Source organism: Oncorhynchus gorbuscha, linkage group LG06 (genome assembly GCF_021184085.1).
Source record: "Oncorhynchus gorbuscha isolate QuinsamMale2020 ecotype Even-year linkage group LG06, OgorEven_v1.0, whole genome shotgun sequence".
Taxonomy (NCBI): domain Eukaryota; kingdom Metazoa; phylum Chordata; class Actinopteri; order Salmoniformes; family Salmonidae; genus Oncorhynchus; species Oncorhynchus gorbuscha.
In genome coordinates this window covers 16,582,861-16,727,039 of record NC_060178.1, presented here as the reverse complement: position 1 = coordinate 16,727,039, position 144,179 = coordinate 16,582,861, and the positions used below count along the sequence as shown (strand labels likewise).

The 144,179-nt window shown below is 42.5% G+C and overlaps 5 protein-coding genes across 9 annotated transcripts; 3 read left to right on the top strand and 2 right to left on the bottom strand.

The window, feature by feature from the left end:
* Positions 1-51,251: 51,251 nt before the first annotated feature.
* LOC124037028 (ferritin, middle subunit-like) lies at positions 51,252-69,358 on the top strand. 2 transcript variants are annotated; one of them, XM_046351651.1, is made up of 3 exons: positions 51,252-51,711; positions 52,511-52,639; positions 68,225-69,358. In XM_046351651.1, the coding sequence occupies exons 1-3, from the start codon at positions 51,544-51,546 to the stop codon at positions 68,525-68,527; spliced, it is 600 nt and encodes a 199-aa protein (XP_046207607.1). In that variant the 5' UTR covers positions 51,252-51,543; the 3' UTR covers positions 68,528-69,358. The 2 variants fall into 2 exon arrangements, with proteins under 2 accessions (XP_046207607.1, XP_046207606.1); XM_046351650.1 differs by having other exon boundaries at positions 52,493-52,639.
* Positions 69,359-70,488: 1,130 nt separating this feature from the next.
* LOC124037027 (myoblast determination protein 1 homolog 2) lies at positions 70,489-72,611 on the top strand. Its single transcript, XM_046351649.1, has 3 exons — positions 70,489-71,205; positions 71,564-71,642; positions 71,841-72,611. The coding sequence occupies exons 1-3, from the start codon at positions 70,693-70,695 to the stop codon at positions 72,077-72,079; spliced, it is 831 nt and encodes a 276-aa protein (XP_046207605.1). The 5' UTR covers positions 70,489-70,692; the 3' UTR covers positions 72,080-72,611.
* A 7,323-nt stretch (positions 72,612-79,934) lies between these two features.
* tnnt3a (troponin T type 3a (skeletal, fast)) lies at positions 79,935-91,414 on the bottom strand. Of its 3 annotated transcripts, none has more exons than XM_046352490.1 (13): positions 91,318-91,399; positions 89,048-89,087; positions 88,926-88,930; positions 88,087-88,101; positions 85,215-85,233; positions 84,237-84,276; positions 82,983-83,099; positions 82,669-82,746; positions 82,446-82,559; positions 82,186-82,298; positions 81,811-81,901; positions 81,225-81,265; positions 79,935-80,225 (listed from the first exon to the last, which is right to left on the bottom strand). In XM_046352490.1, the coding sequence occupies exons 2-13, from the start codon at positions 89,065-89,067 to the stop codon at positions 80,192-80,194; spliced, it is 687 nt and encodes a 228-aa protein (XP_046208446.1). In that variant the 5' UTR covers positions 89,068-89,087; positions 91,318-91,399; the 3' UTR covers positions 79,935-80,191. The 3 variants fall into 3 exon arrangements, with proteins under 3 accessions (XP_046208446.1, XP_046208447.1, XP_046208448.1); XM_046352491.1 differs by having other exon boundaries at positions 88,087-88,098; positions 91,318-91,381; XM_046352492.1 differs by lacking the exon at positions 88,087-88,101 and having other exon boundaries at positions 91,318-91,414.
* An 893-nt stretch (positions 91,415-92,307) lies between these two features.
* On the top strand, positions 92,308-99,343 carry LOC124037613 (proline-rich extensin-like protein EPR1). The gene is made up of 3 exons (XM_046352487.1): positions 92,308-92,486; positions 92,992-93,041; positions 95,835-99,343. Exon 3 carries the CDS (start codon positions 95,850-95,852, stop codon positions 98,412-98,414), a length of 2,565 nt encoding a protein of 854 aa, XP_046208443.1. The 5' UTR covers positions 92,308-92,486; positions 92,992-93,041; positions 95,835-95,849; the 3' UTR covers positions 98,415-99,343.
* On the bottom strand, positions 94,180-137,458 carry LOC124037614 (non-muscle caldesmon-like). 2 transcript variants are annotated; one of them, XM_046352488.1, is made up of 13 exons: positions 137,048-137,458; positions 127,936-128,088; positions 115,606-116,038; positions 115,305-115,450; positions 113,599-113,851; positions 112,271-112,408; positions 108,505-108,548; positions 106,621-106,702; positions 104,913-105,050; positions 101,736-101,834; positions 100,906-100,995; positions 100,637-100,751; positions 94,180-95,594 (listed from the first exon to the last, which is right to left on the bottom strand). In XM_046352488.1, exons 1-13 carry the CDS (start codon positions 137,104-137,106, stop codon positions 95,572-95,574), a joined length of 1,773 nt encoding a protein of 590 aa, XP_046208444.1. In that variant the 5' UTR covers positions 137,107-137,458; the 3' UTR covers positions 94,180-95,571. The 2 variants fall into 2 exon arrangements, with proteins under 2 accessions (XP_046208444.1, XP_046208445.1); XM_046352489.1 differs by lacking the exons at positions 127,936-128,088; positions 137,048-137,458 and adding an exon at positions 125,837-126,087.
* Between the last annotated feature and the right edge of the window lie 6,721 nt (positions 137,459-144,179).

The window sequence follows — 144,179 nt, the reverse complement described above, 5'->3', positions numbered from 1 at the left end:
ATGTGGTTCTGAATATAGACCGCAACACCTCCCCCATTGGCATTTCTGTATTTTTGGTAGATGTTGTCACCACGTATTGCTACCACTGTATTATCAAAGGTAATATCTAAGTGAGTTTCAGAGATAGTCTGAATATGAAAGACATCTGTTACAAGCAAGTTATTGACTTCATGAACCTTGTTTCTTATGCTGCATATGTTAATTAGGGCTATTTTGAGCATTTTTATGGGTTGCTTGATTGTTTTTAATGCTTTGCTGGGAAACTTATCAGAAGTAGACTAACTCATGTTATTTATATTGGAGCTAATAGTGAACTGCACACAGTGGACTTCCTACTAGGTTACACAGCCTCAGTACAAACAGTGAAACTCTAGTTCATAGGCACGTGTTTACTGCTCACAATAGCTGTAGGATCAACAGAGGTATTCAGGGCAGTTAGGGGGACATACATTAAGTTAATTACATCGTGTCTCCCAACTCCCATGTGATAATGTACATTTGATGCAGCATTGTGACAACTCAGCATTACAATTGTAGGGATTAACTGAGCTGGTCTTGGGCCATTGATAAGTAATTGTCCCAATGCAGCCTTGAAATGCGTGGACAGAGTCCAGGAGTCCAGATACATTATAAAAAATGGGCCTCACAATGGGCCTCAGGATCTCGCCATGGTGTTTCTGTGCATTCAAATTGCCATTGCTAATATGCAGTTATGTTCATTGTCCTTGGCTAATACCTGCCCACATCAACTAAAGTGTAGTTGTTTAATGTTTTTGCAGCATATTATTCTGTTTTAATGTTGCTCCTGAATCACTATGATGAATATAATCGTTTTTCTTGAGTGTTTTTCAAACAAAGCTGAAATTTACTTTGAAGTCCAAAGTGTAGATATAGAAGTGTAATCAGTGGTGGTGTAGCAGGATGATTGGAATCCAGTGAATCAAGCGGTTGTGAGTTCAAATCCCAGACAACGACATGTTGAATAAAAACTACTGTATAAGCACACAATGTAGTCAGGTGTGTCAGATATGTAAGTTGAGAACATTTTGTTAAATGCACTGTGTGTATATTATGGAGACACATTTTTTTTGCAGGGCATCACCTGTGAATTATCATGTGAATATCTGAATCCACATGTGAAAGGTTATGCAATCACGGGAAATATAATCACATGGGAAGTGTTCCAAAAATACTTAGTTTCACATTGTCACGTGCAAATCGTGGAAAAGTGATATGTGATTTTCCACAATAGAAATCATATGCTATTTCCATGATGCCAGACATAGTTTTTTCTCAGACAAATCTACTGATTGATAGTAGCCCTTGGCTAAGGATATTTACCTCAAAACATTAGAAAACAAATCCTTTTAGCGTATGAGTTTTACTAAAGTGGATAATGATGATAGTGTTATGCTCCAACGTGAATAAAATGTTGAGAAAGCATTTGTCAAAACACCTCTTTGGCAGATCTGAGATTTTGTTTTTCTGAAGCAGTGGAATTTTAACTAGCTGAGGGTTAGCTTTGCATTGGGAGATTCAGCAAAAACCAACCATTTGAGAAATTTGAGGAAGTCGACTACTGACAGATTAACCTACTATAACGGGTGTCGTCTTCTGAAGAGGAGGAATCGGACCAAAGTGCAGCGTGGTAAGTGTTCATGACTGTTTATTAAACAGAACACTGAAACAAAATTGACAAAGTGAATAAACTAACCCGAAACAGTCCTGTCAGGTGCAAAACACTAAACAGAAAACAACTACCCACAAAAAACCATGTGGGAAAAAGCTACCTAAGTATGGTTCCCAATCAGAGACAATGATAGACAGTTGTCCCTGATTGAGAACCATACCAGGCCAAAACAAAGAAATACAAAAACATAGAAAAAAAACACAGAATGCCACCAAAATCACATCCTGACTAAACCAAAATAGAGACGTAAAAAGCTCTCAGGTCAGGGCGTAACACCTACCCATTGTACAGTATTTTATACTCCTACGATGAAAAAACCCCAGCACCAATGTCACAGTGTTCAAAGTGGACAAAAATGTTCTCAAGCAGTAGAACATTTGAGGTGTCGTTTCTCCCTACTGGTGAGCACCTGCCCAACTTAAGAACTGATCATAAATGTCTTCATATTTTCTTCACCCACAGACAGCAGACTTTTTCTTTCCTTCACGGTACGATTACACACATCCCTCTGCCCCCAGAGGCCTCCCTGCTGTGTCTCCCATTTCCTGGTCAGAAAGTCATTTGTCAGTATTAACTTGGATCATGTAGAGAGCCACCAATAGGTACTAAGGTTAGGACACAGCAGTTGAGTAAATAATGGTCCCAATCCTCCTGGGGTATCGGTTTCATGCTTAAGTCACCGGGCGGGCTACTACACTTACCTCAGGGTAAACATTCAGTGTCCACATACAGACCAGACACACTCAGGTATCAGACCGGCCATTCTCATTTCCACTGGGCCCGCCCCTGGATCATACTTATGAAGTATATACCTATTACATGTATTGTGCTGTGAGAGTGACAAGCTGATGCATTGAACAGCAGGGAATCCTAATGCATTGATAGGTCAGGGATGCCCTGGTCCTCTTTCTCCCTTCACACTGGGTTAATGATGCTGTCCTATCCAATTCCTTCTCTCAGTGCAGGCATACCCTGACCGACCTTGGACTTGAGAGGTTTTTGATACGGAGCTATTTACCGACAGATTGTGGGGATAGTCGGCCTTCACCCCTGTCTGCAGCCTGATAGACAACCTGAACTCTCAGTGGATCCCTGATCTCACCTCCTTGATCTCACCTTTCACTGGCAAACGCTCCTCTGCTTACTGATATCTGTGTTATGTGAGGACTCTCAGGATGACTGTTAGGTGCCATTGTTATTTTAGCGCAACACTATTAATCAAACCTATGGACGGGAGGGTTGACCTGAGCCTGGCAGTGTGGCAGGACAGGTAACCTGAAGTCATGTTACCTCCACCATCTCTGACCAACTGAAAACACACACATGCATTGAGATGGTCATGAACTGGTCTCTAGGAGATACTGGTGAACAACTGATATGTTTTTTCTTCTAGGCTCCCTGCTCAGTTCCTCTAAATCTAAAGAGATCATTTTACTTAACCGTGGTGATGGCTGGTCAGAACTCAGATCTAAGTAACCTCTACAATATCTTAGTTGACTGAATGTAGGTTCGATCAAACATGTGCTATGGATGTATTTTTAGATTTGACCTAGCTATCTCAAAGTTAGTGACTTAAAGATTATAAGATGAAATGGGGAAGAAACCAAGACAATGATACTGACCATAGGCTACACTCTTACAACAAAAAAGCTTCTGTCTAGAACCTAAAACAGTTCTTCGGCTGTTCCCAAAGGAGAACCCTTTGAATAACTATTTTTGGTTGCAGGTTGAACCCTTTTTGTTCCAGGTAGAACCCTTTTGGCTTTCATGTAAAACCCTTTCCATAGAGGTTTCTACATGGAACCCAAAAGAGTTCTAACTGTAACCAAAAAGGAACCAATAGGGTTCTCCTTGGGTTCTCTTATGGGGACAGCTGAAAACCCCTTTTGGATCCCTTTTTCTAAGAGTGTAGTTAACACTTGGTAACTTAGCAATGCTTTCCCAAACAATTGTGACTTGCTGTGTGGCTGATAAAACATTCAATGATGATTGGGTTACAGCTACCCCTTCCACCCTCTAGAGAACCTGTATTCTGTGGACCACACTCTTACCTCCTGGGTTTACCCCCATAGGGGCCCGAACCGTCTTGGTAGTTCCAGTTTGGACTTAATCACTCCTGAGTGTGCCCTTGGGACCTATTTAGAACATGTCGTCTACACTCTGAAGGTAACTTTTCTTTGACACCTCTCCGCCCCAAGTGTTAAAAGAGTGCATCTTCAAAATGGGAGTTGCCATATGTACCGGGCTGGCAGTTTCAAATGGGCTTTCCATCAAGTGCCAGTGTATTTTACTCCTCTTACAGCCAGGGCACACTCAGAGCCAAGGACATGTCCTCTGTTGAAAGCTCTGCCATCTTTGGGGAAGTGTTTAAGTGGGTTTGGAGGTTGAGAGGACTTGGAGGAATGTCCTGGCTGGGGAAAGTCTGGTAAATTAGACTGAAGGCAGGGTAATATCACAGACCTAGGAGCACTTAAAGAAAGAGAGGGTGATCTGATGGGCCATGTGTTGAGGGTTAGGCAGATGCTGAAGGTAACAGGGTTCATGGATTCATCTGGTGTAGAGGTAATCTGGTATATACAAACTTGAAAATAAAAGTGGTTCTTCAAAGCTCACCAATAATGCTAATGATCTAATTTCAATATGTACTGGATGAGAATTAATCAGGCATTCAGTCATGTGGACTTTGATTCTGTTTCTGTATTAACTGGTCATATTATTACAGATTACTGTTGATTTTCTTTCTCTCTCTTTTGATCTTCACCAGCTAAAAGGCTGTACCTATTGTGAACCCAACCCCATGTTGTACTTATGATGCCAATGCCAGCCTACCCCCGGAACACACTCAAACCATAAACCATAGTTAGTGTCCAGACAGGAGAGGATGTTGGACAAAGGTGAAGATGTGTGCCCCAATTCTTGGGGAGGCAGGTAGCTGTGTGGTTAGAGCACTGGGCCAGTAATTGAAAGGTTGCTGGATCAAATCCTGTGCTGACAAGGTAAAAATCTGCCATTCTTCCCCTGAACAAGGCAGTTAACCCACTGTTCCCGGTAGGCTGTCATCGTAAATAAGAATTTGTTCTTAAATGACCTAGTTAAATAAATATAATGTTGTCTTGTGCTAGGCAGCAGTGTGTTTGGAAAAACAGCAGGAACAACCAGGTTTTCATACTAGGTAGCACATTTTTCTAAAATGTATTTCACAAATATGCAGACTTGATTTGATTTGCCCACTGCTTTGGTTTAGTTAGGTGTGGTGTAAACCTTTGGGATGTCAGCCACAGGTCTAGCAGAGCTGAGTCCAAAATAACCCCTTAACTAAAGACTTCAATGCCAGAGACACTGTTGGGGGTCACTGCCCATCATAAACAATACATAGTCCAAAATAGGGAGCCATGGTAAGAGAGATGCTGCTGAAAGGCCTAAGCTCCGGTTGGTATCTAATAGGGCCGGGACAATACCAGTATCACAGTATTTCATCCATAGCAAAAAGAGAAAACACAAAGCACAACTCTTGGGTCCCATAAAGACCTGCTGTATGTAAAATATTGTGTGCTGTAGCTTGGAGAATAAATACATGTGACTGGATGACAACATAATGATGTTTGTTTCCAACATTAGAGCAGTTTTTCCTAAAGAAAACAGTTCGTTTTGTGCTTTGTGTTTTGTTTCCTTGCCACGATACTAACGCAACCAAAAAATAATCATTTGATTTCATACTGGCATTGTCCCGGCCCTAGTATCTAGAGAGGAAAGCTCTAGTCTTGGGTGTGGTTTAATTCATAGGGGATCCATGATCACCTATCACTATATCATGTACAGGTTCATTAAGATCATAGAAATACAATTAAAGAAAATAGTATATTAGACTAGTATGTAGCAGTATTTCTTCATTAATTGTCTACAATCTATTTTTGTGATGACAATAGCATGACTGCTTCATGAGAGCACAGCCGAAGAGAATGACCCGTCTTTCCTGACAGGGTGAACACAGTCAGAGATTATGATGAACGGGGCTGTTACAACATTATGAACGGGGCTGTTACAACATTATGGAGGGGGATGTTACATCATTATGGAGGGGGCTGTTACAGCTGTTACATCTTTATGGAGGGAGCTGTTACAACATTATGGAGGGGCTGTTACAACATTATGGAGGGGATGTTACAACTGTTACATTGTTATGGAGGGGGCTGTTACAACTGTTACAACATTATGGAGGGCTGTTACAACATTATGGAGGGGGCTGTTACATCATTATGGAGGGGCCTGTTACAACATTATGGAGGGCGATGTTACAACATTATGGAGGGGGATGTTACATCATTATGGAGGGGGCTGTTACAGCTGTTACATCTTTATGGAGGGAGCTGTTACAACATTATGAACGGGGCTGTTACAACATTATGGAGGGGGATGTTACATCATTATGGAGGGGCTGTTACAGCTGTTACATCTTTATGGAGGGAGCTGTTACAACATTATGGAGGGGCTGTTACAACATTATGGAGGGGATGTTACAACTGTTACATTGTTATGGAGGGGCTGTTACAACTGTTACAACATTATGGAGGGGGCTGTTACAACATTATGGAGGGGCTGTTACATCATTATGGAGGGGCCTGTTACAACATTATGGAGGGCGATGTTACAAAATTATGGAGGGGATGTTACATCATAATGGAGGGGGCTGTTACAGCTGTTACATCTTTATGGAGGGAGCTGTTACAACATTATGGAGGGGCTGTTACAACATTATGGAGGGGATGTTACAACTGTTACATTGTTATGGAGGGGGCTGTTACAACTGTTACAACATTATGGAGGGGCTGTTACAACATTATGGAGGGGATGTTACAACTGTTACATTGTTATGGAGGGGGCTGTTACAACATTATGGAGGGGATGTTACAACTGTTACATTGTTATGGAGGGGCTGTTACAACTGTTACAACATTATGGAGGGGGCTGTTACAACATTATGGAGGGGGCTGTTACATCATTATGGAGGGGCCTGTTACAACATTATGGAGGGCGATGTTACAAAATTATGGAGGGGCTGTTACAGCTGTTACAACATTATGGAGGGGCTGTTACAACATTATGGAGGGCTGTTACAACATTATGGAGGGGATGTTACAACTGTTACATCGTTATGGAGGGGCTGTTACAGCTGTTACAACATTATGGAGGGGCTGTTACAACATTATGGAGGGGCTGTTACAACATTATGGAGGGGGCTGTTACAACATTATGGAGGGGCTGTTACAACTGTTAGATCATTATGGAAGGGGGCTGTTACAACATTATGGAGGGGCTGTTACAACATTATGGAGGGGCTGTTACATCATTATGGAGGGGCTGTTACAACATTATGGAGGGGCTGTTACAACATTATGGAGGGGCTGTTACAACATTATGGAGGGGCTGTTACAACTGTTACATCATTATGGGGGGGGCTGTTACAACATTATGGAGGGGCTGTTACAACATTATGGAGGGGACTGTTACAACATTATGGAGGGGCTGTTACAACATTATGGAGGGGCTGTTACAACTGTTGTATCATTATGGGGGGGGGCTGTTACAACAATGGAGGAGGCTGTTAGAGCTGTTACAACATTATGGAGGGGCTGTTACAACATTATGGGGGGGCTGTAACAACTGTTACATCATTATGGAGGGGGCTGTTACAACATTATGGGGGGGCTGTTACAACATTATGGAGGGGGCTGTTACAACATTATGGAGTGGGATGTTACAACATTATGGAGGGGGATGTTACATCATTATGGAGGGGCTGTTACAGCTGTTACATCTTTATGGAGGGAGCTGTTACAACATTATGGAGGGGCTGTTACAACATTATCGGGGGGATGTTACAACTGTTACATCGTTATGGAGGGGCTGTTACAGCTGTTACAACATTATGAATGGGGCTGTTACAACATTATGGAGGGGATGTTACATCATTATGGAGGGGCTGTTACAGCTGTTACATCTTTATGGAGGGAGCTGTTACAACATTATGGAGGGGGATATTACAACTGTTACACCGTTATGGAGGGGGCTGTTACAGCTGTTACAACATTATGGAGGGGGCTGTTACAAAATTATGGAGGGGGCTGTTACAACATTATGGAGGGGGCTGTTACATCATTACGGAGGGTACCGTTACATCATTATGGAGGGTACTGTTACATCATTATAGAGGGTACTGTTACATCATTATAGAGGGTACTGTTACATCATTATGGAGGGGGCTGTTACATCATTATGGAGGGTACTGTTACATCATTATGGAGGGTACTGTTACATCATTATGGAGGGTACTGTTACATCATTATGGAGGGTACTGTTACAACATTATGGAGGGGGCTGTTACATCATTATGGAGGGTACTGTTACATCATTATGGAGGGTACTGTTACATCATTATGGAGGGGGCTGTTACATCATTATGGAGGGTACTGTTACATCATTATGGAGGGTACTGTTACATCATTATGGAGGGTACTGTTACATCATTATGGAGGGGGCTGTTAAATCATTATGGAGGGTACTGTTACATCATTATGGAGGGTGCTGTTACATCATTATGGAGGGGGCTGTTACATCATTATGGAGGGTTTCTGTTACATCATTATGGATGGTACTGTTAAATCATTATGGAGGGTACTGTTACATCATTATGGAGGGTACTGTTACATCATTATAGAGGGTACTGTTACATCATTATGGAGGGTACTGTTACATCATTATGGAGGGTACTGTTACATCATTATGGAGGGTACTGTTACATCATTATGGAGGGGGCTGTTACATCATTATGGAGGGGGCTGTTACATCATTATGGAGGGTTTCTGTTACATCATTATGGATGGTACTGTTACAACATTATGGAGGGGGCTGTTACATCATTATGGAGGGTACTGTTACAACATTATGGAGGGGGCTGTTACATCATTATGGAGGGTTGCTGTTACATCATTATGGAGGGTACTGTTACAACATTATGGAGGGGCTGTAGCTACTGTAAGAGTGGTAGAGCTTCAGGTTCCCCTGGGTTGTATTCATTGGGGTGAAACGTTCCGAACATTACAGATAGAAATGTAGTGAATAGAGCTGACACAGTGCCCAATTCTACATGACAGAAAATCATACCTGTTCTAGAAAATGCATTTCTGTCTGATTGTTTCCCCCCTGAACAGAGCCCTGGTAACAGAACCTGTGGTGCAGTTGGACGGCGCAGCGTGATAATTGGGGAATTACAGCTGTTAGTCTCATGAAATACACTGCAGTTGTGGGTTCGGGGACCTAAGGGTCGGGTCACAGGAAGCAAATGTGTAATTTAGAGGTGGTGAGCGCCAATTTCACCCCCCCCCCCACCACTCACACACCATACATCTCGGTTAACACTCCTGTTAGTGAAGTGAGTACTCCTGAAAAAGAGCACAGACGAAACATAATCAATAAATTATTTATAATGATCGATTTGTCTGTCAAGGACAGAGTTCCGGGTTGGGTCTCTACCTTCCAATAGAGATGAATGTTCACAGAGTACCTCATGGTGCAGGTGGGGTTCGGCATAAGCTACGGACAGCAAACACAATTGCATTTTATCTATCGTAGTTTGAAAGCACAAAGATACTGTGACGAGATCCTGAGGCCCATTGTCGTGCTGTTCATCGGCAGCTATCACCTCATGTTTCAGCATGATAATGCACAGCCCCATGTCACAAGGATCTGTACACAACTCCTGAAAGCTGAACATTTCCCAGTTCTTCCATGGCCTGCATACTTAGCAGACATGACACCCATTGAGAATGTTTTGGATGCTCTGGATCGACATGTACGACAGTGTGTTCCAATTCCCACCAATCAATATCCAGCAACTTCACACAGCCATTGAAGATGAGTGGGACATCATTCCACAGGCCACAATCAACAGCCTGATCAACTCTATGCGAGGGAGATGTGTCGCACTGCATGATGCAAATGGTTGTCACACCAGATACGGACTGGTTTTCTGATCTATGCCCCTAACTTTTATTTTATCCTTGACCAACAGATGCATATCTGTATTCCCAGTCTTGTGAAATCCATAGATCAGGGCCAAATTAATTGATTTCAATTTACTGATTTCCTTATATGATCTGTTACTCAGTGAAATCTTTGAAATTGTTGCACGTTGTGTTCATATTTTTGTTCAGTGTAATTTTGTTATTTGAGAGTGAACTATCCCTTTAATAAAAGGTCTTCTGTGGGTTGGCATCCCTCCATTCCACTACGGTGTACCATCACTGCTCATGCAGTATGAGCTTCCCAGATGGGCCATCAGCAGGGCGGACACCTGTCTTGTCTCTCTCCCCTGGCCTTGGAAAGGCCTATCCAGGAAGGTCACTGTGCTACCGGGCTAACTAGGACAAAGAACACTGTCAGCAGGTCAAGGGTGAAACGATTAGCTGTAATGGACAGTGGGGCATTGTGAGAATCCATCCAAAGAAAAATCTAAACTAATTTGAAATATGAAATAATAATATAATAATATATGCCATTTAGCAGACGCTTTTATCCAAAGCGACTTACAGTCATGTGTGCATACATTCTACGTATGGGTGGTCCCGGGGATCGAACCCACTACCCTGGCGTTACAAGCGCCATGCTCTACCAACTGAGATACAGAAAAAAATCTGAAATAAACATTTATATTACAACAGTGTAAACACACGTTAAAAAGCTATGGCGAGAGAAAGAGAAAGAGAAAGAGAAAGAGAAAGAGAAAGAGAAAGAGAAAGAGAAAGAGAAAGAGAAAGAGAAAGAGAAAGAGAAAGAGAAAGAAGAGAAAGAGAAAGAGAAAGAGAAAGAGAAAGAGAGAGAAAGAGAAAGAGAAAGAGAGAGAGAAAGAGAAAGAGAAAGAGAAGAGAAAGAAAGAGAAAGAGAAAGAGAAAGAGAAAGAGAAAGAGAAAGAGAAAGAGAAAGAGAAAGAGAAAGAGAAAGAGAAAGAGAAAGAGAAAGAGAAAGAGAAAGAGAAAGAGAGAGAGAGAAAGAAGAAAGAAGAGAAAGAGAAGAGAAAGAGGTAACCCCAATCTCATCTGGAAACCATATCCACTACTATACCACCCCTTTTATCCAAAGCGACTTACAGTCATGTGTGCATACATTCTACGTATGGGTGGTCCCGGGGATCGAACCCACTACCCTGGCGTTACAAGCGCCATGCTCTACCAACTGAGCTACAGAAAAAAATCTGAAATAAACATTTATATTACAACAGTGTAAACACACGTTAAAAAGCTATGGCGAGAGAAAGAGAAAGAGAAAGAGAAAGAGAAAGAGAAAGAGAAAGAGAAAGAGAAAGAGAAAGAGAAAGAGAAAGAGAAAGAGAAAGAGAAAGAGAAAGAGAAAGAGAAAGAGAAAGAGAAAGAAGAGAAAGAGAAAGAAGAGAAAGAGAAAGAGAAAGAGAAAGAGAAAGAGAAAGAGAAAGAGAAAGAGAAAGAGAAAGAGAAAGAGAAAGAAGAGAAAGAGAAAGAAGAGAAAGAGAAAGAGAAAGAGAAAGAGAGAAAGAAGAGAAAGAGAAGAGAGAGAAAGAGAAAGAGAAAGAAAGAAAGAGAAAGAGAAGAGAAAGAGAAAGAGAAAGAGAAAGAGAAAGAGAAAGAGAAAGAGAGAGAGAAAGAGAGAGAGAAAGAGAAAGAGAAAGAGAAAGAGGTAACCCCAATCTCATCTGGAAACCATATCCACTACTATACCACCCCTAAACGCCCTCCCCTAACCCATTACCCCCACCACTAACCCCTAACCCCTAACCCACTACCCCCTCCCCTACCCCCTGCCCCCTCCCCTCCCCTAACCCACAGTCAGTACGATCGAGATCAGCATGTCAGTACATACCTGCTCCGCTCCTCTGTCCCTTCCCTACTGTTGTCATGGGGAAGAAGCTACAGATAGCTTAAACAAGCCTCCATGCTACCATCTGGAGGTGGCCAGGATGGGATGTTTCTATACAGTACCTTGCAAAAGTATTCACCCACTTGGCGTTTTTCCTATTTTGCTGAATTACAAGCTGTAATTGAAATGGATTTTTATTTTAATTTCATGTAATGGACATACACAAAATAGCCCAAATTGGTGAAGTGAAATGAAAAAAATTACTTGTTTCAAAAAATTCAAAACGGAAAAGTGATGCGTGCATATGTGTTCACCCCCCTTTGCTTTGAAGCACCTAAATAAGATCTGATACCAATTACCTTCAGAAGTCACATGATTAGTTAAATAAAGTCCACCTGTGTGCAATCTCAGTATATATACACCTGTTCTGAAAGGCCCCAGAGTCTGCAACACCAATAAGCAAGGGGCACCACCAAGCAAGTGGCACTATGTGTCAAGGTATGTGTGAAGGACTGTAGGAAGTCAGGCACAGGAGAGCAGATAGTTGGTAGTAACACGGAGTCTTTTATTTGGCGAACCAAAAACGGCTCAACGAACACGGAAATACAATACGGGTTGACAAAACCCAGCTTACATGAAACAGATAAACAATACCACACCAAGACATGAGGGAAACAGAGGGTTAAATACACAACACATAATGAGTGCAATGAGAACCAGGTGTGTGGAAAAACGAGACAAAACAAATGGGAAATGAAAAATATATTGGCGATGGCTAGAAGACCTGCGACATCGACCGCCGAACACCGCCAGAACAAGGAGAGGCATCGACTTCAGCAGAAGTCGTGACACTATGAAGACCAAGGAGCACTCCGAACAGGTCAGGGACAAAGTTGTGGAGAAGTACAGATCAGGGTTGGGTTATTAAAAAAGCACCATTAAATGCATTATTAAAAAATGGAAAGAATATGGCACTACAACAAACCTGCCAAGAGAGGGCCCCCCCACCAAAACGCATCATGCTGTGGGTATGTTTTTCATCAGCAGGGACTGGGAAACTGGTCAGAATTGAAGGAATGATGGATGGCACTAAATACAGCAAATTCTTGAGGGAAACCAGTTTCAATCTTCAAGAGACTTGAGACTGGAACGGAGGTTCACCTTCCAGCAGGACAATGACCGTAAGCATACTGCTAAAGCAACACTCGAGTGGTTTGAGGGGAAACATTTACATGTCTTGGAATGGCCTAGTCAAAGCGTGGGTGGGGGGTTGGGGGTGAAAGGGTGGGGGGGTTGGGGGTGAATAGTTATGTATGCTCAAGTTTTCCGTTTTTTTGTCTTATTTCTTGTTTGTTTCACAATAAAAAATATTTTGCATCTTCAAAGTGGTAGGCATGTTGTATAAATCAAATGATACAACCACCCCAAAAAATATATTTTAATTCCAGGTTGTAAGGCAACAAAATCCCCAAAATGCCTTGCCTAGTTAATAAGAAACCTGTTAAGTCTACCCCCTACTTTTTCGAACATTCTGTTAAAAATCGTGCAATATTTCAGCGTCCTGTTACTCATGCCAGGAATATAGTATATGCATATGATTAGTATGTGTGGATAGAAAACACTCTGACGTTTCTAAAACTGGTTAAATCACGGCTGTGACTATAACATAACGTGTGTTTCATCGAAAAACGCAAGAAAAACTGATCACCAAAATCTGGAAAATATATCAATGCGCCACTTGCATGTATTGTCTATTGGAAAGCAAATTACATGGGGCTGAGATTGCAAGTCCTACAGCTTCCACACGATGTCGCCAGTCTTGTCAATTGCCTGGGCTTTGTTTCTTGGTCAAACGAGTGAGAGAGAGCCCATTCCTTCCGGTCTACGACAGGATGTTTTGGATGAGAAATTTCCGAACATGATTTCAAGACGTGGAGCTATTGAATACACATCGCCCCGTGATCAATTTGATAGATTATTAACGTTTACTAATACCTAAAGTTGGATTACAAAAGTATTTTGAAGTGTTTTGTGAAAGTTTATCGTCAACTTTTTTAATTTTAAAAAATGACGTTGCGTTTTAAAACTGTGTTTTTTCCTGGATCACACACTCTTCATAGATCGATATTTAGGGTATATATGGACCGATTTAATAAAAAAAAGACCCAATAGTGATGTTTATGGGACATCTAGGAGTGCCAACAAAGAAGATTGTCAAAGGAAATGAATGTTTTATATTTTATTTCTGCGTTTTGTGTAGCGCCGGCTATGCTAATTATTTTGTTTTTGTCCCCTTCAGGTATTTTGGGGTGTTGCATGCTATCAGATAATAGCTTCTCATGCTTTCGCCGAAAAGCATTTTAAAAATCTGACTTGTTGGCTGGATTCACAACGAGTGTAGCTTTAATTCAGTACCCTGCATGTGTGTTTTAATGAACGTTTGAGTTTTAACGAGTGCTATTAGCATTTAGCGTAGCGCATTTGCATTTCCAGATGGCTAGATGGGACTCATGCGTGTCGGGTCGACTTAAGAAAAAAATAACAAAAATTCAGTCAAACCTTTCTGCTTGATTTCATGGGAAAATAAGATGAGAAAGGGGCTCTTAGAGTGTTGGTTCAGAAGGAGTTTTGACTGAGATGCAATGAAACATAAGAAAATAAACAACAGAGAGGCATGATAATCTTTTAGAAAAATCTGCAAAGTACTTAATACATTTGACTCGATTCACACATCAAAACACAAACAAAATCAAAATCAAATCAATTTGTATTTGTCACATGCGCCGAATACAACAGGTGCAGACCTTACAGTGAAATGCTTACTTACAAGCCATTAACCAAGTTTTAGGAAAATACCCCCCAAAAAGTAAGATATAAGAATAACAAATGATTAAAGAGCAGCAGTAAGTAACAATAGCAGGGCTATATACAGGGGGTGCCAGTCAATGTTCAGGGCCACCGGTGTCGGTAATTATTCAGTACAAAATAATATAATTCCTTCAAGAAAACCTTACAAATGTAATATACGTGTTGCTAAAAAAAACATATTGCAAGCAAAAAAAATTACTCAGATGTTTAACTTTTTTATGCTATTTAACTTGACCTAATCAAGATTATCCCAACAGTCGGAAATTACTGGTACCAACATTACACTACGTGGCCACAGAATTGTAAAGCTAAACCTCTTCAAGCAGCCATATTTACGACCCTGCCTAGCCTAGCCTGCCACCCAGACTAAACATGCCTGGGTGTGAGGCAATTATTCACAGTCACTCAGGTTCCCTCTGGCCTGGTCTGAAGGCTGGCTTACTAAGCCCCCTAGGTGCTATGAACGTGCACTTCTGCAGGTCGATATTAAACATGATACCCACTGGATGGACAAACAGTGTTTACCAAGCATGACAAGGCTATCCAGACCTGCAAAATCCATTGTGGGGTTTAAATACGAGTACCCATTGTTTTCCAACATCCACCTGTTTACATGGGTATCTTTGAAATGTGTGTGTTTGTAGTACAGTACTTTGCCATCTATCTTTCCATACCTCCAGCCAATCCACTGTTGACACTGTTGAACTTTAGCTGTACTTTTACCACCATCGTCTATATGGAAATGTGTGTGTGCGCAATGTATCAGAATAACACTGGACATTCACAAGTTAACACAATGCATACCACAACACAACCATTCATAGTGGAGAAGACGGAGACTAACAGAAGTGGAGAGTTTGCTGCTCTATGCAATGGGGATGATTAAGTGAGTCAGTGATACCATAACTTCTTCAGCAATACCCAGAAAGACCCCATCATAGTTGGGTGGTGCCTCCACAGTGGAGTGTGGTGATGATCACACATGTTAATGGAGCTTGTGAAAGCAGCGTAGCCGAAGGGATTTGGCATGGACACGTTGGACAGGGCCCTCTGAGGACTACTTCCACTGTCAACGCCTCACAGCTCCCATTGGTATCTCCCAGACACCAAGAGGAACAAGGAACAAGATCATCCACATGTATCGATCACATTTTTACTAGTACCGTAGAACTTTGTTCTAAAGCTGTTACCTTACCCATTGGATGCAGTGATCCCAATATAGTGGCTATATTCAGGAAGCCAAAGTTCCAACAGCTGGGCCTAAAATAGCATATAAAAGATCATACAACATATTTTGCTGTGACTCTTATGTGGATGATATTAAAAATATTTGTTGGTCTGATATGATTAATGAGGAGCATACAGACACTGCACTTGATGAATTTATGAAATTGCTTCTTCAATAATTGATAAACATGCAGCTGTTAAGAAACTGACTGTTAAAACTGTTAAGGCTCCATGGATTGATGAGGAATTGAAAAACTGTATGGTTGAAAGATATGGCTAATGGCTAATACGTCTGGCTGCACATCCGACTGGCTGAAATTATGTGATTAAACTCAAAAAAAGAAGAAGAAACCATATTATGAAGCTAAGATCAATTATATAAAGACTGATGGAAAAAACTTTAGAGTACTTTAACCTGTTGCGATGAGCAATCCCGTATCCGGGATCCTATTTATAGCCTCAAGCTCATTACCATAACGCAATGTTAACTATTCATGAAAATCGCAAATGAAATTAAATAAATATATTAGCTCTCAAGCTTAGCCTTTTGTTAACAACACTGTCATCTCAGATTTCCAAAATATGCTTTTGAACCATAGCTAAACAAGCATTTATGTAAGAGTATTGATAGCTAGCATAGCATTAAGCCAGGCATTCAGCATGCAACATTTTCAGAAAAACAAGAAAAGCATTAAAATAAAATCATTTACCTTTGAAGAACTTCAGATGTTTTCAATAAGGAGACTCTCCGTTAGATAGCAAATGTTCAGTTTTTCCAAAAAGATTATTTGTGTAGGAGAAATCGCTCCGTTTTGTTCATCACGTTAGGCTATGAAAAAAACCTGTATCCAGGAGTGTAATTATCGCCACAAGCTCATTAGCATAACGCAACGTTAACTATTCATGAAAATCACAAATGAAATGAAATAAATATATTAGCTCTCAAGCTTAGCCTTTTGTTAACAACACTGTCATCTCAGATTTTCTAAATATACTTTTGAACCATAGCTAAACAAGCATTTGTGTAAGAGTATTGATAGCTAGCATACCATTAAACGTTGTTTAGAATCAATCCTCAAGGTGTTTTTCACATATCTATCGATGATAAATCATTCGTGGCAGTTGACTTTCTCCTCTGAAGAAAATGGAACGCGCATGGAGCTGGAGATTACACAATAATTTCGACGGAGGACACCGGGCGGACACCTGGTAAATGTAGTCTCTTATGGTCAATCTTCCAATGATATGCCTACAAATATGTCACAATGCTGCAGACACCTTGGGGAAACAACAGAAAGTGCCGGCTCATTCCTGGCGCATTCACAGCCATATAAGGAGACATTGGAAGACAGGGCATTCAAAATCTGGAATATTTCCTGTATGAAATTTCATCTTGGTTTCGCCTGTAGCATTAGTTCTGGGGCACTCACAGATAATATCTTTGCAGCTTTGGAAACGTCAGAGTTTTTCTTTCCAAAGCTGTCAATTACATGCATAGTCGAGCATCTTTTCATGATAAAATATCTTGTTTCAAACGGGAACATTTTTTATCCAAAAATTAAAAGAGCGCCCCCTATCTCGAAGAAGCTAAATTAAAGGTGAGGGATTCATTTTATCTCTATTTCTGACTTGTGTAACTCTTCTACTTGGCTGGTTACTGTTTATAATGATTTGTCTGCTGGGCTATGTTCTCAAATAATCGTAAGGTATGCTTTCGCCGTAAAGCATTTTAAAAGTGGTTGGATTCACAAGAAGTAAATATTTAAACCTATGTAAAATATTATTTGTTTTCTGAATTTTTATAATGAGTATTTCTGTATTTGAATTTGGCGCTCTGCAATCTCACTGGATGTTGGCCAGGTGGGACACTTGCGTCCCACATACCCTAGAGAGGTTTTAAACCTCTCTCACAAGGTCGCAGGGCCAGACAAATTACCAGGACGTATACTCCGAGCATGCACTGACCAACTGGCAAGTGTCTTCACTGACATTTTCAACCTGTCCCTGTCTGAGTCTGTAATACCAACATGTTTCAAGCAGACCACCATAGTCCCTGTGCCCAAGAACCCTAAGGTAACCTGCCTAAATGACTACCGACCTGTTGCACTCACGTCTGTACCCATGAAGTGCTTTGAAAGGCTGATCATGGCTCACATCAACAGCATTATCCCAGAATCCCTAAACATACTTCAATTTGCGTACTGCCTCAACAGATCCACAGATGATGCAATCTCTATTGTATTCCACACTGCCCTTTCCTACCTGGACAAAAGGAACACCTACTGTATTAGGTATTACTACAGCTCAGCGTTCAACACCATAGTGCCGAAAAGCTCATGACTAAGCTAAGGACCCTGGGACTAAACACCTCCCTCTGCAACTGAATCCTGGACTTCCTTATGGCCGCCCCCAGGTGGTAAGGGTAGGCAACAACACATCCACCACGCTAATCTTCATCACGGGGGCCCCTCAGGGGTGCATGCTCAGTCCCCTACTGTACTCCCTGTTCATTCATGACTTCACAGCCAGGCAGGACTCCAACACCATCATTAAGTTTGCCAATGACACAACAGTGGTAGGCCTGATCACCACAGACAACACTGCTACTCCTACTGCTCTCTCTTCGTCCGCCCACGTGTTCTCGCACACCCCGAGAGCGTCTGGTCAGCGGGGTGGTGGCACCGGGATCCTCATCTCTCCCAAGTGGTCATTCTCTCTTTCTCCCCTTACCCATCTGTCTATCGCCTCCTTTGAATTCCATGCTGTCACAGTTACTAGCCCTTTCAAGCTTAACATCCTTATCATTTATCGCCCTCCAGGTTCCCTCGGAGAGTTCATCAATGAGCTTGATGCCTTGATAAGCTCCTTTCCTGAGGACGGCTCACCTCTCACAGTTCTGGGCGACTTCAACCTCCCCACGTCTACCTTTGACTCTTTCCTCTCTGCCTCCTTCTTTCCACTCCTCTCCTCTTTTGACCTCACCCTCTCACCTTCCCCCCTACTCACAAGGCAGGCAATACGCTCGACCTCATCTTTACTAGATGCTGTTCTTCCACTAACCTCATTGCAACTCCCCTCCAAGTCTCCGACCACTACCTTGTATCCTTTTCCCTCTCGCTCTCATCCAACACCTCCCACACTGCCCCTACTCGGATGGTATCGCGCCGTCCCAACCTTCGCTCTCTCTCCCCCGCTACTCTCTCCTCTTCCATCCTATCATCTCTTCCCTCCGCTCAAACCTTCTCCCACCTATCTCCTGATTCTGCCTCCTCAACCCTCCTCTCCTCCCTCTCTGCATCCCTTGACTCTCTATGTCCCCTATCCTCCAGGCCGGCTCGGTCCTCCCCCTCCCGCTCCGTGGCTCGATGACTCATTGCGAGCTCACAGAACAGGGCTCCGGGCAGCCGAGCGGAAATGGAGGAAAACTCGCCTCCCTGCGGACCTGGCATCCTTTCACTTCCTCCTTCTACATTTTCCTCCTCTGTCTCTGCTGCTAAAGCCACTTTCTACCACGCTAAATTCCAAGCATCTGCCTCTAACCCTAGGAAGCTCTTTGCCACCTTCTCCTCCCTCCTGAATCCTCCTCCCCCCCCCCCTCCTCCCTCTCTGCAGATGACTTCGTCAACCATTTTGAAAAGAAGGTCGACGACATCCGATCCTCATTTGCTAAGTCAAACGACACCGCTGGTTCTGCTCACACTGCCCTACCCTGTGCTCTGACCTCTTTCTCCCCTCTCTCTCCAGATGAAATCTCGCGTCTTGTGACGGCCGGCCGCCCAACAACCTGCCCGCTTGACCCTATCCCCTCCTCTCTTCTCCAGACCATTTCCGGAGACCTTCTCCCTTACCTCACCTCGCTCATCAACTCATCCCTGACCGCTGGCTACGTCCCTTCCGTCTTCAAGAGAGCGAGAGTTGCACCCCTTCTGAAAAAACCTACACTCGATCCCTCCGATGTCAACAATTACAGACCAGTATCCCTTCTTTCTTTTCTCTCCAAAACTCTTGAACGTGCCGTCCTTGGCCAGCTCTCCCGCTATCTCTCTCTGAATGACCTTCTTGATCCAAATCAGTCAGGTTTCAAGACTAGTCATTCAACTGAGACTGCTCTCCTCTGTATCACGGAGGTGCTCCGCACTGCTAAAGCTAACTCTCTCTCCTCTGCTCTCATCCTTCTAGATCTATCGGCTGCCTTCGATACTGTGAACCATCAGATCCTCCTCTCCACCCTCTCCGAGTTGGGCATCTCCGGCGCGGCCCACGCTTGGATTGCGTCCTACCTGACAGGTCGCTCCTACCAGGTGGCGTGGCGAGAATCTGTCTCCTCACCACGCGCTCTCACCACTGGTGTCCCCCAGGGCTCTGTTCTTGGCCCTCTCCTATTCTCGCTATACACCAAGTCACTTGGCTCTGTCATAACCTCACATGGTCTCTCTTATCATTGCTATGCAGACGACACATAATTAATCTTCTCCTTTCCCCCTTCTGATGACCAGGTGGCGAATCACATCTCTGCATGTCTGGCAGACATATCAGTGTGGATGACGGATCACCACCTCAAGCTGAACCTCGGCAAGACGGAGCTGCTCTTCCTCCCGGGGAAGGACTGCCCGTTCCATGATCTCACCATCACGGTTGACAACTCCATTGTGTCCTCCTCCCAGAGCGCCAAGAACCTTGGCGTGATCCTGGACAACACCTTGTCGTTCTCAACCAACATCAAGGCGGTGGCCCGTTCCTGTAGGTTCATGCTCTACAACATCCGCAGAGTACGACCCTGCCTCACACAGGAAGCGGCGCAGGTCCTAATCCAGGCACTTGTCATCTCCCGTCTGGATTACTGCAACTCGCTGTTGGCTGGGCTCCCTGCCTGTGCCATTAAACCCCTTCAACTCATCCAGAATGCCGCAGCCCGTCTGGTGTTCAACCTTCCCAAGTTCTCTCACGTCACCCCGCTCCTCCGTTCTCTCCACTGGCTTCCAGTTGAAGCTCGCATCCGCTACAAGACCATGGTGCTTGCCTACGGAGCTGTGAGGGGAACGGCACCTCAGTACCTCCAGGCTCTGATCAGGCCCTACACCCAAACAAGGGCACTGCGTTCATCCACCTCTGGCCTGCTCGCCTCCCTACCACTGAGGAAGTACAGCTCCCGCTCAGCCCAGTCAAAACTGTTCGCTGCCCTGGCCCCCAATGGTGGAACAAACTCCCTCACGACGCCAGGACAGCGGAGTCAATCACCACCTTCCGGAGACACCTGAAACCCCACCTCTTTAAGGAATACCTAGGATAGGATAAGTAATCCCTCTCAACCCCCCCCCTTAAGTTTTAGATGCACTATTGTAAAGTGACTGTTCCACTGGATGTCATAAGGTGAATGCACCAATTTGTAAGTCGCTCTGGATAAGAGCGTCTGCTAAATGACTTAAATGTAAATGTAAATGATCACTGACAGCGATGAAACTGCCTATAAGGAGGAGGTCAGAGAACTGACAGTGTGGTGCCAGGACAACAACTTCTCCCTCAACATGATCAAGAAAAACAAGATGATTTTGGACTACAGGAAAAGGAGGACTGAGCACACACCAATTCTCATCGACGGGGCCGTAGTGGAGCAGGCTGAGAGCTTCAAGTTCCTTGACATCCACATCACCAACAAACGAACATGGTCCAAGCACACCAAGACAGTCGTAAAGAGGCCACAACCAAACCTATTCCTTCTCAGGAGACTGAAAATATTTGGCATGGGTCCTCAGATCCTCAAAAGGTTCTACAGTTACACCTTTCATAGACTGTTCTCTTTGCTACCACATGGCAAGCGCCAAATCTAGGTCCAGTAGGCTTATAACCAGCTTAATCTAATCAAATGGCTGCCCCCCTCTTTTACCCTGCTACTCTCTATTATCTATACATAGTCACTAATAATTCTACCTACAGTTGATGTCCGAAGTTTACATACACCTTAGCCAAATACATTTAAACTCAGTTTTTCACAATTCCTGACATTTAATCATAGGAAAAATTCATAGTAGAGAATATTATTTATTTCAGCTTTTATTTATTTCATCACATTCCTAGTGGGTCAGAAGTTTACATACACTCAAATAGTATTTGGTAGCACTGCCATGAAATTTGTTAACTTGGGTCAAACGTTTCTGGTAGACCACACTAAGTTGGGTGAATTTTGGCCTAATCCTCCTGACAGAGCTGGTGTAACAGTCAGGTTTGTAGGCCTCCTTGCTCACATACACTTTTTCAGTTCTGCACACAAATTTTCTATAGGATTGGTGTCAGGGCTTTGTGATGGCCACTCCAATACCTTGAGTTTGTTGTCCTTATGCCATTTTGCCACAACGTTGAAAGTATGCTTGGGGTCATTGTCCATTTGGAAGACCCATTTGTGACCAAGCTTCAGCTTCCTGACTGATGTCTTGAGATGTTGCTTCAATATATCCACATAATTTTCCTTCCTCAATATGCCATCTATTTTGTGAAGTGCATCAGTCCCTCCTGCAGCAAAGCACTCTCACAACATGATGCTGTCACCCTCGTTCTTCACGGTTGGGATGGTGTTAATGTGGTGTTTCAGGTTATGTTGACACAGTGAATTACAAGTTAAATAATCTGTCTGTAAACAAATGTTGGAAAAATTACTTGTGTCATGCACAAAGTAGATATAGGACTCGTTTTACTGTGCAAATGATGTCAATTAGCCTATCAGGAGCTTCGAAAGCAATGACATCATTTTCTGGAATTTTCCAAGCTGTTTAAAAGCACAGTCAACTTAGTGTATGTAAACTTCTGACCCACTGGAATTGCGATACAGTGAATTATAAGTGAAATAATCTGTCTGCAAAAAATTGTTGGAAAAATTACTTCAAAAATTACTTGTGTCATGCACAAACCGACTTGCCAAAACTATAGTTTGTTAACAAGAAATGTGTGGAGTGGTTGAAAAACAAGTTTTATGTATGTAAACTTCCGCCTTCAACTGTACATGTACAGTACATATTACCTCAATTACCTCAACTAACTGGTACTCCAGCACATTGACTCTGTACCGATACCCCCTGTATATAGCCTCACTATTGTTATTTTACTGCTGCTCTTTAATTATTTGTTTCTTTTATTTCTTAGTTATTATTTTTTAAATTAAGGGCTTGTGAGTAAGCATTTCACTGCAAAGTCTACACCTGTTGTATTCGGCGCATGTGACAAATAACATTTGATTTAATTTTGATTTTATTGGTAAGGAAGATGATCATGAGGAAGATGATGATGAAGAAGATGATTATGTTGATGAGGAAGATGATTATGATGAGGTGGATGATGAGGAAGATAATGATGTTGATAAGGAAGATGATGATATGAGAAAGATGATAATAATGAGGAAGATGATGATGAGGATGAGGAAGATGATGATGAGGAAGATAATGGTCGATGTCCCCCCTTGGGAGGGGAAGTTTAGGACAGTGGGGGGAGGTGGTTAGGAAGGTGGTTAGTGTTCCTACAGTCACAGCTCCTCTGTGTCTTTCATCATGAGGACCCCAGACCGCCCCTCTCTCTCTCTCTCTCTCTCTCTCTCTCTCTCTCTCTCTCTCTCTCTCTCTCTCTCTCTCTCTCTCTCTCTCTCTCTCTCTCTCTCTCTCTCAGTGGGCAGGTTCCCTGTGTTCCAAGGTTGGTACCAACAGAGACCCCCCATACCCACCCAACTGGCTGCCCTGGCAGTGTGCCCATGCTAAGTGTGGAGTGGGGCAGGATGGCGCCTCCGGTACTTAGGGTCAACATTTTTATGTTTCACATCACTAAATCCGCCTGGAGAAGGAAAAAGCTCAGCCTGTGGGTTTTCTGAAGCGGCCCACTGGCATGGCCGATTACAGGGTGAAACACAAGAAAATATACATTAACCCTGACCTGCTGGCTCACTATACAACTCCACAGCCACACCTGACAAGCATCAAATGACCACTGCAAACCAGAGAAGGCTCATACTATGTGAATTCTATGTGGGGATATTTGATTCCTTTCAATTATGTGTGTGTGTGTGTGTGTGGGGGGGGTAATGCAGGTGGAGGCTTTAGTGGAGGGATAGTAAAAGATGACACTGAGTCCAGTCTAGCTCTAGGTATTGGGAATCACTGGGGCTCTGGGAAGTCCCTGTGTGTGATAAAGTCTGTTGAGGCCTTTCGTGACACGGCCCAAATGGGGCTGTCATGGGGAGTCATGGGTCAGCCAAGGGCCCTCACTTCCTCCTCTACTACTTAGGACCAAACAGGGATGTGTTCTTACACACACACACACACACACACACACACACACACACACACACACACACACACACACACACACACACACACACACACACACACACACACACACACACACACACACACACACACACACACACACACACACACACACACACACACACACACACACACACACACACACACACACACACACACACACACACACACACACACACACACACACACACACACACACACACACCTCTTCCCCGTCTACTGTTGAATGTTCCCAGTCAGAGAACACTGGGGCCTAATCACATCATTTTTATTCTCTTTTTCTTACATAATTTTGCTTTGAAAAAACAATGGATCATATTTCCCCTCTCCGAGTACCACCGGTGCTTTTAAAGTCCAATGTCTACATGTATGTGTGTGGAGAGTTTCAGGCTACTGCTACTTAAAGACTGTTGTTTGACTGCTAGGGGCTGAGGGAGATTTGGCAGCTTTGGCAGGTGCTGATAGGGACATGAGCATGCATGGGAAAGACTGCACTAATGGCAGCCTGAAAACACAGAGAGAAAGAGAGAGAGAGAGAGAGAGAGAGAGAGAGAGAGAGAGAGAGAGAGAGAGAGAGAGAGAGAGAGAGAGAGAGAGAGAGAGAGAGAGAGAGAGAGAGAGAGAGAGGGGGGGGGTTGCTTCACTTTTGTTGGGTTTGCCAGGAGGAAAGACCTCAAGGATGTGATATTTTTCTGAGGAAGAATGATGATCTAAACTCTTCTCATATTTCCATTCTTTTCAATAACAGTAGAAAAGTGTACTGAACGATTGAGAATATCCAGAACTACAAACAGTGGCTTTTCTGGGGTATATGATCATTGTATAAAACATGTTTGTGCTACATATGCCCCGTGATTATAGTGAGATGGCATTTCTCAGCACCATGTAATGCTCTCATGAGAAGTCTCTTAGTCATTGCCAACTGTATTGCCATATCGCTTAAAATGTTACTGTGAGAGATTCACAACATGTTTGTGCCTCTGTGTTAAGTCAACATAATGTTACTCTCTTTGGTTGCGAACAATTCTATCCAGTCACTGTTTATTATGGGGTGCCTCTACTCAGTCCTCACACCCGGAGAGACAGGCAGGATGTATAATTTGTCCTGGTCATCCAGGTAACCCAATCCTTGGGAGTTACAGGGGCCCCTGGCACCCCGTGTTTATAGCCAGGGTGCTACAATTCCACTGTTACTCCAAGGTAAGGCTCTTCACTGTCGACAGCAAGTGCATTCCACTGCTTTCGTCACAGCCATGCTTGATATTACTTTTAGGAACTCTGGGTAGTAACTGAGAGAAAAGAGGGTAAGAAAAGGCTAAAGAAGGAACTGGAGAAATGCAGAGCTAAGGAAGATGTAGTTTAGGTTTCCATGACAGAATATATATACATATATTTTAAATTAAAGGTAATAAACACTCTCACATGCTTCACTACAATATGTGACATGCATAACAAACTACAACATGTGACATGCAAAACAAACTACAACATGTGACATGCAAAACAAACTACAACATGTGGTATGCATAACAAACTACAACATGTGGTATGCATAACAAACTACAACATGTGACATGCATAACAAACTACAACATGTGGTATTCATAACAAACTACAACATGTGGTATGCATAACAAACTACAACATGTGACATGCATAACAAACTACAACATGTGGTATGCATAACAAACTACAACATGTGGTATGCATAACAAACTACAACATGTGGTATGCATAACAAACTACAACATGTGGTATGCATAACAAACTACAACATGTGGTATGCATAACAAACTACAACATGTGACATGCATAACAAACTACAACATGTGGTATGCATAACAAACTACAACATGTGGTATGCATAACAAACTACAACATGTGACATGCATAACAAACTACAACATGTGGTATGCATAACAAACTACAACATGTGACATGCATAACAAACTACAACATGTGACATGCATAACAAACTACAACATGTGACATGCATAACAAACTACAATATGTGACATGCATAACAAACTACAATATGTGACATGCATAACAAACTACAACATGTGGTATGCATAACAAACTACAACATGTGGTATGCATAACAAACTACAACATGTGACATGCATAACAAACTACAACATGTGGTATGCATAACAAACTACAACATGTGACATGCATAACAAACTACAATATGTGACATGCATAACAAACTACAACATGTGACATGTATAACAAACTACAACATGTGGTATGCATAACAAACTACAACATGTGGTATGCATAACAAACTACAATATGTGACATGCATAACAAACTACAACATGTGACATGCATAACAAACTACAACATGTGGTATGCATAACAAACTACAACATGTGACATGCAAAACAAACTACAACATGTGGTATGCATAACAAACTACAACATGTGACATGCATAACAAACTACAACATGTGGTATGCATAACAAAATACAACATGTGACATGCATAACAAACTACAACATGTGGTATGCATAACAAACTACAACATGTGGTATGCATAACAAACTACAACATGTGGTATGCATAACAAACTACAACATGTGACATGCATAACAAACTACAACATGTGGTATGCATAACAAACTACAACATGTGGTATGCATAACAAACTACAACATGTGGTATGCATAACAAACTACAACATGTGGTATGCATAACAAACTACAACATGTGACATGCATAACAAACTACAATATGTGAAATACATAAAAACTACAACATGTGGTATGCATAACCAAATGATCATCCTAATGTGGAAGACACACACCAACTGCTTGCTTTTTAAACCAGATCATTGAGGTTGTTGCCCTCAAAATCTTCACTGAACTACCAACACATACTGTATACAGCCCTGCTGTCTCCACACATACCTCTACATAGGCCAAGGGAGGAGGTGTTTTCTACCAACGCTAATTGCTACAATCGAGAATAATCAACACCACATACCTCCTTCACCAACTCTCCTTTCTTCATTACCAGCACATTAGCACACTTGCAGTGCTGTTAGGTTGTATCCAAGTGATGTAACATGTTCACAATTCTATGTCAATACTTTAGCTACAGTGCCTTGCACCTACAGTGCCTTGCACGACAGGTAGCCTAGTGGTTAGAGCGTTGGACTAGTAACCGAAAGGTTGCAAGATTGAATCCCTGAGCTGACAAGGTAAAAACCTTTCGTTCTGCCTCTGAACAAGGCTGCTAACCCACTGTTTCTAGGCCGTCATTGAAAATAAGAATTGGTTCTTACCTGACTTGCTTAGTTAAACAAAGGTAAAATTATATATTTTTTAATTAAAAAGTATTCACCCCCCTTGGCATTTTTCCTATTTTTTTGCTTTACAACAGTAAACAGTAAAGTACTCTGCTGCCTGTGACTGGAACGAATTGCAAAAATCACTGAAGTTGGAGACTTTTATCTCCCTCACCAACTTCAAACATCAGCTAGCTGAGCAGCTAACCGATCGCTGCAGCTGTACATAATCTATTGGTAAATAGCACACCCATTTTCACCTACCTCATCCCCACAGTTTTTATTTATTTACTTTTCTGCTCTTTTGCACACCAATATCTCTACCTGTACATGATCATCTGATCATTTATCACTCCAGTGTTAATCTGCAATATTGTAATTATTCGCCTACCTCCTCATGCCTTTTGCACACATTGTATATAGACTCCCTTTTTTTCTCTGTGTTATTGACTTGTTAATTGTTTACTCCATGTGTAACTCTGTGTTGTCTGTTCACACTGCTATGCTTTATCTTGGCCAGGTCGCAGTTGCAAATGAGAACCTGTTCTCAACTAGCCTACCTGGTTAAATAAAGGTGAAATAAAAAAAATAAAAAAATAAAAACAACCTGTAATTTAAATTTATTTTTATTTGGATTTCATGTAATGGACATACACAAAATAGTCAAAATTGGTGAAGTGAAATGAACTGAAAAGTTGTGCGTGCATATGTATTCACCCCCTTTGCTTTGAAGCCCCTAAATAAGATCTGGTGCAACCAATTACCTTCAGAAGTCAAATAATTAGGTAAATAAAGTCCACCTGTGTGCAATCGAAGTGTCACATGATCTGTCACATGATCTCAGTATATATACACCTATCTGAAAGGCCCCCAGAGTCTGCAACATCACTAAGCAAGGGGCACCACCAAGCAAGCGGCATCATGAAGACCAAGGAGCTCTCCAAACAGGTCAGGGTTAAAGTTGTGGAGAAGTACAGGGTTGGGTTATGAAAGAATATTAGAAACTTTGAACATCCCACGGAGCGCCATTTCAAAATTGAAAGAATATGTTACCACAACAAGCCTACCAAGAGAGGGCCACCCACCAAAACTTACAGACCAGGCAAGGAGGGCATTAATCAGAGAGGCAACAAAGAGACGAAAGGTAACCTTGAAGGAGCTGCAAAGCTCCACAGCGGAGATTGGAGTACCTGTGCATAGGACCACTTGAAGCCGTACACTCCACAGAGCTGGGCTTTACGGAAGAGGGGCCAGATAAAAAGCCATTGCTTAAAGAAAACAATGAGAAAACATATTTGGTGTTCACTAAAAGGCATGTGGGACACTCCCCAAACATATGGAAGAAGGTACTCTGGTTAGATGAGACTGAAATTGAGGTTTTTGGCCATCAAGGAAAACGGCATGTCTGGTGCAAACCCAACACTTCTCATCACCCCGAGAACAACATCCCCACAGTGAAGCATGGTGGTGGCAGCATCATGCTGTGGGTATGTTTTTCATCGGCAGGGACTAGGAAACTGGTCAGATTTGAAGGAATGATGGATGGCGCTAAATACAGGGAAATTCTCGAGGGAAACCTGTTTCAGAGATTTGAGACTCACTTCCAGCAGGACCATGACCGTAAGCATACTGCTGAAGCAACACTCGAGTGGTTGAAGGGGAAACATTTAAATGTCTTGGAATGGCCTAGTCAAAGCCCAGACCTCAATCCAATTGAGAATTTGTGGTATAACTTAAAGATTGCTGTACACCAGTGGAACCCATCCAACTTGAAGGAGCTGGAGAAGTTTTGCCTTGAAGAATGGGCAAACATCCCAGTGGCTATATGTGCCAAGCTTATAGAGACATACCCCAAGAGACTTGCAGCTGTAATTGCTGCAAAAGGGGTCTCTACAAAGTATTGACTTTGGGGGGTGAATAGTTACGCACGGTCAAGTTTTCTGTTTTTTGTCTTATTTTTTGTTTATTTCACAATAAAAAAGATTTTGCATCTTCAAAGTGATGGGCATGTTGTGTAAATCAAATGATACAACCCTCCCCCAAAAATACATTTTAATTCTAGGTTGTAGGACAACAAAAGAGGAAAAATGCCAAGGGAGGTGAATAATTTCGCAAGCCACAGTACACTACATGATTATAATAGAGATGTAGAATCTTACATTGATTACCCAGTTGCAATGCAGTAGTGAATTTGGAGGTTTAAAAAGGCTTGTAATTATAATTTCCATTTCGAAATGTCAAACTTGATTTTACTTGATAATCCACATAATAATTCCCGTATCTTATTGCTACAGGATTCATACCCTGCTGTAGCAAACTAGCTCAAATTAAGATCCAACATATTTAACTGACTCTGATGGGATACCGTGGACAGAATGAATGTCTTCAGGAAAAGTCAAGAGGTTATCCCATGAGCCTCTCTTTCACAATATTGACAAAGAACAAGAACATTGTGTTAAATGGAACCCATTTACAGTATGTGTTGGTACAGAGAGGCGATTGTCTTGGCACCGAAGACCAACCTATTGGATGACTTCACTATTTTCATTAAACAAAAATGTAGCAAAGTGGAGTGGACCACAAGGACAGAAAAATAAAGCAAGGAGAGAGACAAAAAGGGTACAGTAACTGCCACTACCACCTCAGTAACTGCCACTACCACCCACTACCACGCATATCGTTAGTAGCCGCCAGACTTGCCCAAACCAAATATGTATGTCTCTTAGACTATATTTGGCTATAGGGATTTGGGGTTATGGGTTTGTGTCCTTGTAGTGCTGTTTTCACCCGCCGGCCTCGTCGGCCAGACGAGGCACCGGGTGCCACTGGGCCATTTTAAGTGTCCTCTTGTCTTGTCACTCCGGCTGGTGCGTCCCTCTGCTCTCTGTGTTTCCCCATCAGAGCCCTGACGAGGACGAGGAGTGACACAGGAGGATCAAACACCAGAGCGTCTTGGGTAAATATTCTGATGCTGTGATCTTAGCTGAGGCCTGCCTGCCTGCCTGCCTGCCTGCCTGCCTGCCTGCCTGCCTGCCTGCCTGCCTGCCTGCCTGCCTGCCTGTCTGCCTGTCTGTCTGCCTGTCTGTCTGTCTGTCTGTCTGTCTGTCTGTCTGTCTGTCTGTCTGTCTGTCTGTCTGTCTGTCTGTCTGTCTGTCTGTCTGTCTGTCTGTCTGTCTGTCTGTCTGTCTGCTCACCAAGGGCCTGATGAGAACAGGGCCACCACTGTTAGAGACTCTGCCTGACGAGGGCCACCACTGTTGGGGTTGGGAACTCTGCCGGCCAGGTGGGACTTTATTGGTGTAAAGTTGAAGCTGCAAATGAACAACATATTTGTATCAGGAATGTGGTATAGAATAAGGTTGTATCCCCGGATGGAAAATGGGTATTTGTGTCAATAATAGTATGTGACAATGGTTAGATGTTCCTGTTTTGATCATGGATTCACAACATTTTTGAAACATGGCCTGTTATCCAACTGACAGATAGGTTATTGGGGTATTGTAATAAGCCATTTCATCTTCAAATCTTCAAATCTTCATCTTGAAATAGACTTGATCAATAAAAACCAAGTGGGAGAAGAATAACAGGTAGCGTACATCTTCTGTTCTGTTCCATCAGAGCTGATTATCTGGCTAAAGGGGTTAGCAAGGTAGGACCAGACAGGGAGCTCATCATTATCATCACACACACACACACACACACACACACACACACACACACACACACACACACACACACACACACACACACACACACACACACACACACACACACACACACACACACACACACACACACACACACACACACACACACACACACACACACACTGTTACATGACCATGTCCCTGAGCTGTGGGGTAATATGACCCTCATTAGGACTGACAATGCAGTCAGTCACACAGAGAACTTTAGGGCTGGTAGGGAATGAGTTCTGAGTGTTTATGAGTAAATGTTCAGAATGTTGTCATATTACCATGTCATTAACTGCAAGCGCACAAACACACACACACACACACACACACACACACACACACACACACACACACACACACACACACACACACACACACACACACACACACACACACACACACACACACACACACACACACACACACACACACACACACACACAGAGAGACAGTAGCAGCTTCTGAAGGTCACGTCTGGGTGGGCTGCTGCTACAAAAGGTATGCTGTCATAACGTCCTGTTTTTAGAGGGCTCCTCTTCAAAGAAGTTGTTTACAGTGGGTGTGGCACATGACACCCCTGGGCCTAGAGAACACACACAGGCGTGCACGTGCACTCACACACAAACACACACAGACATACACACACACGCACAGACAGACAGACAGACACACACAGACACACCCACACACACACACACACACACACACACACACACACACACACACACACACACACACACACACACACACACACACACACACACACACACACACACACACACACACACACACACACACACACACAAGCTGGTGTTTCGGACGGTGCTCAGAGTCCAATGAGACAGCCACCCACCACTGAGAGAGGAGGGTTTGGTTTCACCATGGTATCTCATGGAGTTACACTGTCCTTTAAATGGCTAAATGCCCACCCCCTGACTCCACTGACACCACTCCCACCGACACAAGCCAGGATACGGTATCCCAATATCACGTTGTCACTGTGGTTCACAGGACATATTCATATCCTTTTTGAGCTTTGGCAAGGTTTGAAAATACACAATTCCCCTCTAGGACAAATCAATGATGTGATCCTCACAAATTGTGTCTACGAGTTTCAAGCCACAGTAGAGACCTGGTGTGTATTCCCCAAAACATAAATATCATCGTCAGCACTAAGATCATTGATTTTGGGTTGAGTCTATTGGTAGGCTATGGACACACATTGATCTTAATGCTAAAGATGATCTTTGTATTTTTGGAAAAGTCCGCCCTGGTTGATATATGATCGAACCCCTCATCATTCGATGGCAGTTTTGAATCAAACAGTGTCAGGTCCCAGTTACGAAACCCGGGTCTCCGGAGTGAGAAACAGTCACTTAACCAACTGAGCCACGAATAGTCGGCAGAACCCAGAAGATGAGGCAGACACAGCAGTACTTGAGACGGTGTATTTAATGAAGTAAAAAGTGAAGTTCTTCAGGAAAACATGTAACTCCACAACCTCAAAAGGAATCCTACAAGAACAAAGGTAATCCTCCAAGACAAAAAAGGTAAATCCACAAGGTGGAAGGTAAAGCACAAAAAGCCTCAAAAGATACTCAAAAAACAAACAAACAAGAACAAAAAACAGAATTCCACAAGAGAGTCCACCGGGATCAACAAGAGTTCTCAGAGTACTAGGGCTGGGTGCTAACATACAAACAAAGAGCAAAGAACAGAGGAAAACAAAGGGTTTAAATACAATCAGGGGAAACGAGGCACAGGTGCAAATAATAATGGGGATCAAGGGAAAACAAAAGGTCAAAAGACACAATGGGGGCATCTAGTGACCAAAAACCGGAACAACCCTGGCCAAATCCTGACAAACAGTACTTTGATGTACCAGTGATGAAGGGTGTGGATGTAGAAGACCTAATAAATCACTGGTACATGCAGCGACACTGGTACACGCAGCAATACTCAATTAGTATTTGGTAGCATTGCCTTGAAATAGTTTATCTTGGGTCAAACGTTTCGGGTAGCCTTCCACAAGCTTCCGACAATAAGTTGGGTGAATTTTGGCCCATTCCTCCTGACAGAGCTGGTGTAAATGAGTCAGGTTTGTAGGACTCCTTGCTCACACACAATTTTTCAGTTCTGCCCACAAATATTCTATGGGATTGAGGTCAGGGCTTTGTGATGGCCATTCCAAAACTTGACTTTGTTGTCCTTAAGCCATTTTGCCACAACTTTGCAAGTATGCTTGGGGTCATTGTCCATTTGGAAAACCCATTTTTACATTTTTTATTTTACCTTTATTTAACTAGGCAAGTCAGTTAATTAAGAACTAATTCTAATTTTCAATGACGGCCTAGAAAACAATGACGGCGACAGAATTGTACCTTGTCAGCTCGGGGACGACCAAGCTTTAACTTCCCGCGACCAAGCTTTAACTACCTGACTGATGTCTTGAGATGTTGTTTCAATATATCCACATAATTTTCCTTCTCATGATGCCATCTATTTTTTGAAGTGCACCAATCCCTCCTGCAGCAAAGCACCCCCACAACATGATGCTGCCACCCCCATGCTTCATGGTTGGGTTGGTGTTCTTTGGCTTGCAAGCCTCCCCCTTTTCCCTCCAAACATAACAATGGTCATTATTGCCAAACAGTTATATTTTTGTTTCATCAGATCAGAGGACATTTCTCCAAAAAGTATGATCTTTGTCCCCATGTGCTGTTGTAAACCGTAGTCTGGCCTTTTTATGGTGGTTTTGGAGCAGTGGCTTCTTCCTTGCTGAGTGGCCTTTCAGGTTATGTCGATATAGAACTTGTTTTACTGTGTATATAGATACTTTTGTACCTGTTTTCCCCAGCATCAGTTGTTCTGGAATTGATATGCACTTTTCACACCAGTACATTCATCTCTAGGAGACAGAATGCATCTCCTTCCTGAGCGGTATGACTGCTGCTGAGTTTGAAGGTAGGCCTTGACATACATCCATAGGTACACCTCCAATTGACTTATTATGTCATTATGTCAATTATGTCAATTAGCCTATCAGAAGATTCTAAAGCCTTGACACCCTTTTCTGGAATTTTCCAAGCTGTTTAAAGGCACAGTCAACTTAGTGTATGTAAACTTAGTGTATGTACCCACTGGAATTGTGATACAGTGAATTATAAGTGAAATAATCTGTCTGTAAACAATTGTTGGAAAAATGACTTGTGTCATGCACACAGTAGATGTCCTAACCGACTTTCCAAAACTATAGTTTGTTAACAAGAAATGTCTGGAGTGGTTGAAAACAAGTTTTATTGACTCCAACCTAAGTGTATGTAAACATCCGACTTCAACTGTAATTAGACCCAACCAAATAATGAGAAAACAACAAAATAATTACTTCACACATTGGAAAGAATTTACCAAAAAGCAGAGCAAATTGGAATGCTATTTGGCCCTAAACAGAGAGTACACAGTGGCAGAATACCTGACCAGGTGTGCCTATGTAGGCATACCTGGCTCTCAAGAGAAGACAGGATATGTGCTCACTGCCCACAAAATGAGGTGGAAAGTGAGCTGCAAGCTTGGCCCAAGTGATGTACTGGGCCGTTCACACTACCCTCTGTAGTGCCTTGCGGTCGGAGGCCGAGCAGCTGCCATGCCAGACAGTGATGCTACCAGTCAGGATGCTCTTGATGGTGCAGCTGTAAAACCTTTTGAGGATCAGAGAACCCATGCCAAATCTTTTCAGTCTCCTGAGGGTGAATAGGTTTTGTCGTGCCCTCTTCACGACTGTCTTGGTGTGCTTGGACCATGTTAGTTTGTTGGTGATGTGGACGACAAGGAACTTGAAACTCTCACCCTGCTCCACTGTAGCCTCGTCGATGAGAATGGGTGTGTGCTCAGTCCTCCTGTCCCTGTAGTCCACAATCATCTCCTTTGTCTTGATCACGTTGAGGGAGAGGTTGTTGTCCTGGGAGACGTTTAGTCCCAGGATCATTAGATTAGTGATGAGCTTTGAGGGCGTTCTCGATGCACTTATTGATAAAGCCAATGACTAATGTGGTGTACTCCTCAATGCCATCAGAAGAATCCCGGAACATATTCCAGTCTGTGCTAGAAAGCAGTCCTGTAGTTTAGCATCTGCTTCATCTGACCACTTTTTTATAAACCGAGTCACAGTCAATTTAAACAGTGCAGCCAGAATAACAGAAAAAAATCTGCATTTTAGTTTGTTTAAGCTGTTTTCTAGTGATTTTTGCAGGGATAAATTCATAACAATGAGATAATGATGTGCGATTTCACCTGGCATAAAACACTTGCTCTCTTGCCAGGACACCGTTCAGAGAATCTTGCCAACTACACAGCTAACACAATCACTTCAAACTGAAGCTGGAATAACACTCTAGCTGCATTTTGCGTTTTTCTTTTGACATTTCTTTGTTTATATCCATAAACATTATGCTGATTCATGATTTCGACTGTCTGAGAAAATGTGTTCAGCCTGTCTGTCTGGCCCCGACTCCCGACACGTTCATTACTATGGGACGGACTGGACATTGAATTTCAATATGGAAACAATGTTGCAAAAGTCGGAGAGACAGACAGCAAAGTTAATACCTGGACCCTCTCTTCACATTTCAAGGCCGCGTCAAAAAATATTAACTCAGACAAAGACCAAGCCCCACTCAGGTGATACCTCCCATCCCAGCATCAATTCCCTCCTGAGTGGCGCAGCGGTCTAAGGCACTGCATCTCAGTGCTGGAGGCATGACTACAGACCCTGGTTTGATTCCAGGCTGTATCACAACCAGCCGTGATTCGGAGTCCCATAGGGCGACGCACAATTGGCCCAGCTTCGTCCGGGTTAGGGTTTGGCCGAGGTAAGCCGTCATTGTAAATAAGAATTTGTTCTTAACTGACTTGCCTGGTTAAAATAAAATGATTGTTGTAATGTTCCCTATGTGGACAGGGGTGTTGTCAGTTATAATCTCCGTACCCTTTAGTTTGTACTCCACTCTTAGATCTGCTATTGTTAGCTCAAAGAGAATCCATGTCACGCCTTGGTCTTAGTATTTTGTGTTTTCTTTAATTATTTGATCAGGCCAGGGTGTGACATGGGTTTATGTTATATTGTATGTTCGTATTGGGGTTTGTAGTATTTGGGATCGCGGCTGATTAGGGGTGTTGTATAGGCTTGGCTGCCTGAGGCGGTTCTCAATCAGAGTCAGGTGATTCTCGTTGTCTCTGATTGGGAACCATATTTAGGTAGCCTGGTTTCACTTTGTATTTCGTGGGTGATTGTTCCTGTCTCTGTGTAGTTTCACCAGATAGGCTGTAATTAGATTTCACGTTCCGTATGTTGTTTTGTATTTTGTATTAGTTATTTCATCTATCGCTTTCTTTATTAAAGACATGAGTAACCACCACGCTGCATTTCGGTCTGACTCTCTTTCGACAAACGAAGAACGACGTTACAATCCAACTGTGGTCTGCTCACCCAGTGCTTTTTAGTTTGAATTTCCTAAACTTGAACACCTCCTCGGTTTTCAAATCACGTAGAGGGTTTGGGCTGTTGCACAATAGCAACCCATGTAAGTCAATTTATAACATTCCATCATTGGTTACTCTGAGAGTTCCTCATATTGGCATTGGCTGCGGCCTCATGGCCTATGGTGCTAACCTTGGAAAGGTAATTCCAATCTCTACTCCTTCCTTTATTACTAATAGGGATAGACAAAATGGTGCAGTTCTGTGCAATCTCAAATCAAATCAAATGTTATGTCACATGCGCCGAATACAACATGTGTAGTGTCACGCCCGGGTCGAAGTATTTTGTGTTTTTTCTTCATGTATTTGGTCAGGCCAGGGTGTGACATGGGTTTTTGTATGTGGTGTGTAGCTTAGTGGGATTGTAGCTTAGTGGGGTGTTCTGAGAGTCTATGGCTGTCTGAAGTGGTTCTCAATCAGAGACAGGTGTTTATCGTTGTCTCTGATTGGGAACCATATTTAGGCAGCCATATTCTTTGGTTGTATTGTGGGTGATTGTCCTGAGTGTCTTGATGTCCTTGTGCTGTGTTAGTTGACACAAGTATAGGCTGTTTTCGGTTTTTGTTTTGTTTTGTTTATTGTTTTGTAGTGTTTGTGTTTATTCGTGTTTACGTTGTTTAAATAAACATGGATCGCAATCGACATGCTGCAGTTTGGTCCGACTCTCCTTCACCACATGAAAACTGTGACATGTAGACCTTACCGTGAAATGCTTACTTACAAGCCCTTAACCAACAATACAGTTCAAGAAATAGTGTTTAAAAAATATTTGCTAAATAAACATAAGTAAAAAATTAAACAAAGTTACACGATAAAATAACAATAGCAAGGCTATATACAGCTGGTACCGGTGCCGAGTCAGTTTGGGGTACAGGTTAGTCGAAGTAATTTGCACATGTAGGTAGGGGTAAAGTGACTACGCATAGATAATAAACAGCGAGTAGCAGCAATGTAAATAGACCAGGTGGCCATTTGATCACTTGTTCAGCAGTCTTATGGCTTGTGAGTAGAAGCTCTTAAGGAGCTGTGCAGTAGCAGAGAGAACAGTCTATGACAGGGGTGACTGGGGTCTTTGACCATTTTTGGGGCCTTCCCCTGACACCTTATTATATCAATATCAACCACCAGACAGGGCCTGCAACCAACTATTTAACGTAGCTTGTTTGAGTTGGATACTCCATGTGACTTTAAAAATCGTAAAGGAATTGGTTTGATGCATCTGAACATTAGGAGCCTACTTCCTAAACTGGATTACATGTAGATCTGGGCTATGCAACAGAATCCAGACATTCTGGTATTGACTGAAACTTGGATCTCTGGGGACATTTTGGACTCTGATATTAATATTGATGGTTATGGATTGGCCATTCTTATAAAAACATTTTTTTTTATGAAATCCATTTCCCTTGCCAAAATGTTTTGGCTACTATCTTTAAGTCTTTGTCTGGGGAAAATGTTATCCATAATGTCACACCCTGATCTGTTTCAACTGTCTTTGTGCTTGTCTCCACCCCCCTCCAGGTGTCGCCTATATTCCCCATTACCCCATGTGTATTTATACCTGTGTTCTCTGTTTGTCTGTTGCCAGTAAGTTTTGTTTGTCAAGCCTACCAGCATTTTTTCCCTTGTACGTGTCTGTTTCTAGTTCCTGTTTTCCCGGTTTTGACCATTCTGCCTGCTTGTCACACCACACTGGATTACTGACCTCTGCCTGCCCTGACCCTGAGACTGCCTGCCATTCTGTACCTTTTGGACTCTGATCTGGATTACTGACCTCTGCCTGCCCTGACCCTGAGACTGCCTGCCATTCTGTACGTTTTGGACTCTGATCTGGATTACTGACCTCTGCCTGCCCTTGACCTGTCATTTTGCCTGCCCCCTGTTCTAGTAATAAACTTTTGTGACTTCGACACTGTCTGCATCTGGGTCTTCCTTAAAACGTGATACATAACTGTTATAGGGGGGAGTTAACTAATTTGTTGTCGTCTTTTACTATATCAGTCTCCCTAATGAGGGGGAAGAATTCCAGAAGCTTTCTGGGTAATCATACTAGGCTCTTTGCACCCCTATCTCATTTCGCCATGTTGGACAACAACATTTTCAAAAGACTGAGCGAAAGCGTATCGGTCTGTTGAGCTGACAAGGTTAAACCTGCAAAAACGACAAAAGCCTCATGAAAGGTTGAAGAGTATCCTGAAAAGACAGTTCAAGTGCACATAACAGGAGCTTGTTTGAGGCAGACACTGGTATCAGGTACCGACAATGAAATGGTGGTTCCAACTAAAGGCTCAGGTTTCCTGTGTTTCATGATCATTAATTCAATCAATTAATCAATCAACTGTTATTAATCAGTCAACTTTATAAAGCCCTTTTTACATCAGCCGATGTCACAAAGTGCTGTACATTAATTGTATTTACATTGTATGTCTGCCCTCCGTCTATAGGCCTCAATTAGCAGAGTAGTGACCTGAGCTGAGGAGGGGGCTGTTGATGACGATGCCGATTATGGTTATTAGACAGCTGCTGACCCTGGTAAAAGACAAACCTCAGTGATCTGTTTCCCAGCTGTGTACTGCCCACCGAACGTAGCTAGAGAGGCCCTCTCTCTTTCTGCCTTACCAATGAGCTGAGTAATTATCATACAGTAGGTGTTTGCAAGACAGCAAAAACAGATATGGGACCAGGCTAGCCCAGCCATACTACCTCTCACAACACGGAGACAGAAATACCAATGTATGACAAAAGAGTTGGGCCTTGATTCAGTTAGATGATTCAGTTAGATGGACCTGCTATAGCAATGTTTCCTGTCTTATTATGAAAACTGCTCTGGAACTACAGTTTCCCTCAGGCATTAGGCAAGTGCTTGGCCATCGTTATAGTTTGACTCTTGCGATGAGAGACAAGAATGCAAATAGAATGGCTACATTCCGACACTGGCCGTTGGCACATTGAGACTCACATCAACAAGGACAAAATTATTGACCAATAAAAGGACTAAAAAATACCAACACAATTTATGATCATAATAAGCTACAATTATAGGTATTTAGCAAAATATATCAGGATTTGTTGCTGTTACCTTCACTATGAAGACAAAAACAGCATATTTTTGTATTTTTATTTAACCTTTAGTTAACTAGGCAAGTCAGTTAAGAACAAATTCTAATTTATAATGACTGCCAACATCGGCCAAACCCAGATGATGCTGGGTCAATTGTGTGTGTGTGTGGGGGGGGGGGGGGCTCATCCCAGACAATCAATAAGTATTATGGTCAATCCAACCGGGGGAAAGCTGGGGAACTACATCCTGTTTCAGACTACCAGACCATAGAGTAGAGGTTAGCTAAGACAAACAGAACATAGAGCTGCTCCTGGATGGCACATCTATATATTTGGAGGCGGTTTCGCAAACACAGATTAAGCCTGATCCTAGACTAAATTTCACTTTTAAACTGGACTAAATGAAATGGTATTTCTCAGACATGGTTTAAAATAGTCTCAGACCTTCCCTGGTCTAGATTTCAAAAGTGATTTACAGAAAGACAATTAGATGTAGATCTAAGTGAAGGCTTCAATTAAACCTGTCCAGAGGCAGGTTTAACTTCAGATGAATGGATGTTGGCCCCCAGGTTGACCTCGGCATTGACTACCTGGACTACAGTATTTCACTGATGATCAAAAAGCACCACCAAGACCAGACAAAAGAGCGATTATAGACAGGAGCAACCCACTAAACGATTTTTATTTAAACAGTTTCCTTATGTACAAAAAAATGCAGCTGACATCATTGGTTTGCTTGAGCCAAGGCTTTCATCTGACTCTCTTAGGGGAAGGCTCATCCCTCCTTCCCTACAAGTACCTATCACCTTGAGCCAAGGCTTTCATCTGACTCTCTTAGGGGAAGGCTCATCCCTCCTTCCCTACAAGTACCTATCACCTTGAGACAAGGCTTTCATCTGACTCTCTTAGGGGAAGGCTCATCCCTCCTTCCCTACAAGTACCTATCACCTTGAGCCAAGGCTTTCATCTGACTCTCTTAGGGGAAGGCTCATCCCTCCTTCCCTACAAGTACCTATCACCTTGAGACAAGGCTTTCATCTGACTCTCTTAGGGGAAGGCTCATCCCTCCTTCCCTACAAGTACCTATCACCTTGAGCCAAGGCTTTCATCTGACTCTCTTAGGGGAAGGCTCATCACTCCTTCCATCATGAAACAGGAGATTTGTGTGGTGTAAGTGAACCGACTATATGCAGAATAGTCCACAATGTCTGCAATGATGTACAGTATGTGAACTGAAAGACGCTGCCTAAGCCAACTACAAGGTAGAGTTCCATGAATATGGGAACTTCCCTGGAGTCATTAGCTGTATAGATGGATGTCATATTCCTATCAAGTGTCCCTCTACAGCAGACGTTGAGGAGTACAGGAAACATACAAACTGGTTCTCAATAAATGTACAAATTGTGTGCACTCCCAATTGCAGTTCTCCAACATTGTTGCATGTTGAAAAGGTACAACTCATCTTTGGATGCTCAGCCTGAAGGAGGACAACATAGTGGAATCATACTTGGTGACAGTAGTTATGCACAGACCAACTTCTTGTTCACCCCCTATCTTCATGCAATAGCACCTGAGCAACAACGGTACAACCAAGCTCATATCCACACTAGAGGTGTAGTGGAGTGCATGTTTAGTGTTTGAAAGAGTTGTTTCCAGTGTCTCAGAAATCCATTGCGTTTTCAACGAAGAAGATGCTGCATTGTCATAATTTCAACAGCAGTGATTCACAATTACCTCAAGCAGCATGGCTGCCCAGATCCTGGCATTGAAGATGAGGATGACCCAGATGTTCCCATGGTTGAGGCAGACTATGACATAAATGGACTACCCTGAAGATATGTTTTTTCTATTCAGCACTTCTCACAACAAAGATAGTGATTGAGGCAAACATGAGCCATGGATTGGTAACAAAAAGGGTTTTAATCACAAATGGAAAGATCGGGACACCAATCTGGTGCTGGTTTGAGAAGAACATTGGTACAGCTGCTGCTTCCTGTTTCTCCTCCTCCTTCATAGATAACTCAACATGAAGGATTTCCACTCCTGAAATTCCATGGCCAGTTGGTCATGCATGCTCAGCCTCTTTGTCTTTATCCTCTGGCTCGGGTCAGTGACACAATCTTCCCTCCTGTCTGCTGCAGATGTAGTGGGCTGACCTTCGTCCTGTCTTCTCCCCTCCAAGCTATGGTGATCATCTGCCTCTAGAAAATTATTACATTGCTGCATTAGAGAACTCTTTAGAGTTCAAGAGTTCATTACATAATTGTTATTAAGGGAGTGCAAGAGATAACTGACAACATTACTTATTCACTGCAGTCCTGGGATGACACATGTTGAATGAATGTGTCCTACCAAACGAGGATTGGAACAGTCTCCCATCTGAACTGCACAAATGGTCCTCATCTGGGACATCTTCCAAGGGTTGCTGGATATCAATGATCCCGGCTAAAAGTCCCCCAGCTCATCTGTCTGTGGTCTTACTGGGGGTCCTCCACCCGTCTTGAAATGCTCCCTACCAGCAACAGAATTTGTCTTCTTTAATTAAGTAGGTTTCTATGTTTTTCCACAGGACTTTAGAAAGACAAGACAATATATAAATTATATTAATAATTATGTATGATATTGTTTGTGTTGAGTTTCTGTCACACAAATACATTTAGGCCCCACTGTGTTGTGTTACACAAGAAAACTAACATTTAAAAGTGACTCTGATTTGTAAAAGTGGGCCAACAATAAATACAGTATCTTACCTGAAGTTGTTGTATCGTCCTTTTGTTTACTTTTTCATTTGAGTTGAATTCATCAGAAATGGTATCCAGGCATTCTCTTTCTTGTTTCTGTTGAGGAATCATGCTGTTTGTTCTCAATAATTGGCTGGTTTGACACAATTCGCTTCAAGAGGGTTTTTCAAAGTCACTGAAATACTTTGAACATTTTTTTTTACCTCCGTCCATTGTTTGGTTTTGGGTGACTTGCTCCACACAATGCTTATGTATTAGTGTCCCATCCCTGGTCTTTGAAGCATCCTTCACAAAGAGTATCTGGTTTGTCCTTACTTACCTTAGTCTGGGACTCCCTAGTCTAGAACTAATCAATCTGAAGTTAATCGTGTCAGAATTGTCATGCCCATAGGGGGCACAAGGGAGGGGGCACGTCCCCCCATACATTTTTTGTTTGTTTGTTTCTCTGTACTTCTTCTCGCCACCTAGGAATTTTATGGAATTGTCTTTAGCTAGCCCAGAAAGGTTCCTAATATCCCAACTATCTACTAAGAAGCTATTTTCAGAGCAGTTAGAGTAGATTGTCTAACTATCTTAGCTGGCATGCCTTCTGGCAAGGTTGGTAGACTTTAGAAAATAAAGCAAAAACTAAATGTACTGAATAAGAGAGAAGTCTATTTAAGAACGACCATGCAGCCATCCTCACATACAGTGGGGAGAACAAGTATTTGATACACTGCCGAATTTTCAGGTTTTCCTACTTACAAAGCATGTAGAGGTCTGTAATTTTTGTCATCGGTACAGTTCAACTGTGAGAGACGGAAAAATCCAGAAAATCACATTGTATGATTTTTAAGTAATTCATTTGCATTTTATTGCATGACATACGTATTTGATCACCTACCATCCAGGAAGAATTCCAGCTCTCACAGACCTGTTAGTTTTTCTTTAAGAAGCCCTCCTGTTCTCCACTCATTACCTGTATTAACTGCACCTGTTTGAACTTGTTACCTGTATAAAAGACACCTGTCCACACACTCAATCAAACAGACTCCAACCTCTCAACATCAGGGATACAATTGTAGACCTGCACAAGGCTGGGATGGGCTACAGGACAATAGGCAAGCAGCTTGGTGAGAAGGCAACTGTTGGCTCAATTATTAGAAAATGGAAGAAGTTCAAGATGACGGTCAATCACCCTCGGTCTGGGGCTCCATGCAAGATCTCACCTCGTGGGGCATCAATGATCATGAAGAAGGTGAGGGATCAGCCCAGAACTACACGACAGGACCTGGTCAATGACCTGAAGAGAGCTGGGACCACAGTGTCAAAGAAAACCATTAGGAACACACTACGCCGTCATGGATTAAAATCCTGCAGCACACGCAAGGTCCCCCTGTTCAAGCCAGCGCATGTCCAGGCCCGTCTGAAGTTTGCCATCTACCATCTGGATGATCCAGAGGAGGAATGGGAGAAGGTCATGTGGTCTGATGAGACAAAAAATAGAGCTTTTTGGTCTAAACTCCACTCGCCGTGTTTGGAGGAAGAAGAAGGATGAGTACACCAAGAACACCATCACAACCGTGAAGCATGGAGGTGGAAACATCATTCTTTGGGGATGCTTTTCTGCAAAGGGGACAGGACGACTGCACCGTATTGAGGGGAGGATGGATGGGGCCATGTATCGCGAGATCTTTGCCAACAACCTCCTTCCCTCAGTAAGATCATTGAAGATGGGTCGTGGCTGGGTCTTCCAGCATGACAACAACCTGAAACACACAGCCAGGGCAACTAAGGAGTGGCTCCGTAAGAAGCATCTCAAGGTCCTGGAGTGGCCTATCTAGTCTCCAGACTTGAACCCAATAAAAAATCTCTGGAGGGAGCTGAAAGTCCGTATTGCGCAGCGACAGTCCCAAAACCTGAAGGATCTGGAGAAGGTCTGTATGGAGTGGGCCAAAATCCCTGCTGCAGTGTGTGCAAACCTGGTCAAGAACTACAGGAAACGTATGATCTCTGTAATTGCAAACAAAGGTTTCTGTACCAAATATTAAGTTCTGCTTTTCTGATGTATCAAATATTATGTCATGCAATAAAATTCTAATTAATTACTTAAAAATCATACAATGTGATTTTCTGGATGTTAGATTCTGCCTCTCACAGTTGAAATGTACCTACGATAAAAATTACAGACCTCTACATGCTTTGCAAATTGGAAAACCTGCCAAATCTAATATTTGTTCTCCCCACTGTAGTGTGTGTGTGTGTGTGTGTGTGTGTGTGTGTGTGTGTGTGTGTGTGTGTGTGTGTGTGTGTGTGTGTGTGTGTGTGTGTGTGTGTGTGTGTGTGTGTGTGTGTGTGTGTACCCCCCACACCAGCATTGTCCAAGCTGAGGGGGGTCATGTTGGGTGCCCTGCCTGTAACCTAATGGTAATCTGTGTGTAATGTAATCTGTGGCCAGGGCTGTCCAGGCACAATGCTGCTGTTGTAGTGGTGGCCTGACAGGGTAACCCCGCCCCTCCCCCAACAGTGTTTACAGCAGGCAGCAGGTGTGAGGACAGACACCTTGACTGTCAGTCTAGCCAAACACTACGTCAGCACTCCTGTCCTGACTGTTTATTGTGTGTGTGTGTGTGTGTGTGTGTGTGTGTGTGTGTGTGTGTGTGTGTGTGTGTGTGTGTGTGTGTGTGTGTGTGTGTGTGTGTGTGTGTGTGTGTGTGTGTGTGTGTGTGTGTGTGTGTGTGTGTGTGTGTGTGTGTGTGTGTGTGTGTGTGTGTGTGTGTGTGTGTGTGTGTGTGTGTGTGTGTGTGTGTGTGTGTGTGTGTGTGTGTGTGTGTGTGTGGCTACATAACTACAACAATGTGCACGAAAACAATGTACTGTATTACTCTTTATGTAACAGTACTTTGAGCTTAGAGTTTCTAACTTAAAACAATCAATAAGAAACATTTAAATTAGAACAAGCAGAGATGAGTGACAGATTACAAATAGAATGATGAATCGGAATACCCAAACAGCTAATAGACAGATAACTACAAATAGTCAATCTGGTCAGGTATGAGATGTGTCACTATGTTTGAGTACCGCCTTGTGTTTGTACACAGAGTTCAGCTGGACAGGAACGATGACACATGTTTCCACGTTGTGCCCTTGACTGTCTGTCCACAGCTGTGTTCCAAGCCACTGTGTGTGAGCAGACCAAACTAAAAGTAACAAAGGGGTAGAGGGATCCGGCCTGGGTTGAGTTCCTAGGACAATTCCCAGGGGGTCTGTAACAATAGTACATTACCACAGGCATGATTAAGGCACCAGTTAAAAAAGTTTATTTGAGGTTGTTTTCTCGTTATAAGTCAGTATATCAGGGCATACTGTAAAGCATAATGTACCCTATAATCCAAATCATGCCAATCAGATTGATATAATTTACACTGATTGAAAGTGTTTCCTGGAGGCCTTGGATATGTCCAAAATGGCACTGCTAACAGTTTCCTCCACTGTCCCAGTGTCCCTGTATCCATATCGGGCACCAACCTGTGATCCTCTGCTCGCTGACACATGTGACCGTACTCCTTGACAACCGACCAACTATTTGAGCAAACAAAAGAAGATCTAATTCCATAGTGCCATTTCTTTCTTCCCTACTGGCCGAGCGGGCCCCTGAGGAGCGGCCAGCCCCACGCGTCACTCATCTGCCCCCGAGAGGCAGCGGTGGCACGGGGCCCTGCTGAAACACGAGAGGGGGGAGAAGAAGAGGGGGAGGAGAAGAGGGGAAGGAGAAGAGGGGGAGGGGAGGGGAGAGAAGTGAAGGGGTAGTCAGAGAGGAGAAGAAAGAAAGGGTACATCCTCCGTGTACAACTTCTGTCTACAACCTCTGTGTACATCCTCTGTGTACAACCTCCATGTACAACCTCTGTGTACATCCTCTGTGTACCACCTCCATGTACAACCTCTGTCTACAACCTCTGTGTACAACCTCCATGTACAACCTCTGTGTACATCCTCTGTGTACAACCTCCATGTACAACCTCTGTGGATTGCGTCCTACCTGACAGGTCGCTCCTACCAGGTGGCGTGGCGAGAATCTGTCTCCTCACCACGCGCTCTCACCACTGGTGTCCCCCAGGGCTCTGTTCTTGGCCCTCTCCTATTCTCGCTATACACCAAGTCACTTGGCTCTGTCATAACCTCACATGGTCTCTCTTATCATTGCTATGCAGAAGACACACAATTAATCTTCTCCTATCCCCCTTCTGATGACCAGGTGGCGAATCGCATCTCTGCATGTCTGGCAGACATATCAGTGTGGATGACGGATCACCACCTCAAGCTGAACCTCGGCAAGACGGAGCTGCTCTTCCTCCCGGGGAAGGACTGCCCGTTCCATGATCTCGCCATCACGGTTGACAACTCCATTGTGTCCTCCTCCCAGAGCGCCAAGAACCTTGGCGTGATCCTGGACAACACCCTGTCGTTCTCAACCAACATCAAGGCGGTGGCCCGTTCCTGTAGGTTCATGCTCTACAACATCCGCAGAGTACGACCCTGCCTCACACAGGAAGCGGCGCAGGTCCTAATCCAGGCACTTGTCATCTCCCGTCTGGATTACTGCAACTCGCTGTTGGCTGGGCTCCCTGCCTGTGCCATTAAACCCCTTCAACTCATCCAGAACGCCGCAGCCCGTCTGGTGTTCAACCTTCCCAAGTTCTCTCACGTCACCCCGCTCCTCCGTTCTCTCCACTGGCTTCCAGTTGAAGCTCGCATCCGCTACAAGACCATGGTGCTTGCCTACGGAGCCGTGAGGGGAACGGCACCTCAGTACCTCCAGGCTCTGATCAGGCCCTACACCCAAACAAGGGCACTGCGTTCATCCACCTCTGGCCTGCTCGCCTCCCTACCACTGAGGAAGTACAGCTCCCGCTCAGCCCAGTCAAAACTGTTCGCTGCCCTGGCCCCCCAATGGTGGAACAAACTCCCTCACGACGCCAGGACAGCGGAGTCAATCACCACCTTCCGGAGACACCTGAAACCCCACCTCTTTAAGGAATACCTAGGATAGGATAAGTAATCCCTCTCACCCCACCCCCCTAAGTTTTAGATGCACTATTGTTAAGTGACTGTCCCACTGGATGTCATAAGGTGAATGCACCAATTTGTAAGTCGCTCTGGATAAGAGCGTCTGCTAAATGACTTAAATGTAAATGTAAATGTAAATGTACATCCTCTGTGTACAACCTCCATGTACAACCTCTGTGTACATCCTCTGTGTACAACCTCCATGTACAACCTCTGTGTACATCCTCTGTGTACATCCTCTGTGTACATCCTCCTTGTACAACTTCTGTCTACAACCTCCATGTACAACCTCTGTGTACAACCTCCATGTACAACCTCTGTGTACATCCTCTGTGTACAACCTCCATGTACAACCTCTGTGTACATCCTCCTTGTACAACGTAAAACACCAAATAATGCATGCAGAACAGAATTATGCCGATACCCACTAATTATCAAAATCCAGAAAAGAGCAGTAACATTTTTCTACTGCCTAAAAGGAAACGATTTCCAAATATTCCATAACAAAGCCATCACCTTCAGAGAGATTAACCTGGAGAAGAGTCCCCTAAGCAAGCTGGGCCTGGACAGAAACACAATTAGACCCAACCAAATCATGAGAAAACAAAAAGATACACTTTAATTTAACTAGGTAAGTCAGTTAAGAACAAATTCTTATTTATCAATGACGCCACCCTATTGGATTCCCAATCACAGCCAGATGTGATACAGCCTGGATTCAAAGCATGGACTGTAGTGACGCCTCTTGCACTGAGATGCAGTACCTTAGACCGCTGCGCCAATTATGAGCCCTAATTACTTGACACGTTGAAAGAATTAACAAAAAAACAGCAAATTATAATGCTATTTGGCCCTAAACAAAGAGTACACAGTGGCAGAATACCTGACCACTGTGACTGACCAAAAATTAAGGAATGCTTTGACTATGTACAGTCTCAGTGAGAATAGCCTTGCTATTGAGAATGGCCGCAGTAGGTAGACCTGGCTCTCAAGAGAAGACAGGCTAGGTGCAGACTGCCCACAAAATGAGGTGGAAAGTTAGCTGCACTTCCTAACCTCTTGCCCAATGTATGACCATATTAGAGACAAATATTTCAGTCAGATTACACAGACCCACAAATAATTAGACAAGAAACCCAATTTCGATAAACTCCCATAACTATTGGGTGAAATACCACAGTGTGCCATCACAGCAGCAGGATTTGTGACCTATTGCCACAAGAAAAGGGCAACCAGTGAAGAACAAACACCATTGTAAATACAACCCATATTTGTGTTTATTTATTTTCCCTTAAAACATTATATGACATTTGACATGACTTTATTCTTTGGAACTTTTGTGGGTGTTATGTTTCCTGCTAAATGACTTAAATGTAAATGTAAATGTTGTTTATTTCACTTTTGCTTATTATCTATTTCACTTAGTTTGGCATGTTTCCCATGCTAATAAAGACCCTTACATTGAAATTGAGAAAGGGAGAGAAGAGGGAAGGAGAGGAGAGTGAGGGGTGTTAGAGAGGAGTGGCGCGGGGCAGGGGAGGTCCAAGATAGAAAATATGATATGAATGCAGTCACTGACACTACTTGTGGATCAACATAAACTCAGCAAACTAAGAAATGTCCTCTCACTGTCAACTGCGTTTATTTTCAGCAAGCTTAACATGTGTAAATATTTGTATGAACATAACAAGATTCAACAACTGAGCCATAAACTGAAAAAGTTCCACAGACATGTGACTAACATAAATGGAATAATGTGTCTGAACAAAGGGGAGTCAAAATCAAAAGTAACAGTCAGTATCTGGTGTGGCCACCAGCTGCATAAAGTACTGCAGTCCATCTCCTCCTCATGGACTGCACCAGATTTGCCCATTATTGCTGTGAGATGTTACCCCACTCTTCCACCAAGGCACCTGCAAGATCCAGGACATTTCTGAGGGGAATGGCCCTAGCCCTCACCTTCCGATCCAACAGGTCCCAGACGTGCTCAATGAGATTGAGATCCAGGCTCTTCGCTGGCCATGGCAGAACACTGACATTCCTGTCTTGCAGGAAATCACGCACAGAACGAGGAGTATGGCTGGTGGCATTGTCATCCTGGAGGGTCATGTCAAGATGAGCCTGCAGGAAGGGTACCACATGAGGTAGGAGGATGTCTTCCCTGTCATGCACAGCGTTGAGATTGCCTGCAATGACAACAAGCTCAGTCCGATGATGCTGTAACACACCACCCCAGACCATGATGTACCCTCCACACTCTTCAGTGAAGAGCACTTTTTTCCAGTCCTGTATGGTCCAGCAACAGTGGGTTTGTGTCCATAGGCGACATTGTTGCCAGTGATGGCTGGTGAGGACCTGCCTTTACAACAGGCCTACAAGTACTCAGTCCAGCCTCTCTCAGCCTATTGCAGACAGTCTGAGCACTGATGGAGGGATTGTGTGTTCCTGGTATAACTCGGGCAGTTGTTGTTGCCATCCTGTACCTGTCCCGCTGGTGTGATGTTCGGATGTACCGATCCTGTGCAGGTGTTGTTCAGGTCTGCCACTGCGAGGACTGTAGCGCTGCCACTGTCTCCCTGTAGCGCTGTCTTAGGCGTCTCACAGTACGGACATTGCAATTTATTGCCCTGGCCACATCTGCCTTCCTCATAACTCCTTGCATCATGCCTAAGGCACGTTCACACAGATGAATTGGGACCCTGGGCATCTTTCTTTTGGTGTTATTCAGAGTCAGTAGAAAGGCCTCTTTGGTGTCCTAAGTTTTCATAACTGTGACCTTAATTGCCTACTGTCTGTAAGCTGTTAGTGTCTTAACGATCATTCCACAGGTGCATGTTCAATAATTGTTTATGGTTCATTGAACAAGCATAGAAACTGTGTTTAAACCATTTACAATGAAGATCTGTGAAGTTATTTGGATTTTTACAAATTATATTTGAAAGACAGGGTCCTGAAAAAGGGACATTTTCCCCCCCTGAGTTCACATGATAGTATCCTGTTTAGTATGGTGATAAAATTACAATTTGGCCGGTGTCCAGGGGGTAGGGACCACTGGTCTATGGGGAAGTCCAATTCTGCACTGTTGGTCTAAAAGACATGTCTGGCTGATTATGGGATGCTTATGCCATTGTTCTAAAATCCAGGAACAATACAGTGTAATGAACACGATGGGCGACAGAGAGCTGGTTTCAAGCGCAGGGCGCAGCAGGTGTTTATTGTAACGGGCCACAGGAGGAGGCAGGTAGCTGGGTCCAGGGGTAAGCAGGTCATACACAGAGGGTCCAAAAAGCCAACAGTACAGGCAGGGAAAAGGCTAGTAATGTCATCCGAAATAGAAAGCAATAAATTTATAACAGGAAATCCGATAGGCTAAAGTACAGGTAGGGAATAGGCGTCGTTAGTGAGGCAGGCAAAAACGATCATACACGGGGGGTGCAAATTAGGGGGAAACCCAGAGCTCCAGATAGCAGTGTGTCACAAAACAAACAATACATCACAATGATGGGGTGCAAAAACTGAACTAAATAGTGTGTGATAATGACATACAGGTGTGTGAACAGGTGAATAGAATTCAGGGGATTAGGATCTGGAGCGTGAGCTGCGTTCAGGGGATCTATGTGTTTGAGAGTGGGAGTTGGAAGCAGACGTTACATTCAGCACTTAAAATATACAAGAACTGTGTTTATTCAAGCAAATACCCCGCTTTCAAAAATAAAGTGATTCTATTTTATTTTGACTAAACCGAATTTATTTTCTGACGCGCAACATGCTATCCCAGCATAATTCGCATGAATTAGCCACTGTTCATGCCCACTTTTTAATTACACATTTTCACTAATCGTTGTTGAGTTTTACTATTTGTAATTGACGTTGCGCTTCACTCTCATTTAGGGCAGTGTCGATCACACTCACCGGATGAACTTGAGAATCTGAACTGGAAACGATTTCTCCATTTCTAAATGATCGTTCACTCTCGCAACCAAAGACTGCAAACAACACTTATAGTGTGTGTAGTTGTTTATATTACGCTATTAATTTAGTATTAGAGGATAAATATTATCACACGTTTATGTGAAGGTATGAGAAGGAGATATTGTCGTTCAATCGAGATAGTTGTGAGCTAGCCAACTTTCGACTTCATCAGTTGTGCAATAACGGTTGTTGTTACAATCTAATCACCGTCGGGATTTTTTTAACATGGCTGAACTAAGTGTCAAGAGATTAAAGACCAGCCTGCCTATCTGTAAAATTCACAGACCATTTGTCGGGAGCAGGGTGAAACAGAACCTCCCTGCGGTCGTTGAGGAGAGTTTGTGCGGAGTATCTACAATGCTTATGGAGATTGCTTACAGACTTGATGCACTGGTAAGGGCGACCTAACCATCCAGCAATAGGCTATAAGTGCAAGTTACTTGTTTACAAAATGTTATATGGGAAAATTGGATGTTTATAAATAAAAGCTATTTGAAATTGCATGGCTTTTTTAAAATAAAATAATTTATGGCCTGAATCACTGAAAGGTTTTCAACCCTCTGTCATGTATTTAAGCAATAAGGCACGAGGAGGTGTGGTCTACATTATGAACTATGTTAGGTGGTTCGAGCCCTGAATGCTGATTGTCTGACAGCATACCACGGGAATGACAAAACATGCATTTTTACTGCTCTAATTACGTTGGTAACCAGTTTATAATAGCAGTAAGGCACCTCGGGGGTTTGTGATATATGGCCAATATACCACTTCGTGTCGCGTCGTGCGTGCCTGAGAACAGCCCTTAACCGTGGTATATTGGCCATATACCACATCTCCTCGGACCTTATTGCTTAATTATAAGCTAAGTGGTTCGAGCCCTGAATGCGTGCCTTTTTGCTTAATTTAGAGCTCATCGTGACTGTCATTCCACAACATTGCATAACTAATGTGTACAAGCAATGAATCTTGCAAGTCTTCATCTTATCGTTTATTTCCATTTCCATACTTAGTCATATTTGCACAGGTCTTTGATTAGTTGATTAAATGTACCAAGTTGCTTAAAGTTAGTCACAATATGAATTAAGCTGTATGCCATCCAATACAGCAATATATGTCAATAACCCACTTGTAAATCATTCTCACTGGAGTTACTCTATATGATTCACTCATCCAGGCCAATATATTTGAGCAGGATGATATTGCCTTGCCAAGGGTGGCAGCGTTCTTCCATGAGCACTCTGAGCAAGAACAGGCGCAGGCTGAGGCCATGCTGGACTACCTGTCAGACAGAGGGGGACAGTACTGTAATAAAGACATACAGGTACACTGTAAGACTTTAATGTCATTTCAACAGTAAAACACTATAGAATGCACAGTAAAATACCTTAAATGTGTTTTACAGCATTAATGCTGTAGATTGTACTACATTATGGGTCAAATGCTGAAAAATACTGTTATTAACTGTAATTGTAATTGCAATCCTGTAGAAATTACTCTAACTTACTGTATTTCTTTACAGTAGTCCCTGAACACTGCTGTAGTTGAAGGTGCCAAACTGTCTGTGGTGTGTGAAAGAGAGAGAAAGAGAGCTGTATCTCATATTTGAAATCAAGACTGTTCTCAGGGCAGGTCTACCGGTTTTACTTTTCTTAGCAGTTACTTTTAGCAGTTACTTTTCTTCGCAGGTTACGTGAATTAACGCAGCATGTTATGATAATTAGGTGAAGGTTAGGAAAGCTAAAATGCTAACAATGTCCTGACTCGAACCTATCTACAACCAGGCCTGCCCTGAGAACAGACTTGATTTCCAATAATGCGATGTTCTGCGCCAAAGGGTCTGTAAGGGAAGACTCATGAGAAAATGATCTTTCTGTTCTACTCGAGCTATTTTGTATTTTCGTTGAAAAGTAGCCTAAATATTTTTGAGCAGCTGCTAGGTATGTACTAATTCCATATACAGTTGTGGCCATTTGAGAATGACACAAATATTAATTTTCACAAAGTCTTCTGCCTCAGTTTGTATGATGGCAATTTCCATATACTCCAGAATGTTATGAAGAGTGATCAGATGAATTGCACATAATTGTCCCTCTTTGCCATGCAAATGAACTGAATTCCAAAAAACATTTCCACTGCATTTCAGCCCTGCCACAAAAGGACCAGCTGACATCATGTCAGTGATTCCCTCGTTAACACAGGTGTGAGTGTTGACGAGGACAAGGCTGGAGATCACTCTGTCATGCTGATTGAGTTTGAATAACAGACTGGAAGCTTCAAAAGGAGGGTGGTGCTTGGAATCATTGTTCGTCCTCTGTCAACCATTGTTAACTGCAAGGAAACACGTGCCGTCATCATTGCTTTGCATAAAAGGGCTTTACAGGCAAGGATATTGCCACCAGTAAGATTGCACCTAAATCAACCATTTATTGGATCATCAAGAACTTCAAGGAGAGCGGTTCAATTGTTTTGAAGAAGGCTTCAGGGCGCCCAAGAAAGTCCAGCAAGCTCCAGGACCGTCTCCTAAAGTTGATTCAGCTGCGGGATCGGGACACCACCAGTACAGAGCTTGCTCAGGTAGGTGTGAGTGCATCTGCACGCACAGTGAGGCAAAGACTTTTGGAAGATGGCCTAGTATCAAAATGGGCAGCAAAGAAGCTACTTCACTCCAGGAAAAATATCAGGGACAGACTGATATTCTGCAAAGGTACAGGGATTGGACTGCTGAGGACTGGGGTAAAGTCATTTTCTCTGATGAATCCCCTTTCTGATTGTTTGGGGCATCTGGAAAAAAGCTTGTCCGGAGAAGACAAGGTGAGCGCTACCATCAGTCCTGTGTCATGCCAACAGTAAAGCATCCTGAGACCATTCATGTGTGGGGTTGCTTCTCCGCCAAGGGAGTGGGCTCACTCACAATTTTGCCTATGAACACAGCCATGAATAAAGAATGGTACCAACACATCTTCCAAGAGCAACTTCTCCCAACCATCCAGGAACAGTTTGGTGACGAACAATGCCTTTTCCAGCATGATGGAGCACCTTGCCATAAGGCAAAAGTGATAACTAAGTGGCTCGGGGAACAAAACATCAATATTTTGGGTCCATGGCCAGGAAACTCCCCAGACCTTAATCCCATTGAGAACTTGTGGTCAATCCTCAAGAGGCGGGTGGACAAACAAAAACCCACAAATTCTGACAAACTCCAAGCATTGATTATGCAAGAATGGGCTGCCATCAGTCAGAATGTGGCCCAGAAGTTAATTGACAGCATGCCAGGGCAGATTGCAGAAGTCTTGAAAAAGAAGGGTCAACACTGCAAATATGGACTCTTTGCATCAACTTCATGTAATTGTCAATAAAAGCCTTTGACACTTATGAAATGTGTGTACTTATACTTCACTATTCCATAGTAACATCTGACAAAAATATCTAAAGACACTGAGGCAGCAAACTTTGTGGAAATTAATATTTCTGTCATTCTCAAAACTTTTGGCCAAGACTGTACTATATACTTCTATATACCTGCAGGTTTTCTTAATTAACTACGCTACTAACTATCTCGCTAACGTTAGCTTGTTTGGATTGTGTTAGCTAACAGTATATCCAAGTTGACATGTCGGTCTGTTGCGTTGATCTTTCTTGCTGGTAAAATCATTTGTGATATTGTAGCTATAGAGCAAATCATTTTAGTATTAACAACGTGCAGAAATCCATATGTTTGTTTCTTTGGATAGGCTACTTAACCCGTGGGTGCATGACATGGTGCTAACGCTATGGTATTATTAGTGGCAAAATGGTCATAGGCTTCACCAGACAAAAATACAGTTTGTCTAGGGAGGGAGCGAGAGTTTAGCTATGTCGAATACACCTTTAGTTTGTCAACAGCCACGGACTGACATTTTGCCTTGGGATGTATAGTTTTTGGGTGATTCTGCAGTTGGAATGAGTAGAATGGAACTCTCAGATGAAAGGGGAATGGTGCTTGCTAACGTTAGCTATAGCTAGGAGATGGCGAACTCCATTGGACACCTTTCTCTAAATATCTCTGGTTAATGTTAGCTCTATTCAGTCTCAGGGTGCATGTGATTTAGCAGAAGTGTAGTGGAATATTCCCCCTATGCTTTTGTTATCCTTATTAGTCCATTTAAATGAATAAATTCAGCAACAACAGGCACAGACTGATATTTTACCCTGCAGGATATTAAAGTTATTTTTCATTTTCGTTTTCTTCAAATTGTGTGGTTAGCTTGCTAACATTATTCAGGGCGATGGTAGTGGCATTTTCCGCTTGAGTTGAATTTTCCTTGTGCTTCTGCTAATCTTTCAGAAGTGATCCTATCCAACCATTAATTAGGCAACGTTAAATGAATGATATCTGAAACATCAGGCACAGACTGATATTTTATTTAGCCTTGTAGTGTATAATTATTTTGTTTAGATTGTGTGGTTGGCATGAGTTGCATAGTAACGTATAGCTTGATAGCTCTTGGTGTGTGAATGCCATTTGGTGGCTGGGGGTATTGTAATTTTCATATTGCAGGATGGCTCGTAGCTGGAAGTAGCTTTATTGGGAATGTGCAGGTGTAAATCCTGCAATTTCTGTTTCCTAAATATTAAAGCATTCATTACTCATCAAAAAAACAAACATAGAAATGTTGTGAACTACAGTTTTTGCTTGTGGAATAGACTGCCCTTGCACTGAAGCATCAGTACTTGTTACACTACCCCGACCTCATCCTGCAATTTTGGGCGACACAAACGAATGAGGACACTAAGGTTTGAGAGCAAGCACTCCTACTTCAAGGAGTGTGCCAGAAAACTTGTCTGAGAGCCACTCCAGGATTACTTATGCAGTGGCCAATTGTTTCCACATAGCATTGAAGTTGTTGGTGTCATGAATTCATTTGAGGAGCAATTATATAACAACACCAGTCAGGGAGCCGGACAGTCAAAAGGGTTCACAAAGCAAAGCACTGCAGAGGTGTTTACAATTGTATACAAAGCAAAAACATACACTAAAGGCCTTGTTGTAATGGGAGAAAATGTTGACGGATACACATTTGGAAAGATCTCACTGATTCTGGTCACAGAATCACAGGTGCATTTAATTGTTGGGTGGTATCAGTTTGTGTCACTTTTATACCAGATTCTCTGATTAATTACAGTCGAAGTCGGAAGTTTACATAAACTTAGGTTGGAGTCATTAAAACTGTTTTTTCAACCACTCCACAAATTTCTTGTTAACAAACTATAGTTTTGCAAAGTCGTTTAGGGCATCTACTTTGTGCATCACAGTAGTAGTGGTGATAGTAATAGTAGTAGTGGTGATAGTAATAATAGTAGTGATAGTAGTAGTGGTTATAGTAGTAGTAGTGATAGTAATAGTAGTAGTAGTAATAGTAGGAGTAGTGGTGATAGTAGTAGTAGTAGTGGTGATAGTTAATGTAGTAGTAGCAGTGGTGATAGTAGTAGTAGTAGTAGTAGTAGTAGTAGTAGTAGTAGTAGTAGTAGTGGTGATAGTTGTAGTGGTTAAAGTTATAGTAGTGATAGTAATAGTAGTGATATTAGTAGTAGTGGTGATAGTAGTAGTAGTAGTGATAGTAATAGTTGTAGTGGTGATAGTTATAGTAGTAGTGGTGATAGTAGTAGTAGTAGTGATAGTAATAGCAGTGATAGTAATAGTAGTGGTGATAGTAATAGTGGTGATAGTGGTAGTAGTAGTAGTAATGATAGTAGTAGTAGTGGTGATAGTAGTAGTGATAGTAGTAGTAGTAGTAGTAGTAGTAGTGACAGTAATATTAGTAGCTATAGTAATAGTAGTAGATATAGTAATAGTAGTAGTGATAGTAGTAGTAGTGTTGATAGTGATAGTAATAGTAGTAGTGATAGTAATAGTAATAGTAGTAGTAGTGGTGATAGTAATAGTAGTAGTAGTAGCGATAGTAATAGTAGTAGTGATAGTAATAGTAATAGTAGTAGTAGTAGCGATAGTAATAGTAGTAGTGATAGTAATAGTAATAGTAGTAGTAGTGGTGATAGTAATAGTAGTAGTGATAGTAATAGTAATAGTAGTAGCGATAGTAATAGTAGTAGTGATAGTAGTAGTGATAGTAGTAGTAGTGTTGATAGTGATAGTAGTAGTAGTAGTGATAGTAATAGTAATAGTAGTAGCGATAGTAATAGTAGTAGTGATAGTAGTAGTAGTAGTGATAGTAATAGTAATAGTAGTAGTAGTGGTGATAGTAATAGTAGTAGTGATAGTAATAGTAATAGTAGTAGCGATAGTAATAGTAGTAGTGATAGTAGTAGTGATAGTAGTAGTAGTGTTGATAGTGATAGTAGTAGTAGTAGTGATAGTAATAGTAATAGTAGTAGCGATAGTAATAGTAGTAGTGATAGTAGTAGTGATAGTAGTAGTAGTGTTGATAGTGATAGTAGTAGTAGTAGTGATAGTAATAGTAATAGTAGTAGCGATAGTAATACATTTACATTTACATTTAAGTCATTTAGCAGACGCTCTTATCCAGAGCGACTTACAAATTGGTGCATTCACCTTATGACATCCAGTGGGACAGTCACTTAACAATAGTGCATCTAAAACTTAGGGGGGGTGGGGTGAGAGGGATTACTTAACCTATCCTAGGTATTCCTTAAAGAGGTGGGGTTTCAGGTGTCTCCGGAAGGTGGTGATTGACTCCGCTGTCCTGGCGTCGTGAGGGAGTTTGTTCCACCATTGGGGGGCCAGGGCAGCGAACAGTTTTGACTGGGCTGAGCGGGAGCTGTACTTCCTCAGTGGTAGGGAGGCGAGCAGGCCAGAGGTGGATGAACGCAGTGCCCTTGTTTGGGTGTAGGGCCTGATCAGAGCCTGGAGGTACTGAGGTGCCGTTCCCCTCCCAGCTCCGTAGGCAAGCACCATGGTCTTGTAGCGGATGCGAGCTTCAACTGGAAGCCAGTGGAGAGAACGGAGGAGCGGGGTGACGTGAGAGAACTTGGGAAGGTTGAACACCAGACGGGCTGCGGCATTCTGGATGAGTTGAAGGGGTTTAATGGCACAGGCAGGGAGCCCAGCCAACAGCGAGTTGCAGTAATCCAGACGGGAGATGACAAGTGCCTGGATTAGGACCTGCGCCGCTTCCTGTGTGAGGCAGGGTCGTACTCTGCGGATGTTGTAGAGCATGAACCTACAGGAACGGGCCACCGCCTTGATGTTAGTTGAGAACGACAGGGTGTTGTCCAGGATCACGCCAAGGTTCTTGGCGCTCTGGGAGGAGGACACAATGGAGTTGTCAACCGTGATGGCGAGATCATGGAACGGGCAGTCCTTCCCGGGAGGAAGAGCAGCTCCGTCTTGCCGAGGTTCAGCTTGAGGTGGTGATCCGTCATCCACACTGATATGTCTGCCAGACATGCAGAGATGCGATTCGCCACCTGGTCATCAGAAGGGGGAAAGGAGAAGATTAATTGTGTGTCGTCTGCATAGCAATGATAAGAGAGACCATGTGAGGTTATGACAGAGCCAAGTGACTTGGTGTATAGCGAGAATAGGAGAGGGCCAAGAACAGAGCCCTGGGGGACACCAGTGGTGAGAGCGCGTGGTGAGGAGACAGATTCTCGCCACGCCACCTGGTAGGAGCGACCTGTCAGGTAGGACGCAATCCAAGCGTGGGCCGCGCCGGAGATGCCCAACTCGGAGAGGGTGGAGAGGAGGATCTGATGGTTCACAGTATCGAAGGCAGCCGATAGATCTAGAAGGATGAGAGCAGAGGAGAGAGAGTTAGCTTTAGCAGTGCGGAGCGCCTCCGTGATACAGAGGAGAGCAGTCTCAGTTGAATGACTAGTCTTGAAACCTGACTGATTTGGATCAAGAAGGTCATTCAGAGAGAGATAGCGGGAGAGCTGGCCAAGGACGGCACGTTCAAGAGTTTTGGAGAGAAAAGAAAGAAGGGATACTGGTCTGTAATTGTTGACATCGGAGGGATCGAGTGTAGGTTTTTTCAGAAGGGGTGCAACTCTCGCTCTCTTGAAGACGGAAGGGACGTAGCCAACGGTCAGGGATGAGTTGATGAGCGAGGTGAGGTAAGGGAGAAGGTCTCCGGAAATGGTCTGGAGAAGAGAGGAGGGGATAGGGTCAAGCGGGCAGGTTGTTGGGCGGCCGGCCGTCACAAGACGCGAGATTTCATCTGGAGAGAGAGGGGAGAAAGAGGTCAGAGCACAGGGCAGGGCAGTGTGAGCAGAACCAGCGGTGTCGTTTGACTTAGCAAACGAGGATCGGATGTCGTCGACCTTCTTTTCAAAATGGTTGACGAAGTCATCTGCAGAGAGGGAGGAGGGGGAGGGGGCGGAGGATTCAGGAGGGAGGAGAAGGTGGCAAAGAGCTTCCTAGGGTTAGAGGCAGATGCTTGGAATTTAGCGTGGTAGAAAGTGGCTTTAGCAGCAGAGACAGAGGAGGAAAATGTAGAGAGGAGGGAGTGAAAGGATGCCAGGTCCGCAGGGAGGCGAGTTTTCCTCCATTTCCGCTCGGCTGCCCGGAGCCCTGTTCTGTGAGCTCGCAATGAGTCATCGAGCCACGGAGCGGGAGGGGAGGACCGAGCCGGCCTGGAGGATAGGGGACATAGAGAGTCAAGGGATGCAGAGAGGGAGGAGAGGAGGGTTGAGGAGACAGAATCAGGAGATAGGTGGGAGAAGGTTTGAGCGGAGGGAAGAGATGATAGGATGGAAGAGGAGAGAGTAGCGGGGGAGAGAGAGCGAAGGTTGGGACGGCGCGATACCATCCGAGTAGGGGCAGTGTGGGAGGTGTTATTAGTAGTGATAGTAGTAGTGATAGTAGTAGTAGTGTTGATAGTGATAGTAGTAGTAGTAGTGATAGTAATAGTAATAGTAGTAGCGATAGTAATAGTAGTAGTGATAGTAGTAGTGATAGTAGTAGTAGTGTTGATAGTGATAGTAGTAGTAGTAGTGATAGTAATAGTAATAGTAGTAGCGATAGTAATAGTAGTAGTGATAGTAGTAGTGATAGTAGTAGTAGTGTTGATAGTGATAGTAGTAGTAGTAGTGATAGTAATAGTAATAGTAGTAGTGATAGTAGTAGTGATAGTAGTAGTAGTGTTGATAGTGATAGTAGTAGTAGTAGTAGTAGTGGTGATAGTAGTAGTAGTGGTGATAGTAGTAGTAGTAGTGGTGAAAGTTATAGTAGTGATAGTAATAGTAGTGATAGTAGTAGTAGTGGTGATAGTAGTAGTAGTAGTGATGGTGATAGTTATAGTAGTAGTAGTGGTGATAGCTGTAGTGATAGTAGTAGTAGTTGTGATGGCAGTTGTAATAGTAGTAGTAGTGATAGTAATAGTAGTTGTAGTAGTGGTGATAGTTGTAGTGGTGATAGTTAGGGTTAGGGTTAGGGTTAGGGTTAGATGTGCCACTACAAAATAACAAGCCTGGCGAAGAATAACTTTAGGGTTGTAACTGTCAACATTTACAACCCTTACGTAAAGGACGAAGAGATGAGGGCGTTTCTGGGGAGATACATGGATAACGTCTCCTCAGCAAGGCACCTCAAAGACTCCCTTGGGTTTTGGAATGGGAGGAGAGGTTTCCAGGCCCTCCTCAGAGAGGACCCAAAGGGACATGGTGGCTACCTCCATCCTCCTGCTATGTTCTCCCTAGGGGCTGACAGGGGGACGTTGTATTATGCACGTCAGCCCCCATTTTGCAGACGCTGTATGGCCTACGGTCACACATTCGCCTCATGCAGTGCAAGAAAATGCAGATTTTGTGCATCTGAGGATCACGAGGCGAGGGATTGTGACAAGCCTAAGACGTGCCATGGGTGTGGCTCATCAGCACACCTGTGGAGGGGATGCCCGGCCCGTCAGAGGTCATATGCGTCTGTGGCTGGGGGGGGAGCAGGAGCGGGGGATGGGGGAAGAAGAGGAGGGGAAGGAAGCACGCCTCATGACCAGAGTTCAGGTCCAGAGGGGAAGGCCACAAGGAAGGAGGAGGAGCCAGAGGCGGCGGATGGAAGAGAGGAGGAAACGGAAGGCACGGGAGTAGGAGAACCAGAAAAAGCGGCGGAAGAATGCAACCGAGTGGAGGAGCATGAGAGAGAAGAAAGTGAGGGAGGAGTGGTGGAGAAGGAGACGGTGGAAGAGAAAGTGGACTAGGGGGAAAGTGCCATGGTGGAAGAGATGAGGGGTATGGTGGAGGAGTTGGCGGGGGGGGGGTGGTATCTCTTCACTGCCGCCATCACCAAAGAAGAGTATGAAGAGGAGGGGCGATTGGCCGACAGTGAGGGGGAAGGGATGGCCAAGAGAGTGATGGGGGTGGGAGAAACCTCTGGGTTGCTGCTGGTTTCCCCAGACCCTCAACTTCTGTTGGGTGGGGACACACATAACAAGACTCAGGACTGGGTACAGGAGGAGGTGGGGAGTTTTTTGTTTGGGGACTCAGCCTCCCCAATTTTTTTCCAAACCAGCTGCAACACTGGGAAGGGGGAGGACTGTGGGGGTAGACCCAGGGTGCAGGGCACCCCGGAGCCAAACACTATTCCTGCATCCTGGGATGGTGTGATGGAGGAAGAGGGGGGGATGTCGGGATTACGGATGGTGTTCTCACCGGTAGATATGGAGCAGGGGAGCATCGGGTGAGTCTCCTGTTTTATGTTTTTTTCTGTCTGGGTTTAGAATTTGAGTGTATTACATGTATTTTTTTTCATGGAGTCTAATTTTACTTTTGTTAGTTTAAATGTAAGGGGTTTAAGGGATTTTGTTAAGAGGAGGGCGGTTTTTAGTTATTTGGAGGGTGTGGGGTTTGATTTTTGTTTTTTACAGGAGGTTCACCTGAGGATGGGATGTTATTAGGTTTTGGGAGTCGGTTTTGGGGTGTTGGGGGTGCACTCATCGGGGTAGGGATTTTGTGTGGGCACAGGGAGGTAAAAGTGGAGGATTCTTTTGTGGTAATGCAGGGGACGGTTATAGGGGTGGATGTCACGATAAGCGATTGTAAATTTAGATTAGTGGTGGTGTATGGGCCACAGGTGGTGGCAGACAGGAGGGAGATGGTGGACTGTCTGACGCCCCTGTGTGTCACAAATAGGAAATTAGTGATAGGGGGGGGATTTTAATACAGATTTAGGAAGAGGGGGGGATAGCAGTGCGGGCGCCATTGCCAGGCTAATGGCTTGCCATGGTCTGGTAGATGGTGGTCTGCACACTACTCCGAAAATGGACGGTCCTATATGGCGTAACTCCAGGGGGGTTGAGAGGAGGCTCGACTATATTTTTGTACCCAGGTCTTTGGGTAAGTTGTCTGGGCGGCTGTTGCCTGTTTTCTTTTCGGATCACGACGGGGTGCTCCTGCAGGTGGGGTCGCCAGTCTGCCTCTTTGGTAGAGGGTACTGGAAGCTAGATCGGGATGTGCTGGAGGAGCAGGCTTTTGTTGACGGGTTTTATGGTTTCTTTTGGAGGCTTGAGGGCCTCCGGTCCATGTGCGAGGGGGTGTTAGAGTGGAATTAGTTAAGGTGAGAATTAGGGTTTTTATAATAGGTTATTGCAAGAGGAAAAAAAGAGAGGAGAGGAGGGAGGGAGGTGGATCGTATCCAGAGGTTAATTGAACTCGAATACGAGGCAGGAAACTTCGGCAGGTCGTTTGACTGGGAGAGATCCGCAACCCTAAAGGCGCATATCAGGGAGTTGCAGGAGCGGAAGGCTCGAGCTTTCCTTGAGCGAGCGCATAGTGGCTTTCTAGAACATAATGAGACTTGTTCTGCTATGTTCTTTAAGTTGGTTAGGGCAAGACAGAGTAGGAAGGTAATGCATGGTGTTAGGGAAGAAAATGGTAGTATAGTTAGAGAACCAGAGGATATGGTCAGGGTGACAACTGATCATTTCCAAGGTTTATTTAAGGAAAGGGAAATAGATGTAGAGCAGGGAAATGTGTTTTTATAACACTTGTCCAGGCGGTTGCCGGAGGACATTAGAGAAGTGATGGAGGCCCAGATCTCACTAGAAGAGGTTGAAAGCGCTCTTAGGAGGATGGGAAAAGGGAAGGTGCCTGGGATAGATGGGCTGCCGGCTGAGTTTTATCTCAAGTTTTGGGGTATACTTGGACCAGTTGTCCTCGAAGTCTTGAAGGCCATCCTTGAGACGGGGGTCCCGGGGGGATCAATGGCTGTTGGTGTGCTGTCACTTTTATATAAGAAGGGGGAAGTAACAGACCTTGGTAACTGGCGGCCGTTGACCATGCTGTGTGTAGATTACAAGCTACTTGCAAAGGTTTTAGCAGACCGGTTGCGCACAGCCCTTCCCTACGTCGTTCATGAGGATCAGACGTGCGGGGTAGAGGGCCGCTCTATTAGATGGAACCTACAGTTAATCAGGGACTCGGATTTCACCCGAGCGTCGGGAGCAGTTCTGAACCATGCAAAGTCTTCTGTCAAGTTTTACGGAAGATGGCGCGGTAGAACGGATGTGCCTGGGGGGTTATCTCTCTGTGAGGGGGCCCTGAGGATTCTCGGGGTCCATTTTGAGACCTCCGGCTCAGCGACGCTAAACTGGAACATGCGTATCGCAGTGGTACAGAGGAAGCTAGCAATGTGGAAAGCTAGGTATTTGTCTTTTATGGGCAAAGTCCTGGTCCTAAAGGTGGATGTGTTGCCGTCTCTTTTGTATTTGGCATATATCTACCCATTGCCGGCTTGTCTGAGGAGGCCTCTAGTGAAGCTTGTGTTTCAGTTAATGTGGAGTGGCAGGTGCGATTGGCTCACCAGGCCTCCAGTGCGCCTCGCCTGTTCAGCGCAGCCAGCGCTTTTCTCCTCTCCTGCGCTGTCGGAGTCTCCCGCCTGTTTAGCGCAGCCAGAGCCTTTCTCCTCTCCTGAGCTGCCGGAGTCTCCCGTCTGCCCAGCGCCGCCAGTGCTCCCAGTCTGCCCAGCGCCGCCAGTGCTCCCAGTCTGCCCAGCGCCGCCAGTGCTCCCAGTCTGCCCAGCGCCGCCAGTGCTCCCAGTCTGCCCAGCGCCACCAGTGCCGCCAGTCAGCCCAGCGCCGCCAGACAACCAGTCTCTTCCAGATCTGCCAGACAACCAGTCTCTTCCAGATCTGCCAGACAACCAGTCTCTTCCAGATCTGCCAGACAACCAGTCTCTTCCAGATCTACCCGACAACCAGTCTCTTCCAGATCTGCCCGACAACCAGTCTCTTCCAGATCTGCCAGCCAGCCAGGATTTACCGGAGCCTACTACCTGCCTGAGCTTCATCTCAGTACTGGGCTTCATCTCAGTACTGGGCTTCCTCTCAGTACTGGGCTTCCTCTCAGTACTGGGCTTCCCCTCAGTACCGGGCTTCCACTCAGTCCCGGGCTGCTTCTGTCCCGAGCTGCCCCTCTGTCCCGAGCTGCCCCTCTGTCCCGAGCTGCCCCACTGTCCCGAGCTGCCCCTCTGTCCCGAGCTGCCCCACTGTCCTGAGATGCCACTCTGTCCTGAGATGCCCCTCTGTCCTGAGATGCCCCTCTGTCCCGAGCTGCCCCTCTGTCCCGAGCTGCCCCTCTGTCACGAGCTGCTCCTCAGTTATGTGGGGATCTGGGTGAGGACTATTAGGCCATGGTCGGCGGAGAGGGTGGATTATCCCAGGACGCGAAGGGGAGGAACTAGGACATTAATGGAGTGGGGTCCACGTCCCGAGCCAGAACCGCCACCATGGACAGACGCCCACCCGGACCCTCCTATGCTCTTGAGGTGCGTCCGGGAGTCCGCACCTTAGGGGGGGGGGGGTTCTGTCACGCCTTGGTCATTGTATTTTGTGTTTTTGTTATATGTTTGGGTAGGCCAGGGTGTGACATGGTTTTATATGTTGTGTTTCATATTGGGGTTTGTATTATTTGGGATCGCGGCTGATTAGGGGTGTGGTATAGGCTTGACTGCCTGAGGCGATTCTCAATTAGAGTCAGGTGCTTATCGTTGTCTCTGATTGGGAACCGTATTTAGGCAGCCTGAGTTTCGCTTTGTATTTCGTGGGTGTTTGTTCCTGTCTCTGTGTTGTAGTCACCAGATAGGCTGTAATTAGTTTCACGTTCCGTTCTGTTGTTTTTGTATTTAGTTTCAGTTATTTCATGTACCGCGATTCTTTCATTAAAGTCATGAGTAACCTACACGCTGCATTTCGGTCCGACTCTCTTCTTTCAACAGACGAATGCCGTTACACTCAGCCCCTTTCTCTCTCGATCTCTCTCTCTCATTTCTCTCTCAAAGACAGGCAGGCAAGCAGTTCTTGTTATAGTTCTTTGTAAAAATATCTCCCTGTTCAACTTTTCTCCTTTTTTATTTTTTTTTTAATTTAGAGTTCATTTTTTTCTTACATAATCCTGTATTTTTAAGAATTACCTATTCTGATATCTTGGTTTGTGTATGGTGAAGTACATTATTGGCCAGTATTTGTCAATGTTCTTATCACTGTATCTCTCTCTCTCTCTTTCTCTCCCCTACTATCTGGAGTTGTAATGTTGCTCTTTTCAAATGTTGTTCTTTGTGGTTAAAGTGCAATTCATGTGAAATTCATGTTTTGAATTTGAATAAATATATATATTTGTACACATTGTTTTTCTTACAATATTATGTTTCATGGAGCTGTCTTCTAAAGACAGCCTGCAATGTTGCTTAGTACTGTAAAATAATTGTATATTACTGTAGGTATTTCCCTGTAAATTTACAGCATTATACTGGCACCACAGTTTCCAGTTTAATACTGTAATTTTGCTCTACAGCAGTGATGCTGTAATATAGTTTACATTATGAATTTCCTTACTGTAAAACATATTACAGCATCCCTGCTGTAAATTGACCGCATGGATGCTGTAATATGTAACATACTGTATTACAGCATCCTTGCTGTAAATTTAAACAAGAATACTGTAATAATTTTTACAGAAAGGAAAATGGTACTGTAAACGATATTACAGCATCACTGCTGTAAAGCAAAATTACAGTATTAAACTGGCAACTGCGGTGTAGAGCTGCCCGCTTATAGAAATATAATGAACCACCACCCTTTATGGCATAGTTGACCTGAATGGGGATGCCTGTTCTACTCATTCTAATTCTGTGTTCCCACTGCCAGGGGGGAGGGGATGGGTTCCTCCTAACTTTAGGCAGTGCAGTAGGGCATGGGTCATGCATGCATGCCTTTTTCCTTCTGGCTAAATAAATTGGCACACCAGCTTGGTTTCCATTCAATTGGCCACAGATTTTCATGCGGATATCCTAAAATCTGCATAAAAACAATAAGCGCATTTTCCCACCAGATGTGAGTTTCCATCAAACTGACTTGTGGCAGATAAAAGGCTGTGCGTGATGAAGTAGTGCACATAAATTACATTTGCGGTTAAGTTCCCATGTACGGAATAAAAACATAAGTTCGATGGTGGGAGTTCAATTTCAACTTTACCGATGGTTTTCACAACAAACTGTTGTGATTAATAGCAAACTTGCACAATCTGGTTTTGACACATGTTCTCAAGACAAGCTATCTCTCACTGATAGTGGACAGGGGGGTAGTTATATGATGAGAAATGAATAAGGGCAAGATCATTTTATTTGATAATTGGCAGTCAAGCACCGGTCACCAGCATTCAAATAATATCTTACCCTCAATATTTGGACTATTGGAAATATGCATGATCACAGTGCATTTACCCACCATGTGAAGTTCATCATAATGTTTTTAATCTGCCTATAAACGTCTCATGCTTTTCCACATCGTGGTGGTAGGCCCATATCGTGTGACTCCCAAGTTTACTTCATTTTATCGATATTTGTGCATAAAGGCATTTCCAACGTCACTTCTCGCATAATTCATTTTACAGACACATGAAATTGTACCAACATTTGCTGTTTCCATAAGCCCTGTCGTGACTTTTTCTTATGCATAAGGTAATTATTTTGCATTAAATGGTTGTGTGGAAATCTGGTTACTGTCTATGCTTGGTGCTGGGGATAAGGGGTTGTGAGTGGACAGAATAGGAACGTCTGAGGCCAAGGGGGTGGGGGGTTAAACCCTAACCCTGGAGCTTTTCCTGGGGCTCAGGCCTATTGCCTGTCAGGGTGTACATTTCCCCTGAGTTCCGGAAAATTGGGGAGATTAATGTGCAGGCGGAAGGACGAGGCATTAATTGTGTTTCCAGATGTACGGGGTGGCGTTGACACTTTAGTGCCGTGTCCTCTTTCTGCCTCCTCCAGTTTTACGAGTCATGTCAAATCGATCCCAAGTGGGACCGCTAAGGGGTCCATCATCAGCAATTTGGGACACCTTGTTATCCATTGATCTGTGAGGGCAAATGATGTGTCCTGAATAAGTCTATTCATCAGTTTTGATATTGTTACGATTTGTATTAAATTCTGCAACCAATTCTTCAACTTTGTTTGAAGTTTGGAAATAAGTTGTCTGAAAGGCTTTTCGTTGTTTTGTTTATAAAACAGATTGGATGGATTCATTTTCATAAAGATCATAGTTAAAGTAGGAGAGATATATTCAAGTGTTTTCAGATTTTAAGAAACTACAGTAGTATATTAATGAATTAAAGTAAAAAATATATAGTTATCCTTCAGTAAGGGGGACAATTAAGCGAGCTGTTCTGTTCTAACATCTACATTTTGATTATTAGCAAAAGGTTTCCCATATTCGGTCCTGGGGCCCCCCCTGGGTGCACGTTTTGGTTTTTGCCCTAGCACTACACAGCTGATTCAAATCACATACTCATCATCAAGCTTTAATTATTTGAATCGGCTGTGTAATGCTTGGGCAAAAAAACACAACGTGCACCCGGTGGGGCCCCAGGACCGACTATGGGAATCCCTGATTTAGCAGAGCGACTTACCGTCAGTGCATTCTAATGGCCGTCTCTGTGTGTGTGTGCTGTCATTCTCCCCCAGAGGCCAGGCTGTGAGGAGGTGTGTGCAGTGATCCCAGCCCTCAAGCTGATGCTGGGCCAGTGGAAGGAGGAGATGGCTGTGATGGTGGAGCTCAGCCAGCTGTCCAAGGAGCACAGCGACCCGCACTCCGCCAGCGTGGTCAAGAGCCGCTTCCTGGGGCCACTGGTGCCCCGCATCAAACTGCTGGGAGACCTCCTGACCAACGCCCGTAGAGTGGGCTGCACCATTGACCGCTCGGGGGGCTTTGGGGAGTACCTAATCAACCAGCTGCAAGAGGAGTTGACCAATGTCACCAGTGGATGAATCACTCACTCACTAGTGTGCGTTTCCATTAAAGAAGCCTACTTGGTGAGTTAGACTCACAAAACAAGCCTTTCCTGTCATGTCTGTGTTTTTTTGTCTGGGCACCTATATTGTGTTATTGCTAGTCAGTAAGACCAATGTATTGTAGAAGACACTCCAAAGTCCTCTTTGGAAATGATTTCTGAACTGAACAAACAAGGGGGGATGGCTTATTTACAACTAGTTTCATTCTAGAATGTAAGCTGAACCAAGCTATAGCACTTCTTCCAAATTCCTAAGCTTGAATATCTTCCCTATTTTGTAAATGTTTGGTTCAACATATTGATGGGGGTGTTGGGTTATGTTAGAGAGGGTGGAAGGTCTTGAATCTAGTATTTTAAGTTCTAGAAACTACCAAAAATGAATAATACATGTATGTACTTGATCTGGGCATTTAAAAGGGCACAGCCTCAGTGTATCATGTATGTATTCCGTAAGCAAAGTTGAGCCGTGATGTCTTAAAGGATGCTGTTGGATGCATTGAGAGGTAACAATGCGACAATTAAAGTTGATACTGTAATATCTGGTATTTGACAATCCTCACAGTATACTATGTTAAGTGGCTTATAATGTGAAGTATTTCTGTATTTACTATGTTACAAAGAGATTACTGATTCGTTGGAAATTCTGGGTTGATGATTAAGAGATATTGTTTGGGAATTGTCTCGTCCATACACTTTGTGTCCACAAAACATATTGCCTTTAAATATACTGTTGAAATATTCATTATCCCTCTTCATCACATACAGTACAAAGTTACAACAATGTCTTCCTTTTGAAATAAAGTCTTGAAAAAAAAACCTCTAAGCTCTCTTTGTTCTATATGGCTCATATAGTGTTTAATGTAATATAAGTGTTCGTAGTGACTTCAATTTCCTGACAGTCAAAGGATTCTTGATTGTTGCAGGAGTTTTGCATGGGATATCACTTGTTTAATCAACTCACTATCGCCATCTAGCGATCCTAACCCAGACCTAGATATTGTGTGTATGTACTGATATGTACTGTCGACTGTGTGACGTTTTAAATGTATGTATTTCACATGTTATGTACTATGTATTATGTCATGTTTCATGTGGAACCCAGGAAGAGTAGATGAGGCTTTTGCAGATGCTAATGGGGATCCCAATAAATACCAATAACAATACATTGAGGTTTTCAAGTAGCAGGCCTATCGTGGCCTATTTTTCTCCAGTAGGCCTGTCTATAAAAAATAAATAAAAATCCCTTCAAATCATAACAGCCATGAGAGCATTTCGTATTTAGAAAAGTATATTTATTTCAAACAAACAGGTCTGCCTGATTAATTATATAGCAGCCTGCACATTGGATAATGAATATATTCGAGGGCTATAAATTATAATAATAGGTTGTGCAAGACGACAATTAGTGATATCATTAGGCCAACTTCCATCTTCGAAACCAATTGTATAGGGACACTAGATAAACGTGTGAATAACATAATTAAAGATTAAGACAGGTTATGAGCTATTTGAATTTAAAAGAGCGTTCGAGACTTATTATTCCTTTGAATACAGTCATACTGATAATTTAAGAAGCTCATATTAATGAACAATGAATTACAATCAAATCACTTTCATAAATGTAATATACAGATTCAATTGTAATATGTTGGTGCATAGCTGTATTGTTATTATACTTCTATGTAGTCCTATTACTATAATATTATGCTTTTACTAAAGTTCCTTCTGGAAAAATAAAGTAATCCTATTCCATGTTATTATAGAGACAGTTACGAGAAATTGTACACTAATTAGCATGAAGTTGTAAACCCCTCCTTGCGCACACACTCCGCGCGACCATTGGCCAATCCAGGGAGCTGTCAGAAATGCAGAGCACGCCCCTAACTCACCAGGGATAAAAGCTTGTTTGAGCCACAGCATCAGCAACAGGTACCCAAGGGGTGCACTAGGATACAGGTTGGGAAAGACAACCACATTCCTACACTAAAAACTAATACTAATTGTAAGTTTTTTGGTTGCTCTAAGGATACCTTTACAGTTCAACTTTTTTGCCCAAAGTTTCCGGTAACCTCTAACGTTTGTGACAAATACAGAGCCAGGATTACAATCGTTACAAGGCTGGTCTTGGAATTTGACAGTGAGATGGAGTTGTCGGATATTTCGTTCCCTGTCACCTCTGCTGATGACTTTTATGACGACCCATGCTTCAACACCAGCGACATGCATTTCTTCGAGGACCTGGACCCCCGGTTGGTCCACGTGGGACTCCTCAAGCCAGACGACCACCATTACAACGAAGACGAGCACATCAGGGCACCGAGCGGGCACCACCAAGCTGGGAGGTGCCTCCTCTGGGCATGTAAAGCTTGCAAGAGGAAAACCACAAACTCTGACCGGAGGAAGGCTGCTACGATGCGGGAGAGGAGGAGGCTGGGAAAGGTCAACGACGCCTTCGAGAACCTGAAGAGATGCACGTCGAACAACCCCAATCAGAGGCTTCCCAAGGTGGAGATCTTAAGAAATGCAATCAGCTACATCGAGTCTCTGCAATCTCTGCTCAGGGGCCAGGACGGCGAGAACTACTACCCGGTGTTGGAACACTATAGCGGGGATTCTGATGCATCCAGTCCACAGTCCAACTGCTCTGATGGAATGGTGAGTTGGTGCATCTTGACATCAGTGTATGTGCATGACCCCACTGGAATTCGGTAGTTTTTATTCAATAAAACCTATTTGCAGGTCTATATAAATACATTTAGTAGGCCTATTCGATTTGATTTTCTTATATTATTTTGGAACTACCAATTGGATATCACGAAATCGTGGAGAAAAATTGGTAAATAGTACATCAAGAAGAAAAAATGTTAGATGCTAAAGTACAAAGAAAAGGTGGGATATAAGTATATAGTTTGAGATATTCATGTCATTCAATATCACTCCAAAAGCTGTCAGAACACACGGTGTTATTTTATTGATCGAATTCTTAGATTGCATTTATTAATGTTTTATCCAGATGGACTATAATGCCCCAACGCGCACGTCCGCAAGACGAAGCAACTATGACAGCTCTTATTTCGCCGAGACTCCAAATGGTAAGTTATTATTTTAAAGTGTTATATTATTGTGACTTGTTAGGCCTAGACCTTTATTATACGGTTTTTAAAATACGTTTTTTTTCAGCAGCTCTCCTTCAGTAGCCTAATGCACAAGACCCAAGGCAGACATTTTTTGACACACATGTAGATAATGTTACTTGTCTCTGACTGATGCTTCCTTCACCTCTGTTACAGCTGATTCCAGAAGCAACAAGAACGCAGCAGTCATTTCCAGCCTGGATTGTCTTTCCAACATCGTGGAGAGAATCTCTACAGACACGTCTGCGTGCACTGTGTTATCAGGCCAGGAGGGTTCCGAGGGTAGCCCCTGTTCTCCACAAGAGGGATCTATCCTGAGCGAAACGGGGGTACCCGTGCCGTCACCGACCAACTGCCCACAGCCGTCCCATGACCCCATCTACCAAGTGCTATGAACACAGTGATAGTATGGCTACAGTTATGAAAACGAATCGATTCCTGTAAATTGTAGAAAACAACAAACGGACAGAGTTGCAGAATGTTGCTGTGGTAGAATAATGTGATGATGGCAAAGCTGTCATTCCTTCTAATAGAAAGGTTTCAATTCCTTGAAGATCAATCATTGGCTTCCCATTGGTCACGTTTTATGAGATATCCTTTCCGACTTATTTATGTAGGCCTAAGTGTAATCGTAAATGAAATATTTGACCACTTTCTTAGACTTGTGTGTGTGTGTCATCGTCATCTTTTGTTCTTTCCTTGCGATTTTTATTGTTTATGACAATAGAGGACCATATTTGTATATGTGTAAATAAGAGGTGATTTTTTTTTTTATAAACAAAAAAAAGTGTTTTATGTATTTAATGTAGGCTGAGGCGCTTGGTTTGTTTGTTGTGAGAAATGTTTAACTTTATATTTATACATCTTAAAATGAGTGAAATGCTTTCGATGTTATTATAAATAAATTACTATGACTATTTATACAAACCGTGTTCCATCATTTATTCTATTTTGCCAAGATAACTGTGAATGTGTGTCGTTAATGCCTGGCATGTTTAACTTGAGGAACATGGGTAGAAAATATTGAAATTCAAAATTCAAAAACACTGTAGCATATTATACTGTATTAATTAAGCATATTATATAATAATAGTATGCCTATTGTAAATAGGGTAATGTTTAGTTTTGATTTAAATTCATCAATGGAGAAGAGTTGTTAGTTTAATGTTCACATACATTTAATAACAAAATTAAACGTAACACAGGACACAATAGCATATTATCGAATGTAAATTATTTCGATTATTACTCCATGTCATAGGCCTATCACATCTAACGTCTCAAAGCATGAACTATGATGGGAAGGTTATAGGCTATGGCCTATATTAAATACATCTTATTGTATTCCTAACTGATGGGTTTGATAAGGTCACAAATTACCCACAAACAAGACAGAAACTGTTGCCATAAAATAATATGTCTAAAAAAAATAATATGTCTAACATATTATTTTATAAGATAGGCCTAATTAATATCCCTTAAAATAACCTATCAACGCAGGGCCGGAATACTTACTAGCGTGCGTGCAGCTCTAATTGTTGCATAAATCATGCATTGATGTCGAATGGAGATTTGCACAAAAATCCATGTCATGCTTTAATGCAAAACAAATTTTGTTTAGCCGTAACACACCATTTTAAATGATTACGAAGGTTTCCGCTGTTTCAATTCACACAAATACATTGACAGTATACGCCTAGTCTACAATGTTTTTCTCTCCATTCTATAATGGCATTTCCATAAGTATATCTGTATTCGTGAATTCATTTCCAAAAGAAAACGTTACTTATATTTATGTTAAATATTCACGCAAGGAGTACAAGTTATGAAAATAGATTTTAGGCCTATAAACCTATAGCCTTTCTTCTTTTTAAGGCTATCCCGAAAAAAAACACATTTTAACATATGCATGCTATTCCGTGTCTGACTGACATTTAGCAGGCTAGATGTACAAATAATTGCTATTCATTCAATGAAACCGTTTGGCTATCTATGGTCAAATGTAAAAACAACATTAGGTCCGATTTGACCTATAGCAATGGTCTATATTTGAAACATTATAACCAATTAGAATAAATACACTTTAATGGAAATGTACTATGAGGTGTGTTAACATTATTGTTTTTGCCTTTATTTATTGTCCTGTTCAAAAGTGAATGACAGCAACAACAAAAATCTTGAACAGAAGCGAAAGGAAACATACATCTGTGTGTTTTTGGCTGAGAAGTGAGCAAAGTGAGTCGCTGGCCCTTATGGGTCTAACATTTGAGCAGAGACAGCAGTAGCGCCATCACGAGTTCAGATTGTGTACTGCAATGCAAAAGCCCGGAGCAATAATTCAACTAGGCCAATAAGGCTACAGCAAAGATGAGGGCTGTTACAACATTTTCCATGTAGACAGTCTCTACTCGGCGGAAATATAGGCCTATAGTACGGTCGCTTATATGACAATGAATCTATAGGAAACTTACTATGGCGGGCTTGCTGCAAAATCTCATGGTCTTGTGCTCTTTTGAGAGATGAACACCTAGCTGGCTGTTATCTCGTCACAAAAATAGTTGCGCATGGGCATAACTGTCTGGGCTGTAATGTGTCCCGGGGCGCCGTCGACTTGCTGTAGTAGGCAGGGGAACCACTTTGGTTTTAGAAGTGAGGGGACATAACCTGGCGGGGTCCCCCCATTTATTGGGCATTTAAAGCTAATTTTCTGCATTTTTACACAATCCAATATGCTGTCTTTATTTAGAACAAAAATTAAGCAAAAATGCCCACAGTCATCAACTAAGTATGAGATTCTTATTAAATATGTTCAACTGATTAACAAGACTGAATTAGATCAAAGGTAATTAAAGTAAAAATATTGTGTTGCACCTTTAACCAATAGCCTAACAAATAAACAACTCTTGATAAAATACAGAGACTTCTGATTGTCTTTATTAAGACATCCTCTGTATCAAATGTCAGCCTGACTGACCATCCAGACCAACCAGCCAGACCAACCAGCCAGACCAACCAGCCAGACCAACCAGCCAGACCAACCAGCCAGACCAACCATCCAGACCAACCAGCCAGACCAACCATCCAGACCAACCAGCCAGACCAACCAGCCAGACCAACCACCCAGACCAACCAGCCAGACCAACCAGCCAGACCAACCAGCCAGACCAACCAGCCAGACCAACCAGCCAGACCAACCAGCCAGACCAACCAGCCAGACCAACCAGCCAGACCAACCATCCAGACCAACCAGCCAGACCAACCATCCAGACCAACCAGCCAGACCAACCAGCCAGACCAACCACCCAGACCAACCAGCCAGACCAACCAGCCAGACCAACCATCCAGACCAACCAGCCAGACCAACCAGCCAGACCAACCAGCCAGACCAACCAGCCAGACCAACCAGCCAGACCAACCAGCCAGACCAACCATCCAGACCAACCAGCCAGACCAACCATCCAGACCAACCAGCCAGACCAACCAGCCAGACCAACCAGCCAGACCGAGCCCCCTGCACGTCCGACCCCCACCAGTCTAGTCAATTTCCTTCCCAGTTCCCACCTTAATTTTTTTTTAAAGGAAAGGTTTGGGAACAACAACAAAATACACAAAACCCCCCACATACACCTTAAATATACATTAAAACAGCAAATCACAGCAAATCCTCCATATAATGAATTATAATTAATAGGCCTAATAGTACTGTAGAGCCCTTTTTACTTGCACACAATTTAGCTGGGTTGCCCCATCCTGTCCCTAGGAGTCCACCACTCTGCAAAGCCCCAACCCAACACACCACACTCAGCTTTAGGATCTTAGTGAAACATTCAGTATTGGTTTCGGGTGTGTTAAGCCAAGGCCAGACTGACAACCCACAGGACGGCAGAGCCCAAAGGCCAGGACTTAGCAACCCAGCAGCTAGGGATTGCCTAAGTACGGTGGCTTGCCAAAGTATTCACCCCTCTTGGCATTTTTCCTCTTTTGTTGCCTTACAACCTGGAATTAAAATATATATATATTTTTTTTTTGGGGGGGGTTTGTATCATTTGATTTACACAACATGCCTACCCATTTGAAGATGCAAAACACTTTTATTGTGAAACAAACAAGAAATAAGACAAAAATATTGAAACCTTGAGCGTGCATAACTAGTCACCTCGCTCAAAGTCAATACTTTGTAGAGCCACCTTTTGCAGCAATTACAGCAGCAAGTCTCTTGCGTATGTCTCTATAAGCTTGGCACATCCAGCCACTGGGATTGTGCCCGTTCTTCAAGGTAAAACTGCTCCAGCTCCTTCTAGTTGGATGGGTTCTGCTGGTGTACAGCAACCTTTAAGTCATGCCACAGGTCTGGGCTTTGACTAGGCCATTCCAAGACATTTAAACGTTTCCTCTTAATCCACTCAAGTGTTGCTTTAGCAGTATGCTAAGGTCATTGTCCTGCTGGAAGGTGAAACTCCGTCCCAGTCTCAAATCTCTTGAAGATTGAAACAGGTTTCCCTCAAGAATTTCCCTGTATTTAGCGCCATCCATCATGCCTTTAATTCTGACCGGTTTCTCAGTCCCTGCCGATGATAAACCTACTCACGGCATGATGCCGCTACCACCATGCTTCACTGTGGGGATGGTATTCTCGGGGTGATGAGAGGTGTTGGGTTTGCGCCAGACATAACGTTTTCCTTGATTTCAAAAAGCTCAATTTTAGTCTCATCTGACCAGAGTACCTTCTTCCATATGTTAGGGGAGTCTCCCACATGCCTTTTGGCAAACACCAAATGTATTTTCTTATTGTTTTCTTTAAACAATGGCTTTTTTTTCTTGCCATTCTTCCGTAAAGCCCAGCTCTGTGGAGTGTACGGCTTAAAGTGGTCCTATGGACAGATACTCCAATCTCCGCTGTGGAGCTTTGCAGCTTTTTCAGCGTTATCTTTGGTCTCTTTGTTGCCTCTCTGATTAATACCCTCCTTGCCTGGTCTGTGAGTTGGTGGGGGCCCTCTCTTGGCAGGTTTGTTGTTGTGCCATATTATTTCCATTTTTAAATAATGGATTTAATGGTGCTCCGTGGGATGTTCAAAGTTTCGAATACTTTTTCATAACCCAACCCTGATCTGTACTTCTCCACAACTTTGTCCCTGACCTGTTTGGAGAGCTCCTTGGTCTTCATGAAGCCGCTTGCTTGGTGGTGCCCCTTGCTTAGGGATGTTGCAGACTCTGGTGCCTTTCAGAACCGGTGTATATATACACTGAGATCATGTGACAGATCATGTGACACTTCGATTGCACAGGTGGACTTTATTTCCCTAATTATGTGACCTCTGAAGGTAATTGGTTCCACCAGATTTTATTTAGTGGCTTAATAGCCAAGGGGGTCTCATATGCACACAACACTTTTCCATTTTTATATTTTTTGAATTTTTTGAAACAAGTTATTTATTTCATTTCACTTCAACAATTTGGACTATTTTGTGTGTCCATTACTCGAAATCCAAATAAAAATCTATTTAAATTACAGGTTGTAAAGCAACAAAATAGGAAAAAATTTAATGGGGGTGAAAACTTTTGCAAGGCACTGTTTCTCCTCTGACGTGGGCATGTTTTCAAAACAGGCTCCTTTAGTCGTACTGCATTGCATATAAGGCATCCAGATCTTATGAAAGTTGTCCAGTAAACCCTTAATCTGGTATTAAATCAAATCTAGTGATACATAACTTCACATTGTGAGAGGATAACCAACCTTCCAATTAATGCCAATGTATTTCTTAGCTACTATAAATGCTTGGTTGCACAGTTTCTTCAGATAACAGTCTCCAGTATCAACATTTCCAAGCAAACAAAAACAGGGAGAAGGGAGAACCTTTAGACATGCTGAGATAAAAGTACATGCTCTTTACTAGAATTCAACAAGCCTTCGCAAGACCATAACATATGCAAATATGTGCCCTTTTGTGTTTTACAACTCCGGCAGAGGAATGACATTTCTGAGTGCATGTATTTCAGTGTCACTATGTTCTATGGATGGCCTTAAACTGCAGTCATTTATGTCTGAGAAGATATGAACATGACGGGGCATTCAAACATATCTGTATCCATTCATCATCATCAATAGTTTCTACCAGATCTTGCTCGCATTTTTGTTTGACATGTTTTGTGTCATTGGGAAAAGCCTCTATCATCCCTTGATTGTCACGTTCGTCATAACGAGGAGACTAAGGCGCAGCATGATAAGAATACATTCTTTTATTACATGGGGAACACTAAACAAACTAACAAAACAAACGTGAAGCTATAAGACACAATTGCTGACATGCAACTACACATAGACAATAACGCACAAAACGAAAATGGTAACCTAAATAGGATCCCCAATCAGAGACAACTATAAACAGCTGTCTCTGATTGGGAACCAATTCAGGCCACCATAGACCTACATATACCTAGACATACCAAAACCCCATAGAATTACAAAAAAAACCTAGACAAGACAAAACACACATACACCCTCGTCACACCCTGACCTAACCAAAATAATAAAGAAAACAAAGATAACTAAGGTCAGGGCGTGACATTGACATGGTTCAACAAGCCAACAAATAATCAGATTATACTTTTTTGGTTTTTAAAATGGCTGTCATCATGGAGTTAGAACTGGGATCATCTATACTGTGCTTATGAAGTCACAAAAAAGGAGAGCAACAGCGAATTTAGCAAACAAGGCATTTGTGGTAAGTGCATTGGGGCTGCCATATTTTTCACCTCTGCTACTGAAGAGCGAATATTGAAAATGGTTAATTGAAATTGATGAAACGGTCATCAGAAATGTTAAATAAAATAGTAAATGGTCAACAGTAAATGGCAAATGGTTAACAGAAAATTAACACTAGGCAGAAGTTACTCATGGGCAATTCCACGGTAACAAAATGATGCTGAGACTCAGATTTTTCATTTTAAGTTAAACTTACAAAAACATATTTACTTGAAGAACAGTACAGATACCAAGTTTGGAACCAGATGCCGGCACAAACACCACAAACAATCATTCTGTTACCAAACTACGTCTACACAGTTCTTCAAGTAAATCTGTTTTACAATTTTCATTTCTTTATGGTTTATAAAACTTTTTTTATTTTTATCATTCTGCTACCTTGGAATTGCCCTCATTACATGTGCATGGTCACAGAAACACTTCTTTCTGGTTAGTTGTTCGCATGATGAGTAACCTTGCCTGATACCTGAAAAGTTGCAATGGCTATAGGCTTTTAGCGGACTAATCTGCTCTTCTGATGTGCAGAACACCCTTATTCTAACCCTGCCAGTCATATTTGAGCCATGGCTCAGATGGGTCTCTGTGAGGAGGAGATCAAAGGATGGTGAATTGTAACTGAGGTGATTCAGTTACCACACATGCATGATGAGTAGGCCTAACCTTGCCTGAGACCTGCAGAGTTGCATTGGCTCCCCGAGGATTCAGCTTAGCAGGTCTATGCTGCGTGTTGGTTACACAAGTCTAAAATCGATGACAAGAGAGCCGACATGGCTAGCATGTACTACTACATGGGGGTGCAGAGTTACGCTCCTGCTTCACACCTCCAAGAAGAAATTTGAATACAATTCAAATGGAAATTGAAAAGCGAAAATGCTTAATTGGGTAGTTGGGAAATTAAAACAGACACTTGAAATTCCACTTTGCATTTGCGATTCTTTGTTTACCATTTGGCTTTTTCTGTTTACCATTTACCATTTTTATTTAGAATGATTTTTTTTACAATTTCCAACTATTTTCTATTTTCATGTAAACTTTTCAATGTAATTGTGGCCTATTTAATGCGCACTGATACGATAATAAAAATACATTTATCATTTTCACAATCCTATTTAGAGTTTAAGCATTGCTTTTTCAAACTGGCACTCTCCACCCTCCATAGTTACATACCAGAACATTGTTTGCTCCTTTCAATCTAGGTTACAATATAATTCAATTTAATTGTGATGTCAATTCAAGTGTTTGCATTTTCTCTCAGAATGGTGGGGTGGGATGTTGAAGAAACCTTCATTATAATGCAATATTTCTTCTAACGTAGGGCTAACACGTTCCACAAGTTAATCTAGGTCTACTCTTGCAAACACACCAATATTCTGCCTTTTATTAGAGTGGAAATTATTTTTAATATGAACAAATTACTTTAAAGTTACATGGCAAAAAATATTGTTTTTTTATTGAGGGTTTGGTTAATAACAGATCTACAGACAAAGTTGAAGAGTCACACTTTATTTACAAAAATACTGAGAACCAAACAGTCCAGGGCGAGAAAGCAAGAGGGATAATTCCTACAACAGCAGTTAATGGCTCCGTGCTGTAGACTGAGGCACGTCTTGGATGAATCAGCAAACAGTAAAACTTAGTTGTCTGAGCCATGACTTTAGCGTAAGTGTGTGTTGTTGTTGCTGCATGAGGCCTGTGTCCGGTAGTACAGTGGCAGTCTGGGCTCCAAGCAGCAGCACGGGACCGCTTACTTTCTGCGGACGGTTTTACCCTTCTTAGAGCTGTAATACATCAGAAAGAGAGAGAAACAGAGTAAGACACCCAATGAAGAGACTATCGATGCCCATTTTTATCTACAAATAAAGACTTATGTTGACTTTAGTTTACTAAATTCACTTGAATCTAAATGACTTTACATCAAAGTAAGTCATGCTGTTCCATTGTTAATATGACATTGGTCTAACTGACAATCATCAACCACATCACATACAATTACATCAGACCAGTCAAAACAAATCATGGAGTTTTCATGCGTATCCTTTATGACACACCATGCAGCTGCTGTGTGAGAACATTGATCTTTTGTGTAGGCTTTCTCATCTACTTGTTTTATTATTTTTCTAGCATCATTTTGTTTTACCAAAGAGGGGGGAAATATTTTGAATTAATAAAAGTAGACTATGAGAGATTGGGAATAGTTAGGTTAACTGTCTGTGAGCTGTGTATGTGTTAGTATTGACTCCTCAACTTCCAAGGATAGAGAGATTAGCAGATGAGGACATGTTGGAGACAATTGGCTATAGTTAGCGAGTTTCTGTCTTCTTTCAGTGGGAATGAACTCTAGACAGAATAACTTACCTGTGGAAACACACCATTTCTAAAGACTTGATTAGTGAACTGGCTTTTAGGACGTACATTTTCTGTAACTCAATGATTGAGCATCAGTCAGGTGTCCTATTCTATAGACAGCAACTTTATATCGCTCTGCAACTCTCTTAAAATGACATGGTGGTGTCAGTATACCGGGTGTATTATCCTGTCTATAGCAGAGAATGTTCTCTTCAACCTGAATGAGTGAGATATAATCAATACTCAATAATATTTCATGTTGTGTCTTCCATGGTGTCTTTTGTTGTGTCCTCGATCCATCATTGAACCTTTTGCATTGTTTCCATCACCTCCTGTGTGAATGTGCAACTTTTTCACAAAAGTTTCAGACCATGCACCACAGTGGGCCAGGAGAGCCCCCTGAGCTGTGACAACTGTCCAGCTCTACTTACAATTTACTCAGCTCCTCCACTCTCTTACGCAGGGTTGTGACCTGGAGGAGACATCAAAGCAGAGCTGTGTTCATATCTGAGAGGCCGTAACTAAGGCCACCAGGCGGATGGACAGACTCAGAGGCCCAATGTCATCCCTGATTTTACTCAGGTAAGACTTGGCATTTTACAGTGTGTCTTACAATTATAATATATAACAGGGTGTCTTACATTAGCAATGTCTGTAAATACCTACACTCTTAGAAAAAAGGCTTGCAATGGAGACAGCCAAATAATGTTTTTAGGTTCTAGATAGCATATTTGTTTCTAAGAGTGTCAGGAAAAATGGGTCATATTTTGACTGAGCTAGACCTTTTATGAGGTCATGGCTGATACCAGTACCACCCATTCTGCCACAGTGTAATGTGTCATGTCCAGACATATCTGCTCTAAAAACAGAGCCCGTCATATTACCAACTCAGCTCTTGAGTAGACTTAACATAAACAGCCCATAATTCTTTCAGATGTGCATTGTCCTGTATGTGGTATCACTGGGATAGTGTACAGTATATTTCTATTTTCTTTAACCAGGACATCGGATACATACCTCATACTTCTGCCTCTTCAGCCTCTCCATGTTATCAAACTTCTCAGACTCCAGCGTCTTCATCCATTCATGCAGCTCCTTTGCCTTCTCCCTAGAGCAGAGCATGCAGAATGACTTGATGAGTTAATGTACAAATTCTCTGAGGAGTCCATATTCATACCTGTGGTTGAATACTTCATTCTGATTGGCTGAAAGGTGTTCTTAGAGTGTGCATTCATTTCAGATAACGGGACAGTTGCAAAAATGTTGTACAGCTTGGCTATACCCGCTGTAGGCCCATTTAGCCTTGCAAAAACAACACACTACACACAAAGTATTGTACATAAAGTAAAGCCCAAGTCTGTTACTCGTACTGGGAATTTTCCAGTCTCTTACTTCAGTTTTTCTTCATTCAGATGGTCGATGTTCAGGACCTTGCGTCTGCCTGCCAGGATCTTCTTCTTCTTCTCTCTCTCAGTTTCCTTCTTCCCACCTCTCTTTGAGTCAGCCTGTTACAAATGAATGGCTGCGGTTACAAGATCGGTCCGACATGTACACAAATTATTTTTTGTGAAATATATGTTATATACTGGTGAAATTATCTTTTATAAATTCATCATGTATGGTCCTGTGAAGACCGGTTGGTCACTGGTCACCTTCTGCAGATGGCTGCTGTAGTTGGAGCCCATGCTGGACAGGGCAGACTTCTTCTTCGCATCCTCATCAGCCTTCTTCTTGGCATCTGCCTCCTCCCTCTTCAGCCTCTCCTCCTGTTTTAGAGATCACAGCACAACGTCAGACATGTCCTATATTGACAGAACGCTGATAGTTGAGGACAACCCAGAGGGGTAAGTAGTGGTACTGGTGGAGGACACAAACCTCACGTCTGGCTGCACGCTCCTTCTCCTTCTCGCTACGGATCCTGTTCTGCTCGGCCCTCTCAGCCCTACGCTTCTCCTGCAGACACACACACACACACGGTTGGTTGTTATACCTTTGGCCACCAGTGGGCACTGCAACGTCTTATCGTTTTGTCATGGTTTTATTGACTAGGAACTAAATGTAAGCAAACAGGGATGGACTACCTGAACTTGTCCAAAAATAAAAACTTGTTTTAATTTACGACCTTGTTTATATTTTCAAATACGACCTATGTGTATGCAGAGTCATGTAAATTACTAATTCTCACTCACAATTCTTTCTTTGAGGGCGATGAGCTCCTCCTCCTCCTTCTTTCTATGCTCAAAGTGCGCATCGATCAGGGCCTGCAGCTCAACAAAATCCTTGTTCTGACGTTTCTTCTGAATGTCCTGTAAGGTTGGAAAATAGATCCACTTGTTAAGCACATGAAGAGTTCAAATTTGCAATATATAACTTTCTGGGGCGACATGACCAAATCACGTAGAAAAATGTGTTGTAGATCTGTCATTCTCATTGAAAGCAAGTCTAAGAAGCAATGGATCTGTTCTGTGTGTGCTATTTCTATGCTTCCCGTTCTTAAGTTTCGTTTTTTACTTTCGGTTTTGTACACCAGCTTTAAACAGCTGAAAATACAGTATTTTTGGTATGGAAAATATATTTCACAGCAGTTTAGATGGTACAATGATTCTCTACACTATACTTAGTTGTTTTTTCACATGAACTGAAATTAGGTGAACTATTAGAATTTTAGTGGTGGAGCGATTTCTGCATAGTGCATCTTTAATTCCAAAATGCTATATATCCATTTTCAGAAATGTTGATAAATCAGCTTTTATTGTTTAAAGACATTTTGAAAGAGATTGGTGTTTTTTCACTATCTAATCTTGGCATGGGGTTGTTCAATTACAGACATGTATTTGTTTCAAATCTATCACTTGATGAATTCATTTCAAAGACAAATAATCATGTTTTTTTTGTCAAATGCTATATATGCGCCTCAATGTCAGAGAAATGAGTACTACTGCTAGGTTTTACTCAGTCAAATGTAACAAATAACTACATTTTGTATAAAATGTACAAATTATACTATTTCCACATCAATATATATATTTTTTAAGATAATAATTCAATACAGAACTGTATGTAAAACATTTACATTTGACATTTTAGTCATTTTGCAGATTCTCTTATCCAGAGTGACTAAAGATAGCTATGTGAGACAACCACATATCACAGTCAAATATGTAGGATACCAACATTTCAATCCAGCTAAACAATGCATATAGCGATTTGCATAAAACCCCATTTTCATCCACATCTAAATCTGAGAACAGTAATATTTTACATACACATGAAAGTATCCATAAGCAAACATTTGTTATGAGAAAAAAAACCCACAAATGTGAAAAATTGGTGGATATAGCGTTTTGGAAATAAAATGTCATCATCTCTGACATTGGCCCTGGTATTTTTCCAGCCAGCTGTCTCCAGATAGTCATGATGTATGAAGGACTATAGTTACTTACATCAAAGTCAACTTTCTCGCCATCGGGAATCTTTGGTGCCCTGAGAAGTGTCAATATAAAATAACAGTGAATCTATGGAAAATTTAAAGCATAAAAATAAATAACGTTTATTTTTACGCATGTAACCAAAGTGTAATAATGTGATTTATTAAAAAGGTTATATAATGTAATAATGTTAGGGGTAATGCAACATTGTAATTTCAAAGTATGTATATATGTTATGTGTTATGTTATGTGTTATGTTATGTGTTATGTTATGTTTTATGTTATGTGTTTTGTTATGTTTTATGTTATGTGTTTGTTATGTTTTATGTTATGTGTTTTGTTATGTTTTATGTTATGTGTTATGTTATGTTTTATGTTATGTGTTTTGTTATGTTTTATGTTATGTGTTATGTTATGTTTTATGTTATGTGTTATGTTATGTGTTATGTTATGTGTTATGTTATGTGTTATGTTATGTTTTATGTTATGTTTTATGTTATGTTTTATGTTATGTGTTATGTTATGTGTTATGTTATGTTTTATGTTATGTTTTATGTTATGTGTTATGTTATGTGTTATGTTTTATGTTATGTTTTATGTTATGTTTTATGTTATGTTTTATGTTATGTTTTATGTTATGTGTTATGTTATGTTTTATGTTATGTTTTATGTTTTATGTTATGTTGTTTCTTCTTTGTATTCGAATGAATGCACATATTTATAATTTGATATGATGTTGACCTAAAACAAGGACAATGAAATAATAAGAAGAATAAGAAGAAGATATATCTGAATAAATACATTTCTGGTGGGCTAGGCCTATGTAAAATAAGACAGCTGAACGTTTTGACTATCACAGTTAAGAATATAGTATTTGTTAAGGAGAGATTGAAATGGAATTGGGAATAGGAATGCAGTCTTTCTATGCAGTAATATGTTTCTAGATATAAATGTGTACAATGAAATGAGAGGTTACATGAAAAGATAACTTACTTGAACTGTGGCCTGTGGGCTGTATATTAAGAAATGAAGAGGACAAGTACATATTATTGGGTTAGAAATGCACACATCAGCAAATACAGCAGATGAGTAATTCTCAGGCAAAAAAAGATTCAGGCATTACTTGGATGTTTTTACATTAAATGGAAAATAATGGGTCTGCAGGTAGATATGCCTGATTGTAGCCTGGCTTTTCTTTTGAGGTAGTCAATGTTCGTTAGTGATTTGAAAATCAAAAGAAAAATAACCACAAACTGACAGAAATCTAAATCTCACATATTTACTTAACATAAAAAAACGTTGCACACACAGTTGGTGAATATAAGCATGTTTTATATGTGCAATATTTAATTCTAAAGTGTGGTCTTGTTTCAGAATAAGGAAAGTCCACTTGTATATTTAATGACAATAATAAACTGAAAATATAACTCCTTACAGACAGGCAAAGTGTTTAACTTTAAAATAAAAATGGTTAAACAGTATAGTGTTGACGGCTTGTCCCACACACAATTTCCACAAGCAAGACAACACATATGTCATTTTTAGAAGATGGACTTTGAAGTTATCGACTTGTCATTTCTCTTGTTATGTGTTTGGTGCACACCATGCTAGTATCGAGTGGTTATAGCAAGGAGGGTTGAACAGTGGGGTCACTGCAGGGTTAAGCAAATGTTAGCATTTCGTATTCTTTCATCCTTTTTCTTAACCACCCCCCCCCCAAACTATACCATTTATAATGGATTTTTATTCCCTATCAGTTCTTAATTTTAATTTTGTTTAGAGTCGGCTAATTTGGCAGTGCTCCTTGATCTGACAGACAGGCGTGACAACAGACATTCCCCCAATATAGTGAGACCTCAAACCTGGGATATGGACAATATAAAGCCGGTCCTGTATACCGACCAGAGTGACACAGATAATTTATCTTTAATCAACGGACCTTCCTCTTCATTGACCTCTGTATGCAGAAAGCAATGAAAATAAAAGTGAATTAAACAGCAATAAGGGCTGACTAATCAGACTATAGGCTGCATACTGTAATATAGTCTACCTACGCTCAAGCATTTACGTTGTCTCTCTTTCATATTTGAAATATAAATTATACTTTGTCGGGCTAAGCACTATGAATTACTTTAGCCTAACACTTCAACAGTGTGTGGAACAAGAGTTATGGATTTGTAAATGTATCTCACACAATAGCACCTCAAAGTATCATTCAGTTAACAAGTAACTGTCACAACAAACACATGTGCATGTATAATAGAGATTATTCCTTTTCAGGGTAGAAGTAGAAGCACAGGGGTAAGTTTTCTCCTCTTAGAGAAATGGGCATAAACACTGATAATGACTTACATCAGGTATCAAAAGTTAGCCCAAGTTACATTTTGCACATCCAACCAATTGCCATATATTTAATTAATCAGCAATGGTGTGACTGCCTCTTTGAATGTATAACATGTATTATTACTTTAAAAAATATATATTTGTAAAGTTTGCACTAGAAACACAGCCCTGTCTGTCTGTCTGTCTGTCTGTCTGTCTGTCTGTCTGTCTGTCTGTCTGTCTGTCTGTCTGTCTGTCTGTCTGTCTGTCTGTCTGTCTGTCTGTCTGTCTGTCTGTCTGTCTGTCTGTCTGTCTGTCTGTCTGTCTGTCTGTCTGTAACAGGTGGAGTGCACTGCTGCATCTAAAAGGATAACAGAATACCACATGCTAACATACCTTCCTCTGCCTCTGGCGCTGGGGCTGCCTCTGCCTCTGGCTCTGGGGCCACTTCTACCTCTTCCTCTATCACTTCGTCTTCAACTACCTCTTCAACTAACTCTTCAACTACTTCTTCAACTACCTTTTCAACTACCTCTTCAACTACGGCCTCTGCTACGGCTACACAACATGCCTTGAGTAACCAGGGAGAGGAAGGGGAGTGGATATGTTAATGAATGGAAGCATGAGAAAGAGGGTGTGTTCTTTAGAGAAAGAGGAAAGTAGTTCATGTTCGTGAACACCTAGTGGCGCTGCATGAGGCATAGACAAAAGCAAGTAGGAGAAAGAGTTAAGTTGTCAATGACTAGATTTGCAGAGGCAATACTAGACATATTATCTTATCCCTCTTCTTAGGGTGGCAGGTAGCATAGCATTGGGCCAGTAACCAAAAGGTTGCTGGTTCGAATACCCGAGCCAACAAGGTGAAAAATCTCCCGATGTGCCCTTGAGCAAGGCACTTAACACAAATTTTCTCCAGTGGCTCCATACTACTATGACTGACCCTGTAAAACAACACATTTCACTGCACCCATCCGGTGTATGTGACAATAAAAACATAATCTTATGAACAGGGACCTGATGAATTGAGGCGTTTGAATGAGGAGGTAGCATTAGTCTGATGAAGTGAGGTAGCATTAGTCTGATGAAGTTAGGTAGCATTAGTCTGATGAAGTGAGGTAGCATTGGTCGGATGAAGTGAGATGTTTGAATGAGGAGGTAGCATTAGTCTGATGAAGTGAGGTAGCATTAGTCTGATGAAGTGAGGTAGCATTGGTCTGATGAAGTGAGGAGTTTGAATGAGGAGGTAGCATTAGTCTGATGAAGTGAGGTAGCATTAGTCTGATGAAGTGAGGTAGCATTATTCTGACAAAGTGAGGTAGCATTATTCTGACGAAGTGAGGTAGCATTAGTCTGACGAAGTGAGGTAGCATTATTCTGACGAAGTGAGGTAGCATTAGCGTTATCCAACATGCTACGAGCTACATGAATATCCAATGAGTTGAACGCACATTCTCAAACACACTGAAGATCAAGAGTGAAACAATGACAAATTAGTATAGATGACATGACCGTCTTCGTAGTCTGAGCGTCATTGTTTTTTTACCTTCTCCCTCGCCTCCTTGGAGAGTTTTGTTTTTTTTCGGAGAAAGAAAGCAGTAAAACAATAGTGTTACCAAAAGAACCCGGCTGTACCCAATATATCAGTTTATAATATTTAGTATATATAATATACTGTAAATATGGGTACAGTAGGGATCCGTTGTATGCGTACACAATACAGTCCTCCATAGCTAATCAAATGGTATCAAGTTCACAGGCTTTTGAGCAGACAAAACATTTCATGGCCTGGTATAATAGGCTTGATTCATCTACCTCCATAATGAGGAGACACATTATGTATTTGTATTCAGACAGAATATGGACAGACTAGGAGGACAGTATTACTGGGAAAGGTCTACAGAGCTGCAGGGACCTGTTGCTAACAGACTAATAATATATGTATGTGGTCTGACATTTAGAAAATAATTTAAAGGTATTCTTTAATTCAATCTCATTTTTGTTGTATAGGATTCATTTACCGCACGGTCTGTTATCAACATTGGCTTCTGAAACCATCCTGAAACTGGAAGTTCAGCTTTACAGATTGAAAAGATCCCTAAATCACGGCTTTCTCCACATTCACAGTATCATAAACAAAGTCAATATATGCTGTTGTGCTGTAGAGGGCAGTATTGAACACAACTTGAACTCCAAGGAGGGAATCCAAGTTTGTCCATTGCATTGAACTATTCTGCATAGAAGACTGAAATCAGTTAGGCATTGTTTCAAAAAAATACAGAACGATTCAGCATACGATTGAACAATTACTGATATAAAATGACTATGATAATGACAAGAGACAATATTGATACGTAGCAATAATAAAGTCATAATGTTACTTACCTTCGCTGTGAAAGGATAGAAGAAGATATTGCACGTTTATTCAGGGAGTCAAAACAACATGATGCATGGGAAATCTGGATGAAGTAATCGTGAGGATGAAAACTAATGTTACCAATACTTACACTTCCTCTGTGTCAGACATGATGACAGTGGACTTTGCACCTGAGGTACAAGGGAAGGAAGAGAGACACTTTCACTAAGACGCCAAGGAGGCCACGCTCAAGTCACTAGCAGTATTCACAGCATGGGGTTATGGTCCCAGGCTCTAAAATGTATTCTCCCCTTACCAGAACCCAACCCTAATATAATAACATTTCACCAACATTTTTTAAGAAATTGTGTTACAGGAAAAAATGTGCAGGATTTATAAAGGCATGCTTTTGAATCACAACCTTTTGAGAACTGTTTAATAATTAGTGTTAGGAAATGGGATAAGACTGAAATTCAACACACTCACAATTCTGCTTCTCGGACAATAAATGAGACCCCCATACAGATATGTATGCCTCCTTCCTCCCCTCCCTCTCCCCTGGCCTTCAAGTTAACTTAATCTCTTGGTCAAATTCCATGCCTCAACATAGGTGCTAGGAAATGCCTATCTTTAGAAACATGATGCCCTAGCTCTTTATCAACATTTTAAAGGCATTCTGTCACTTTCTAGGCCAATTTTAGTAGGCCATTGGCTACCTCCCACTGGGCACACAATTTCAATTAAATTACATTGAACCAACATGGAATTGACGTTGAATTGACGTCTGTATACAGTGGGCTTTTGCTTCTGATTTTGTTTTTGTTTTGCAACTTATTGTTATCTTGTCAGACAATGTATCATAATCTGATGAAAAATCCCCAAAGTATGCATTTTGAATTGATTAGCATACATTACCAGGAAGTTTACATTGCATTAGCCTTTGCATTTGTAAACCGTCTTCCTATAACTGTTAATGCCGCCTTGGAGGCCTCCTCGCACATCATGACTATTCCCACAGACAGCTGCAAATGTCTCTGAGAAACATGTCCAGGATCCGATTTCCAAAGCACAGATCAGGTTCTTTGTCTAGGAATAGTATCAGTAATTCTAATTTAATTTCCTTATGCAGGCTACTCCCTCACATAGGCATTTCAGACACTTTTCTCTGATTCCATGGTGACATATTAACTTGTCATAGATGAAAAACAAAAATGGGGTAAAGCGGAATAATGAAAGGACATCAAACTGTTTGATAATGTAAAAGAAGGAAAGTCAAAGATTGTTTCTTGAAATCCCAATACTATTCTGATACCTAAACATTTCTGGCTTGATTTCACAAATCAGGCTATAGTTCAACGGGCACTGTAACGGTAGTAGTGTCTATGTGTTTATCCTAAGTATGGAAGGCTTAATGTACCACCATGTTATCCTAGTTCATGGTGATCCTGGATAACATAAACTATCAAATGTCACACCTTTCTCTCTATGACACTATCTCCAACACTGCTGCGACATACACTCAAGCAAACATATCTATTCACCAGATCTCTGTCCAGCTATCTGTTTACCGTCTCACAAAAGACCAGTATAGTGCTAGCAATACTATTCCCAAACCTAACATTGAGGTAGCTTTGAGCATATCTTTAGATTACCTCCTCTTAGCCTTACCTGTTACTTAAACGGTTGGATCAGCGCCACAACATAGCTACAAGTCTTAGAGGGCCATTTGTAAATCCCAGGTTTAACGACAGCCAGTTGGAGCCAGGCCTCACCCCAAACCCTTTGTAGCACCCAAGACCCTTTCACCGCTTAAGTCACTTTTACCTCTTAATCCATCAACAGCTACCAGCACATAGCAGATACTACAACAAGAACAACAACAACATACTTTCACACCTATTCTAGCATTTCATGACACAAAACATTGACACTTGTCTCAAGTCATTCTACATGTCCAGTGGCTTTCAAGAATGATGTTCTAAGAAAATCCCACCTATTCAATGTAGCCGACCGTAACTCCAAATGTCAAAGCAAAAAGAGACACCCACCCTCTACTGATCAAGTCAAGATAGAAGCTTTTATAGAAACCTGTATGTTCCCTTCACCTGTCCCTATCCCCCTGGGTGGGTCCTCCTCACCCTTGACCTCAACACGGAGCAGCTGACTGTTTTAAAGCCTGAGTGTTTTAACACAGTGGCAGTGGTTTTGCACGTGTCGATTTAGCTGTTCTTGAAAGGAGACAGCTAGGGGGGCCCTGAGATCTTAAAATTGCACTTGATCTTAATCTTTTTATCTCTCTCTCACTCTCTCCTTCTCTTGTTCTACTCACTCACTCACTCATTAACTCACTCACTCACTCACTCACTCTCTCTCTCTTCCTTCCAACCCCTCTCTCTCTCTCTGTCTCTCTCTCTCTCTTACCTCAGAAAAGCGTACAGAAGAAATGAGCTCCCTGGTGGCCGAGACTGGCTGTAAGGTTCTGCAGAATTACCACCCTGATTATGTCCTTCTGTTATAGTGACACTTGATCCACGGGAGGTCCCTATTGGCCAAGGAGCCGTAAGAGGCGAGGCCGCGGGATGTCTCGGCGTCTTAGACCCGGCACTCAATAAGGAGATGGATGGATTGTGGGGTAGGGAGGGAGGCCTTAAGTTGGGATAGGGAAAGCTAAAATACCCCTGTTGCTATATTTGCTGTCATGTTAGGCAAGCAAAAATAACTTAAAAGTTAAACAAGACAGGAACGTCAGTGAGGCAATCAGATGGTGGACTTGTTCCTTTTCCACAGGACAGGGAGCTTAGATAGATACATAAACATAATGTATGTCAATGGCCCGATCAAAGGAGGACAGGATCCGTGGACAGTCTGTGTAACTGTTACTGTACTCAACCCTTGACATTATTTGCTGAATCAACAATCAATGTCTTCAGCAGTTTTAAAATAGACTGACCTGTTGGTCTAATTGCACTTCATAAACATGATGGTAAGATATGTGTGGCTGTGTCCATTTCTTGTATTAGTGTGAATTAGATCCACACCAGGGCAAGAACTACCTGTCATGCTGAGAATGTGTCTAATTTGCTAGCTTCACCAGCACCTTATTGAATTGCAAAAATTGGTGCTTGATTGGACTGGTTTAGTACTTGCCTCGTTAAATAAATAAATAAATCAAATTAAAAAGTAGGTGGACCTTTTTTCTACTCTACCCAGCAGCTTTAATTGGCAAACAATGTGATCAGAATTGGTAAAGCTAAACTTCCTGTGCTTGTTGAGATGGCTCGGACTCTCCTGCAGGGGGCGCCACAAAAATACTTTTTCAGAGGAGCATCTGGTCGCGGTAGTGAGGGGTGGTGATATCTAAAGTGCTGTGGCCACCCCCTGCCTGGCTGACGGTCGCATCTAGCGCACTGTCACGACGGAGCACATTCTGAGCAAAAGGCTTCAGGTTATATTTTTGGACTGCCATGGAGACTGGCCCTTCCATATGTAGGAAGGGTGTATAGTTGTGCTCAACATGAGCCTCCCGCTCTGATAATCCGGGCCGGGACAAGCAGGCAGCAGCCGGCCGATCCCAAGTAGCAGACACGCAGGTAAACACACTGTAATTACGATTGTATACTTTTCGAGACAGCTCGTAGTAACGTGTTTATCGTATTGACAAGGGGGGGGGGGGGTCTCTTGATACGGGTTAGAGCTTTTACAGCCAGTCCCCAGAAGGTTGTACTCTATACTGTAGCCATTGTGGCTAAAGCTATCTGATTTTCAATGTAATGTCAAAGCGTCATCAAATTGGGACGTGGGGTTTAGAGACGGGCATGCACACTGTTGCATGTGTTTTTAATATATTTAGGGTGTTGCGTTCCAGGTATCAAAACTGGATCGAGATATCATAATGCTTAAAACAATAATGGTTTAAGATCGAGATATCGATATCATAATGCTTAAAACGATAATGGTTTAAGTTCTGATACTCCTGCAAGTATATGTTAACCTATGAACTTATGAAAACACAGGGTGTTAGCATGTTAACTGTTGAAATACAAGCTTGTACAAAGTGTTTTAAGTTGAACGTTTTTTTGTTTTTCTCATGGTAAGGGGACTCCCCTGTCGGGAGTGTGTTGGTCAACGGTAAGAAGAATAACCTGGTAAGCTCAATTATGTTATATTTTTAGATCTTTACTGATTATGTGATTAACTCATAAACTAACTGCATGTGCATGTTTTTTAGGGGTTGGGAGATGGTAGACACCAAAAAGCCATTGTGATGCATGGTTTTCTTACTAGGCTATTATTACCCTTTCCTCTTTTGAACTTGCATCTTGGAGGTGCTCCAAATGCCTAACCTACAAGAGCCTTAAAAGGATGACCTCCTCTCATGTTGCAGGTCCAGTTTGTCTTACTGTTGCAGAGTGGGCCCTTTAAAACATGATCAGATGACTGCATTTGAGTTTGACTAGTAGAGGCCAAAAACATACAAACCTACATGGAAAAACCATTTAAGTGAAATACAGAATGCTGTGAGAGAACTAGAATATTCTGATTTGTAGGCCTATCACATTCCTTGAAAATCTAAATACAACTATCAAGGTTTAAACTTCTAAAGGTTTACAGCCATCAAGGTTTAAATAGATATGAGTCAAAATCTTCCAATTATAGAATGTGTTTACTGTGCATTTAAAAAAAAACTCACATCACAATGACATCACTGGGGTCAAATGCTCAATGTTCACGTTCACCCGTAGTTAATGCTTGAACCTGTAGGTTACAGGTTCAGACCTCAGTCAGACCTCACAGTGTCAAAGCAAAAGTATCTTAACTGCACTGTAGTTTAAAAGTATGAAAAGGTGGATTTGTATAGGTCACTTTATTACTGCTCATGTTCAGTATACCCACAGGCACAAGTGTCAGATTGTTATGTGCAGCAGTGATTGGACCCATATATGCTCTCAGGTTCTAGATGATATGCATAAGCTGCACCTTAGGTACCTTCTCATCAGTGATTTACTGTCGCCGTGATGCACCCTGCCTGTACAGGACAGAACCAAGCCTTATAGAAGGGAGCAGGTGATTGGCTGCCCTCCTCTCTGCTCTCAACCTAAAATTAGGCCAAGGAACCTTCCAGTATCAGCTGGGAGGCCTTAATTGCAGGGAGTGTTACATTTGACTGCCCTCCTTCGCTTTCCACTTCATTTCGTCTCCAAGTTGTCAACCTTTGTCCACTGCAGATAGCGTTTGTCGGGCTGCTTAAAATTGACAGATAAAATCGCTAATAAAGAACAAACGTCATTGTATACAATACTTTATTTCATGTAAGATTTTAAAAAATGAAGGTTTAATAACAAGAAAAGCAGAAATGACAATGACGGGTCTCTTAAGATTAAAATGTTACATTGGTAACATAAATAGGGTGGTGGAAAATTCCAGTGTGCAGCACTGAAAACAGAATCATGGTTAAATAGCAGGATAAAATGTTACTGTGTGTGAGATAAAGGGTTATTAATACAACAGACACAATCAATGTTCTGTAACCAGGTGATTCAGTTTCCGCAAAATCATTTGGCATTTCAATGCAGTATTTTATGAATGCACAAAAAAAGATGACTCACTTAAAAGCTTAGAGAATATGCAGCACCCAGTGTAGCCTAGCGTTTATAAGACATTTGACATTTTCCTGTGTTTTATACTGTATATATTTCCACACTATGAGGTTGGAGTAATACTGTGAAAATTATGATAATGCCCTTTTTAGTGTAAGAGCGGTTTGAAAAGGCAGTCTGAAATTTCAGCCTGTGTTGGTGGGATGGAGTTTTGGTCTGCCTAGGTGGTAAATTAGTTAATAGACCAGTAAGAAAGAGTTCCAAACCTGTCTGCCATTAAGAGCTCCTTTTCAGTTTTCCCCTCCCACTCAGACCCCTCCCAGACAATCCTAGCTAAATTCTTGCTTGAGATATTGCTCTTTGCTAAGAAGCTATTTATTGATTTTGACCATTTTAATTGAAAACAATCACAGTAAGGTACTTAATTGTAACCCAGAAATGATTTGATATTGATATAAAACAGCCGTATTGTGCCTTTAACACTATATTCAGGAGATGTTTGGATAATCTCAGGGCTCAGACAACAGCCACAAGAAAAATAAAATATAAACATGATATTACAATTAACGGGCTCAGTGATCAAACTTCCCAAACCAGAACATTTTACAAGAGTTACCATTTCAAATTCAAAGCTTAGGTTTTGGTTTTAGGTCACTTTCTGCATAATTTCCAACATACATGTGCGGTACATGTAAATGCATTCACCTAATGTTTGTCAATGGCATAAAATGAAGAGAAAAAAGATCAAGTAAAAGTAAGTTAAAAAAAACATTCATATATACATAAACATATGTGAAAGATACTTTTGACACGTAAGTCAAAACAAATCTGAAGATTAAATTGAACTGGGGAGTTCAAAGTGAGTACACAGCACAAAACAAAGCAACAACTAACCATTTAAGAAGTTCTCAAAAGTGACCTACTGAATGTGGTAGGAAAGGAATAAACTGTGAATTATATTGTTTTCATAACAAGTGCTACTGGAGGATATCCTCACAGGGTTTTCTGACAAGGTGGCCAAAGTTGTTGAAGTCCATACCATCTTGAATAGAAAGTCTTTGCCACCAACATTTGTATTTCAATATTCACCATGGTATAGGTCTGAAAAATAAAGAAAAAAGTAGTCAGATGTTTGTTTACCAATTATGTGTTGATGATTTTCTTGATGGTCATTGAATAGTTCAGCCACTGATCATTACCATGGGCCGAGGTGGTGGTGGAGAGCAGCTGTAAGGACAAGTTGAATTGATTGAACACTGCCCCCCTTCCTTTAAAACAATAGGCTACTGTATCATTGATAACCAAATAAATATTCCTCACACTGTCCTGTATTTTTTTCAGGGGGTTAAACTGCTCATGGCTGCCAGTTATAGCAATGGCAATGAACCAGGCCTGCTTTTCCAGCAGTACCCTCCAGCTCTACTGCCCAAGCCTGGCAAGGAAAATGCTAGACTCCAGAAACTACTCAAGAAAACTGAGAAAAAAATCAAGAAAAAAGCCGCCCCTGAGATCGCAAAGACACCTGTCCCTTTCCGCTCAAGCCTCTCGCCTGTGAATGAAGCAAGTCCTGACTTGGAGCACAGTGACCACTCAACCCCTCCCAAAACTCCAGAGGCATCCTTCTACACACAGCACCCCAGATTTTCTGTCAGGCCAGTCTATCGTCATGTGGCATCCCCTTACCCGCAGCAACGAGGAGCCACTTTTGGTGGAACAGCAAGGTTCGCCCCACAGCTGTATGCTGCTCCAGCCCCCACCTTCCCCCAATATGTGGCCCCACTCTACACATGTACTCCAACACCCCCGTCAGCCGTTCCAGGGCCAGCCTTGCATGAATTGGCACCCAAAACGCCTGAGCAAACGTCCTCTGTGCTTGACGTGACAACGACAGCTGCTGCTCAAATTGCTCCTCCAGTCACTGCTTCAGTACCTCATCCACTCAGTGCTCCAGTTGCTCTTGTCACAGTCACTCCTGCTGCCACACAACCTACTCTGCGAATAGCCCCAGTAGTAATACACCACAAAAGTCCAAGTCCACGTTTTAAAGCTACCGAAGCTGCACTAAAAGCACCCAAATCGATGTTTGATGTCCCTCAAATTAGGGTCTATACTGCATCTATGTCCCCCCTCCATGATTATACTGGATCAAACACATCTACTGCAGACGCATTATCTCTGAGTATAAGACCCACATCAGAAATCACAAGAGCTTTTACACCAACTGCTGAAATCAAAAGGATTGCAACACCTACATCCGGGGTAAAAAGAGGTTTAACACCTACACCTGGACTCCAAAGGAGTGCAACGCCTACATCTGAAGTGAAGAGAGCTAAAACACCAACTCATGATTTTTTAACACCAAGAACTCCTTTAGGTCGCCCTAAGACACCCTCATTTCATGTGTCCCGTGCCAAAACACCTGTTTTTGAAATATCAAGAACCAACCCACTTTTATTCGCTGTATCACCCATTACTACAGAGGCACAGATATCTAACACACCAACACCTGGCACTAATGCTGCCAGTCAGTCTTTGTCTGACCCTTCAAAATCACCTTCAACTATTCTAGGTGCAAGAACTCTGAATGGGGAAGTGACGTCAAAAGAGACTCCCACAGCTAAATCACCTCCTCAGAACACTTCAAAACCAGAGGCTCCTCGACACGAAAATCCTATAGTTGAGTCTGCCAGACCAAAGACCCCGACAAATCTATTAGGCTATCAAAGACCCAAGACTCCAACAGGTGTTGCACCCACATTTGGGTACCAAAGGCCCAAGACTCCAACAGATATCACACCGAAATCTGCTGTACCCTCCTATGGGTACCAAAGACCCAAGACTCCAACAATTGTCACACTAAAGCCTACAGCACCCACAGATGGGTACCAAAGACCCAAGACACCAACAAAAGAAACATCAAAACCTACAGCACCCTCAGATGGGAATCCAAGGCCCAAGACTCCCACCAATGAAGGGCATAAACCTATGACTCCAACAATTGAGTATCAAAAACCACAACCACCAGCAGGGTATCAAAGACCAAAGACTCCCACAGCTGGGGTATCATCTATAGGATTTCAAAGGCCCAAGACACCAACATATGAGGATCCTAAACCAACTCATACCTATTATGGGTTGACTCCTGCTGCATATGTTGCCCATGGTGGAATCCAAAGTTTTTCACCTTTATTTGGAATATCCAGGTCTAAGACGCCGACTCAAGAGGAATCTAAAGCCCAAGCGCTAGAAGCATCTAAAACACCTACCCAAGAGTTACCTGCAAAATCACGTCCTTTGCCCGAGGTGTCAAACCAGGAAGCACCCTTCAAAGAACTGGAAAAATCTATTTCAAGTGAGGCCATAGTATCCACGACAGTAGTTAAGCTTCCGCTTCCAACCATTGTTGTTACACAAGCTGAAGAGGTCTCAGAAACAAGAGTATCCACAGCTGTGACCAGCAAAATATCAACTCCCATTGCTGAAATGCCAAAGGTTAAAACTGTGGCAAACACAAGACCATGGGCTAAATCTCCAACACCAGAGGTTAAAACCCCAGTGAAGACACCAACTTATGGAGTTTACCCAAAACCCAAGACACCCACACCAGAAACCCAACGCAAGACAATACCTCCTTTCTCAAAAACAGAATCTCCTGTGGCTAAAGCCAGTGTGGTGCAACAGAAAGAGTTGAAGGAATCAACAGAGCCTAAAATGCCAACCAAAGCAACCTCTGAGGCTAAACCAGTAGGGACAAAGCCAACCAATTCTTTTCCACTTGCAAAGACTGAATCTCCTGAGAATCTTTTGTTGCCGGCTAAACCAAAGAATAACCAGGAAGCCAAACCTGAAAAGGTAGTATCAGCTCCAACCACACCATTGACAGAAGAAGGAAGAGAGGAAAGACTCTTTCCCAGCAGCTGAACCTCTTCTTAAAGTAATCCAAAAGCCAAAGGGCATGATGAAGTCTAAACTCAGTGGTTGGTCACGGCTCAAGAAGCACATGGTAGTGGAAGAAGAACCACCTATGTTCACAGAATCAGATCCTAAGAAAGAAACCGCCAAGGTGACTGAGCAGGAAGGAGGTGAAACGAAAAAGGATGAAAAGGTGTTATTCAAAGACATGGTGGCAGCCGTAACAGCTGACGATCCTCCCAAGGCAGCGAAGAAGTGGGATTCTCTTCTCTTCGATATGTTCTCCACTAAAGAGAAGATTATGCAGGTGATTGAAGCCAGCAAAAGTGAGGAGGAGAGGAAAGAGCAGCCAAAGGATGCAGGGAAAGAAATCCCATCCTTCGCCCATCGTCTGCCTGTTCTCCTTTTCAGCCCAAAGTTTGATGCCAAAAGGCTAAGAGAGGCTGCGTCAAGGCCACTAACTAAAATTTCGACAGTGTTTGAGATGGGTCTCATAGGGCGTAAAAATAAAGACGAGGAACCAAAAGACTTTAACAGAACAGCTAGAGGGTTCACTTGTCCTTAAACCATGTCTTTTTGGACTGGTAAAGATGAAACTGAGAAGAACATTTAGAAAAAGTCTATTGTTAAATGTTTTATGTGCACTGGTGTAGAAATGGTAGTCATAATGTACAGTTCCCATCTCTCGGATTGAAACAGGATACAATATTTAAGACAGTCTCATAGAGAATGTGGTCTTAACTTTATACTTGATAAATGCACCATGTTGCATTTTGAGCACTGATTGTTTTGTCGTCTGACTATGTTACACATTTGTGTGAATGTCTCTTTCTCTGATAATATGAAAATATTACCTTGACAATCAGAGGATAAGGGAAATGTATTGTTGTTTTCAAAGAATTTAGACATCTCGTGAGATTAAAATGTACAAAGATGAAGTTAATCTCTGAGTTATTTGTTTTGTCCACTGTTGAATCCTGATAGGACAATGAGATTATTTTTCAGAAGGGGTCCTGAGACTGTAGTGTAATGTACTTAGGTACACCATTTACTAAAAACGATAAACTCTCAGTTATAGCACGTGTCTTGAAATCGCAGATGAGTGTAGAGCCTATAGACTGTATTGATGCAGGTTTTGGGTATCTGAAGAAACTTGACTCCAGGGCATTTAGAGAAATGTTTCCAAAGATGGATGAAAAAGAGAGGAGAGGATGAAAGTAGTAGTGAAGTAGGACTGTATATTTCCCAAAATGGTGCTATTTAATGGTGCTTTCAAATAGACTAGATATTCAGGTGATACTTTTTAAAAAAATGTTTGAGTAGCCTGCAGATGCTTATACCAGCTTGGTATCCTTCCCATTTTTGGACTACAGGTCAGTGAGAGTGTTATTTGAGAAATAGGGTTGCTAACTCCTGTGGGGGACAAGTCAGCTCTATGAAGGATGTGTTTGACTGTTGGTGTGGGTGGATAAGAGGTCAGCGGAAGGGGTTGTGGGATATGGAAGGCAGTGACGACAGACGCTAAGACAAATGTATACAGGAAGTCCCTAAGGCCAAATCCTAACTGGAGATCCACAAATCTCCCATCGACATCAATGCAGGATTAACGTGAAAGTAAAATAGACTGAAATATCATGTTTCACACACAGTTTTCAAATACACAGCTTTCAAACGAGGCTCCGGAAGGGTCAAGAACTGAGAGTGACATTTGACCTTGAGTTTCTATAGGTTCCTCAGCTTGTTGTTGGTGCTTTACGTTTTTCTTTCATGCATGTCTATATTAAAAAGATGAAGAACATTATCTGTTATTGATAGAGTGATGTTCAACTGCTTTGGAATCTGAGATTTTGCTGCATAAGTTTACAGTAAATGTTATTTTCTATATATTTTTGATAAAACAAAAACTAAAAAAGTTTGAAGAGAACATTTTTTATGTTGGTTAATGTTTGACATAGAAAGTTCATCTTGAGCTATACAATTAAATAGAGAGAATTAATTCTGTAGTGAAGATAATGGGCAGATCAAGGGCTATTTCCCTTTGGTGTTTGATAGAATTCATGCTATTTAATTGTAACTGGTATTTTGTAGATTTAAATGTTTTATTTTTATCCGCAGGACCAGCAGAATAAAAAGGTGTTTTTTTGCCTAAGAAAATACGAGTTATTATTGGACTATTATGGTATTTACATGTTTTAAAATGTATAATTGTTGTCTAAACCCAGTCATCTCACCTGTTTTTCCATTCATGTATTCATCCATATTTTCATCATCATCATCAACAGGAATCTTCTCATATTTGCCATGAGCAGTCATCACAAATTTGTACTTTTTACCAGATGCATTGCCCTGAAAAGCATAGACTGATTTAGAACAGTGAGAATTTGCAACAGTATATATTATACACTAAGTTTGAAACAGAATATTCAAATACTGTACGTTTGTATTGACGTGTGTGTGTGTGAGCGTGTGTGTGTGTGTGTGTGTGTGTGAACACGCTCACCTTTGCCACTGCTCCTGAAATCCCAGGGGATGTTTCTCCAATGATCTCCCACATGTTCTTTTTCTGCATCACGTCACCAGCTTTTACATCCTGGGGAATGAACAGCACCAAACAGCAACTCTTCAAATGCTTTCTGGAGTTTTATATAAAATGGTTTTTGGAGCCATGCAAGATAAGCAACCTTCGATGCTTTGGTTCTGAACCACAGGAGGTTGGTGGTACCTTAATTGGGGAGAACGGGCTCATGGTAATGGCTGGAGTATACGTCAAACACATGGTTAATTGCCACTCCATTCGCTCCGTTCCAGCCATTGTTATAAGCCATCAGCAGCCCCCACTGTTCTGAACCTCCACAATATAACTCTACGCCTCACTAGATGGCAGCCTTGGATAAGGCCGACTGCACGCACACATCACTGATTCCCTGCATGCCTGGTGCACAGCTGTACTACAAACACTTACATGTAGAACAGTTCAGAAGGAAAATGGGAAGGGAAATAGAGCGAAAAGAGCAGTTACTTTAAGGGAAGACGTGAAGACAGTTGAAATAACACGAATGAGGAATGAAAGTAAAGGAAGTAGATACACAGATGCTGTATTTTGATGAAGATGATTCAGTCTCTCTAAAGGGGATGAGACACCCCTTGTAACTTCTTACTACATTGTTGAACCAGAAACCACTTCTGTGAAGGCGATGCCAGTGCTAGAGAATAGTGACGGAGAAGAGGTTGGCGGTAATGTATGAAACTTGTGAAATGCAGAGCCACATACAGTAAATGTATACCCATATACACTATATACTGTACACAACTGTTCTGAGCGAGACTTACAGCTGGTCTTGAGGGGGAGCTCCTGCTGGTGCCATCTGGGTTCCCCTTCACCCACTGGGTGATCATGTCCGCCACGCCCACCTTCAGACTCTCAGCATCCTGCTGGCACACACATATTTCCACTCAGGCACTCAACAAGACAGTTCCATTCCTTAGGCATTCCTTATTCTCTTGTGACAGACTGTTACAGATAAATGTAGCTGTCCAGCACACACACAACATTTGGGTACAGAGATTAGGCAGCTCTATTTTCATCCATAAGCGTGACTCCCAGGTTATACACCATTAAGCTACAGATGTAGGATCTTAATTTGATCATCCTGTTGAAATGTTTAACTTGCAGTGTATTTAAGGTTAAAAAAGACTTTTGAAGTTTGTAATTTCGAAAAACGTATCAGCCCCTACAATAATGCCCATTAATTATAATCCACATAATAATTCACATTTCCTGTCGCTGCAGGATTATTTTCCTGCTGTAGCAAACTGGCTCAAATGAAGATTCTACATCTGTAGTCCAAGACTGCTACTCTGTGGCTGCATCCTCCAGACTGCCATGAAACTCCTCCCCTGTAATTTACTCTCCATTGTCCTCTCACTCAACTTCTTTCAAACTAGCCTGTCTGGTCCATCAGCCTTTAGGTTTGTTTTCATTAGGGCTACTCCTGCGGTGAAAGCCGTTGGCATGGTGCAAGAAAGGGGACGACATACTGTATCTCTGGGGGCAGATTAGCAGCTACTGCTACAGATGTAGGATCTTAATTTGATCGCCCTGTTGTAGGATAACATTCCAGCAATGCAGGAAATGTAAAACTTGTAGTGCTTCTGAAGTTTGTAATTTCTACTTTGAAATTTCAGACTTGCTTTTCCCTTATGAAAAAATGTATCAGCCCCTACAATAATGTCCATTAATTTGAATCCACATAATAACACACATTTCCTGTTGCTGCAAAAAAAAATCCTGCTGTGGCAACCTGGCTCAAATTAGGATCCAACATCTGTACATGCTATGGAATACCCGGGATGGGGGGAAACCACACATTTGTGATAGAGTTAAAATAAACAACAGCCATAAGGGCCTCAGATCTATACCGCCGTGGCTCACATGCTGTTTGTTATTCCTCTCGCCCCGGGGTCAAGCTGCCATGCCTTTCTGGCTATTTCAAAGAACCCTGGCCTGCACACGGGGAATGGGATAGAGTAATTAAAAACATCAGGGAGAGAGGGGGCTGTGACAAAGGTGTGAGATCACAACCCTACAATAGCATGGAGAGGAGCATTGGGACAGATATAATTAGACATCTGCACAATGTGTAAATGTCTTTTGAAAGAGAGCTACAGGGCCTTGCGAAAGTATTTGGCCCCCTTGAACTTTGCGACCTTTTGCCACATTTCAGGCTTCAAACATAAAGATATAAAACTGTATTTTTTTGTGAAGAATCAACAACAAGTGGCACACAACCATGAAGTGGAACGACATTTATTGGATATTTCAAACTTTTTTAACAATTCAAAAACTGAAAAATTGGGCGTGCAAAATTATTCAGCCCCTTTACTTTCAGTGCAGCAAACTCTCTCCAGAAGTTCAGTGAGGATCTCTGAATGATCCAATGTTGACCTAAATGACTAATGATGATAAATACAATCCACCTGTGTGTAATCAAGTCTCCATATAAATGCACCTGCACTGTGATAGTCTCAGAGGTCCGTTAAAAGCGCAGAGAGCATCATGAAGAACAAGGAACACACCAGGCAGGTCCGAGATACTGTTGTGAAGTAGTTTAAAGCCGGATTTGGATACAAAAATTATTCTCAAGAATTAAACATCCCAAGGAGCACTGTGCAAGCAATAATATTGAAATGGAAGGAGTATCAGACCACTGCAAATCTACCAAGACCTGGCCGTCCCTCTAAACTTTCAGCTCATACAAGGAGAAGACTGATCAGAGATGCAGCCAAGAGGCCCATGATCACTCTGGATGAACTGCAGAGATCTACAGCTGAGGTGGGAGACTCTGTCCATAGGACAACAATCAGTCGTATATTGCACAAATCTGGCCTTTATGGAAGAGAGGCAAGAAGAAAGGCATTTCTTAAAGATATCCATAAAAAGTGTCATTTAAAGTTTGCCACAAGCCACCTGGGAGACACACCAAACATGTGGAAGAAGGTGCTCTGGTCAGATGAAACCAAAATTGAACTTTTTGGCAACAATGCAAAATGTTATGTTTGGCGTAAAAACAACACAGCTCATCACCCTGAACACACCCTATCCCCACTGTCAAACATGGTGGTGGCAGCATCATGGTTTGGGCCTGCTTTTCTTCAGCAGGGACAGGGAAGATGGTTAAAATTGATGGGAAGATGGATGGATCCAAATACCGGACCATTCTGGAAAAAAACCTGATGGAGTTTGCAAAAGACCTGAGACTTGGACAGAGATTTGTCTTCCAACAAGACAATGATCCAAAACATAAAGCAACATCTACAATGGAATGGTTCAAAAATAAACATATCCAGGTGTTAGAATGGCCAAGTCAAAGTCCAGACCTGAATCCAATCGAGAATCTGTGGAAAGAACTGAAAACTGCTGTTCACAAATGCTCTCCATCCAACCTCACTGAGCTCGAGCTGTTTTGCAAGGAGGAATGGGAAAAAATTTAAGTCTCTCGATGTGCAAAACTGATAGCTGATGATACTGATACCCCAAGCGACTTACAGCTGTAATCGCAGCAAAAGGTGGTGCTACAAAGTATTAACTTAAGGGGGCTGAATAATTTTGCACGCCCAATTGTTCAGTTTTAGATTTGTTAAAACAGTTTGAAATATCCAATTAATGTCGTTCCACTTCATGATTGTGTCCCACTTGTTGTTGATTCTTCACAAAAAAATACAGTTTTATATCTTTATGTTTGAAGCCTGAAATGTGGCAAAAGGTCGCAAAGTTCAAGGGGGCCGAATACTTTCTCAAGGCACTGTAGGTAGATTTCTGTGTCTCTAGTCTACAGTATAACTCCAGGCAGCTACTGAATGCAAAGAGCATTCATGTTTTGTATCCGTAAGGTTCTATTTATGTTGTTGGGTGATTAATGTCCAGTCGTTGGTGATGGTGCAAATGACTTAGACTTCTTTGACTTTATTCATTAATGTGTATGTAACGTTATGGGGTTGTTTCCTTGCCTTGGGTGGAGTGCCTTTGGCCAGGCTCTGGTTCCAGGCCTCTCCAGCCTCAAACAAGTTCTTCTTGGAGGACACTGGCTCAGGTGACATGGGGATGTCCGTCAGGCCCTGTTTGGTTGCCTTGACCTCCTGGGAGTACTACACAACAGAACGATACAATATACTTTATTGACCATTTGCATGGAATTAGCATATAACAGAATTCCAGATCAAAAAGCGTATTTATTAAGCTTGTTCACTTAAAAAGTCTAAAAGAAATGTGAGATAATGTCTAGATGCTTTTTATAGCAGAGATCAAGTTTATAAATTGCTTGGCTGGGCTGATGAGACAGTGGAGTGCACAGTCAGATGAAACAGAGTAAATAGGCATTTTAACGTCATGGAGTTAGCCGGTGGTAACTTGTGGAATAGACACCGGCTGGAACGCGGTTTTAACCAATCAGTATTCAGGATTAGACCCACCCTATTGCATAAAGAACAGCATAACACAGTTAGACACAATGAGTAACAAAGTCTAGAAACAAAGTAAACATGGCATGCTAGTGATCTGATGATGCAATAGGGACTTCATGGGAGAGCAGTAGGAGGGCCTCACACACACAACTACTCCCATGTACTTATAGTATGACTCAGGCACCACTCAGGAGATGAGAAAGCAAGCTCAGTCTAGCCTCAAGTGCCCATCAATCCTCTCCCAAATTATAGAGTAGACAGGTGGTTTGACGGACTGGGCCTGACTAAGGCCACCTGACTGACTTTGATGTGTGAACACTGATACTGACAGGTTTCCATACAATTGTTGACCGATTTTCACGAAAATATTCTAAAATCCCACCAGAGGGGTGTATCTATCAAACTGACACTGCAGATGAAAGGCTGTGTGTGATGACATAGTGCACATACAAACATTTTTTTGCAGTTTCATTCCCGTGTACCGAATAAAACATACAAGGTAAATGGGTTTCCATCGCATTTTCAACTCTACTGATGGTTTTGTCGGTAGACAATATTGAATTATGTAGCACACTCTGGTCTACAGTGCGGGTATAGTCTACAGTCAATCATTGATCATCATGCCCCCAGAATAAGACCCTCGATATTTATTGTAGAGGAGCATCAAGCTCATCACTGTGCACTTTCATGACCGTGAAGCTCATCTGACTCAACAGTAGCTCCAAGAAACTGCATGCTTTCCCAACGAGTCAGAGTGGGACGACCACAAAACACATCATTGCGTGACTCCAAGTTTACTTCGATATGATGGTTATTATATCAATATTTGCGCATAAAGGCATTTCCACAGCCATTTCTCGCATAATTAATTTTACAGACACAAAAAGATCCCACCTTATCTAGCATATTTCGTTTTTGTTGACATTTGGAAAGTTTGCAGACAAATTTGCTGTGTCCGTCAGGCCTGTCGTGATATGTTTTATCCAACGTACTTTACTCGCATAAAAAGGTTGAATGGAAACCTGGTTACTTTATTGATATGAGTCTGATAAGGTTGAAATGAGTCTGAGCCTGAGGTATAATATAATGATGTATGTGTGAGACTGACACAGTGTGTAACCTATAGAGAGGCAGAGAAGGTGGCAGAGAAGTCTGGCTGAATAGTCACCAGATGAAAGCCTTCATCACAGCCTCCACCAATGGGGCCTCTGGCTGTCGGGACAGAGGGAGGGGCAGAAACAAGGTGGGAGCTAACCTCGATGGCGGTGGTGTATTGCTCCAGCCTGTCATCGATCTTGGCGAGGAGAACAGGGGGCTGTGTCTTCTTGAAGCTGTTGCTGTATCCAAAATAGAGACGCTCAGTCAGAGGAGAGTGAAATACAACACAGGAGGACAACTGGTTGGGGGAAGAAAAACAATAATGTTTTACTATCTCATCTGACTGGCAACAGGCCTGCAAGTGAGCACGGATCATCCTTTCACTCCCCTATTGAAATATTCCACTGGGGACAGATGTCAGTTCAATGTCTAGTTTTAATTTACATCTGTTGAAGTTGTCAACTTCTATGAATTCAATGTGAAATCAACAAAACATTTCCACCATGATTTTGAATTTAGGTTAAAAGTTGGGTGAAAAACAGACAAAATTCTCTCACGTCGATGACTTTTTCAAATTCAGTCAGTTTTCCACGTTGATTCGTGGGCTGAAATGATGTGGAAACAAAGTTGATTCAATTTGTTTTTGCCCAGTGTGGGGATACACCCCCTTGGTAAAATTAGCCATTTGAATCTGCCCTGCAATTAGACAGGGGATGGGATTGCATGGCCTCTTGCAGGGACTTCTGTCAACACTGTCTATCAGGCCTAATATTCGGCTTGTACGCTGACCACAGTGGGACCCTGTGTGAAGGACCCCCACACACACACACACACACACACACACACACACACACACACACACACACACACACACACACACACACACACACACACACACACACACACACACACACACACACACACACACACACACACACACACACACACACACACAGCCAGCCAGCCAGCTGCCTAAAATCCACTACACAGAGCTAAAGTCAGATATATACGCTAATAACAAAAACAAATATATTGGGTCCATCTGAAAATGATGAGCTTATTCCCTGCATTTCAAAATGGCCCCAAAATCTATTTATATTAGTAAGAGAACTCCCATGAAAGGCATGTGCCATTAGCCTGATAGGGCTGGCTAGTTTGAAAATTAAATAGCTTCTTTAGGCATGGCACAATTGCTTTAACATGATAAACGGCCCACAAATCTTTTGCTCTGCAAAGACGTTCAAATTGGCTTGGCTAAATGATGTCATGCTTTCTAACTGCATGAGAGAAGGCTGTTATAAGTAAAGGGGCGAAGGAAGCCGTCTGTCTGTCACCCATAACTTCTTCTCCAGAATGCTTTGATTTGGTCTAATAGTGTTTTTACACACATCAACACGGGTGCGTAACACCCACATCAAAGGACTGTCACTAGTGATGTCACTAAACTCTCCCTCCGTCCTAGACTAAAACATGAAACACTCAATTATTCAGATCTCAAACCTGCACCTGGATGATAAAGTCGTTATTACGCCCTGTTTTCATTCACACTCTCCATATTCATTTAACCCGGACCTGGCCTCTACTACTCCAACTGCTCAGAGCTTTTTACCACTGATAACTGACTACTGTGGTCAGACTGCATGGAGCCACACAGCAGTCTCACAGTCCAGAGCTATAGCTCACCAGCCATCAGAGAGAACCCAGCCAGCCCAGGCTCCAGCCCCCACATCTGGTCAGAGTTAACCAAGCCATAAATCACCCAGGTTGACAAAGGTGATGCACTGAGAGAGGTTTAGAGGTCACCACCGGCCCTCTTTTTCTATGTTTACTTTTACACGCCAGCCATTTAGCCGGCATAACTGCTGTTCTGCCATAGATAGCACCTCTCCATCCAGGCTTCCTCAAGGGGGCCCAGTGGGACTTTGGTCAACTTCAAGTTGCAACCAAGATTTAGAAAGAAACTGTGAGAGTACAATTTAAACAACATAGGGTGTGGAATTTGTTTGTTTACTTTGAGAGATTCATTGTGAAAATGTCTCACCTTTTCTTTAGGGATCGGTTCAAGGATTCCGTTCGCTCTGTGATCTGAAAAATATGAAGAGGATTTTGAAGGGGATTGTTTTGGAATTAGAATAGAACAGTGAAGTGTTCCATGACTTCTAGAATTGTCAGACTGGGGATTCTCATGATCAGTGTGATGTTAATCACAGCCCTGGATTTAGCCTGACACAGTAAAGATCTCTTCCAAGTCAAACAGAGCAATGTTCTACTGGTCTTTATCAACTGTCTCCATCTGCCTGTATCTGTCCATTTATATTACCAGAGAGAGATTCAAGCTAACTCTGCCTTAATCCAAGGTTTACTGCAGGCATAGTTATAATGAAATCAGGGTGTGGGAAGGCTTCCAAAACCCATTCCTTACCTTGAATCTGTGTGTTTACTGCATTACTTACTGCATTAATCAAGAAAATATGTTTGGGATTGCAAGTCTTAGGTTAATCATTAATCAAAACACTAATATTTGTATGAGAGGGGTTCTAGTTTGAGGCAGGGTCATAATGTCCTGTCCTCTACCCTTGCTTGCCAAAGAGGTCATACTTCAAAGGATCCAGCACCAAGCTCTGGTTCCTCCCACACAGAAGGATCCCTTATGTTACTGTTCACTGTTCAGCCCCCAACCTGAATCAAATAGCACAACATGTCGACCCCAACTCACAGAGCATGTATTTTCTCCTGTCAAACTCTATTCATTCTCTCTCTAAAATTACACACACAATCAGAGGGAATCTCATGACAGCACTCTAAGGACCAAGGCCCAAGGACACCACCACAGAAACCCAGTCACCACATAGCCCTGTACAGTCGGGTTAGAAAGTGAAAATAAGAGATAGTGGATGGAAACGTAATATAAAAGAGATAGTGGGTGGAAACGTAATATTAAAGAGATATGGGATGGAAACGTAACATTAAAGAGATAGTGAATGGAAACATAATATTATCAGTAGCTGAACTTGTTGCCTGTCAAGGAGACAATAAGGAGACTGAATGCTACATGCAGCGAGTGCGTTTACGACAGTTGAGAGCTACATGATATATGCATCTGGTTGTAAAAATGTAATTAGCTATCTCAATGATCTGACTGATACATTAAAGTCAGAGTTGAGCCAGGCTCATAAAGCAAGCTCATAGGGTTGGGGTGTTAGAAATGACATCCAGCTCTAAAAGGTTATCTAGGGTCCCTACTGGAATCTCCTGGCAGAACACAAAGCCAGTAACTGTGATTAGGCTACATGTCCTAATGGGATCGGAGTGGATCATAAATCCCGTGGAATGTATCTGACAGGCAACAAGTCTAATGAAATGATACAAGATGCAGGAGTACAGTACTATACTCAACCCTTCACAACATGCCATGCAGTGTAAATGCTCAAATCCAAACAAATCAACCCATGGAAACACATTTTGAATTATTATTAGTTGTAAAATTAATTTAGCCTTTATTTAACTAGGTAAGTCAGTTAAAGAACAAAGTCTTATTTACAATGACAGCCTACCAGGGAACAGTGGGTTAACTGCCTTGCTCAGTGGCAGAACGACAGATTTTTACCTTGTCAGCTCTGGGATTCAATCTAACCACTAGGCTACCTGCCGCCAGTCTAACTGTATCTGTATTAGAGGATGACCGATTATTGGAGGACCAAAAAAGCCGAATAATGATTAATCGGCCGATTAAAAAAAAAATGTATTTGTAATAATGACAATTACAACAATACTGAATGAACACTTATTTTAACTTAATATAATACAACAATAAAAATCCATTTAGCCTCAAATAATGAAACAAAAATTTGGTTTAAATAATGCAAAAACAAAGTGTTGGAGAAGTAAAAGTGCAATATGTGCCACGTACAAAAGCTAACGTTTGAGTTCCTTGCTCAGAACATGAGAACATATGAAAGTTGGTGGTTCCTTTTAACATGAGACTTCAATATTCCCAGGTAAGAGGTTTTAGGTTGTAGTTAATATAGTATTTATTGTACTATTTCTCTCTATACCATTTGTATTTAATTAACCTTTGACTATTGGATGTTCTTATAGGCAATTTAGTATTGCCAGTGTAACAGTATAGCTTCCGTCACTCTCCTTGCTCCTCCCTGGGCTCGAACCAGGAACACATTGAAAACACCCACACTCGAAGCATCGTTACACATCGCTCCACAAAAGCTGCGGCCCTTGCGGAGCAAGGGGAATAACTACTCCAAGTCTCAGAGCGAATGACGTTTGAAACGCTATTAGCGCGTATCCCACTAACTAGCTAGCCATTTCACATCGGTTACACCAGCCATCAGGCTGATAGGCTTGAAGTCATAAAAAATGCTGTGCTAGTGAAGAGCTGCTGGCAAAACGCACGAAAGTGCTGTTTGAATGAATGCTTGCGAGCCTGCTGCTGCCTACCATCGCTCAGTCAAACTGCTTTATCAAATATCAAATCATAGACTTAATTACAACATAATAATAATAATAATTAATGAGCCAAGCGGCCCAAACTGTTGCATATACCCTGACTCTGCGTGCAATGAACGCAGGAGAAGTGACACAATTTAACCTGGTTAATATTGCCTGCTAACCTGGATTTATTTTAGCTAAATATGTAGGTTTAACAATATATACAGTCGTGCAACGATTGTGCTTTTTTCGCAAATGCGCTTTTGTTAAATCATCCCCTAGCGTTGCATCGATTATATGCAACGCAGGACACGCTAGATAAACTAGTAATATCATCAACCATGTGTAGTTATAACTAGTGATTATAATTGATTGATTGTTTTTTATAAGATAAGTTTAATGCAAGCTAGCAACTTACCTTGGCTTCAACTGCATTTGCGTAACAGGCAGGCTCCTCGTGGAGTGCAATGAGAGGCAGGTGGTTAGAGCATTGGACTAGTTAACTGTAAGCTTGCAAGATTGAATCCCAGAGTTGACAAGGTAAAAATCTGTTGTTCTGCCCCTGAAGTGCCCCTGAAGGCAGTTAACCCACCCGTCGTCATTGAAAATAAGAATGTGTTCTTAAATAAAGGTGTAAAAAAGTAGCTATATATATTTTTTAATTCGGCAAAATCGGCGTCCAAAAATACCGATTTCCGATTGTTATGAAAACTTGAAATCGGCCCCATTTAATCGGCCATTCCGATTAATCGGTCGACCTCTAATCTGTATACAGAATATCTGTATATTAACTAAGTGAATGACTTACTACCCTACTTTTTACAGAGCGAGGTGGAAGGAGTTAAGGACATTAACACAGAACAGTGTAAACACAGGCTGTCACAGTGACCGTTTGGCCTTGGGCTGAAAAACTGTGACATAGTATGTATGTAGAGACATGCTGTCAGATCAAATTAACATCATACAGACAGGGACCTGGTGGTATTGACACAAAACAGTGAATACTGATCGACTTCAAAGCTGCACATGTCTCACACACACAAACACACCCAGTGATCGCAAACCCATATGTAAATGTGTGTGACCTGATCACACTACAAGCATTGTGGTGGAGACTGTGTCAAATTCTGACATTTAAAACACACACATGCAACTTACAGGCTTAAACTGAACACAATGGCTGTAAAGATGGTATAAAGTCACATTTTAGTATTTTTGAACAATTTATTTTTGGGGAAAAATGCTGAAAACAAAGGTATGTATCATTATCATATCATAAGAACCGTACTTGTCATATATGACCATGAGCAATGACGACACACCGTGGCTACATGGACAGAGGAGACAGACAAGTTAGCTACCTTGTAGACAGAGCCTTTGGGACTGAGCGAGCTAAACATCTCATCTCCGTCTACGCTGGAGGTACTGAGGCTCTTCATCCGCTCTGCTGCCTCCATCCTCCTCCTCTCTATGTCCTCCTTCATCCTCCTCTTCTCCTCCTGTACATGAAGACACAATGGTTCGGTTTTGCCCAAGAAGAGAAGACAATTGTCTACACTTAGTTAAAAGGGTTCCAAAAGGGTTTCTTCGGCTGTCCACATAGGAGAAAATTGTTTGGTTCCAGGTAGAACCCTTTATCGTTTCAGGTACCCCTTTTGTGGTCAGTGTAGAACCTTCTGTGGAAAGGTTTCCCAATAGAACCTGAAAGGGTTTTACCTGGAACTAAAAGGGTTCTACAAGGAACCAATCTGGGTTATTCAAAAGGTTGTCCTACAGGGACAGCCTGAAAACCCTTTTAGGTTCTAGATAGCACCTTTTTTTCTAAAAGTGTGCCACATGTGACAATAGCTACATTATAATGTATAATAGACTCCTGTTGGAGAGCTTAGAAGAAAAAGGGTAGGCTCATTTAGTGAGTGCTACATTCAGCTGCTGTATATCTTATGGCCGTAGGCTTTACAATTTATTTGTATTTTAATACGCAGGAGGCCTTTTTGCCTTTGGTAGGCCAGTGCAAATAAGAATTTGTTCTTAATTAACCTACTTGCCTAGTTTAAATAAAGGTTCAATAAAAAATAACACATAAAATAATAATAGCTGCTTAGCTGATTTAAAGCTCCTTTTGCATGTGCGATGTATGTGTTTAACATAGTGATGGGTCATTTGTGAATGAAAAACTCTTTTTAAACAGATCTTTTGGTGGACTTCAGAAATTAAATCGGCGAAAGAGCCAGACAACGATTAACTGTAGATAACTTGTAAAAAAATATTCCCTGAAGGACATTCTCACTACAGGAACAATAGATAGTGGGAGAGCACCTCATTCAGGTCCATGCACATTTTAGCAGTGCTTTAAAAAATGATTGTCATTTTATTGGCAGGCGATCTAATAATTTGGTCAGGTAAAAATTAATTTGAACTCACATTTCACGATCGGACATAATGTTAGGCAGATTTTACGGTTTACATTCACAATTTCCTACTTTTTCATGCTTCTAAGTACATTTTTAAGCACGACTGAACAAAGAGCGATTTGGAAGCTAAATGAAGGGCTCTTTTAGGTGAATTGAGCCAAATGATCCGGCTCAATGAAAAGACTCGGAATGCCCATCACAATTTAATCTATTTCTGTGTGTGTATCTTAAGGCCGTGGGCATCATAATATGTCTACAAAGTATTTGACCATCACCTCCTCCTTGGCTAGACGCTGTTGCTCCTCCTCTCTGCTCCTGCGCTCCTCTTCCTTCCTGACCTGGCGTCTCTCCTCCCTCCTCCTCTTCAGCTCCTCTAGCTCCTGCTCGGCCTCAGCCTGCTTGTGTTTGAGCTGCTCAAGCTCCTGGTTTTCCTTCTCCGCATGGCTCCGTCGGATCTTCTCCAGCTTGGCCTCTGTCTCCAAGATGGCCTCCTCCTCAGCCTCTGCAGCTGCCATTTGTACCACAGCCCTGGGAGAGATGGAGGGAGATGGAGGATGACTGCATGGAGGAACAAAGGTGGATATACAGTGGGGCAAAAAGTATTTAGTCAGCCACCAATTGTGCAAGTTCTCCCACTTAAAAAGATAAGAGGCCTGTAATGTTCATCATAGGTACACTTCAACTATGACAGACAAAATGAGAATAAAAAACCAGAAAATCACATTGTAGGATTGTTAATTAATTAATTTGCAAATTATTTGGTCACCTACCAACAAGCAAGATTTCTGGCACTCACAGACCTGTAACTTATTCTTTTTAAGAGGTTCCTCTGTCCTCCACTCGTTACTTGTATTAATGGCACCTGTTTGAACTTGTTATCAGTATAAAAGACACCTGTCCACAACCTCAAACAGTCACACTCCAAACTCCACTATGGGCAAGACCAAAGAGCTGTCAAAGGACACCAGAAACAAAATTGTAGACCTGCACCAGGCTGGGAAGACTGAATCTGCAATAGGTAAGCAGCTTGGTTTGAAGAAATCAACTGTGGGAGCAATTATTAGGAAATGTAAGTCATACAAGACCACTGATAATCTCCCTCGATCTCGGGCTCCACGCAAGATCTCACACTGTGGGGTCAAAATGATCACAAGAACGGTGAGCAAAAATCCCAGAACCACACGAGGGGTCCTAGTGAATGACCTGCAGAGAGCTGGGACAAAAGTAACAAAGCCTACCATCAGCAAGGGCATTGAAGATGAAACGTGGCTGGGTCTTTCAGCATGACAATCATCCCAAACACACCACCCGGGCAACGAAGGAGTGGCTTCGTAAGAAGCATTTCAAGGTCCTGGGGTGGCCTAGGCAGTCTCCAGATCTCAACCACATAGAAAATCTTTGAAGGGAGTTGAAAGTCCGTGTTGTCCAGCAACAGCCCCAAAACATCACTGCTCTAGAGGAGATCTGCATGGAGGAATGGGCCAAAATATCAGCAACAGTGTGTGAAAACCTTGTGAAGACTTACAGAAAACGTTTGACCTTTGTCATTGCCGAAAAAGGGTATATAACAAAGTATTGAGATAAACTTTTGTTATTTACCAAATACTTATTTTCCACCATAATTTGCAAATAAATACATTAAAAATCCTACAATGTGATTTTCTGGATTTTTCCCCCCTCATTTTGTCTGTCATAATTGAAGTGTACCTATGATGAAAATTACAGGTCTCTCTTATATTTTTAAGTGGGAGAACTTGCACAATTGGTGGCTGACTAAATACTTTTTTGCTCCACTGTATAGAGAAGGAGTATTTGAAGAGATGTCTCCGTCTCCTAATAGTTTTCACCATCCTGATGGTTTAGAATGTGAAACATCTAGGAGTTACAATGTGAATTGCGATGTGATTTGCTTGCCATGTAACTGAATTTGGAAGCAGGTCTGGTGAGACATATCCATATACCATAATACGCCATTATTTACCTGGGAGCCCTTAATTTTGTTTTGACCATGTATGATGTCACTTTCTCCCCAGCTGTGTCTCCGTTGACGTTGCCATGCTTTGCCTCTGTATGGAGGACGACTTTGGATGTGTACGAGATCTTCACCTCTTTGCTCTTCTCTTTCACCTGGAGTTGCAAAGAACATTTAACATCTCCAAAGTTGACTACTTCAACGACATACATTTTTGAATAATCATATTCATAATTGAAATGTTCTTTATTAATCACATATTTGCATATAATATAAATATATTTTTTAAATCAGTAAAGCTAAAGAGTACCTTCTCCTCAGCATCAGATCTTTGGTCCTCCTCTCTCTTCTTCAGCACTCTCATCTGCTCCTGCCTCTGTTTCTCTGCCTCCTCTTCTCCTTCCCTCTCTTCTCTAACCACCTCCTCCTCTCGCTCCCACCCTTTCCTCTCACTTTCCTTTCTTCCCCACTTCTTCTCCACTTCATCCTCCACTTCTGCCTTGTGTCTCTGCTGGCGAGAGGTGGATGTGGTGGGGGTGGCTGAGCCAGAGAGGGTATGTGGTGTGGGGGGCTTTGCGGCACCATTCAGTGGCCTCTGGTCCTGCTCCTCTGTGGCCTGACTGAGCTCCTCCATGCGCTGGGCCTGTTGCCTGCGTCTCTCCAGCCGCTGGGTCCAGTCACTGAAGCCCTCGTCCTCCTCCATAGAGGGAGAGCTGCTGCTGGGCTTCAGATCCCTCTCATACCTGGGACACAAAGAGGAACATGGAGAGATAGAACATGTTAGGTCAACATTCAGATGAGCATCATGAGCTAATCTTGGTTGAGTTTCCAAAACCTTTTGTAACACTAAGGTTGTCTTAAGTCCTTTGTTAGGCAATGGACGAAATGGGATCTTAGTACTACCAATGTTTTGGAAGCTCACCGCTAGTCTGAGAGGGAAGTAGACTTTGCTAGCTTCAGTTTATAACATGAAAGAACTATAGGGGTATGTGAATGCAAGGATTGCTTAACCAAGGGGTTCCCAAACTTTTTCACTCGGGGACCCCCTTCCAGCATTGGGAAACATCCCGCGCCACCCCTCTGAGCATGCGCACACACCACGTCTATGTCTATGGGCACAGGCACTGTTCATGACACAAACTGTTCACACCCCTCTTGTAGGTGGAGAGAATATGTTGCAGGTTAAAAGTTTATTTCCTGCGAATTGTACACATTCTGTCATGGGGTGCAAAGAACATTTTGCAATTTTAAGCAAATTTTCTTGCAATTCTATACATTTGGCCATTTCTAATGTGTAATCAGGTGATATTTGAGTGAGAAAAAAAATACAACAATATGGGCTAAAAACATTAATAAAAAAACGTTAGCTGACATAGGCTAGTAGATCTGGACATTTCTGACAAGTTATAAATAGCTCTCTACGGTACTGTTGAAGTCAAACGTTTAAACTCAGTTTTTCACAATTCCTGACATTTAATCCTAGTAAAAATGCCTTAGCTCAGTTAGGATGATTACTTGATTTTAAGAATGTGAAATATCAGAATAATAGCAGAGAGAATTATTTATTTCAGCTTTCATTTCTTTCATCACATTCCCAGTGGCTCAGAAGTTTACATACACTCAATTAGTATTTGTCAGCATTGCCTTGAAATTGTTTAACTTGGGTCAAACTTTTCACAACCTTCCCACAATAAGTTGGGTGAATTTTGGCCCATTCCTCCTGATAGAGCTGGTGTTACTGAGTCAGGTTTGTAGCCCTCCTTGCTCGCACATGCTTTTTCAGTTCTGCCCACAAATGTTCTATGGGATTAAGTTCAGGGCTTTGTGATGGCCTCTCCAATACTTTGACTGTTCCTTCCTCATGAAGCCATCTATTTTGTGAAGTACACCAGTCCCTCCTGCACCCCCACAACATGATGCTGCCACCCCTGTGCTTCACAGTTGGGATGATGTTCTTCAGCTTGCAAGGCTCCCCATTTTTCCTCAAAACATAACGATGGTCATTATGGCCAAACAGTTCTATTTTTGTTTCATCAGACGAGAGGACATTTCTCCAAAAGGTACAATCTTTGTCCCTATGTGTAGTTGCAAACAGTAGTCTGGCTTTTTTATGGCGTTTTTGGAGCAGTGGCTTCTTCCTTGCTGAGCGGCCTTTCAGGTTATGTCAATATAGGACTTGTTTAACTGTGGATAGAGATACTTTTCTACCTGTTTCCTCCAGCATCTTCACAAGGTCCTTTGCTGTTGTTCTGGGATTGATTTGCACTTTTTGCACCAAAGTATGTTCATCTCTAGGTGACAGAAGCGGTATGACGGCTGCCTGGTCCCATGGTGTTTATACTTGCGTCCTATTGTTTGTACAGATGAATGTGGTACCTTCAGGCATTTGGAAATTGCTCCCCAGGATGAACCAGACTTGTGGAGGTCTACAATCTTTTAAAGCTAAACTGAGTCAGATGGTAGAGAGTAGAGGTCGACCGATTATGATTTTTCAACACCGATACCGATTATTGGAGGACCATAAAAGCGGAGACCGATTAATCGGCCAATATTTTTATTTGTAATAATGACAATTACAACAATACTGAATGAACACTTATTTTAACTTAATATAATACATCAATAAAATCAATTTAGCCTCAAGTAAATAATGAAACATGTTCAATTTGGTTTAAATCATACAAAAACAAAGTGTTGGAGAAGAAAGTAAAAGTGCAATATGTTCCATGTAAAATATGTGCCATGTAAGAAAGCTAACGTTTCAGTTCCTTGCTCAGAACATGAGAACATATGAAAGCTGGTAGTTCCTTTTAACATGAGTCTTCAATATTCCCAGGTAAGAAGTTTTAGGTTGTAGTTATTATAGGAATTATAGGACTATTTCCCTCTATACCATTTGTATTTAATTAACCTTTAACTATTGAATGTTCTTATAGGAACTTTAGTATTGCCAGTGTAACAGTATAGCTTCCATCCCTCTCCTCGCTCCTCCCTGGGCTCGAACCAGCAACACAACGACAATTAGTGCACGCTAACTGGCCAGCCATTTCACTTTGGTTACACGAGCCTCATCTCGGGAGTCATAAACAGCGCAATGCTTGATGCACAACGAAGAGCTGCTGGCAAAACACACTAATGTGCTGTTTGAATGAATGTTTACGCGCCTGCTTCTGCCTACCACCGCTCAGTCAGATACTTGTATGCTCAGTCAGATTATATGCAACGCAGGACACGCTAGATAATATCTAGTAATATCATCAACCATGTGTAGTTAATTAGTGATTATGATTGTTTTTTTATAAGATACGTTTCATGCTAGGTAGCAACTTACCTTGGCTTACTGCATTCGCATAACAGGCAGCCTCCTTGTGGAGTGCAACGAGAAAGAGGCAGGTCATTATTGCGTTGGACTAGTTAAGGTTGCAAGATTGTATCCTCCGAGCTGACAAAGTGAAAATCTGTCGTTCTGCCCCTGAACAAGGCAGTTAACCCACTGTTCATAGGCCGTCATTGAAAATAAGAATGTGTTCTTAACTGACTTGCCTAGTGAAATAAAGATTAAATAAAGGTGTAAAAAAAAAAAAAAATATATATATATATATCGGCAAATCGGCGCCCAAAAATACCAATTTCCGATTGTTATGAAAACTAGAAATCGGCCCTAATTAATCGGCAATTCTGATTAATCGGTCGACCTCTAGTAGAGAGAGGACTAAAGCTTCCTAATATGACCACCGAAGAGGTGTTTTGGCTGGTGTGAAACATCCCAAAGTGCCAAACAATGGTTCTGTAGTATGGGTCAACATGGGTTCTACAATATGGGTCATTATGGGTTCTATAGTATGGGTCAACATGGGTTCTATAGTATGGTTCAACATAGGTTCTATAATATGGGTTCTATAGTACAGGTCAACATGGGTTCTATAGTATGGGTCAAAGTTGGTTCTATAGTATGGGTCAATGTTGGTTCTATAGTATGGGTCAACATGGGTTCCATAGATGGGTCAACATGGGTTCTATGGTATGGGTCATTGTTGGTTCTATAGTATGGGTCAAAGTTGGTTCTATAGTATGGGTCAACATGGGTTCTATGGTATGGGTCATTGTTGGTTCTATAGTATGTGTCAAACATGAGTTTTATTAGTTGTATTAGTATGTACATGGTATACACTGTCCAACTAAATGCTAACATGGGTTTTATTACATGTGTAAAACATGGGTTCTATAGTAAAGTCTACAATATATGTCAACTACAGTGTTGGGGAGAGCGGACGTGGTTCACACACAGCTAACAAAGCCATCTCCCAGCAGCCCAGCGAGTGGAGCTGCTGCTGAGCCTGTCTATGAACATCATCAGGCACAGATCGAAACACACACAACACAGGGAAACAGCTGGAACAGCTTGTAGACTGGCTCTGGTGTTGCTGTTTCTCCTCTACAGCCACTGTCGCAAGCTAACGTGTGTATGTGTGTGTGCGCGTGTGTGTGGTGAGATGGTAGGCGGTTGACACCTGATTTCACCAAATAAACACTTGGGTTGGGAGAGGAGTGGTGAGGAACTGTGGGCTGAAGTAAGAACAACATTAACTGAGATTAGAGCTGGCAGGAACACTGAATCAGCCCTGGGTTCTTTTAGCATAAAAGATACACAGTGATACCAGGGAAGAGAGAGACAGACAGACAAGGGGCTTACGAGGACAACAGGTCTTATAGAGACCCAGATAACCAGAGACAACACAGCTGGACAAATTAACTGGCACCTGGAAGTCGAGAGCAGCAAGCTTCCGTCAACCGACATTAAGTGATTTCTGTAACAAGTGCTTAAGAGCCGGTGATTAACTGCAGGGAATGAGGTGGAGCCTAATGTGGGGACCATGGTAGACAGTATTGTGAGGAACATGGTAGACAGTAATGTGGGGACCATGGTAAACAGTAATGTGGGGACCATTGTAGACAGTATTGTGAGGACCATGGTAGACAGTAATCTGGGGACTATGCTAGGCAGTAATGTGGGGACCATGATAGACAGCAATCCGGGGACCATAGTAGATAGTATTGTGAGGAATATGGTAGACAGTAATATGGGGACCATGGTAGACAGTATTGTGAGGAATATGATAGACAGTAATATGGGGACCATGGTAGATAGTATTGTGAGGAATATGGTAGACAGTCATCTGGGGACCATGGTAGTGTCACGCCCTGGTCGAAGTATGTATGATTTTCTTCCTTTATTTGGTCAGGCCAGGGTGTGACATGGGTTTATTTTGTGGTGTGTTTTTGTATTGGGGTTTTAGTAGGTATTGGGATTGTGGCTGAGTAGGGTTGTCTAGGAAAGTCTATGATTGCCTTGAGGCGGTTCTTAATCAGAGGCAGGTGATTTTCGTTGTCTGGGTTCTGGGTGAGGACTACTAGGCCATGGTCGATAACGAGGCAATAACGAGGCAATATACAGGGGGTACCGGTACCGGTACAGAGTCAACGTGTGGGGGTACATTTAGGTAATATGTATGTAACCCTCTCACACCAGGCTCGAATTTGACTCTTATGATATTAAGTTACGTAGAGTATCTCAACAACACAGGATGTTAGGTGAGAAGGACATCTCCAATAAGAATCCCTGCTGTAAACTCTCTAAGGTGATGACAAATAGGGTGTTAACTTTGGATGTAATGATTATATATTTTTGTTATTGTATAAGAATATGCTTTCCCATGCATTAAGTTAAATTGAAACAGTAAATGACTCCACCAAGGCAACATACATAAGGTCCAAGATGTGTATTATTACATTTTCAAAGCACCACATGGAAAATAAATAAATAATAATAAACCCCAATGAGTCGTGCACAACCCATGTCCAAATTATTTCAAGCTTGCTTAACACTTAACAATTATAACAACTCTCTTGTAAAATCCCTTCATAACTCAGTAGGTTTGGGTTTGGTTCTATTTTTATCATATTTTTGTATAATTCTTCTTCACCAACGGTCATAATGTAACGTTCATCCTTTTCTCAACGTCTCTCTCCCTCTCTTTTCCCCCAGGCCTCCCGTTAACCAGATCAACTCCCCCATTGGCCACAGCTTAACAAGCGACTTTATTGGTCAAAACTTAAACTTATAAGAAATCCAACCTATTCACTTATACATTAAAGAAATATTTATTCAGAAGAAATGCATTAACAACATTATAGTATGGGAGCAATTAAATCACCTTTTAAATCTAATACCAATTAATTATAACAAATAAACTCAATACTTGTTTCTAACCAGGGTAATACATAAGGTAAGGTGACTATGCATAGATAATAAACAGCGAGTAGCAGCAGCGGAAAAAGGAGATCAATGCAAATAGTATCCATTTGATAAACTGTTCAGCAGTCTTATGGCTTGGAGGTAAAACCTGTTAAGGAGCCTTTTGGTCCCAGATTTGGTACTCCAGTACCGCTTTCCGTGCAGTAGCAAAGGGAACAGTCTATGACTTGGATGGAGTCTTTTTAGGGCCTACCTCTGACACCGCCTGGTATAGAGGTCCTGGATGGCAGGAAGCTTGGCGCCAGTGATGTACTGGGCCGTACGCATTACCCTCTGTAGCGCCTTGTGGTCGGATGCCGAGCAGTTGCCATACCAAGCAGTGATGCAACAGGTTAGGATGCTCTTTATGATGCAGCTGTTGAACATTTGGAGGATTTGAGGACCCAGATGTTTTCAGTCTCCTGAGGGGGAATAGGCGTTGTCATGCCCTTTTCACAACTTTTTGGGGGTGTTTGGACCATCACAGTTTGTTGACGATGTGGACACAAAGGAACTTGAAGCTCTCGACCCGTTCCACTACAGCCCTGTCGATGTGAATGGGGGTGTGCTCAGCTCTCCTTTTCCTGTTGTCCACGATCAGCTCCTTTGTCTTGCTCACATTGAGGTAGAGGTTGTTGTCCTGGCACCACACTGCCAGGTCCCTGACCTCCTCCCTGTCGGCTGTCTCATCATTGTCAGTGATCAGGCCTACCACCGTTGTGTCGTCAGGAAACTTAATGATGGTGTTGGAGTTATGTGTAGCCACGCAGTCATGGGTGAACAGGGAGTACAGGAGGGGATTAAGCAGGCACCCCTGAGGGGCCCTCGTGTTGAGGATCAGCGTGGCAGATGTGGGGTTGCCAACCCTTGTCACCTGGGGGCAGCCCGTCAGGAAGTCCAGGATCCATTTGCAGAGGGAGGTGTATAGTCCTTCGCTTAGTGATGAGCTTTGAGGGCACGATGGTGTTGAATGCTGAGCTGTAGTCAACTAACAGCGTTCTCATGTAGGTGTTCCTTTTGTCCAGGTGGGAAATCTGTTGATCCTGCAAAGTCTAGTGGGTCTAGGATTTCTGGGATGATGGTGTTGATGTGAGCCATGACCAGCCTTTCAAAGCACTTCATGTCTACAGACATGAGTGCTAAGGGGTGGTAGTCATTTAGACAGGTTACTTTGGCGTTCTTGGGCACAGGGACTATGGCGGTCTGTTTGAAACATGTAGGTACTGTATTACAGACTCAGTCACATTACTGAGTGGTAAAGCCCTATGCTGAGTAAACACAGGCCACTAACAGCTCTCCTCTCCTGTGTTTATAGTTTCTAACTGGAATATTATTAGCGGACAAGTTGACAAAAGGGTGACATATATGTAAGTCAAATCAAATCAAATCAAATCAAATTTTATTTGTCACATACACATGGTTAGCAGATGTTAATGTGAGTGTAGCGAAATGCTTGTGCTTCTAGTTCCGACAATGCAGTGATAACCAACAAGTAATCTAACTAACAATTCCAAAACTACTGTCTTATACACAGTGTAAGGGGATAAGGAATATGTACATAAGGATATATGAATGAGTGACGGTACAGAGCAGCATACAGTAGATGGTATCGAGTACAGTATATACATATGAGATGAGTGTGTAGACAAAGTAAACAAAGTGGCATAGTTAAAGTGGCTAGTGATACATGTATTACATAAGGATGCAGTCGATGATGTAGAGTACAGTATATACGTATGCATATGAGATGAATAATGTAGGGTAAGTAACATTATATAAGGTAGCATTGTTTAAAGTGGCTAGTGATATATTTACATAATTTCCCATCAATTCCCATTATTAAAATGGCTGGAGTTGGGTCAGTGTCAATGACAGTGTGTTGGCAGCAGCCACTCAATGTTAGTGGTGGCTGTTTAACAGTCTGATGGCCTTGAGATAGAAGCTGTTTTTCAGTCTCTCGGTCCCAGCTTTGATGCACCTGTACTGACCTCGCCTTCTGGATGATAGCGGGGTGAACAGGCAGTGGTTCGGGTGGTTGATGTCCTTGATGATCTTTATGGCCTTCCTGTAACAACGGGTGGTGTAGGTGTCCTGGAGGGCAGGTTGTTTGCCCCCGGTGATGCGTTGTGCAGTCCTCACTACCCTCTGGAGAGCCTTACGGTTGAGGGCGGAGCAGTTGCCGTACCAGGCGGTGATACAGCCCGCCAGGATGCTCTCGATTGTGCATCTGTAGAAGTTTGTGAGTGCCTTTGGTGACAAGCCGAATTTCTTCAGCCTCCTGAGTTTGAATAGGCGCTGCTGCGCCTTCTTCACGACGCTGTCAGTGTGAGTGGACCAATTCAGTTTGTCTGTGATGTGTATGCCGAGGAACTTAAAACTAGCTACCCTCTCCACTACTGTTCCATCGATGTGGATAGGGGGGAGTTCCCTCTGCTGTTTCCTGAAGTCCACAATCATCTCCTTAGTTTTGTTGACGTTGAGTGTGAGGTTATTTTCCTGACACCACACTCCGAGGGCCCTCACCTCCTCCCTGTAGGCCGTCTCGTCGTTGTTGGTAATCAAGCCTACCACTGTTGTGTCGTCCGCAAACTTGATGATTGAGTTGGAGGCGTGCGTGGCCACGCAGTCGTGGGTGAACAGGGAGTACAGGAGAGGGCTCAGAACGCACCCTTGTGGGGCCCCAGTGTTGAGGATCAGCGGGGTGGAAATATTGTTGCCTACCCTCACCACCTGGGGGCAGCCCGTCAGGAAGTCCAATACCCAGTTGCACAGGGCGGGGTCGAGGCCCAGGGTCTCGAGCTTGATGACGAGCTTGGAGGGTGCTATGGTGTTGAATGCCGAGCTGTAGTCGATGAACAGCATTCTCACATAGGTATGTATGTATGTGACAAGTAACAATGCAAACACTCCCTCCAAATCTATGTCTACTCCACTGGGAAAACAAGCCATTTCAAACAACCTAATTCTGGGATTGTGTTCAGTATTTACTGTCTTGGAGGACTTGGAGATTTTTGGAGCATTTCAAACCAGTCTAGTTTATATGTGCAGTGAGTAACACACATTTTATCACCTGGCATCAAGTCAACATTCACAGAAATCATTTTCTTAGCATACCATAGGACACTTTGGTTTTCTACCCTTACAGGGCAAGGATTACTATGCCATTACCACGTTTTGAATTAATTTGCTGATGGAAAAAGCTGAAAAATCCTCTTGTCCTACCCACATTTTTTGATGACCACTTTACTGAAAGTGCAGCAGTGACCACTGTTCTCCCGTTCCCAGAAGTTGGTCAATATTGACGTGGCTGTGGTCCATACAGAACAGAAGACATGTCGAGTGCCCATTCATCACATCCTTTCTGTCCTCACCACAACACCTGCCTCTAGACTAACACACTGTCGTGCTTTCATACAACATGCTTTCATACAACATGCTTTCATACAACATGATCACAGGACATTTACTTGTTTACCACAGACTATTTGACTATTTATGACTGCATCCCTTGTTCTCAATTTCCACCTGAAGACATACCCTGATCTAACTGCCTGTAGCTCAGCCCCAGAGGCAAGGATATTCATATTCCTGGTATCATTTGAATGGAAACATTCTGAAGTTTGTAGAAATGTTAATTGAATGTAGGAAATTATAACACAGTAGATCTGGTGGAAGAAAAGAGAAAGAAAGAGCATACGTTTTCTGTTTTTTATTGTTGTAGTATCATCTTTCACATGTACTAGAATAGCCACACAGTCAGATAGGATGGATATAATTGTGATGGATAACACAAGAGGGCAACTGTAGGTGTGCAAAGTTTCAGACTGATAACTTCAGAAATGGGTGAGCTACATGACATTTAGCATGAAGTCACCCAGGTGTCCCACACAAGTTGCCCAAATGTACCCAAGTGGCTGAATTGGTGAAATGACCTATAACTATATACAACAGAGGTAGACCGTTTGGAAATCCTCTACACAATATTTTGCTGCCTGTGCCATGTCCCATAGCAGTCTCTTTCTGATGTAAAGCAGAGGAAAACTGAACAAGTGGTGCAGGTGATGGGGGACTTCATGTGACACAGACCACAACGACTCCTCCATGCTGTGCCCTTTTGGCCTTGAGGCACAGTCATGCCTGCAGTAATGAACTGTGGCATATGAACACCACTGGAGGCAGGAGTAGAGGGGACATTGCAAAAATATATATATATATTTATATTTCATAAAACGGCATTAGCACTTACCCGTCCAGAAGTACGTCCTGTCCTTGCAGAAACAGCTCCTCAATGTTTGAATCATAACACTCAAATATTCCTCAAACATAAAATCTGTCTCACTTTCCCGATCAATCTCTTCTATAATCTGGTGCAAATCAGATTATAGACTTGGACTTCGCTTTTCCTGATTTATTCGCCATGATGTCTTCAATGAAATCGTTGAAAAAACACTTTCCAAAATACTACTTTCCAAAACGCTGCTGTGCGTAATAAGCGTTACCTGTGGTCAATGGCGAGAATGAAGTTTGTTACGCGTGTGTTTACAAACAAGGGATGGTGGTCCAACCCATAACCATCACATACTGGCGTTTACCTCAGCTCATTGGCTATCTACCCAGCTAGATTTCAAGAAGATCAGTGGTCATTGGGCAGAAATTATAATTAAGTAGGTTTTACTAAAGTAAATTGATGTTTCCAGATGGTAGTTTATATATATATATATATTAACATATATTTAATGGACAATTAGGAATAATGAGCAGTAATTGTGGTGGTTGGATTCTTCAGGTGTTTAGTCATGCAGATGTTGTTTTGAAGTGGTTAGTTCTGACACCAAAAGCTCTCTGGTAACAAACCACAGGCACCTGTTGGAAAGGAATATTTGTGTAATGGCTCTGAAATGTCATGTTACTGTAATGACTTTGAAAACAAAGAGGAAGGAACCTGGTCTGAATCTCGGCTGGCAATTACATTGTTGAGAGAGCAGTACACAGTCAACGACACAGAGATCAAATAACAGCAAACCCCAAACCAGTGTTTACGGTTGTTTTGACGTTTGGTCTTCTGAACTATTATTCGACTGTATCATTTATAATTTATCCCCCTTAGGGATAAAGAGGAAACAGGGAGTCCTTGAAACAGTTTGAAAATGTTACTATGCCTGTTTTATGATCAATCATAAATTACAGACTACACTGAGTGTAGTGACTTTACCTCATGTCAAGTCACTCACGTTTAAAAACGTGGAGGCATTGTCATGATCTAGGGCTGTTTTTGTTCTTTCTTCTCCCCTTTGGAGAAAGTGTGTCAGTTAAAGGCCATGATAGTAGTAGTTTCCCAAGACGCTCTGTCGTAAACATTCTTCCAAGCTGCTGTAATGAGAAATGCAGCTGTGTGTTCTTCTTTGCATGGAGAGAGTGAATCAACCAGTAAGGTAGAGAGAGAGAGAGAGAATAGAGTGAGAGAATGAGCGTGTGAGGGAGAGAAAGAGAGAGGGAGAGAGCGAGAGAGAGAGAGAGAGAGAGAGAGAGAGAGAGAGAGAGAGAGAAAAGGAGGCATGTGGAGATTAGTGGAAATATGTGTTTTTTTGTAACCACACATCCTCAGGATAGTGGAGCAAACCCATAAACAACTGAATGTATAGCAAACAAGGGGAAGTAACTATCCCAGTAGAACTCCCATGGTATTATTGCATTTTAGTAATTTAGCAGATACTCTTATCCAGAGCAACTTACATAAGCATTTAGGGTTAAGAGCCTTGCTCAAGGGGTACATTGACAGATTCTTCACCTCATCAGCTCAGGAATTGAACCACTGACCATTCAATTACTGGCCCAACACTCTTAACCACTACACTACCTGGCTCCACAGCCAGGAAATCTGACAAACAGCCCTTTATATAAATAATTATATCAGCTGCTTCAGCACAAGACACAACATAATAGAAACAAACTGTAGTTTGGATGTGGGAGATGTGACATGAATGAGTGGGTCACAAGGTTGGGCTCCGTTCAAATTGAAGGCAGACAATTTATTAAGAAGTGATTTGAATTTAACATTCAGAAATGTAAATCATTTTGAAATCATTTTGAAATCAATAGTTTCTACTTTTCAGTTCACTGAGAAGACATTGAATATAAATGCCATTTTTTTGATAATTGAATTGTAATTTTAGTTTGTTTCCTGAATTGACTGTCTTCACTTTGAATTCAGAATTCAGCCCAACCCTGTGAGTAATGTTTGGTTGTGGGACAGGGTTGATAGGAGATGAGTCATGCCTGATCTACAAGGTTCAATAACACCATTATCATGCTTGATGAGTCATAGTATAGTACTTGGGTACTTACAGGCCATCCTCCGCCAAGGCCCCATTGTCCAGTGAGGGGCCTCCAGGGCCCAAGGTACTGCTGCTGCCCATACTGCGGAAGGACTCCCGGGCCCTCCGCCGACGCTCTCGCTCCACCTCCTCTGCATCCTCCACGCTCCTCTGGGTGGTTATTCTGTGGGGCGAGAGACGGGGTGAAGATATTTGTTTAAAGCTACAGTCTGTGATTTGTCAAATAACAAAATGGGTCACCTCCACTTGAGAGATGAGGCTAAGGAAGAAATATAGTAAGAATTGTAATGACCATTGAACAGCTTTCAAAATCCCAGACTATAGCTTTAGAACCTTACTGAGAAATGCTTTTCACCCCCATGGGTCTTTGAGTTTTTTGTGCCCGACATGGTTGGATCCCATGAGTCATCGTCCTGGGCTCTCCCAAGAAGATGTTTCTAAACAATGGCCTGTTAATTCCTGGAGAAGGGAGATTGCCAGGAGAACATCTGCCTCAGACCTCCTAGCATTCAGCTTGTCACGGATGAGCGATGACATCCCAACAGAACATCAGAAATTCTACTGCATCCCCCTGTGTTTATCTCACTAGTAAACATACACACACACATGTGGTTCTACTCATGTTTGCATTTTACTGCAACAACACGTTTATCACAAAAGTGTAAACCACTTTCTCCACGTCAGACCAAACCAAACTCCCCTTGGGATTCAAAAAGGGTTCAAAGTGCATCCTCACTAATGTAGACATTTAAATGTTTCCTGGAAGTGCATGACATCTAGTTTTCTGTACTTATGAAGAGCAGATTCCACAGCACCTATGGACTTGTCGGCTGAACTGTTTATCTGTTTTGTAACGAAGGGGTCATGGTACTCGCCTCAGAGTAAATGTAGGAAGTTCAAGACATCTATTTTTCAATGTAATGAGCAGATAGTTTACAGCACTTACAGACTTGTCTGCTGTACGTCTCTGCTGTGTAGCTAGCGAGGGCCATGGTATGAGCCTATAAGGGTGAATGCAGGAGAACTGCCTGGTCAATAGGTTCCATCTGTGTGTCAGGGTGTCAAATGACAACACTCACATGCATTCGGCTTCTGGGTCAATTAAGGCAGTCTCAGGTCACTAATAGGGCCCTAATGTGTCCCAGGCCCCGGGGCGTTTGTGTTACCACCACCTGGGGCCTTCTGCTTCAGTGACTCTCCCTTTCACAACACCGCATATATAGGTCCATGAAGGTGGGATGGTCCGTAAAATCACACCCCACACCCCCACCACTAATCACAGGGTATTTTTGTGAAAGGAAAAGGGGGGGGGTGAAAGGGTCAGAGCACAGCTGGATCTAGGTTACCCAGATACGTTCCACTATTTTCAATGTTGGTTTCCTTCACAATCAGAACTGGTGGCCAGGGGAAAATGAGCTGATAACCAAGTGCCCAACACCACTGACTGATGGATGAACCAGGAAGTATTGCCATGGTTTCACAAAGGCGACTTCATGGACGGGTTTTAAAACTGATGTATAAACTCATTTGATATGTCAATTGAGACACAAAGGATCATTTTTGACTTTGTCTCCTCAAAAATGTTGACACAACACAACCATTGTGGAGACAAGAACGCAGGCACACCATCCTATTTGGTATGGTATTAGAGGATGTGGCAGTCAGACTTAACTTCTTATACCTATCATTCTTTTCCCTTTCATTTGCATTATGGGATTATCTCATTCTTGGCACCAGTCAAACGTCTTGACTCAGATGATGATGTCATTAATCTGTTGGTGACTGGATTATCGATGGCCTTTATTTCGTTGTCATCCTCTTTCACTCACTGTCTAAATCTGTCCTTGTTTAAACCTAATCTAAGAGACCCATTTTCTCACCCCGTTTGTCTTCTGGATCTGCAACCGTGGGAGGTGGGGGGGGATAGCAGTGAGGAAAGACACGCCAAAGAATCTGGTTTACATTGCGGCTTATGTTGCCTTTCCTGACAATTGTAACGACATCTAATCTCGACTTCCTCTAAATAATGTTCAAAAGCCGCAGGGCCAAAGAGCCAGATTCCGACAGTTAGACTGTTAAGTGGATTTATTTGGGGCTGTTGTTCCCCTTTGTAAATTCACACTAGAGCAAGCCTGAGCATGCCACTGTTGTCTCCACACAAAACTGAAAACAAACAGACAACTGCCTCTCCAGACCAGATGGGTCGGTGTTGTGTGTCACAGGGGAGTGTGATTAGCAGAGTTCTTGGAGTGGGAACTGCCAGATGCTTCACCTTTCTGACAGACTTATTTACTTATCAAATCACATTTTATTTATCACATGCACTGAATACAGTGAAATGCTTATTTACAAGCTCTTTCCCAACAATGCAGAGTTAAATAAGAAAGTGAAAAACACATGAGGAAATATACCACACAAGAATGAAGCTATATACAAGGAGTACCAATACCATATCAATGTTCAGGGGTACGAGGTATTTGAGGTAGCTATGTACAGTGCCTTCAAGAAGTATTCATACCCCCCAAACCCCCCCCCCCAAAAAAAAAATGTTTTTTACAAAGTGGGATTCAAATTTATTGCAATTTTTTGTCAACGATCTACACAAAATACTATGTAATGTCAAAGTGGAAGAACATTTCTAACATTTGTATAAAATTCATGGAAAATAAACATTCATATATATTCATTAGATAAGTACGCAATAGATTAGTCACATTTGGCAGTGATTACTTGCTGTGAGTTTTTCTGGGAAAGTTTCTGAGAGCTTTGCACACCTGAATTGTACCATATTTGCAAAAATTCTTCAAGCTCTGTCAAATTGGTTGTTGATCATTGCTAGACAGCCATTTTCAAGTCTTGCCATATATTTTCAAGCTGATTTAAGTCAAAACTATAACTAGGTCAGCCAGGAACATTCAATGTCATCTTGGTAAGCAACTCCAGTCCAGTCTATATTTGGCCTTGTGTTTTAGGTTGTTGTCCTCCTGGAAGATCCATTTGTCTCCCGGTGTCTGGTGGAAAGCAGACTGAACCAGATTTTCCTCTAGGATTTTACCTGTGCTTTATTTTTATCCGCCCAAATAAACTTATGACAAGCAGAACCATAACATGATGCAGCCATCCCATGTTTGAAAATATGAAGAGGGGTACTCAGTTGTGTGTTGCTTTGGATTTGCCACAAACAATGCTTTGTATCAGGACATAAAGTTAATTTCTTTGCCACATTTTTTTCAGGTTTACTTTAAGGGCTTTACAGTTTTGGAATATATATCCTGTACAAGCTTCCTTCTTTTCAATTAGGTTAGTATTGTGGAGTAACTACAATATTGTTGATCCATCCTCAGTTTTCTCCTATCACAGCCATTAAACTCTGTAACTGTTGTAAAGTCACCATGATAAAATCCCTGAGTACCTTCGTCTCCGGCAACTGAGTTAGGAAGGGCGCCTGTATCTTTGTAGTGACTTGGTGTATTGATACACCATCCAAAGTGTAATTAATCACTTTGCCATGCTCAAAGGGATATTCAATATCTGTTTTGTGTGTAGGCCAGTGACACAAAGTCTCAATTGAATCCATTTGAAATTCAGGCTGTAACACAACAAAATGTGGACAAAGTCAAAGGGTGTGAATACTTTCTGAAGGCTCTGTACTGGGCCATCCTCACCACCCTCTGTAGTCAAGGGCGGTGCAGTTGCCATACCAGGCGGTGATGCAGCCAGTCAAGATGCTCTCGATGGTGCAGCTATAGAACTTGTTGAGGATCTGAGGGACCATACCAAATCTTACTTACTGAGGGATTTTATTCCTCCTAGAGCATAGGCCACCAACAAACTTAACAGAAAAAGGGCCACTCCTGGGTTTCAGACTGGAGGTTCAGATATTGGGAGAAGTTTGACAGTCTAAACAGCAGTCAGGGGATCACAAGCAATAACCATGTTTCATGATAATGTACTGTACTTGGTTAGCAAAGTGCGGGTTGCAGGCAGCCCGAGTGAATTTTGCTCTGGAAGTTAATGACATGATCTACCTCAGCAATAAAGCCTTCAAATGCTCTGAGGGTTGGAATGATTATGGAACAAAATGTGAACCCCTCTGGTAGTTCATTCTCCATCTCTGACTCCCTTGTTAGGTTTGACACCTGGCTGTTAAAGATGATTGACTGGCCACCCGGAGATCACAAAGATCAATGGAGTACAGGAAGAGAGGTGACCCCTAACATCTCACTGTGACACACCGGGTTTCCTGCCACACTGTGAAAATTAGAGCCAGAATTATGACCGAGCCATATATTCCTTCTGTTGTGTAGCATTTACATGTACACACACACACACACACACACACACACACACACACACACACACACACACACACACACACACACACACACACACACACACACACACACACACACACACACACACACACACACACACACACACACACACACACACACACACACACACACACACACACACACACACACCCTTTGCTTGACCATTGTACGTAATACTTGACTAGAGATGCATTAGGTAAGAAAGTAAGTATTTCACAGGAAACAACAGTCATTATTATCTTAAAGTTAGAAAGGTTCAGAACACTTGTTTAGCTCTTCGCTACTCGCTGAACGATTATATAATAACATGGTGTCCTTCCTCTATTAAAAGCCAAACAGACAGAAACTGAAGAGAGGGGGCTGTGAAAAATGTCCAGGATGATGTCATGGTTGTCATGAAACAAGTTAGAACAGTTGCTATGTGGACGCCATTACATCAGCCAGACACAATACTATGTTGTTGACGATACTGAGGAGATTACTTTTCCAAGAATCGAGTGAACAAGTCACTAACTGAGAGGAGCTTTTGCCAATTCACACTGCCATGAACTAACTTGAACTACAGATTAAAACCAAGTCAGCTGTAGCCTTATGTGTCTCTACTCAAACGAATGAAAGTCTACTATGAATGCCACATCATCATGACACTTTCCAGTCATTCCAAAATGGCTGGTCATTTTCAGTGAAACGCAACATGTTTATGGCAGACGTTTACACACGGCCACCTGGGGAGGATGAACTATGACCATGGAGGTGACTGCCAGGCAATCTGACTGCATTGCCATCAGAGGAGGCTGGTGAGAGGAGATATAGGAGGCCAGGCTCATTGTAATGGCTGGAATTGAATAAATGGAACGATATCAAACACATCAAATAGGGAAACCAAGTTTGACTGTTCCATTTATTCCATTCTAGCCATTACAATGACCCTGTCCTCCTATAGCTCATCCCACTAGCCTGCTCTGGCTGCCATGGACACAGGCCTGCCTGGGCTCCCCCTGTAAGCCAGTAGAGTAGACAGTAATCACTAATCGCCATGTTATGGCTCTCGACTGGCCCCCCCGTGCAGAGCCCAAATGGAGCACAGCTCATTTACTACAGTCTGGGAACACCAGACTCCTTTTGGTTTGTTTACCTACGGGGTTTAGTCAAAGCTCATTACACACAGGTAACTGACAAAATAAAGCAAAACACCAACATAAAGCGTCTTAATGCGCCGTTGGTCTCAACTGCATGGAATACCCTGATACAGCTGTTCAATGAGCAGGTCTGGTGAATCGATTTGCACCATCTTATCTCACTGTGTGGGATTTGATGGTTTTAAGTCCATGGTGAGACCGATAGAGATAAAATCCATCCACCACTGAGTCTATCTTAACCTATAGGATCTTAACTGACCAAGGCAGGAGAGATAACTGTCAGAAAGCCAGTCTGTCTATCACCTCTTTCCCTTCCTGCTCTAAAGAGAGTGATCTGTGGAGAGGGAAACACCTGGGTGTTTGCTTTCCCCTGTTGCCCTCCAAAAGCCGACAACCTTTGGTAAGGCACACGGGGGAAAGGGCAACGGAGAACCTTGGTCAAACATTGTTTACTATATAGGGAACAGGGTCCCATTTGGGACATAGACAGAGTACATTGCCTTTTCACTCAACTAGCAAAGCCCACCACATTCCCCTGTCTCTTCTCTCTCCCCCCTATCGTAAAACAGAGAGAACACCTAATCCACCGAGGTCACAGGCTGAGGTGGGTGGATCTGTAGTATTCATGTGCCTGTATTGATCAGAATCAGAATTGCCTTTATTCGTCAAGGACATTTTAATATACCCAGAATGTATCTTTGCGAAATGGTGCTGCCTGCAATAGACAAAATATACATGTACACAAAGTCTACATATAGATAATATAGACGCAGGCTAGCATAGGGGTGAACAGGCCAAGGTGGGGTGGGTCTGTAGTATGAGTGTGTGCATTAATGCAGGCTAGCAGAAGGGTGCACAAAACAGACAGGCTTGCTCTGCTTGACGCTTCCCTGGATGCCTTGTGAATGATCTCATCACAAACCTCTGAGTGATGGAGGATCAGAGATGAGGAAGACAGAAAAGAGAAAAGCTCTGTCTCTTTCTCTCTCTCTTTCTCGCTCTCACTCTCTCACCCTCTCTTTTCTCACTCCATCTCTCTCACTCTCTTTCTCTCTCCATGTTTCTCCCTGTCTCTCTCTGTCTCTATATATGTCTCTCTCTCTGACTTCATTCAAAACAGATCCACCTCACATTCTTTCCTTGACCCATTCTGATGAATGGCACAACATCAGATAAAACGTGTTTAGAGGCCACAGCTTTTTCTGAGATTGTTTCCATTTGTGTTCTGTTTGCTTTTATTGGTATCGACACAGCGCTCTTGGAGGTTTTAATGTGGTTTTCCTGTGAATACCTCCTCTTGGTAGAAGCTGAAGTTTGGGACAGTTTCACTGCTTAGTGTAAGGGTGCTTTTCACCAACAATAAGATTCAAATTTGAGTCAGTATTTCTGACTCACTTAATAGTAAATCTGAGGCAACATAACATTTAATCAAGAGGATGAAGGATCATGAACAAACTGTAAACCATATTTTTGTTACAGTAAAGAAATAATAAATACTTCCAAGGGTTTGGCATTGTCATATACTTTCTAATGATGGGATGGGACTCACTTGATAAAAAATCTTGGGCAACAGAACATGTAGACAAGCGTGTGAGAGGTTTGGCATTATCTGACACTAAGGTTGGGATGGAGAAGTGTCTGTCTGAAGCTGATGTCATCCATCTCTCTCCACTTCTCCACATCTGCACTGAGGATTAGCCCAAGTGTCTCGTGGGAACACAGTTTTGATGCTTCCCCCCCAGGCCTGGCTGTATAGTATTTATGTTCCTTAAAGACATTGGATAAAGTGCCTTCTACCCACCTCCTAACGTTCCACACCCTCTGAGTGCCTAAGCCTCAACTCTCAGCTGTTTCATAAACCACACCTGCTCTGCTCCATCGGAAATCCTCAAGCCTGTCTTTCTTCTCCCATTGACAAAACTGGAACACTCTGAATAGACAATTCTCAGTGAAGACTGAATTCTGCATTCATTTACTCTCTTTCACTTATTATTTTGTTAATCATGACAGTTGAAGTGTCTTAAGGTCCCTTTCCCAAACAGCGTTCTGTGTTTGATCAATCAGGGAAGGCTCTGGATCGACTGATCCGCTGTTTGGAAATTAGACTGAAATGGGTCTCGATAGATGGAATCTATGTTATGTCATGTCTCTCGTATTTTAATTGTGTAATTACCCCTCCCCCCCTTTATGTTATAGCGATATTTATATTTCTATTGTTTATTACCATTTTCATTATTTTATTTCACTAGTCTTGCGAGTTGATGCTGGAAGCCTAAGACTTCCACTGTGCCCTGCAATCACACCTGCAACCCTGACCATGTGACTATTAAACACTCTGAATCTGAATGTTGAGTGATTTCTGGACCTGCACTAAATGGAGGCTATCGGTTTACAGACCACCTACACTTTACTTTCACTACTGGCTCTCTCCCTCAGAGTAACACTGGGGGAAAGGAAATGTCAAATAAAGAGAAATACCTAACATGCCGCCACCCGTAAGCGGCCCCTTTTCACAAGGGAGTGGCCCATGTCACCCCTGTCACCTTTCACACAGTTCACAGCCCCAATTTGCCTCAGTTTCAGTCAGAAGCGAAAGCCTGGGGCACCAATCTCATAATATTTCTTTCTTTCTTTCTCTTTTTATCTCTCTCTCTCTTATTCCCTATCTCTGTCCAACTCTCTCTCTCTCTCTCTCTTTCTTATTCCTATCTCTGTCCCTCTCTCTCTCTTTTTCTCCCTCCCTGTCCCCCAGAGTCTTCGAGAGGAAAAACAAACAACCAAGGAGATCTGATGTAAAAGTCTGTCTGTGGTGTCAGAAGCGTGGTGGTGGTGCTTCAGTCCTAGCTGACAAAACTGAAGGAAGTTTCTGATGAACTTCACCAACTTCACTGGAGACGAGACTAGTCTTTGTGAAATCTAGCTCTGACTACATCGATTCGCCCAAGGTCAATACTTCACAAATGTTTTATTAGGAAAATGTTTGTCCTATGTTTGTCCTCTGAAGTTGCTTGCCTTTCTTTGTTTGCTGAAATCCATATTTTTTCTATAAACGTTAATCAAATACAACCACAGACTGCCCATGTGGCCATTGAATCTCAACAAGGAAACAGTCAGTGGTGGTATTTGATTAACTTCAGTCCCAGTCCCTGTCCAGGTTGTGTTGTCAACAGTGATAAGACCCAGGGCAGTGGACAGTGCAGATTTAGGATCAGGTCCCCCCTCTTAGTCATTATGATATAGAAGGCAAAAGTGTGCTGATCCTAGATCAGCACTCCTACTCTGAGAACATTTGTGGAAGCTGCTGTGGGCTCTACCTCTGACCAACATCTACAGTATACTGATCCATCTCTCTGGTGCTCGATCTGACAAACATGTTCACTAAAGAGAGGCTGGCTAGCCAGAACTGGGGATATATGGCTACATGGTTTAGCATGGTTTAACATACAGTGGTTCCTCAATTAAAAGTTGCGTCATACCACGGTATAGTGTACGATATGCCGTGCTATGGTACGCAATGGACTCTAGCAGGCTACAAACATAGTGCTGTGACTCAATTTACTAGAGTTGAGCACTTTTTTCTCGAGCATACCTGAAAAACAGCATACTTAACTATCTCTACTCCAAAAACGGGTTTAATGTTTTTACTCACTTCAAGAGGTTCTGCAAACCTTGCTTGCTGGAGTTTCTTCTCAGGATAGCATGTGACATGTCTCCTTTCTCCTCTTCTGACCCTCTTTATTGGAATCAAAATATCACAAGTGTAGCTCCTCTTCCTCCGACAGAATGACAGAACCTCTCTGTCTTTTCCAGTCCTGAGCCCAACGGCCAGTGATGAGGTTTCTATAGGACAGATCTCTGTACTCCTCTTTTGTCCCTCAGACGAGAAGGCACATACACTTTCTGACCTAGCCACACAGACACACACCCCCAGGTCTCCCTCGTCTCTTAGATGCTGGCCCCCACGTAGCCTGTTGAAAATGTGAGGAAAGCTCAGAGCAGCACTCTCTTTCCTCTCACAGAGACAGACTTTAGTTACTGCCCCCCTCACTCTCCTCCTCTCGCCCTCTCTCCTCCTCCTCTTCCTCTCTGCTACATGTGGTTCTTATTGAGTGCTCAGACCGTAGCCCAATATCTTTTTTCCTCCCTTACCCGTTCTGCAGGATCATGTGGCTTTCCCTGGGGGAGATGTAAGATGATACCCCCACCCAACATCCTCCAATCCAGACCCCTAATACCCCCTGTCCCTCTGTCTGTCCCCCGGGCCCATCCACTCCCTACATCTCAATCTTCATTCAGATTAGAAAAGATGAAGAAAACAATTGAGATATATGTGTTTGGGAACAAACAACACTTCATGGTCCTACACATATATTAAATGCTTGTCCTGTTCACACTACCTCAAATTACCAATAATCAGTCAAAAAAAATATTGAGTAGGTTCAGTTTTATTTACCAATCATAAAGTAGTAAAAACATTTTGAATGAACACATTTCGTTTTCTCAAATATGATTTATTTAGAGGCATGTGGCATTTGGAGAAGTACTGTGTGTCACTTTGGTGGTCCTACTGTTTATGTTCCTTTCCAGCCTGTCTGGAAGGTAGAAGATACATGACAAAGTTCAGTTTTCTTGGAAAACTATCAGGGAATATTCTGAACATGCAACAACAGGTCATTGGGGAGTCTCCTGTGTATTCAGTGTGTGGGACAAATGACAAGCATAGCGTCAGCAGACAAGTGGTAGCATAGCGTCAGCAGACAAGTGGTAGCATAGCGTCAGCAGACAAGTGGTAGCACAGCGTCAGCAGACAAGTGGTAGCACAGCGTCAGCAGACAAGTGGTAGCATAGCGTCAGCAGACAAGTGGTAGCATAGCGTCAGCAGACAAGTGGTAGCATAGCGTCAGCAGACAAGTGGTAGCACAGCGTCAGCAGACAAGTGGTAGCACAGCGTCAGCAGACAAGTGGTAGCATAGCGTCAGCAGACAAGTGGTAGCACAGCGTCAGCAGACAAGTGGTAGCACAGCGTCAGCAGACAAGTGGTAGCATAGCGTCAGCAGACAAGTGGTAGCACAGCGTCAGCGGACAAGTGGTAGCATAGCGTCAGCAGACAAGTGGTAGCATAGCGTCAGCAGACAAGTGGTAGCATAGCGTCAGTCTTACACTATTCAAACTTTATAACATGATTTATAGTTCCTATATGGACTTTCCATTTTATGAGAATGTGCACTTTTTTTCAGGCCCCAACGGAAGAACAATCACAACCCACTCGACACACACAGACAAACACACTTTCCTTTTCTGTTCAGCCTCTCATACCCCCCCCCCCCTCCCGCCAAAGTACACTGTCACCAGGGCGACGGCATAGTCACTGCCGTTACCATGGCGAAGCCGCCCACCACTCACGCCTCCTGTGCTGCTGAGACTCTCTCTGTGACACGTCGGACAAAGGGAGTACTCAGCCTGTCAGAGCCCGACATAGATTGGCCCTCCCACCGTCCCACCCCCCTCATCAGGAGAAGCTGCTCACAGCAGCAGGGGAACAGCGGTGGACATGTAGAACAACCCAAACCAAATCAAATACTTTATGGACCCTCACTGACCTGAACACTGGTTGTATCTAAACCTGGGTTTAACACCCTCACTGACCTGAACACTGGTTGTATCTAAACCTGGGTTTAACACCCTCACTGACCTGAACACTGGTTGTATCTAAACCTGGGTTTAACACCCTCACTGACCTGAAGACTGGTTGTATTTAAACCTGGGTTTAACACCCTCACTGACCTGAACACTGGTTGTATCTAAACCTGGGTTTGACACCCCCACTGACCTGAACACTGGTTGTGTCAGGATTTGGCCAGGGTTGTTCCGGTTTTTGGTCACTAGATGCCCCCATTGTGCTTTTTGACCTTTTGTTTTCCCTTGATCCCCATTATTATTTGCACCTGTGCCTCGTTTCCCCTGATTGTATTTAAACCCTTAGTTTTCCTCAGTTATTTGCTCTGTGTTTGTATGTTAGCACCCAGCCCTAGTATTCTGTGTACTCTTGTTGATCCCGGTGGACTCTCTTGTGGAATTCTGTTTTTTGTTCTTGTTTATTTATTTTTTGAGTATCTTTTGAGGCTTTTTATGCTATACCTTCCACCTTGTGGATTTACCTTTTTGTCTTGGAGGATTACCTTTGTTCTTGTGGAATTCCTTTTGAGGTTGTGGAGTTACATGTTTTCCTGAAGGACTTCACTTTTTTACTTCATTAAATACACTGTCTCAAGTACTGCTGTGTCTGCCTCATCTTCTGGGTTCTGCTGACTATTCGTGGCTCAGTTGGTTAAGTGACTGTTTCTCACTCCGGAGACCCGGGTTCGTAACCGGGTCCTGACAGGTTGTATCTAAACCTGGGTTTAACACCCTCACTGACCTGAAGACTAGTTGTATCTAAACCTGGGTTTAACACCCTCACTGACCTGAACACTGGTTGTATCTAAACCTGGGTTCAAATACTATTTGAAATAATAATAATTGTAAGTACTTTATCTCGGCTTGATTAAGTTACCCTGGCTTGATCAACCAATGGAATAGTCCCAAAATGTGAAACACAGCCCATCTGGCCTTGTGGGCATGCTATAGCAAATGTTCAAAGTATTTGAACGATTTCTGATCATGTTTGAACACAGCTCTGGTCGTATACCGCTGGTCGTATACCGCTGGTTTTATCCAACTGGTCTTATCCCAGTGGTCGTATACCGCTGGTCGTATACCGCTGGTCGTATACCGCTGGTCGTATCCAACTGGTCTTATCCCAGTGGTCTTATCCCAGTGGTCGTATACCGCTGGTCGTATACCGCTGGTCGTATACCGCTGGTCCTATCCCGCTGGTCCTATCCCGCTGGTCCAATCCCGCTGGTCCTATCCCGCTTGTCCAATCCCGCTTGTCCAATCCCGCTGGTCGTATCCCACTGGTCTTATCCCGGTGGTCGAATCCGACTGGTCGTATCCCACTGGTCTTATCCCACTGGTCTTTTCCCACTGGTCGTATCCCACTGGTCGTATCCCACGGGTCTTATGCCACTGGTCGTATGCCACTGGTCGTATCCCACTGGTCATATCCCACGGGTCATATCCCAGACACACAGAATAAACAGTCCCATAAGTGTAAGACACTACCTGGCCATGACACTGGGACATCTATAGCTGCTAGTCTGACCAGCTTTTCCCCCTCATTTTTAAAAAGGCTTTTGTGTTATGAGTTTCCGTTACAACATCATAATTGATGAATAATTATACAGTAGTGTAACTAAGTCACTACTCCGTCTCTACTGTTAACTTTCTACACGGTCAAGTACTGGCGCCCGAAGTGAGTAGTGACTGAGAAAAGATGACATTACATTCTACTGTAGTGTTCCTTTATAATGGAATAATATTATCCATTGTTCTTTTCAAAAGGTTATATTTAACACATTCTCAAGTCTCAGCAAGTTGTATACCGTATTTGACCCACCGTACAGTGGATCACTTATCAGAGAGAAGGCCAAATGCCAGCCAACTCCACAGTATGATACCACCGGTGTGGTTGATCTACAGCTGCAGGGCCAGGGATTGACACACACACACACACACACACACACACACACACACACACACACACACACACACACACACACACACACACACACACACACACACACACACACACACACACACACACACACACACACACACAGAGGATCTGATCCACACACAGAACAGAACCCTGTCATTGTGCATTCCTCCCTTGACATTTAATCCAGGCTATGGCTGCCATCCCATCTGAGGCCATTATGAAGACACGAAGGAGGAGGTGGATCATCATCAGACACTGCTTTGTGCCTGTGTGTCTGTGTCTGCATGTCTACGTGTTTACTTGTCTTTGTGTCTACGTGTCTTTGTGCCTGTGTGTCTTTGTGTCTACGTGTCTTTGTGTCTTTGTGTCTACGTGTCTTTGTGTCTACGTGTTTTTGTGTCTACGTGTCTTTGTGTCTGCGTGTCTTTGTGTCTGCGTGTCTTTGTGTCTACGTGTCTTTGTGTCTTTGTGTCTACGTGTCTTTGTGTCTACGTGTCTTTGTGTCTACGTGTCTTTGTGTCTGCGTGTCTTTGTGTCTACGTGTCTTTGTGTCTTTGTGTCTACGTGTCTACGTGTCTTTGTGTCTTTGTGTCTACGTGTCTGCGTGTCTTTGTGTCTTTGTGTCTACGTGTCTTTGTGTCTACGTGTCTTTGTGTCTATGTCTTTGTGTCTACGTGTCTTTGTGTCTACGTGTCTTTGTGTCTGCGTGTCTTTGTGTCTACGTGTCTTTGTGTCTATGTGTCTTTGTGTCTACGTGTCTTTGTGTCTACGTGTCTTTGTGTCTACGTGTCTTTGTGTCTACGTGTCTTTGTGTCTATGTCTTTGTGTCTATATGTCTTTGTGTCTATGTGTCTATGTGTCTATGTGTCTATGTGTCTTTGTGTCTATATGTCTTTGTGTCTACGTGTCTTTGTGTCTACGTGTCTATGTGTCTTTGTGTCTATATGTCTTTGTGTCTATGTGTCTTTGTGTCTACATGTCTTTGTGTCTACATGTCTTTGTGTCTACATGTCTTTGTGTCTTTGTGTCTTTGTGTCTACGTGTCTTTGTGTCTGCGTGTCTTTGTGTCTTTGTGTCTATATGTCTTTGTGTCTACGTGTCTACGTGTCTACGTGTCTACGTGTCTTTGTGTCTTTGTGTCTATATGTCTTTGTGCCTGTGTGTCTGCATGTCTACGTGTTTACTTGTCTTTGTGTCTTTGTGTCTTTGTGTCTGCGTGTCTTTGTGTCTACGTGTCTACGTGTCTTTGTGTCTACGTGTCTTTGTGTCTATGTGTCTTTGTGTCTACGTGTCTTTGTGTCTACGTGTCTTTGTGTCTACGTGTCTTTGTGTCTATGTCTTTGTGTCTATATGTCTTTGTGTCTATGTGTCTACGTGTCTTTGTGTCTACGTGTCTTTGTGTCTTTGTGTCTATGTGTCTATATGTCTTTGTGTCTATGTGTCTACGTGTCTATATGTCTTTGTGTCTTTGTGTCTACATGTCTTTGTGTCTACATGTCTTTGTGTCTACATGTCTTTGTGTCTACGTGTCTTTGTGTCTGCGTGTCTTTGTGTCTTTGTGTCTACATGTCTTTGTGTCTTTGTGTCTATGTGTCTACGTGTCTGTGTCTACGTGTCTACGTGTCTACGTGTCTTTGTGTCTTTGTGTCTATATGTCTTTGTGCCTGTGTGTCTGCATGTCTACGTGTTTACTTGTCTTTGTGTCTTTGTGTCTTTGTGTCTACGTGTCTTTGTGTCTTTGTGTCTACGTGTCTTTGTGTCTACGTGTCTTTGTGTCTTTGTGTCTACGTGTCTTTGTGTCTACGTGTCTTTGTGTCTACGTGTCTTTGTGTCTGCGTGTCTTTGTGTCTACATGTCTTTGTGTCTTTGTGTCTATGTTTCTACGTGTCTGTGTCTACGTGTCTTTGTGTCTACGTGTCTTTGTGTCTGCGTGTCTTTGTGTCTACGTGTCTTTGTGTCTACGTGTCTTTGTGTCTACATGTCTTTGTGTCTACGTGTCTTTGTGTCTACGTGTCTTTGTGTCTACGTGTCTTTGTGTCTGCGTGTCTTTGTGTCTTTGTGTCTATGTCTTTGTGTCTATGTGTCTTTGTGTCTATATGTCTTTGTGTCTACGTGTCTTTGTGTCTACGTGTCTTTGTGTCTATATGTCTTTGTGTCTACGTGTCTTTGTGTCTTTGTGTCTACGTGTCTTTATGTCTACGTGTCTTTGTGTCTACGTGTCTTTGTGTCTACGTGTCTTTGTGTATTTGTGTCTACGTGTCTACGTGTCTTTGTCTATATGTCTTTGTGCCTGTGTGTCTGTGTCTTTGTGTCTACGTGTCTTTGTCTATATGTCTTTTTGCCTGTGTGTCTGTGTCTTTGTGTCTACGTGTCTTTGTCTATATGTCTTTGTGCCTGTGTGTCTGTGTCTTTGTGTCTACGTGTCTACGTGTCTTTGTGTCTACGTGTCTTTGTGTCTACGTGTCTTTGTGTCTACGTGTCTTTGTGTCTTTGTGTCTTTGTGTCTTTGTGTCTTTGTGTCTACGTGTCTTTGTGTCTTTGTGTCTACGTGTCTTTGTGTCTTTGTGTCTTTGTGTCTACGTGTCTGTGTCTTTGTGTCTTTGTGTCTTTGTTTGTGTCTTTGTGTCTACGTGTCTTTGTGTCTTTGTGTCTTTGTGTCTACGTGTCTTTGTGTCTACGTGTCTTTGTGTCTTTGTGTCTACGTGTCTTTGTGTCTTTGTGTCTTTGTGTCTACGTGTCTGTGTCTTTGTGTCTTTGTGTCTTTGTGTCTACGTGTCTTTGTGTCTTTGTGTCTTTGTGTCTACGTGTCTGTGTCTTTGTGTCTTTGTGTCTTTGTGTCTTTGTGTCTTTGTGTCTACGTGTCTTTGTGTCTTTGTGTCTACGTGTCTTTGTGTCTTTGTGTCTACGTGTCTTTGTGTCTACGTGTCTTTGTGTCTACGTGTCTTTGTGTCTACGTGTCTTTGTTTCTTTGTGTCTACGTGTCTTTGTGTCTACATGTCTACGTGTCTTTGTGTCTGCGTGTCTACGTGTCTTTGTGTCTGCGTGTCTACGTGTCTTTGTGTCTACGTGTCTTTGTGTCTACGTGTCTGCGTGTCTTTGTGTCTTTGTGTCTACGTGTCTGCGTGTCTTTGTGTCTACCTGTCTTTGTGTCTTTGTCTACGTGTCTTTGTGTCTTTGTGTC

Coding starts and splice junctions, on each gene's coding strand:
- LOC124037028 (XM_046351650.1), top strand. CDS start 51,544: ATGGCTGAACTAAGTGTCAAGAGATTAAAGACCAGCCTGCCTATCTGT. Junction 51,712..52,492: donor CTTACAGACTTGATGCACTG/GTAAGGGCGACC, acceptor TCACTCATCCAG/GCCAATATATTTGAGCAGGA. Junction 52,640..68,224: donor ACTGTAATAAAGACATACAG/GTACACTGTAAG, acceptor ATTCTCCCCCAG/AGGCCAGGCTGTGAGGAGGT.
- LOC124037027 (XM_046351649.1), top strand. CDS start 70,693: ATGGAGTTGTCGGATATTTCGTTCCCTGTCACCTCTGCTGATGACTTT. Junction 71,206..71,563: donor CCAACTGCTCTGATGGAATG/GTGAGTTGGTGC, acceptor TGTTTTATCCAG/ATGGACTATAATGCCCCAAC. Junction 71,643..71,840: donor TTTCGCCGAGACTCCAAATG/GTAAGTTATTAT, acceptor CCTCTGTTACAG/CTGATTCCAGAAGCAACAAG.
- tnnt3a (XM_046352490.1), bottom strand. CDS start 89,067: ATGTCTGACACAGAGGAAGT. Junction 82,560..82,668: donor AGCGTGCAGCCAGACGTGAG/GTTTGTGTCCTC, acceptor TCTCTAAAACAG/GAGGAGAGGCTGAAGAGGGA. Junction 81,902..82,185: donor CTGAATGAAGAAAAACTGAA/GTAAGAGACTGG, acceptor GCTCTGCTCTAG/GGAGAAGGCAAAGGAGCTGC.
- LOC124037613 (XM_046352487.1), top strand. CDS start 95,850: ATGGCTGCCAGTTATAGCAATGGCAATGAACCAGGCCTGCTTTTCCAG.
- LOC124037614 (XM_046352488.1), bottom strand. CDS start 137,106: ATGTCACATGCTATCCTGAGAAGAAACTCCAGCAAGCAAGGTTTGCAG. Junction 128,089..137,047: donor GGTTTGCAGAACCTCTTGAA/GTGAGTAAAAAC, acceptor CTCGCCCCACAG/AATAACCACCCAGAGGAGCG. Junction 101,835..104,912: donor CCAAAGGCACTCCACCCAAG/GCAAGGAAACAA, acceptor GTGTGCCAGCAG/GATGCTGAGAGTCTGAAGGT.